The sequence below is a fragment of the Trichechus manatus genome, unplaced genomic scaffold (assembly GCF_000243295.1).
Source record: "Trichechus manatus latirostris isolate Lorelei unplaced genomic scaffold, TriManLat1.0 scaffold00040, whole genome shotgun sequence".
NCBI lineage: Eukaryota > Metazoa > Chordata > Mammalia > Sirenia > Trichechidae > Trichechus > Trichechus manatus.
Window position 1 is genome coordinate 15,807,682 of NW_004443976.1, and position 122,117 is coordinate 15,929,798.

The 122,117-nt window shown below is 53.1% G+C and overlaps 3 protein-coding genes across 4 annotated transcripts; all 3 read left to right on the plus strand.

Moving 5' to 3' along the window:
• Positions 1-24,436: 24,436 nt before the first annotated feature.
• Positions 24,437-58,032, plus strand: ATP2A3 (ATPase sarcoplasmic/endoplasmic reticulum Ca2+ transporting 3). 2 transcript variants are annotated; one of them, XM_023731140.1, is made up of 22 exons: positions 24,437-24,717; positions 34,788-34,805; positions 35,041-35,123; positions 36,658-36,762; positions 36,954-37,092; positions 37,369-37,449; positions 37,539-37,624; positions 39,202-39,666; positions 41,317-41,411; positions 41,562-41,664; positions 42,875-43,006; positions 43,398-43,523; positions 45,133-45,351; positions 45,466-45,801; positions 47,181-47,401; positions 48,317-48,519; positions 49,091-49,176; positions 53,558-53,694; positions 54,153-54,270; positions 54,801-54,918; positions 55,294-55,366; positions 57,878-57,978. In XM_023731140.1, the coding sequence occupies exons 1-22, from the start codon at positions 24,600-24,602 to the stop codon at positions 57,939-57,941; spliced, it is 3,126 nt and encodes a 1,041-aa protein (XP_023586908.1). In that variant the 5' UTR covers positions 24,437-24,599; the 3' UTR covers positions 57,942-57,978. The 2 variants fall into 2 exon arrangements, with proteins under 2 accessions (XP_023586908.1, XP_004376181.1); XM_004376124.1 differs by lacking the exon at positions 55,294-55,366 and having other exon boundaries at positions 57,878-58,032.
• A 7,357-nt stretch (positions 58,033-65,389) lies between these two features.
• On the plus strand, positions 65,390-83,636 carry P2RX1 (purinergic receptor P2X 1). The gene is made up of 12 exons (XM_004376125.2): positions 65,390-65,716; positions 73,296-73,443; positions 73,744-73,815; positions 74,496-74,565; positions 74,903-74,999; positions 75,272-75,352; positions 75,617-75,758; positions 78,942-79,069; positions 79,558-79,648; positions 81,860-81,925; positions 82,309-82,410; positions 82,519-83,636. The coding sequence occupies exons 1-12, from the start codon at positions 65,580-65,582 to the stop codon at positions 82,582-82,584; spliced, it is 1,200 nt and encodes a 399-aa protein (XP_004376182.1). The 5' UTR covers positions 65,390-65,579; the 3' UTR covers positions 82,585-83,636.
• An 11,693-nt stretch (positions 83,637-95,329) lies between these two features.
• CAMKK1 (calcium/calmodulin dependent protein kinase kinase 1) lies at positions 95,330-114,454 on the plus strand. The gene is made up of 15 exons (XM_004376126.2): positions 95,330-95,704; positions 96,586-96,633; positions 97,092-97,145; positions 97,570-97,621; positions 97,891-98,024; positions 98,490-98,526; positions 99,352-99,373; positions 100,608-100,696; positions 103,409-103,608; positions 106,592-106,645; positions 107,351-107,424; positions 109,282-109,369; positions 109,597-109,725; positions 111,861-111,964; positions 114,382-114,454. Exons 1-15 carry the CDS (start codon positions 95,345-95,347, stop codon positions 114,452-114,454), a joined length of 1,518 nt encoding a protein of 505 aa, XP_004376183.1. The 5' UTR covers positions 95,330-95,344.
• Positions 114,455-122,117: the final 7,663 nt, after the last annotated feature.

Consider the following 122,117-nt stretch of genomic DNA (forward strand, 5'->3'; position numbering starts at 1 on the left):
GGCTTCCCCAGTATTGTGTACTGTCTTACCCTTCACCAAAGTTACCACTTATCTATTGTCTATTTAGTGTTTTTCCATCCCCATCCCTCCTCTCCCTTGTAACCATCATTTTTTTTTAAATTTTTTTAAAATGGGAGAGTTTTTTTTTTTTTTAATGTGCTTTAAGGGAAAGTTTACAATTCAAGTTAGTCTCTTATATAAAAATTTATACATACATTGTTATGTGACCCTAGTTGCTCTCCCTGTATTGTGATAACACACTCCTCCTTTCCACCCTGGATTTCCCGTGTCCATTCAACCAGCTCCTGACCCTCTCTGCCTTCTCATCTCACCTCTGGACAGAAGCTGCCCATTTAGTCTCATGTATCTACTAGAGCTAAGAAGCACTTTCTTCACGAGTATCATTTTATGTCCCATAGTCCAGTCTAATCTTTGTCTAAAGAGTTGGTCTTGGGAATGTTTCAGTTTATGGGTAACAGAGAGTCCGGGGATCATGTCTTCTGGGGTCCCTCTACTCTCAGTCAAACCATTAAGTCTGGTTTTTTTTACTAGAATTTGAGTTCTGTAACCCACTTTTCTCCTGCTCCATCAGGAACTCTCTGTTGTGTTCCCTGTCAGGGCAGTCATTGGTGGTAGTCGGGCACCATCTAGTTCTTCTGGTCTTAGGCTGATGAAATCTCTGGTTTATGTGGCCCTTTCTGTCTCTTGGGCTAATACTTTCCTTGTGTCTTTGGTGCTCTTCATTCTCCTTTGCTCCAGGTAGGTTGGGACAAATTGATGCATCTTAGACGGCCCCTCGCTAGCTTTTAAGAACCCAGATGCCACTCACCAAAGTGGGATGCAATTAACGGACTTTGGGCCTTTGTCAAATATCAGCTGCTCATAAGTAGATGAATTTATGTCTGGATTCTCAATTCTGTTCCATTGGTCTATGTATCTGTTGTTTTACCAGTACGAGACTGTTTTGACTACCGTGGCAGTATAGTAGGTTCTAAAATCAGGTAGTGTGAGGCCTCCCACTTTGTTCTTCTTCTTCCGTAATGCTTTACCTATCTGGGGCCACTTCCCTTTCCATATGAACTTGGTGATTTGTTTCTCCGTCTCATTAAAAAATGCCAGTGGAATTTGGATCGGGATTGCATGTATCTGTAGATTGCTTTGGGTAGAACTGACATTTTCACAATGTTGAGTCTTCCTATCCATGAGCAAGGCATGTTTTTCCACTTATGCAGGTCTCTTTTGGTTTCTTGCAGTAGTGTCTTGTAGTTTTCACTGTATAAGACTTTTACATCTCTGGTTAGATTATTCCTAAATATTTTATCTTCTTGGGGGCTATTGTAAATGGTATTAATTTGGTGATTTCTTCTTTGAAGTTCTCTTTGTTGGTGTAGATGAATCCAACTGATGTTTGTATGTTTATCTTGTATCCTGATACTTTGCTGAAATCTTCTATTAGTTCCAGTAGTTTTCTTATGGATTCTTTGGGGTTTTCTGTGTATAAGATCATATCATCTGCAAATAGCGGTACTTTTACTTCTTCCTTACCAATTTGGATACCCTTTATTTCTTTTTCTAGCCTAATTGCTCTGGCTAGGTCCTCCAGCACAATGTTGAATAAGAGTGATGATAAAGGGCATCCTTGTCTGGTTCCTGTTCTCAAGCGGAATGCTTTCAAAGTCTCTCCATTTAGGATGATGTTGGTTGTTGTCTTTGTGTAAATGCCAAAGATTGTTTCTTTTTTTGTGTAAACCTTTTCATGAGTTTTTACAGTAGTGGTCTCATACAATATTTGTCCTTTTGTGATTGACTTATTTCACTCAGCATAATGCCCTCCAGATTAATCCATGTTATGAGATGCTTCACAGAGTCACCATTGTTCTTTATCATTGCGTAATGCTCCATTGTGTGTATGTACCATAGTTTGTTTATCCATTCGTCTGTTGATGGGCATCTAGGTTGTGTCCATCTCTTTGCTATTGTGAACAATGCTTCAGTGAACATGGGTGTGCATATGTCTATTCGTGTGACGACTCTTAGTTCTCTAGGATATATTCCTAGGAGTGGGATTGCTGGATCATATGGTATTTCTATTTCTAGCTTTCTAAGGAAGTGCCATATCATTTTCCAAAATGGTTGTATCATTTTGCATTCCCACCGTCAGTGTATAAGAGTTCCGATCTCCGAGCAGCCACTCCAACATTTGTTATTTCCAGGTTTTTTGATTTGTGCCAGTAATGCCGGGGTAAGATGGTATCTCATTGTGGTTTTGATTTGCATTTCTCTAATGGCTAGTGATTGCAGCATTTCCTCATGTGTCTGTTGGCGTCTTGAATGTCTTCTTTGGTGAAGTGTCTGTTTATTTCCTTTGCCCATTTTTTAACTGGATTATTTGTTTTTTTTGTTGTAGAGGTGTTAGATTTTCTTGTAGATTTCAGAGATTAGACCTTTGTCTGATTTGCAATAGCTAAAAAATTTTTCCCAGTCTGTAGGTTCTCTTTTTACTCTTTTGGTGAAGACTTCTGATGAGCTTAAGTGTTTAATTTTTACAAGATCCCAGTTATCTAGCTTATCTTCTGGAGTTTGTGTGTTGTTGGTTATGGTTTGTATCCTGTTAATGCCGTGTGTTAGGGCCTCTAGCATTGATCCTATTTTTTCTTCTATGAACTTTATAGTTTTTCGCTTTATATTTAGGTCATTGATCCACTTTGAATTAGTTTTTGTGTATGGTGTGAGGTATGGGTCTTGTTTCATTGTTTTTTTGCAGCTGGACATCCAATTTTGCCAGCACCATTTGTTAAAGAGACTGTCTTTTCCCCATTTGATGGACTTTGGGCTCTTGTCAAAGATCAGGTGACTGTAGGTGGATGGATTTACATCTGAGTTCTCAATTCTGTTCCACTGGTCAATGTATCTGTTGTTGTACCAGTACCAGGCTGTTTTGACTACCGTAGCTGTATGGTAGGTTCTGAGGTCAGGTAGTGGGAGTCCTGCCACTTTATTCTTCTTCTTCAATAGTGCTTTACTTATTCGGGGCTTCTTCCTTTTCCATATAAAGTTAATGATTAGTTTTTCCATCTCTTTAAAGAATGTTGTTGGTATTTGGATCGGGATTGCATTGTATTTGTAAAATGCTTTAGGTAGAATTGTCATTTTTACAATGTTGAGTCTACCTATCCATGAGCATGGTATGTTTTTCCATTTATGTAAATCTCTTTTGGTTTCTTGCAGTAGAGTTTTGTAGTTTTCTTTGTATAGGTCTTTTACATCTCTGGTTAGATTTATTCCTAAGTATTTTATTTTTTAAGGTCTGTTATAAATGGTATTGTTTTCCTGATTTCCTTTTCATTGCTCTCTTTATTGGTGTATAGGAATCCAACTGATTTTGTATGTTTATCTTGCATCCTGCTACTCTGCTGAATCTTTCTATTAGTTCCAGTAGTTTTCTCATGGAGTTTTTTGGGTTTTCTATGTATAGTATCATATCATCTGCAAGTAGGGACAGTTTAGCTTCTTCATTACCAATTTGGTTGCCCTTTATTTCTTTTTCTTGCCTTATTGCCCTAGCTAGGACTTCCAGCACAATGTTAAATAGGAGTGGTGATAAAGCACCTTGTTGTCTTGTTCCTGCAGAACCATTTTTTAATGAGTGTGCTCAAGAGCCTTCCAGATTGCCTTTAGGACTGGGTTTTTATTATTTTCATTTAATTTTTGTTAGTTTCATAGGTATATAAGTGTCCCCTCAGGCTGTATGGAGTTCCTGGGTAATGCAAACAGTTAACGGGCTCGGCTGTTAATGCAAAAGCTGGCCTTTTGAGTCCACCCTGAGGCACATCAGAAGAAAGGCCTGGTGATATACTTCTGAAGAATCATCCATTGAAAACCCTGTGGAGCAGTTCTACTCTGAGACACAGGGGTCATCATGCCTTGGAATAGACTCGTTAGCAACTGTTTTTTTGGTTCCAGGCTGTATAAATTTTCATTTCTTTCATTGCAGGTGAGATTCTTTACTTTCCCCAGCCACAACCTGCACCAGGTGTGTCTGGGAGTACTAATTGTCTCTCCACCGTAGGCGCTGGTTGAGCTGGTGCCAGGCATCAGCGTTGCCATACGTGAGAAAAGGTGTGTGGCTGCAGACACCTGGTAGCCTGCTCCCACACGGTTTCCATTCTGTGGCTTTTCTCTTGGCATTTTCTGTAGGAAATGTCATAATACAGTCAGGTATTGTTTTCGTTTGCCTCTTTATCCTCCTGCTAACAACATTCCCTGTTCCTGCAATACTCAGATTCCTTTCCTCTCTGCCTGGCTGTTTCACCTTGGGAAAGTCCCTCACCTCTAGGAGCCTCATCCTCCCGCCTGTACAAGCAGGGGTCAGAGGAGATGACTCCCGTGGCACCATTTCCAGGACAATACCCAGGGTTCTACTATTGTGTCATTTGCACGGTGAGGGGCAGGGGCACACTTTTCTGCCCCACATCTCCCTGAAGCCGTGGATTAAAGTGGCAATTCCTCTCTGTCTGGCAAGCTGTTTTATTCTTTGACACGGAGTCCAGTGAGCTAGCATCTTTCGGCAAGAACAAGGCGGCTTAAGTAACTCACTTTCTCTGTGCTCTGAGATGCCTTTTCTCTACGTGATGGATAGCAGCACCAATAACACTGAAGCCTCTTGAACCAATTCCCTTATAGCAGGCACTGTGCTTAGGGCTCTGAGATCCATACAACACCCTAGGAGACAGATTCCATCATTACTCCCATTTCTCAGACAGAGAAACCGAGAGCGGAGACTGTGCTCTTAACCTCTACACCACACCACCTCCTATTGGTTAAAACAAGTAAACAAGCAAACATAAAAACCACAACAATAAGGAATATTTACTACTACTAGCCAAAAGGTTGGTGGTTCGAACGCACCTTAGAAGAGAGGCCTGGAGATCTGCTTCCGAAAGGTCATAGCCTTGGAAACCCTATGGACAGTTCTACTCTGCACACGTGGGGTCACCATGAGTTGGAGACGACCCTACAGCAACTATAAACAACAACAAGCAACCCAGGAAGCTAACCAGAAAGCCTTAGTGGCAGAAAGTTCCCAAGTGTGGTTTGTCTTGATGGGGTTCTGTTCTTTACCGTAAGTTCCAGATCCTCCCCTACGTTCATGGACATTTAATATAAAATGGTACCAGCCCTTGAAATGTCGTTATGTTACTCCAGAGCCTGTGTTCGCCCTGGGTGAGAAGATGTCATGAAGTCACAGCCCGCTCTATTGTAGGAAACAGCATTCATTCATAAATTACCACTGTAATTAATCACTTAGGTTGTAAGTGAGCGCCTGTGTCTTTCCCTTTTCCTTTCTTTGTTCCCCCTGGGAAACCTCTGGCAGGGGGTCTGCCCCTCTGTCTGCTGGGTTCTCTCCAGCTGCTTCCATCCTGCTGGGGTTACAGGCACCTCTGGCCATTCTGACTCAAACGCAGCACTAAGCTTTGGCGTTGAGCATGAAGTCTTCGTATAAAGTAAAAACCAGGAATGGTCAAAATTAGCCTGAAACCCTCCAGGAAGGAGTGGGGAGCTAGATGCCGTCACCTCTCAGTCAGCCCAGCCCCTCTGGTTTTTCCTCCAGAGCTGAGACGGGTCTTGGTTTCTACAGTGGAGCCCCCAGTGGGATGGTTGGCCCATGTCTGAGGCCTCTGGATACCCCAGAGGCCCTGAGAGATGCTCAGCGAAGGCAGACTCCAGCTCCACATCACACTCACCCACTGAGTGAAAGGCAGGTGGACAGCCACTGCAATGACACCCTTCCTTCTCTCCCTGTCTCCTGAGCACATACAGATGAACAGGCTATGACTTCTCTGTGAAGTCACGGCCAGGACTTACTGAGTGCTTACTATGTGCCAAGCATTGTGCTAATATCACTTGGGGTGCATTTGGCTGAAAGGAGCAGACAACCCAGCTCTGAGTTGCTTTAAATAAAGCTCTCCTATGTCATCTCTCAGAATAAGAAGTCTAGAGGTAAGTAATTTCAGGCTGGTTTTGTAGCTCAGCAATGCCCCCATCCTCTTTCTGCTCATCTACCCTCAGTATGTAGGCTTTTCATCCTCAAGCTAGTTGCCTCATAACCACAAAAGAGCTGCCATAACTCCAGACATCATAAACTAGTTCACAGGCAGGAAGTGAGAAAGCAAAGACTTCATCTTCCAGAGGTCTATATTATATTCAGGAAGCCCCCAGCAGATGTCTCCTTATACCTCATTGGCCAGAACTGGGTCACACGGCCATCGTCAGCTGCCAGGGAGGCTAGGAAAGCCAGCAACAGGCAAAGAGGAAGGGAATCACTGTGACTGCCTTGTTGTTGTTAGGTGCCATCGAGTTGATTCCTACTCAGCAATTTACAACAGAACAAAATGCCGCCTGGTCCTGCACCATCCTCACAATTGTTCTATGTTTGAGCTCTTCGTTGCAGCCACTGTGTCAATCCATCTCATTGAGGGCCTTCCTCCTTTTCGCTAATCCTCTACTTTGCCAAGTATGATGTCCTTCTTCAAGGGCTGGTCCCTCCTGATAACATGTCCAAAGCACGTGAGATGAAGTCTTACCAGCCTTGCTTCTAAGGGGCATTCTGGCTGTAACTTCTTCCAGGACAGATTTGTTCATTCTTCTGGCAGTCCATGGTATATTCAGTATTCTCCACCAACACCATAATTCAAAGACTTCAATTCTTCTTCGGTCTTCCTTATTCATTGTTCAGCTTTCCCATGCATATGAGGAGATTGAAAATATCATGGCTTGGGTCAGGCGCACCTTAGTCCTCAAAGTGACATTTTTGCTTTTTAACACTTTAAAGAGGTGTTTTGCAGCAGATTTGCCCAGTGCAATACAGCATTTGACTTCTTGACTACTGTTTCCATGGATGCTGATTGTGGATCCAAGTAAAATGAAATCCTTGACAACTTCAATCTTTTCTCTGTTTATCATGATGTTGCTTATTGGTCCAGTTGTAGGATTTTTGTTTTCTTTATGTTAAGGTGTAATCCATACTGAAGGCTGTGGTCTCATTCCCTGAGATACCCCCCTCCCTGGCTTAGATCCTTCATAATTCATGCCCTGGGCCCAGGCACTTTGCTGCCCAGAGCAAAATCAGTGTTCTGTTAGCAAAAAGAGGGGCATCTCTATTGGATAATCAGCTAACCATGCCTGACCCAGGGCTTGACATGTATTATCTCAGTTCAACTCATGGCAATCCCCTGAGGTGGAGCCTATTATCATTCCCATTTTACAAATGATGAAGCTGAGACTCACAGATGTTTGTAACTTGCCCAAGACCACACAACTAAACCCCTTGCCATCGAGTCAATTCCGACTCATAGTAATCCTATAGGACAGAGTAGAACCGCCCCATAGGTTTCCAAGGAGCGCCTGATGAATTTGAGCTGCAGACCTTTTGGTTAGTAGCTGAACTCTTAATCACTGAGACACCAGGGCTCCATAGAGTTTAAAACTGGTGTTTAGTTCCAGGTTTGTCTCCAGGAAGTGTGTTCTTAACTGCTATCTACCGTAAAGTACCTGCTGAAGTACCCAACCCCAGATCATGAATTTCTTGAGGAAAGAGACCATACTTTCTCCATCTTTGCATTTCAGCAGTGCTCTGCAATTGTCGGAGGCCCAGATGAATCAATTTAAACACAAAACCATTTGGTTTGGATACTTGCTGCTTTGTACTATGTTTTAAAACCCAGAGTGCAAACTTGCCAAAGCTACCTTTAAAAAATACACCTATGTGTCATCTCTATTGTTTTCCACTTACCCATTGCTCGGTTCGTGGAGTCCTGGGAAAATCTCCAATGTAAATATCATCAGTGATGGAAATCTAGGGGAAGGAGAGGGGGGTGAAAGACAAATTGAGACCTGAAGAGTGTCAGTTCCTCATTAACTGAGGAGCCATGGAAAATTCTTTGTTCCCGCTTATTGGCTCCTTGCCTCCAGGATCTGGGTGGGTGTTGCCCTTGGCCAGCTTCCTGGTCAGGTCAGACAGTCTGACCAGAGTGGGAGTGTCCTGGGGAACAGAGACCAGAACAGGCTGGGTCCTTGGGAAGCTCTGCAGCCCAATAGGCCACTCTGCCTGCACTACCTGCTTAGCACTCATCGTGACTCTATGGGATTGGGACTGTTACGTTTCCCATTTTACAGCTGAGAAAACTGAGGCTCAGAGAGATGAAGCCGCTTGCCCAAGGTCACAGAGCAGAGCTAAGATTAAAAATTAAAGCCAACGGACTGCTCAGGTACCCTTGGCCAGGGGTGACTGGTACCCTTGAAGAGGTTCAGAAAGCATGTTGGGGCCAAGGAGGTCCCCGGCCCATCCTAAGAGTTTTCACAGGCATAACACGGGCAGGAGTTCTGAGTGAGCACCAGGATAGGAGTTGAGCCCTGCACTGACTAATAACCTGGGGCAAGCAGCACAGCACTTTTTCTGTCATAGTATAGTGGTTAAGAGCCTGGGCTTTTGGACCCCCGGCCTGGGTTCAAATCCCTGCTCTATCACGAAGCAATTGTGTGGCCTTTGCCTTATGGTGCAACCCTATAAAGTAAGGGCATAATAGAACCTACCCGAAAGGCTGCCTGTAAAGATAAATGGTACAATTAGCTTGGTGCTGACACTCTCTCACTCCTTGTTAGCTGTTGCTATTTTATATCCTCAGAGCAGACAGAACAGCGAAGGCCCAAGGCAGACACCTCTCCCCGTCTCACCCTCCCTTGGAACCCCAGCAGCTATGATTTACCCCCAGGCCTGGGCTGATTTGAAACGAGGGAGGTGTCTTCCGGGAATGAGAGGCAAATGAAAACCCAACTTGCAAATGTAGACATTTTCATGGAGAGCGGTTTTTGTAGGCCAGGGGACAGGGCCCCACTGAAGGTCGCCTCCCTTCCACTGCAGGAGGCCCAGTGAGTATGCCAGCAACCCAGCCACTCTGGGAGCCACCCCCATCACCAGACCTCACAGGTTGCCTTGGTCTGCTGAGCCTGGGCCCGGGCTGGCTTTGCTGCAAGTCACAGCCTCAGAGGGGGAGTCCAGAGAGGCAAAGGACCTGTCAAGGTCACTTGCAGGGCTGGCTTCAGGGCAGAGGGCCCCACCCCTGCGTCTGCCCAGGGGCTGGCCCTGGCCCTGCGTCAGGTGTCCTGGGCACAGTGCCCAGCTCTGCCACGCTGGGGGGGATCTGGGTGCCTGCGCCAACTTCCCCAACCTCGCTGGGCTCCAGGGTCCCACCTGGAGATCTGGAAGGGACCCAGAGCACTGAGGGCTGACCTGGCCTGGGCTCTGTGCCACAATGACAGGATATCCCCAGGGAGCTGGGCTGGCCGCCCACACAGGGAATACCGGGGCGGAGACCTGGCTCTGTTGGGCCAGAAGGCCCGAAAGGGCATGGAGGAGGGAAAGTCAGGACAGCTGGGCCCCGAGGGGGTAAAGAACAGGCCAGGGTTGTTATGGAAACCATGGCTACAGGCAGTGGGGGACACAAATAGAGACCTGAGTTTTTCCTCTGCCCCCAGCCTGGGAGCCAAGGGCAGGGCCTGGGTTGCCTGCAACTTTGTCCTGATTTTGCTCCTGGCTGGGAGTGTGAAAAAGCTCCTACTAGGATCCTGTTAACTCCAAACACCGTTCTGACTCACCCCAGCCACCTCCCTGCATAGAGACCCTGGGTCAGACGGGAGAGGGCTTTCCCAGATTCCCATGGCCAGGGTACTGCCCAGGAGGGCCCAGCCTTGCCTGTCTTGACCAATCGCCCTCACCCATCCCCAGGCCTGGAGCACCCTCTGGGTGGGGCTGAACCCGAAGCCCTGCTGTCGGCACACAGGGGGCGGAGAAGGCCCTCACACTCAGTGACTGACCTGAGACAAGCCTTGTCCTCAGGCGCCCCCAGGCCAAATGCTTCTTACCCATACTGGGGAGCAAGTCTCAGCTCTGTCAAGTGTAACAATTTACAAGGCAAACAGGGATCTTGTGTTTTATCTTTTTCCAACCCACTACGAGTTGAGGCCCTGCAGCTGACTGGTCAGGTGAGGGCTGGAACTGACTGGCACCCCTCCTTGCCAGGCAGGTCCCCTCGTCACACTGGCCAAGGTGCTGAGCGCACAGTTGAAGGCTAGCAAAGAGACTGTGTTCTAGGCACGTGGCAGAGAAAGCAGCATAGAGCTAGGAGGGAACTCAACCCACTGTCTGACCCTGGGCGAGTTCCAGCCCTTCTCTGGGCCCTAAACTCCTGTCCATATAATGATGGTGCTAACTCTGATGTATCCCACGGCAAGACTGGCACAAGTTCAGGATGTGAATATGTTCATTGATTCTTCCACTTTCCAGTATTTGCACTGCATTTTCTTGTCTTATTGCATTGGCTAGAACTTTGCTCAATTAATCAATGTCTCTGAGAGTCTAGAAAGTGCTGGACCCAGTGCTAGGCACCAGTACTGCAGTGGTGAGTGTTATTGACAGTTTCTGCTTCAGAAGGCACCCACCCAGTCTAGAGGACAACTTTATAATGACCTTCTTGCACTGGGCTGCCGTCTAGAGTCCCTGCAATGATCAGATGCAGCTCCTGTCCTGGGGGGGGTGGGGTGCAGGTAGCCTGGATGCTGCAGATGAGAATTCAAGGCAAACAGGAGGAGCACGCAAATGCTGGGATGCTCAGGGGCACAAGGTCACTAGCTCTTTAGAGGTCAAGGAGGACTTCTTGAAGAAGGCAGCATTTGAGCCTGGCATTGAAGCATGAGGGTGTAGACATGTATAGATGAGAAGAACGAGTTTCCCAGTGCAGGGAACAGCATGGGCAAAAGCAGGCAGGGAGTAAATCTTGGAGCAATACGGCAAAGACAGACCAATGTGACTGGCATTTAAGGGGCTGAGGGACACAAGATGAGGCTGGCAAAGTGGTCTTAAAGGACAAGCTGAAGAGCTGATCTTAATTGGTTGACTATGGGGAGCCATGGAAGGAGCTTGAGCAGGAGAGGAGCAGCACGGCTGCTTTAGGAAAACTCTGGTAGCAGCAACAAGAGGGCGCAGGGCTGGAAGGAGCAGGCCCACCCTCACATGACATGCTCCCCCCTCCCTGAGGTCCAGGGGGTGTCTCTGTGCACCATTGGGAGGGAGAGGACAACTTCCTCTCCTTGGTCTGGTCGGGGAGATAAGGGGGTGAGGACAGGAAGTTGCCTCATTGCCTCAAGGAGCTGAGGAGTGAGCAGCCGGGCCCATGGCCCTCACCCTACCCTGTGTGAGGGCACCCCTGTAGAGGTGGATGCCAGGGGAACGGGGCAAGTCTTTTCATGCCAAAATGCACTGGTTCAAGGTATCCTGGGCTGGCTGAAGGCCCTGGGTGCCTCCTCTGTACGGCTGATGAGAAAGTTCCACTCCCTGTGTCCCAGACTGCTGCGTTCTTGACCAGGAGGTCAGTGTAAGCTCCACTGCCAGGGAGAGATGCATAAGTCTTCCCAACTGAAGTCAATCATTCAACAAACACCCTCCCTGATGCCTCCTGGAAACAGAGATGAGTCAGACCAGGTGCTGTCCTCAAGGTATTCACCAGACCAGACAATGAGCACCCAGGGTGCTGTGTGCCTGATGGGTGTCTTAGCTATCTAGTGCTGCTATAACAGAAATACCACAAGTGAGCGGCTTTAACAAACAGGAATTTATTTTCTCACAGTTTAAGAGGCTAGAAGTCCACTCAGAGTGCCTGCTCTAAGGGAAGTCTTTCTCTCTCTGCCCGCTCTGGAGGAAGGTCCTTGTCTCTTTGAGCTTCTGCTCCTGGGCCATCTTCATGTGGCTTGGTATCTCTCTTCCCCATCTCTACTTCTTAGCTTGCTTGTTTAATCTCTTTTATATCTCAAAAGAAATTGACTCAAGATACACCCTATACTTATCCTGCCTCATTAACATAAAAAAGACAGCCCATTCCGAAATGGGATTACAACTAGAAGTATAGAGGTTAGAATTTACAATACATATTTTTTGGGGACACAATTAAATCCATAACATTCTACCCTTTTGCCCCTCAAAATTCACGTCCTCGCCACATACAAAACACATCGCCTCATCCCAAAAGTCTTGAATCAACTCCAAGTGGAAAATCTCATGCTCTGAATCATCTAAATCAAATACAGGTGAGACTTTAGGCGTATTCCATCCTGGGGCAAAACTCCTCTTCATCTGTGAACCTGTGAAATCTAGACTACAGGTTATCTGTTTCCAAAGTACAATGGTGGAACAGTCACAAAGTAGACATCTCCATTACAGATGGGAAAAATTGGAGGGAAAGAAGGGATAGCAGGCACCAAACAAGTCCAAAACCCAGTAGAGCAAGTTACATTAGCTCTCAAAGATTGAAAATAATCCTCTGTTTTCTGAGATCATCTGGGCAATGGCCCTGCCCTCCAGATTCTGTGTGCTGGCCCGGCCTCTGGATTCTGGGTGGAGGTCCTGGGCTTCAGCTCCACCTTCCAGGCACATTGGGATGGCAACCCTGCTTCCTCAGCTTCGGGCAGCCCCATTCTCCTAGTCCATTTGAGTGGCAATCCCATTCCCTTGGCCCTGGAAGTCTCCATTCTTCTGCCCCTCGGGCATGGCAGCCCCACCCCCTCAGCTTTGGGCAGCAGCACCGTCCTCTTGGCCAAACTGAATGGCAGCCCCACACTCCAGAACCAAGTTGGTGAAGATCTGACTCTTTGAAACCTAGGAGGTCATGACTCTACCCTTTGAGACCCCAGAGGCCATGGCTCCACCTTTTGAGACCAAGGCAGCTCTGCTTCCCCTGCTCCTTCCGATAGTTCTGCTGATCTGCGAGCTGCTCCAGGGTTGGTTCTTTTCTTTTCTTAGAGGACAGCAGATGTAGCTCCTTTGGCCTGTTTCCTGCCTGTAGAATGCCAAGAGGCAGGCAGCCTTATTTCCTTTCCTTCTTTCTCTGTCCCCTTCAGTCTAAGCTGATGGATTTTCTGCTGTGGGAATTGGTTAGATCTACCAGTCATAGGCTTAATCTCTTTAACAAAAGATCGTGTAGTCACATCCTTGGTGTACATTCTAGAACACGTGTCCTTAGTTTGTACAACAGAATTTCCCGAATCTTTAAGTTCTGTTTTTCATTTTGCATGGTTCATTTCTAAGTCCATCTCTTTCCTCTCGCATTTTACTATAAGAAGCAAGGAAAAACCACGCAGCCCCTTTAAGATCTGGCTTAGAAATACCATCAGCCAGATATTCAAGTTCATCACTTACAAGCTCTACCTTCCACCAAACATTTGAACATAATTTAGGCAAGTTCTTTGCCACTGCATAAAAAGCATCACCCTTCCTCCATTGTCCAATCACACGTTCATCATTTTCTTTTAAAGCCTCACCAGAAACACATTTAACATCCACATTTCTAGCAACATTCTGTTGCTGGTGCCATATGGATTCTATAAGACAATAGAGACTTTATAGCTCTCCTCACTTCCTTCTGAACCCTCACCAGAATTCCCTTTGATGTCCATAAATCTACCAACGGCCTCTTCAAGGCCATCAATCTAGGCTTTTACTGTTAAATCAAAACCAAACCCGTTGCTGACGAGTTGATTCCGACTCATAGCAACCCTGTAGGACAGACCTGCCCCGTAGGGTTTCCAAGGAGTGGCTGGTGGATTCAAACTGATGACCTTTTGGTTAGCAGCCAAGCTCTTAACCACTGCACCACCAGGGCTCCGGGCTTTTACTATTAAGCACCTTTAAACTTTTAGCCTCCACCTATTACCCAATTTTAAAACCACTTCCACATTTTAGGTATCTGTTAGAGCAGCACCCAACTCTACTGGTACCAACTTCTGTCTTAGTTATCTAGTGCTGCTATAGCAGAAATACCATAAATAGGTGGCTTTAATGAACAGAAATTTATTTTCTCACAGTTTAGGAGACTGGAAGTCCAAATTCAGGGTGCTGGCTCTAGGGGAAGGCTTTGTTTCTCTGTTGGCTCTGGAGGAAGGTCCTTGTCTCTTTTGAGCTTCTGCTCGTGGGTAATCTTCATGTGCTTGGCATCTCTCCTCCCCTATTTCTGCTTCTTAGCTTGATTAATCTCTTTTATATCCCTAAAGAGATTGACTCAGGATACACCCTACACCAAGTCTGCCTCGTTAACATAATAAAGACAACCCATTCCTAAATGGGATTATAACCACAGACATAGAGGTTAGGATTTACAACACATATTTTGGGGAGACATAGTTCAGTTTATAACAATGGGGGTCACAGGGGCTATGGGAGCCCTGCAGGCCTCAGGGATTAGGGCTGGTTTCCAGGCCTTTAAGGACAAGTAGGAATTAATTAGCCAGCTGAAAGATGGAGGGATGTTCCAGGCAGAGGGAACAGCATGAGCAAAGATCCAGAGGCAAATAACTTCCATCGTGTGTAGGGAACTAGATGTGGCCCTAGCGTAGCCACCATGGGAGGCAGGACGTGGTGAGCCGGGGGAGGGACAAGGAGAAGAAAGCCTCAGGCTAAATCATGGGCAGAAGAAACTTGGCATCCCTTTAGGGGCAGGGCTGAGAGGCAGTGAGAGGGTAGGGGCAGTCCTCCCTGGGAAGACCCCATCCTGGAGCCCAGAGAGAGACTGGAAGAGCAGGGTGGGAGGGTGGCGCCACGCCAGGGCGGGGTTGGGCCCAGGACAAATGGTGGAGTTGCATCCGAGACCTGGCCAGGGGTCTCCAAGACTGAAGTTTTGGGGGGGAGATTTTTAGGGGGTAGGCAGGGAACTCGGGAACCAGTGCTCAGCAGCAGGGTCTTAGAGAGACGCTCTGGGTTCCGGGTACTCCGGAAGGAGGAAGGGGAGGTTCCTAAGAGTCCTCAAAGCTATTTGCAACCCCATTTACAAACCAAAGTGGGGCAGTGGCAGCTGGCCCTTCTGCTTAGGAGGACAGCCACTCCCACTGCTGGCAGTGACAGACGGGGAGACTGAGAGACAGAGACAGGCAGGCATCTCCATGGTCTCATAGCTAAGCTGGATTTACACTGCCTCGGCTGCTCCTTTAAGTTTCAGCAGAAATGTCACTTCCACCAGGAGGCCTCCCTTGGTCTCCCTGAATGGGAGAAATCTCTCCCCATATTCTCAGGGCAGCACTGGCCTCACTGCAATTTTTCATTCTGATGTGTGGTTATTTGGGATTAATGGTTCTCCTCCTTCTCAGGCATAAGCTCCAGGAACCATCTCTCCAGGGCTTGGCACTGTGCCTTATACATGGTATGTCCTTGATAAGTCTTTGTGAATGAATGAATGAACAAACCTGGAGCAACAACAGGGTCAGAACCCAGGCCTCCTGCCTCTTGCCTTCCCTGAGTCCAGTCCAGCACCTGCCCCCTTAACGATGGCTCAAACTCCTACTTCCACTGCCTTGGAGGAAAACCCAACCCAGGGCGGGCGTGGGGCCCTGCGAGGCCAGGCTGCCCTACAAGAACTCCCTGGCCTTCTAGCAGACCGGCCTGGCCCTGGCCTTGGTCCAGCAGCTGAGCACTGAAAGAAGCCGTCAACACGTGACGGCCAGGACACTTGGGCTGGGGGCTCCAGTCGAAGCTCTGCCTCAGCCTCCCTGCTGCATGTCCCTGTTTGAAGCTCCTCCTCACTCTGGGCCTCAGTTTCCCCTTGTGTACAAGGAGGAGGTAGACCTTGGTGTCTGGGCTCCCCAGGAGACCTATTCAGAGCCAGTTAGGTGAGTGGAGGGAAGAGAGTAAGTACCTCGGGTTACGGTAGCCAAGGAAATGCTCCTCCAAGGTGGAGGGAAATTTTAGGGAGAAGACCAGAAGAGCAATCTAAGATAAGGGAGTAATCTGAGCAAAGGGGTGAAGTGAGACTGTACAAGGCTGGTATGGAGAATTTTGAGACTGGTTTGCCTGGATATGAGCAGAGGCCCAATGGTAAAGGGCTTTGATTGCTGGGTTGAAGAATTTGAACTTTATCCTGCAGGTAGAGTCCCTGGGTGGTGCAAATTCACTCAGCTGCTAACCAAAAGGTTGGAGGTTCGAGCCCACCCAGGGGTGCCTCAGAAGAAAGGCCTGGTGATCTGCTTCTGAAAAAATCAGCCACTGAAAACTTTGTGGAGCACAGTTCTCCTCTGACACACCTGGCATCCTTTTGAGCCAGAGTTGACTTGACAGCAACTGTTTTTTTAATAGGGAGCCAAGGAAGATTCTTGAGCAGAGACATGAAGTCATGAAACTAACACCTCCATGAGAGAATCTTTTTATTTTTTATCCATAAATAAAGTTTTATTGTCATCTGCCATGTTCAGTCATTTACATATGTTCTGTAGCTGTTTTTTTTTTTTTTTTTTAAATTCTTATGTATTTTGTTGCTGTTGAGAATATACACAGTGAGAGAATCTTGACACACCAGAGCTAAGTCTGGAGGCAGGGAGGCCAGGGAGGAGGCTGTTGGTATGGTGCAGCTTGAGAGAGGAGACGGGGCCTGAGCCTGGGCAACAACAGTGAGCTAGTGTGTGAGGGGAGAATGGAGCTTATGGGAGAATACCTTCTCTTGCCCAGTAAAAGTTCATGGCCCTTGTGATTTGGGAGGGGATCCCTAAAAGGCAGGCTGATGGAGTGCTGAAGAGCCTGGGCTCTGGAGTCAGACAGGCCTGGGTTTGAATCCCAGCTGAGGGACCTTGGGCAAGTCAGCTAGGCTCCCTCAGCCTTTCCGAGCCTTTCTCCATTGGTAAAACGGGAGCAGGGCCAGCTGTATAATTTGTGGGGCCCAGTGCAGAATGAAAAGATGGGGGACCTGTTTGAAAAGTAGGGGGAAAAAGTGCTGTTAAAGGTACTAATATGGAAAGCTTTTTCTTTTCTTCTGAGGTCTCTTTCTTGACTTGACGTGGGTTTTGTTTTTGTTTTGCTTTTAAATGTTGTTCTAAACAACAACAACAACAAAAAACCCAAATCCGCTGCTGTCGAGTCGAGTCCGACTCATAGCGACCCTAAAGGACAGGGTAGAACTGCCCCACAGAGTTTCCATGGAGTGCCTGCTGGATTCGAACTGCCGACCTTTTGGTTAGCAGCCGTAGCTCTTAACCACTACACTACCAGCGTTTCCAATGTTGTTCTAAGGAAAGAGAAATTAAAATTTTAAATTATTAGCATGGATTTTACCACTCGTCTTTATATTGTGCAATGCCAGTTTTAAATGAAAAATTAAGAGCATTTACTCATATGCAGAATCACTGAAATTACACAATTGGTATGTCATCGTTCGTACATCCATATGTATTTTGTTCTCACCAGAATAGTGGAAATGCTGCACAACACTAACTCAACTGCTTTTATTTCACTTGTTGATACTCGTACATTCTACCAACACTCTCTGCCTTCAGCTTACTGATGAAGGAAGGACTTCTATGTTATCGTATTTAATGTATGTGGTGGGCTTATACAGCGAGATAACGTGAGTAAGGAGTCCCTAGGTGGAGCAAACAGTTAACACACTCAACTGCTAAACAAAAGGTTGGAAGTTCCAGTCCACTCAGAGGTGCCTCAGAAGAAAGGCCTGGCAATCTACTTCCAAAAAGTCAGTCATTGAAAACCCTATGGACCACAGTTCTACTCTGGTACACATGGGGTCACCAAGAGTTGGAATTGACTCAACAGCAACTGGTTAACCTGAGTAAGAAAGGATATGATAGGAGTCCTTGGCCCACTGTGTTTCTTAGAAGGCAACTGCCTTCTTTCTGGTTCAGAGCAAGTTCTGGCCTCTCAGGGCTATCAGTGCCCCCACTTAGTTGTAGAGGTAACATGCTTGCCTTGTACTCGATTTGAGTCTCACTGAACTCCCATGACTCCCAGGTCCATGGGAATTCTGTGTTCATGGGGTGTGATCGTTAAGGTTGTGTGTCAGCTTGGCTGAGCCATGATTCACAGTGGTTTGGCAGTTATGTAATGATGTAATCATCATCCATGCTGTGATCTGATGTGATCAGCCAATCAGTTGTAAGGGGAGTTTCCTCCAGGGTACAGCCTGCATCCAATGTGTATATATATATATTTTTATATATATATATATATATATATACACGGACATTCTGGCAAAGCCCACTTGCTTGCTCTGAATCCTGCATCCAACTCATCATCATCTGACCTCTGGTTCTTGGGACTTGAGCCAGCAGTCTGCTGTCTTACCTGCCGATCTTGGGTTCATCAGCCCCTGCAGCTACGTGAGTCAGGAGAAGCCTCCAGCCTGGCGCCTGACTCAGAGACTTGGGATTTGCCAGCCTCTACAACCACGTGAGCCATTTCCTCGAGATAAATCTCTCTCTCTCTGTAAGCTTCACTGGTTTTGCTTCTCTAAAGAACCCAGCCCAGGACATGAGGCATCATGAACACTCTGTGTGAATGGGATGACCACATACTGCACGCATCTACTCTGCTTATAAGCATGTTCCAACGTTCCATCAGATTTCACTTACAAAGCACATGTTCAAAGATAGAATTACTAAGAATTTTAAGATGGCAACAGCAGAGTATTACACTGAGCACCAGTCCTGTGTGACTGCCCAGGTTTTGTGCCAATGAAATCAGCCCTGAATGGGGATAACAATAATGCTTATCCCACGGTTGTTGTGAGCATTCAATGAGATAATGCAAGAAAAGAGCTTAGCACAGGGCCTGGCAAATGGTGTGTGCTCAGTTTGGGTGGCTCTAATCACAGACATTTTCCTGTATGGCCTGGCTGCTCCTCCTTCCAGAAAGCCCATCGGTCTAGGCCCCAAGAGGGACAGAGCTTCCCTGGGCATGCCTGAGACAAGGCCCAGTGCCAGCTCAACGGGCTCTAGGACAAGGCCCGGAGCAGGGGCATCTAGAAATTCTTCCTCTCTTGCCGCATGATCCCCTCTTCCCTCTCTGCTCCTTCTCAATCCCCACTGCAAGTCCCTCTCCTAATTCCCATAATATTAATAATTTCAGAAGCCATTTACTGAGCATGCACTACTTCCAAATACTACGGTTTACCAGCACCCATCAATTAGTCCCCACAACAGCTATTTTAGCCCCAACTCTTTCATCTTCAATGGCAAAAACCCAACTAAAAAAAGAAGTTACTGACTCACATAACTGAAAAGACCAGGGATGGGCTGATTACAGGTGGGTCAAGGGGCTCGTAAGATGACATCAGAGATCTGCCTCTCGCCATCTCTCTGCTTCTTTTTTTTAACCATTAAAAGAAAAATTATTTTATTGTTGTTGTTGTTGAGAATATACACAGCAAAAACATACACCAACTCAAGTTTCTACGTGTACAATTCAGTGACACTGATTACACTCTTCGAGTTGCGCAACCATTCTCATCCTCCTTTTCTGAGTTGTTCCTCCCCTGTTGACATAAACTCACTGCCCCCCAAGGTTCCTATCTAATCTCTCCAGTTGCTGTTGTCAATTTAAGCCCATATAGATAGGTCTTAAAAGAGCATAATGGTCAAGGATGGACATTCTTTACTAGTTAAGCTAACTATTGTTTGATTTTAAGAAGACTTAAGGGAATTTTTTGGCTTAAGTTTTAAGGATTTTCTTAGGGCAATAGTTTTGGGGGTTCATCCAGCCTCCAGGGCTCCAGGAAGTCTGGATTTCATGAGAATTTGAAATTCTATTCTGCATTTTCCCCCTTTCAATCTCAAGATTCTTCTATAAAATCTTTGATCAAAGTATTTAGTAATGGTAGCCGGACAGCATCCAGTTCTGGTCTCATGGCAAAGGAGGCAGTTGCTCATGGAGGCAATTAGCCACACATTCCATTTCTTCTTCTTGTTTCTGACTCTCCTTCTTCCTCTATTGCTCCAGGTGTCTCTGCTTCTTTTTGGGGTGGCTCCCTTGGCAACCACATTCTACCCTCATGATGGCAAGATGGCTGCCAGCAGCAACAACCTTACATCCCACCAGCTTAGCCACCATCTTACCAATAGAGTAAGAATATTTTCCCCAAGAGTCTAATAAAAGTCCCAGTTGATGGCTCTGGTTGGCTGACTTGGGTCACATATTCATCCTGAACCAATCAGTCTCTGTGGCCAAGGAGTTGCAAGATCCTCACTGGTTAGACAGTCATAGGCCTGCCCCTGGATCTAGGAGTTGGGATCAGCTCTATGGGAACCACAGGGACTGGGGGAGGGGGAGGGGCAGGGAAGATTCTCCAAAAGAAAACCGGAGGAAAGTAGGATGGATGCTGGGTATGCCATCCACCTCATCAACCCTGGCAAAGGGCTTTTATTATCTTCATATGTAGTGGAGACTGTCTAGCATTTACCAAACCTGTTTCCTCTGATTCCTGAGCACAGTTAGACTACATTTCCCAGCTCCCCTTGCAGTTAAGTATAGTCATGTGACTGAATTCTAGCCAGTGTAAATGTGAGAGGAAATGATGTGATCCCTCAAGGCCTGGCCCCTAAACACCACCCATGTGCCGTTCTCTGTTCCCCTTCTCCTTCCACTGGCTCAATGCAGACAAGTGTGGTGGCCTTGGAACCATGCTGAAGATGGCAGAGCCCTGAAATAGATGGAGCCTGGGTCTTGGAACCACCACCTCATCAAGAAGAACAACGGCTTCAGACTTCACATGATTGAGAAATAACCTTCTCAGTCTGACTTTCTTATAACCATTACCTAACTATTACAGGTGAGTAAAGTGAAGCTTAGAGGGGTGACATACACCTTAGCCGTAAGAGGCAGAGCCCAGATTCCAAACCAGGCCTGAGTCTTTCTAGTCACAGCCCTTTGGCTGTAAAAAACAGAAACTTGCTCACATCATAACAGCAAAAGGGCAGGAAATCATGCCCCATGGAATCATGGGAAAGCCAAGAGCATAAGCACAGTAGAGCCACTAAGGAATCTGGGTACCATCAGGCAGCCCACATGTGTTGTTGGTAGTTGCTGTTGAGTCAATTCCGATTCACAGTGACCCCATGTGTGCAGAGTAGAATTGCTCCATAGGGTTTTCGAGGCTGTGACCTTTCGGAAGCAGATCACCAGGGCTGTCTTCTGAGGCACCTCTGGGTAGGTCTGAACCACCAACTTTTCGCTTAGCACTCCTGCACTTAACCATTTGCACCACCCAGGGAACCACATGGTCTCTTGCCTCACCTTCTTACTGCACATGGCCTCGGTTTTATCTCTGCTCTCCTGCTGCTCTACTTGAGACGAGGTTAACTTTGGCCCTTTAACTCTGATTCAGTCACTCACGGTCCTCCGGATTCAATCTCTAGCTCAGATCTTAAACTCTCAAGAGACAGTCTGATGGGCTCAGCTCACCTGCCTATGGCTGAGCTACTCTTGGGTCAAGGCCCTCCACCTGCTGGGTGTTACATGGGCAGTTCACGCTGCCTCCTATGTATCCCTCTCTAGCTGCTCTTAGACACCTCCACCTGGAGTCCTCAGAGGTGTAGTGAGGGGGTGGGGCAAAGGAGAGCACTTGGCCCTGGATGCAAGTCCAAGGCGGTGCCAGAGGAGGCACAGAAAGACATTCTGAGGTGCCACAAACATGAAAGGCGCCTGAATGAGGCAGCTGGACAAGAGGGGGGAAGGCATTTCTGCTGATGCCTCGCTGCTGTCAATGTCTATTCATCTTGAAATTGGGGGTGGGGGGTGGTGCACAACTTAGAGATTGCCCCTGGGTGCTCGTTACTCCCCCCACACCTCTGTCCTCAGACCCCTCACATCCCACTTGCCCCAAGTGCACTTCTTTAGTCCCCTCCCCACCTCAGGGCTGAACCCCTCCCCCACCCAGCTGCTGAAGCCAGAAACTCGGTGGGAGTCAGCTGTGACTCCTCACTCTCCCCGTCTTCCCCAAATCTAATTCATTACAAGGGCCTGTCCACTGCAGCCCTACTCTGCCCCCAGACCTTCTCGTTTTTCTTCTTGACGATTGTGGGGTCCTTCCAGCCTCAATGCTCCCTTCAATCCCTTCCCTACATCAGCTTCCAGGCTGATGTTTCTAGAAAACCCAGGCCTACATGAGCAATCAAGGTTCTTAGTGTTCTAGCTCCGCCTCTCTGGTCTACCCACCAGATCCTCACACTCATGCACCTTATGATCCAGCCATGCTGAGGGACACGTTGCTAAGGTTTCCCACCTTCAACTCAGGCTGGTTTTTCTGCCGGCAACATCCTCTTCTCCAGGTGGCAAATCCTTCCAGGGAAGACCTACCTTTTTCCCCTGTCCCACCCTGGCTCCCTCAGGTGAGGTAGGTAGGCATGACCCCTGCCAGAGAAGTAGTAAATTCTGCCACCATCTGTCCTGTGGGTGAGTTAGGAAGAGCTGGGATTAGGCACCGGGCATCGAGCTCTCGGCCCACAGCAGCTGGAAGGTGGGAAGATAGACATGCGCTTTGGACAGCCTGCCTGTGACCATGTCGCCCTGGCCACCAGCTGTTCATCTGTCCGGGTGCAGACAGAGAACGTAACAGGGGCAGACAAGCAACTGGGCAGGAAGTTAGAATATCAGACGACTGTGTGTAATTCTGTGGAAGTTTGGAGGGGTGCCCAGGAGCCGTGATGGGGTAGCTGAGCAGGTGGGCATGCTGACAGACGTGTGAACCTGCCAGGGTGGGGGCCAAAGTTGATGGCAGCTGTTTGCCTTGCCTGTCGTGGTTTTGAGGCAGGGTGGTGTGGGCCAGAGAAAGGGAACACGGACCAGGCTGCCAGAGCAAACAGGCAGGACTTCTGGCCCTACCTTCTAGCAAATACCAGCTCACTGCTGAGGGTGGAGTGAAGCTGGAGAGGCCTGCGGTTAAGGTCCCTGGGGCTGGGGAGCCAAACCCAAAGATGTGTGTGTGGAGCAGGGAGGGTTGGGGTCCCAGCTACTTCAATGCCTAGGGCTCCATGTCTCGGGGAGAGAGGTATCTAGTGGGCAGCTGTAGGGCTTTGACTCCATTTTGTCCTGGCTAACCTTATTCCTGGCAACTTAGGGATACAGGTGGGGCTGTCTTTGTGGACTGTAGCAGTGGAGGAGAAACGGACTGGGTGGTAATGCCAGGCTGGCAGAAGCCCCAGCTAGGAGACCAGCATCCTCTTACCTCCACTCCAACAGGCTTGGAGGTCCAACTGTTGCCCAGGGGTCAGTCTGGATGACCTATCAAAAGCAGCAAAGGGCTGGACCATTCCATCCAGCCAGTTCTCACTGAGTGTCTCTAGGCTCAGGGAGGCATTGCAAGGGGGAGACCAAGAAGGAGGAGCCCGGCCCTATCCTGGGAGAAAGAAATCTTTGGGGGGGTGGGGGCGGGGGTGAACACATGGTCTGGGTAGAGGTGAGCAGCCAAGACAAGGCTGGAAGCTGGGACTTTTAGGAGGTGTGTGTGTGTAAGGCTTCCTGGGAGTGGAGGCACTGAAAGGTTTGGGGTTTGACCAGCCAGCTTCAATCCTGGAATCTAAGACTCTGTGTGGCCTTGGGGGTCCCCAGAGGCTGAAGCTCTGGACAGAGGCCAGCTTGGGGGGTGAGGTAGGGAGGAGGCTAGGTGGTAAGACTGGCTGAGTCTCTCCAGCTGGATAGGGGCATGATCAGATTGTTCTCTTTGCGTCTCATTTTGGCCTGGATGAATGATTTCTTCTTCCCACCGCTTCCTTCCCAAAACCTTTGAGCCCCAACTCCTGGTACCCCTGGCAGGCTGGAGCTCAGGGAGCCTGGGGTGGGGGTTCTGTCCCTCTCCCTTCCTGGGGCAGGGTCACTCTGGGGAGGGGCCGGGCCAGAGGCCCCCGCCCATTCCCTCCCGCCACTCTAGGGAGCCCCGCCCCGCCCCCGCGCCGGCAGTTACATTTCCTGCTGGGGTGAGGGCAGGAGTCTAAGGTAACGGACTGGTTTTCTGTGCTTTTTTATATTCTGGCTCATTGTTGCAGATTCTGGTTATGTGGAAATAACCGCTCATCGCTGGATGTTTGGAAAAGAATAAAGAAACACAAACATCAAATAAACAAAGCATGAAGAGTCTCCTCAGGAAGAGATGAGCTGATTCACAGGCTTCGGGGTTCCCTCGAGAACCAGGATCACACATTGCAGAATTCGAGTGGGGGGACAGGAAGCTGTTTTATGAACACCTTTATTTTGCAACCTCCCAGGACCCAGCAGTGCACGTCCCGGGGGCAGGAGGACTCAGTGGAGGCGAACATGGCAATTCAGAGACCGGTGCTCTGCAGTCCGCACCAGCTCTCGGCTCTTGGGTGCCCTAGGACGGCCCCCCAGAACTCTGCGGACAGACACCAGGCCCCTCCGGCCACGTGCCTCCATCTCCCACCACACTCCGCGCGCTCTCTCCGGCAGCCTCAGTTCCCCCTTCTGCAGAATGGGCGGGCTGGCGGCCTCTGGGCTCCGGGGCGCTGCGGGGGCGGGGCGGCGGCGGGCTCGGAGGGCGGCCGGAAGGGGAGTGAGTGCGGGGGCGGGCCCCGCGCCGCCCCGCCCCGGGGAGGGAGCCCGGGGCGCAGCATCCTGGCGCGAGGCCGGGCGGCTGCCGCCACTGCCGTCGGGGAAGGTCCCAGCGCAGACATGGCCTCGCGCCGCGCCTGTCCGGGCCTGAGCCCCCGGCGCCCGGTGTTGTAGCCACGCGCAGAGGCGGCCTCGACAGAACCCACGGCGCAGACAGCCGGGCATGGAGGCGGCGCACCTGCTCCCGGCCGCCGACGTGCTGCGCCGCTTCGCGGTGACCGCCGAGTGCGGCCTGAGCCCGGCACAGGTGACCGGCGCGCGGGAGCGCTACGGCCCCAACGGTGAGAGCGCGGGCCGGGCCGGGCGGCGGGGGCCGCACGCCGCAGGCTCAGTTTCCCTCCTGCATCTCTGCTGCGCGCAGACCTCTCCGCGCTAGCTCTGGGCTCCCGCGAGGGAGCAGGAAGTGAGGGCTCCGGAAACCTCTTAAGATGCTCTTGGGGCACCCGGCGGGGCTGTGCAGCCACCTTCGTGGGGGTTGGGGGAGGGCTCCGGGTTGGGAGAGCGGACGCCTGGCTCCGGCTCCCTGCTCCCCTCCCTCCTGGCCCGGGGACCTGCGCGGTCCTTTCGAGCTTCCCGTCGTTCCAGTCCCCCTTCGCCCCCGCAATCCTTAGCCTACCCCCATCGCGCTCAATACTGGCTCCTGGCGCCGCGCTGCAGCCAGCCTGCATCGTGCAGGTGCAGACTGAGTGAGACCAGCCGAGGACTTGCGACCCAGTCTCCTAGCTGGCCCCGAGGGTCTCTATTGAGGGCTCAATGAAGCGCCCGAGAAGGTGCAGCTTATCAGCTCGCAGCCTGTGTGCCCCCCACCCCCACCCTAGGTCTTCCTCTTTCTGCTACCCGAGGCGGATGTGGCTAGCCGAGTCGGTGGGGGCTTTGAACTGCTGGGCGGGAGACCCACCTCCCTGAGGGTGGGAAGTTCAAGGCCTTGGGAAGCGACCTGGAGTGGCACCGGCCCCTCTCTGGGCAGGGAGTGTGTGGCAGCTTCCAAGCTGTTTGCATGGGAGGATTGTCATTTCTTCCTTCACCCTTAAAGGTGTGTGAGATTCTCGTTTTGTCCAAAAGGCAGAGTAAGTGCCACCAGGTACTGTTGTAGCCGTGGCTCCATTTGGTCGTCCTGTGAAGGTCGAAGATGTAGGGGTGCCCTTCCCATGTCGCTTCCAGGCAGGACCTGTTACCCCCTTCACTCACCCCCACAGCACCAGGCATAGTGTTGGGAGTCCAGAGAGAAAGCGCCCCTCCATCTCCAGTCAAAGTGGCAGCCTGGGCCTGTGTCCGTTGGACTCGGGCCTCACCCTCCCACGTTCCCAACTAGCCTGTCAGCCCAGGCTTCCTCTTTCTCCGGAGGGAAAGGTGCTCTGGCTGGAGTGTCCCACTGCTCAGGGCTGGGTCAGAAACGACGAGGAGCTGTTGGAAAGGGAGCTTTGGGTTTCATATTGGTTTATGAAAACCACCTCTTATGTAAATATTATCTTTCTGGAGCAGAAATCCTTTTTCAGAAAAAATGAGTTGCTATATTTAGTTGAGCTGTGGGAGGAACTGGGGAGATAAATATTATTTAATATCCCCCATTAGTGACTTGGCAGGGATAGTGTCCTTGCTGTAGAGGAGCAGGGCCTGTGCCCTGACCCTGGGGCATGAGGGTCAGGACAGACAGGTCTGGGGTCCCCCAGCCTCTTCTGTGCCTTCCCTGCCTCCAGTTTGGGAGCCCTGATTCCCAAAGGAAGCTGGAGACCCAGTCCATGATTCTGTCCCCAGAGTGACACAGATTCTGCCCTGTGTGACCTGGCCAAGATCCCCCTTTTCTCCGGCCCCCATGTTTTCATTGGTCCAGCAGGGGAGGGGGGGAACCCTTAGTCCCCCCACCACCTCCTCCCATATTGTTTTGTCTGGGCATGGGGATCTCGGGGTGCCCTGTCCACTGAGTATCTGTGTGGGATGATGGGTAAGGATGTTGGTGTCGGGGTAGGTCCACAGAGATGTGAATGTGCCTTAGGGGGTGGGATGAAAAGTTGGGGGGTCATTTCTGGGCTCCCCTGGTTCCCCTTTGCTTTGATAGTAGTAATAATAAAAGCTAATGTTTATTGAGCACTTATTATGTGCTGGGCACTCTTCTTAGCCCTTATCGATTTTCTCATTTCTTCCCCAAAACAATCCTATGAGGTAAAGATTGTTGTCATCCCCATTTTACAGAGGAGGTAACTGAGGCACTAAGAGATTAAATCACTTGCCCAAGGTCACATAGTAAGTGGTGGTAACTGGTCTCAGTGCCTCGCCCTCTCTGGGTCTCAGTTTCCCTGCTTGTACATGGAAGTCATAGGTTCCACAGGCTCTGGGACCCTGATGTTGGTGGTGACTGTGCCTAGCGGTTGGGGTTGGCTAGGCAGCAGCTATTCCAGCTTTGACCCTAGTCTTTGTGGAGCCCCAGAGAACTCTTCCCTCAGATCAGGAAGCATTCCAGGCTCTGGAAATCATCAGGTGAGGGGAGGGGAGCCAGCTGCCCCATCCTGCCTCACACTCTCTACAGCCTGGAGGGCCCAGCCTTGGCCTGCAAGAGGGGCATGGGGTGGCCTGCAGTTGCCACCAGCACAGCCTCTGGGGTTGAGTTGACAGGGATTTGGACCCCGGCTCTGCCCCTTCATAGTTGTGCGATCCTGGACAAGCCACTTGGCCCCTGCTGGTTTCATCATCTCTAAGAGGGGGTGGGGGCTACAATAGAGCTCACCTCATAGGGGTGTTTGTGAGTGTTCAGTGAGGTCACAGACACCAAGGCCTTCCTCCCTGTGGCAAAGAAGGCTGGGCCAGGCTCCAGGCCAGAAGCTGGGTGGGGGAGTGGGCAGGGCCTGCGGGTGGAGGAGGACCCCCCTAGGGACTAGTGCCCCTCACCTCAGGAGTCTGTACACCTGCAAAGTCGTTAGCACTGGAAACCACACGAAAGTTATTTGCTTAAGTCCTGAAGTTTGCAAATTCTGCGGGGAGGCGGGCAGGGACTGGGGATCCCGCCCTGCCACCCTCCTCTTGCAGACAGGGACCTTATTGCTGTTGGGAGGGGAGGTGGAAACCAGCAGTGCAGTCAGGAATTATGCCAGCGGAGTCCCCCCCATACACACAAAACCTTATCTGTCCCAAGCCCATTGCAGAGATGGGTCCTCTGAGGCCCCAACAGGCTTTGACTCCAGCAACGTCTTTCTCTGCAGGACCCACAGGTGCGAGCATTCACCTTCTTCCTGAGGCTTTTTACATTTTTTACATTTGCTCTTTGAATAAAAATTTGCACGTATTCAAAGGCACAAAAGGTGTACAGTAAAGTCTCCCCACCCTGTCCCCAACTTCCCATTCTGGTGTTCCCCATGTCTTCAGTCTCCCAAGCTGTTCTGTGCAGATACACATTTGAATCTATGACACACCATGATCTCTTTTTACATAAGAGAGTGTATTGTTAAGTGGTGCTTCGCTCCTGCTTCTCCACTTGCCAGTCGCTCCTGGAGATGTTCCATGTAGAGCGTTCTCAGCTCCGAGTGGCTACACAGGGTTTCCCTGTGTGGCTGTTTCAGCATTTCTTCACCCAACTTCTGATGGACACTTGGGTTGTTTGACACACAACATTGCAAGGAATATCCTTGTCCCCGTGTCATTTCACACACTTGTGAACGTCGCTAAAGGGTAAATTCCTAGAAGTGGGATTGCTGGGTCAAAGGGTGTGTGTACTTTTAATTTTGACAGCCGTTGCGAAATCACTGTCCATAAAGTTGTACCACTTTACTTGCCATTTCCCCACCACCTCGCCAACATAGTGTGTAATCCACATTTAGATCTATGCCAGTCAGATGGAACCATGTCCTCTCCTAGTTCTGTTTTGCATTTCTCTGCTTACAAGTCAGGTTGGGCATCTTTTCACAGGCTTAGGAGCCGTTGGATTTCCTCGTGTCTGTGAACAGGCAGCCCAGCTCCTTTGCCCGACATGAGCCGAGGCAGGGGAGGTGGAGCGTGTCCTGCTGAGTGGTCCTGCGCCTAAACTCAGTGCAGAGTGTGATGTGGCAGTCGTGCAAGATCTCAGGAGGTCCCCAGGGGTGGTCTCTGTCCAGAGAGCTTGGGGAGGAGCTGTAGCCCCGGGCTGGAGCCTGTCTTCTTGGGCCTCATGCTGCCCATCTGTACAGTGGGTGCGATGGCCCCAGAGGCTGCTGGGTGAGGGGTGGTCTGGGTTTGGATTATGGCCAGTGGTGTTTCGGCTGTGGCCTTATCTTCTCTCTCAGCCCAGGCCCCTGTTGGATGCTGGAACTCCGGAAACCCACACGCGTGTCCCGCAGAAACCAGGCCAGGAGAACGGGGCGAGCTGAGTGGCCCCACTGGCTGAGTGGCGTTGGGCAGACCTGTCTGTCCTTGGCCTCGGTGTCCTCATCAGTATAGCAGAGATGTGACCCTGAGATCCCCCACGGGCCTTGTGGGATGTGAAACCGACTCTGGTCTGTCCCAGATCTGAGTTGGGGGGTTGGGGGGATTACCCACAGGGACTTGGAAGCTCAAGGTCTTTCAGGCTTCACCCTAGTTTTCAAGCCCATGGGCCCTTGCTGGGCAGTGTTAGCGCCCGCCAAGGAATAGCACCAGGCCGCCCCAGCTGGACCCCTTCATCCCTCACACCTGGAGCTCCCTGAGGTAGGGCTGGGGCTGCTCCACAGTGCGGTCCGGGCACACGGGCCCAGCAAACCCTTCACCTCTACCACCGGGTAAGCCAAGTGGGCTCCTCTGTGGACCAGGGAGCACTTCCCGAGGCCTCTCAGTGGTCCCCTGCAGAGTGGGGCCAGGCTGTCCACTCTAGGTGGAACCTGGAGACGTGGCAGGGCCAGGTGGGCTGGGCGGAGTCTGCCCGGCCTGGGCCTTTCCCAGCCAGCTGCGGCAGCTTGGGCCCTGACTCTGCAAGTGACGATTTAATTGCTCTGTAAATTTACTTTTAAGGAAGACCTTGGTGGGTGCGCCTCACCCAGCTGGAGCTGACACTTAGAAGCTGAAATACCAGTTTCTAGTTCTGTGAGGAGGAAGGAGTTGAGGGGAGATTAGGGGAGCCAGTGGTGTGTGGAGCTTGCGGGCAGCCCAGGGGCATCCCTGACCCTGCGCCCACTCCACTCCCCCCTCCTGGCACTGGGTCCTGGCTGTGGGGCAACTGAGTCAACAGTTGCTGTGAGACTGTGTGTGGACCCAGGGATGACTCATCCCTCCCGGCCGTGGAGGTGCTCCCGTCCAGTTCCACAAACGACTGTGAAGGTCATGGGTGGAGGGAAGGGCAAGGTAATGAGGTGAGGGGTCTGGGAGGGCTCACAGAGGTGGGGCCTTTTCAGTAAAGCCTTCCTAGTAGGGTGGGATTCATACGAGGAAACAGGGAAAGGTACTTCAGGACCGAAGTGGTTAAGTTCTTGGCCACTAACTGAAAGGTCGTCTGTCCTTTCAAACGCATCAGCCGCTTTGTGGAAGAAAGGTGTGGCAGTCTGCTTCCGTAAAGATTACAGCCTTGGAAACCCTGTGAGGCAGTTCTACTCTGTCCTGTAGGATTGCAATGAGTCAGAATCGACTCGACGGCAATGGGTTTTTTGGTTTGGTACTCTGGACAGAAGGAGCCCTGGTGGTGCAACAGCTAAGCGCTCAGCTGTTAACCTAAAGGTTGACGGCTTGAACCCACCTAGCAGCTCTGTGGGACAAAGACTTGGCAATCTTCTCCAATAAAGATTACAGCCTGGAAAACCCTATGGGGCAGTTCAACTCTGTCACGTGGGGTCGCTATGAGTCGAAAATCGACCTGACAGCACCCAACAACAAGAAACTCTGGACAGAAGGAAAGGCATGAGCCAAATCTTGGAGGAGGAAAAGCTTTAGCAAAATGGGGGGAGGTGGTGGCAGTCCTGAGGCAAGCTGCTTGGCAGACCAGATGGACATCTAAGGTACGGGAGTGATTCTGGAAGGGCAGGTTTGAGCAGATCCAGGAAGGTCTTTATTCTGTAGGCCATGGACAGCCCCTGGTAACCTATGAGCAGGGGAGAGGCAGGCCCATTCACTCATTCACAAATATTTACCAGCCACCTACTATGTGCTAGGCACTGTTCCAAGTGCTGGAGACACTGCAGTAAACAGTCCTGCTCTCATGGAGCTTACATTCTAGTAGTTATTGTGGCCAATGCATATTGAGCACTCACTACGTGCTGTGCATTATTCTGAGTGCTTTAGACATACCATGCCATTTCATCTTCACAGCAACCTTATGCAGTAGGTACTGTTGTTATCCTCATTTTGCAGATAGAGAAACTGCAGCACAGACGGGTTTTAGTGATTTGCCCATAGATAGAACTACCAAGAGATAGAGTAGGATTTGAACTCAAGCTCTTTAGACCAGACTTCTTGCTCTAAGCCATGAAGCTTCTCTGATCACTTCCCCTGGCTCCTCCAGGCCAGCCCCACAGTGGGCATTGGTGGGCATGGGCCAGCTCAGTCTGGCCACAGTGACCCAGAGCAGAGGTTGGTGGGAGAGGCCCAGATAAGAATAGTGGGGAATTCCCCACCCCCAGGCTGGCCCAGCCACAGATCTGGGAGGGAGCAGCACCTCCTTACTGCCTTTGCCCTGTGCAGCCCAGTGGAGGCACCACAAGGTGGGTATGGCCGGGGCAGTCTCCCCATTTAATAGATGTGGCAACTGAAGCAGGGCAGGCAGAATGTGGGCCCAGTGCCACCACTTCAAGGGGAGCCAGGTCAGCCCCCCATGCACAGTCTGAGGAGAGCAAGAGGGCACTAGAATCTTCCAGGGTTGCCTGGGGATGGGGGGACCTCTCCCAGCCCCTGGGCTCCCTCCATGGCGCTGGGACTCATGTAGTGAGAGGAGAGTTGGGTCTTTCAGTATCTTGATGGGATTGGTATTTGAAGCAGACCAGGCCTGAGCATGCGAGGCCTCTGTTGTTGTTAGATGCTGTCAAGTCAGCTCTGACTTATGGCAACCTTATGTATAACAGAACAAAACATGGCCCAGTCCTGCACCATCCTCGTATCTTTGAGCCCACTGTTGTAGCCACTGTGTCAGTCCATCCCATGGAGGGTTTCCCTGGTTTTCGCTGCCTCAACCCAAAAAACAAACCCGTTGCTATCGAGTCGATACTGACTCATAACGACCCTGTAGGACAGAATAGAACTGCTCCATAGGGTTTCCAAGGAGCAGCTGGTTGATTTGAACTGCTGACCTTTTGGTTATCGCTGAGCTCTTAACCACTGCGCCACCAGGGCTCCATGAACCTTTCTCAACAGGGATGATTTTGGCCGGTGGCTTTGGGGCAGGGGGCTGCTACAGAGGAGCCTGCCAGCTGTTGGGATGAAGTCATAACAGCCCAACAATCAGGACATGGGATGCCACATTTTTTCAGGTGACCTAGACTATGTGGAGCCCTGATGGCGCAGTGGTTAAGAGCTCGGCTGATTACCAAAAGGTCAGCAGTTCAAATCCACCAGCTGTTCCTTGGAACCCTATGGGACAGTTCTACTCCGTCCTGTAGGGTCGCTATGAGTTGGAATCGACTCTGCAGCACACAACAACAACAGACTATGGGCAGCAGGGGGACCAGGAGAAGGAAAGTAGCAGAGCGTAGGAGTCAGAGCGGGGGTTCCAGAGCCAGACTCCTGGAGCTCAGAACCCTGCCTGGCCACTTCCCAGCTGTGTGACCATGAGCTAGTTACTCAACCTCTCTGTGTTTCAGTTGTCTCCTATGTAAAATGGGGATCTTAATTGTACCCTCCTTGAGTTGTTTGAGAATTATAGAAGACAGATGCTCACAGAGTTAGCAGTGTCTGGCACACAGCCAACACTGGTTGCTACTGTTGTTATGTCTGCTGAGCACCTCCTCACAGGCTCAGCACACAATGTTTTCCCATTTGTTCTCTAGGGACAGTGTAGGTAAAGCATCTGGCTCACTGCTCGGTGCGTAGTAGGTGCTCAGTAAATATGACTCTTATTAATAACAATGATAATGATGGTGAGGATAATAATCCTCGCTGCAGCCCTTCAAGGTGGGTGTGGGTGCCCTGTCTTCCAAATGAGGCTTAGGAGGGCTGAGCTGCCTGCCTGGAGCCCCACAGGCCAGCTGCATAGGCAGGACTAGAGCCAGGCCTGTGCCGTGCACAAGGATGGGCAGGGCATCTGATTTGACCTCAGTGGCTGGCTGACCCCAGCTCTGCCCAGAGTAAATGCCCTAAGGAATGTGGTCCCAGGGGCTACATGTCTGACGGGGGGTGGGAGGCAGCAAGAAGGATTAGACTCACAGATGAACTGTCCCCTTGGTCAGGAATCATAAAGATGCCTGCAGAGGTGAGGGGTTTAGGAGTCTCCCAGGTAAAGCATGGCAGAAGCAGGCAGATGTGTGTCATGAGGTTGGCACTGTTCTGTACAGAGGCTGGGGCATGGCTGATACGACCTCCAAAGGACCCTACTCTATTAGAGAATTGGCCCAGAAACCAGGCCTGCTCCCCCTCCCACCCCCTGCCTTTCCTGTTCACTTCAGCTAAATAGATCAGAAGGAAAAAGTCTGTTTGATTTTAATCTCGACGCAGGACGCTGGAGATTACATTTTCCACGGAAAATGTCAGCCGCTGCCTAAAATAGGACTTTGGAGAAAACGCTAGAAAGTATTTTTAGGTTATGTGTTTCCCTCATGGATTCCTGCAGCCCGGTGGACTGCTTGATACTCTCCATGGTTCAGCTGCCAGGTGCAGACCCCTAGACCTTTCAAACAGGTGGTCTGGGGAGAAGGCTCCCACGGGAAAAAATGCTTGCGGGTACACAAGCCAGAAACAGGTGGACAGATGCAAAGACCCATTTCACGTGTCAGGAGGAGGAGGAAGAAGAAAGCACCGACCTGGGGTGGGGCCTTGGCATCTGCATTTCCATCAAGCTCCCAGGTGATGCTGATGCCGCTGGCTCTGGAGACTGTCCTTTGAGTAGCAAGGGGCAAGGGGGGCAAGAGGAGTGGGGCTCAGTTAGCCTTCAGCCTGGGAGGGGCCTCAGAGAGGCCTGAGCAGGGGCAGGAGCTCAGCCTCGGCAGGGGGAGCCTGTCAGAGTCCATCCTCTAGGGCCCAGCTCCCGCCCCTCCCACAGCCCCACAGAGAAACACTTGCTGTGTGACCTTGATCAAGTCGATGCTTTACTCTGAGCCTCGCTCTTCCATCTATGAAACAAGGCTGTGGCTCCCGCCCCACTCCCCCTTTAAGATGTTGGGATGATTCAGAGACATCAGGTATCCGAGGCAGCCAGGTACAGGTACGAGTCCAGGTACCAGCTAGCCTGGTACAAGAGGTGCTTCAGGAAACAGAAAAACTCTGCATGTAAAGTGCTGGCAGGTCCTCTTGGTGTTCGAAGTTCAGAATGTTCAGTAGGTCTGGGGCTGTGGGTGGAGGGGAGTCTTCACTGACCTTGCCTGGAGAGGAGGACCTGGGGGGGACAAGCTGAGGCCCAGCCCTCAGGGATGGAACTTTGGAAGGGTTCCTCACTGAATAGGATGCTGGCTGATGGGGTCTTGTTCAGGGGAAGCCCCCAGGGTAGGGTGAGGCTCTGTTGCAGACCTCAGCCAGTTGGTCCTGGAGTAACAGGTGTGTCTAACACCCTGTGAGCAGAAGCAGGGCTGGGTCTCACTGGCTTGAGCAAGCCAGTTGCCATTAACTCGACCCTGACTCATGGGGACCCATGTATGTCAGAGTAGAACTGCACTCCTCAGGGTTTTCAATGGCTGATTTTTCAGATGTAGGTCACCAGGCCTTTCTTCCAAGGCACCTCTGGGTGGACTTGAACCACTAACCTTTTAGTTAGCAGCCAAGCATATTAACCATTTGCACCACCCAGAGACTCCATTGGCCTGAGCAGATGACCTCCATTTGAGTTGCTTGTAGAGGGAGGGGCCACTTTGTGATGGGGGTGGGGAACATTGACTGGCTGGCCCTCTGAAGAAGGGCAGTGCAAGGGAGCTTTGAGACCTCCTGCCTTCTCTAGACCTCAGTTTACCCTCTGTGCAATGGGAAAGGAGCTATATATATATGGGGGGTCTGAAAAGGCCCTCCCGGCTCTGGTTTTATCCTAATGTGAGCCACGCCACACCTGACCTTCCTCACTCAGAGTTGGGTGGGGTGAGGGGCTAGAAGCATCTGGGCTCAGACTGCTGGGCTCAGACTGTTCTGAGGTCCAGTGACCTCAGAGAGCCATTGGATATACGTCCAGATCATCCTGGGGGCCTGGGTGGACACAGTGAGGAGGGGCTGCCCAGACACCTCTAAAGCCCCACTGTATAACCCAGTCATTTTTTGTCTCTTCATGGCTACCGTGGCTGCCTGGATCCTGCAGAGCTCCCGACCGAGGAAGGTGAGGCTTGGGCCAGGGCAGGCTGTGAAGCCGCAGGGAGACGTCCTTGGGCCCTGAGCTGTCAGGGTGTGCTCCCTCCTCCCCTCTAGCGTGAGGCGTTGCTGCGTCCTCAAGGGCCCTCAGGGGCCTTGAGTTTTCCCTCTTCCAGCTGCAGGGAGGGAGGGGGCCAGTTGGTCTTTGAATGGGGGAGTCAGTCGTCAGGGGCCCAGGCCTCACGTGGCTCTCCTGTTCCCAGGGAAGTCCCTGTGGGCGTTGGTGCTGGAGCAGTTTGATGACCTGCTGGTGCGCATCTTGCTGCTGGCCGCCCTGGTCTCCTTTGTAAGTAGCACCCCGCCCGCCACCATGGCCTGGAGCCCCATAGCTGCAGCTGTGGGCAGCGGGGAGGGAGAGCCAGGTCCCAGCAGTGCTCTCAGCCATGGGCAGCCCTGAGCCTGCTCCCTGGCCCTACCTGCCCCCTGCTCTGCTCAGACCTCGACTTCCCTCACCTGTACCCTCGCAGCTCCACACTGGACTCCTGGCTCCCACCTGGCCCCCTCCAGTCCATCTTGCACCCTGGCTGTCAGAGTGAGCTTTCAAAAGCACAAGTGGGACCTGCCCATCCATGGCTTAGCCTAGGGTTTCTCAATCTCGGCCCTGCTGACTTTTTGGACCCAATAATCCTTTGTTGTGGGGGGCTGTCTTGTGCGTTGTAGAGTGTTTAGCAGCACCCCTGACCTCTGCTTACCAGATGCCAGTAGCAGCCTCTGGTTGTCACAATCAAAAATGTCTCCAGATATTTCCAGATGTCCCTGGGGCACAAAGTCGCCTCCAGTTGAGAGCCACTGCCTCGGCCCCTCCCATGACTCCCTGTGCTCCTCATACATACTTTGGAGCCTTCACTTTTTGCATCCTTCTCTTACTGCTGCTCCCCTTTGCTCTTCCCCCATTGCTGGTGCCGTGGGGCCAGGGTAGGAAGGAAGTGAGGGAGACAGTTGTTGTCATTGGTGACTGAGCAGCAGAGACCCAAATGGAACTCAGGGTCATTTCCAGGCCACGCTGAGGGTGGACATGATTCTGGTTCCTGGCCCTACCCCCGGCAAGGCCTGGGGAGGAGACCTCATCTTGGTGGCCTAGAGCGTGGGACAGCAGGGGCACTGGATGGGACTCTTCCCCTCCAGCCAGCAGGGGCCCAGCCAGCTGTGTCTGGCCCTCCTGGTCACTGTCCTCATGGACAATGGGGACTCTTGCAGAAGAAGTCTATCCATGCAGAAGCCTAAATCAGCTGACCTGAAAGGGTGCTTGTACCCCTTCACTGTACAGATGGGCACACTGAGCCCATGGAGGGGCCAGAGATAGAAATGGGACTTGGACTTGGTCTCCTGCCTCCCAGCCTGGGCACCTGGGCTCTAGGTCTAGAACAAGGCTCCTTTGGTCAGTGGATCTCAAATGTGATGGGGCACAGAATTACCTAGGCTTGTTAAAACACAGGTGCTGGGTGCACTCTGTTAGTTTCTGATTCAGTAGGTCCGGGATGGGCCCCTAGAGTTGCATTTCTAGCAAGTTCCCAGGAGATGCTGTTGCTGCTGGTCTGGGACCCCACTTTGCTCTAGGCAGCCTTTGGGGTCTCCAGCTGGTGGTTGTATAACTGCCCCATGGCCCTGAAGGTTGGCCTGGGGGTGACATAGGCTGTGGCAGTCACTGCTTGAGGGAGCTGAATGTCCTGTAAGCCAAGGCCTTCTCAGAGTTGCCATCTCCAAGCCAGGGATCCCAGGGGATCTCCCCCACCACGAGGAGGCAGACAGGAGGTCCAGGTTACAAAGGGAAAGACAAGCAGGTCCTGCCCACAGTAGCCCACACTCTTTGATCCCGGCAGGTCCTGGCCTGGTTCGAGGAAGGTGAGGAGACCACGACAGCCTTTGTGGAGCCCCTGGTCATCATGCTGATCCTTGTGGCCAATGCGATCGTGGGCGTCTGGCAGGTGGGAGGCACGAGGGTGGGGCCAGGGCCCTGGGGTCTCCCAGCTGCTAGGTGTGACCTCCGCCCAGTGCTGGGATCCCCTGCAGGTCCTTCTGCTTCCAGTGCCATCCTAGACCCTGAGGGTGTCACTCTGCGTGGGAGGCCGGCTGGGGGCAGCAGGGACAAATCACCTGCTCACCTTGTGTTCTGCAGGAACGCAATGCTGAGAGTGCCATCGAGGCCCTGAAGGAGTATGAGCCTGAGATGGGCAAGGTGATCCGCTCGGACCGCAAGGGTGTGCAGAGGATCCGTGCCCGGGACATCGTCCCCGGGGACATTGTGGAAGTGGCAGGTGCACCATGTGACACTGGTGATCCCGTCCCCGTCTGTGCCTCCATCTTTCGGCTATGCATTCAGAGGGATGACTGTTGGATCCTTCCAAAGCTCCTCTGCCAAACCCCCATTGTACAGATAAGGAGACTGAGGGCCAGAGGGAAGGGGGCCACCTAAGGGATCACACTCAGGCCCCTGCATGCCAGCCCCAGCCATGGTTCCTGGGAGCCCTCCTGGCTTTTGGGGGGGTAATACCCAAAGCCCCACACTCAGCTGGGCTTGCCTTCCTCCTCAGTCGGGGACAAAGTGCCTGCTGACCTCCGCCTCATCGAGATCAAGTCCACCACACTGCGAGTGGACCAGTCCATCCTGACAGGTGAGCCCTGGAGGCCTGGCCAGGCAGGGGCTGGATCAGGGCACAGGGGCGTCTTCGTGTGGTGTTTCTCATTCTTATTCCACGGCCAGGTGAATCCGTGTCGGTGACCAAGCACACAGATGCCATCTCAGACCCCAGAGCTGTGAACCAGGACAAGAAGAACACGCTGTTTTCTGTAAGTCTCTGGGATGCCTAGGCCTTCCTAGAGCCTTTGCCTGGACAATAATAACAACAGCATGAAGATTACTCAATAAAGTCCCACAAGAAAGAACCTCACCAATTATTGACAATACATGCATGTTTTAACAAATTGTGTTTACTGAGGGTCATGGGCTTAGTACTGTTCTAAGCCCTTTACATATATTAACTTTTTTTTTTAAGTCCTCACAACAAGCCTTTGAAATAAGTACTCTTGTGATCTGTAGTTTCCAGCAGGCACAGAGAGGTTAAGTAAGTTGCCCAAGGTTATACAGGCAGGGAGTGACGGAGCTGGGATGCGAACCCACATTCTCCGAAGTTTTCCCCCTTACCTACTAGACTGTTGTTGTTAGGTGCCATCGAGTCGGTTCCAACTTATAGCGACCCTGTGTACAACAGAACGAAACACTGCCCAGTCTTGCGCCATCCTCACAATCATTCTTATACTTGAGCCCATTGTCGCAGCCACTGTGTCATTCCATCTCATTGAGGGTCTTCCTCTTTTTCGCTGACCCTCTATTACCAAGCATGATGTCCTTCTCCAGGGACTGATCCCTCCTGATAACATGTCCTAAGTATGTGAGATGTAGTCTCGCCATCCTTGCTTCTAAGGAGCGTTCTGGTTGTACTTCTTCCAGGACTATCCTGCCTTAATCTGGAAAGAGGAAGAGCTTGCCTATAAACACTCAACAGAAAGTTCTCTAGAGGCAAGAGGGTTGCAAAAGTGGTGGAGGATGGCAGAACAGTCCATGTCAGATGGGAAAACTGCTTTGGGGTGGGGAGGAAGACTTCAAGGGGCATGCTCCAGCATCAGCAGCTGTCCCCAAAAAGCCTTCTGAGCAGGGTGTGCTGGCTAACTGCAGGCCCTTCCCTTAGGTCAGGGGCCTGCGGGGGTGGGGACAGGGGTGGAGAGCTATTGTTCAGGGCAGAAGAAGAGGGGCCGAGGCTGCCACCAGCACCTGCCTGCTCACCACCTCCAGCACAGCCATCCATTAGAAGGGACACTGAGTTAATAGCCTCCTGGGAGCAACTGTGTCTTGGGCCTCTGTTGGGCCATTGTACAGAGGAGGACACTGAGACTCAAGGCTGGCTGTCCTTTACACCAAGACCTGGGGATTTTACTGGGGCCTTGGGAGTGGAGAGGCTTAGACTCAGGTTTTCTGTATTCTTTAATAAATATTTATGGACGGTTTGCCAGGGATCACCGTCAGCCACATCCTCCTGTGTGGCCATGTGGGTTGTTCACAAGTCACATTTTGATAGGTTGGTGTCTATGCTGTGCTGGTCAGTATTGGCCCTGGTGCCTCCTCTGAGCCAGTCACTGGGGACATGGCGATGAACCAGAGCCCTGTCCTCATAGAGCTGATGCTGTCATGAGGGAGACAGCAGTGGCTAATTAAATATATAGCTGCATGGGTCTGGGAGTACTAAGCAACATGAGGGAAAAGGAAGCCAAGTAGAGGGATTAAAGCCCTACAGTGGCCTGAAGGAGGCAGGGGTCCGGGGTCCTGACTGAGGTATCAGCAACTCTGCCGTCGTCCCTGACTCTGCCAGGGCACCAACATCGCGTCAGGCAAGGCGGTGGGTGTGACCGTGGCCACTGGCCTGCACACGGAGCTGGGCAAGATCCGGAGCCAGATAGCGGCGGTGGAGCCGGAGCGGACCCCGCTGCAGCGCAAGCTGGATGAGTTCGGGCAGCAGCTGTCCCGTGCCATCTCTGTGATCTGCGTGGCTGTGTGGGTCATCAACATCGGCCACTTTGCCGACCCAGTCCATGGCGGCTCCTGGCTCCGTGGTGCCGTCTACTACTTCAAGATTGCTGTGGCCCTGGCTGTAGCCGCCATCCCTGAGGGCCTCCCGGCTGTCATCACTACATGCCTGGCACTGGGCACGCGGCGCATGGCACGCAAGAATGCCATTGTGCGGAGCCTGCCCTCCGTGGAGACCTTGGGCTGCACCTCGGTCATCTGCTCGGACAAGACCGGCACACTCACCACCAACCAGATGTCCGTCTGCCGGGTGAGTTGCCACAGCCAGCTTGGGGCCCCACTGGTGGTGTTGTGTGATGCTGGGCAAACTGGGCTTCCTCTCTGGGCCTCTCCCTGCCTTCCTTTTTGGCTGGGGATGGAGGAGAGAATCTGTGGGCCCTTCCATAGTGGGGAGTAGATCCAGGTTTTCATGGAGTCAGAGTGGAGGGCTGGCAGGTTGTACTGGACAGAGCCTGGCTAGGTCACTGTGGAGCCCCAGGCAGGTTGCTGCCCGTCTGTGAGCCTCAGTTTCCTCATCTGAAGCGTGGGTGTGCGAGCCCTGCCAGGTGACCATAAAGACACAGGAGAGGGTCAAGTTTAGCCTTGGTGTCTGAGCCAAGCTGGGGCTGCAGCCAGGTTCCACCCTGCTTCCACCATGGCTCTCTGTGGTCAGCGCCTGTCACCAGATAGGCCTGCTCCAGTGACCTAGGAAAGGCCAAGGCAGGAATTATTTATTCCCTGGTGTTCCAGCCCACATCCTGGGCCTGCTGCCCACGTGCTCCAGGGATTCTGGCTGAGGCTTCAGCAGGCCCATGGGGCAGAGGGCTCCTCCCGACTCAGCAGAGAGGTGGGTGGGGTGATGGTGAAGGCTGTGGGCTTCCCACCCCTCCCAGGTACCAGGTTCCTCCATGGCTCCTTCCTCTCCCAGCCCTGCTCCCACAGTCTGCCGGCTGGGCAGCCTCGGAAACTTGGGCTCGGTATTCTGAAGTCTTAAGGCTTCCTGGAAGCGCATCAGAGGCTGCTGCAGGGGAGGGGACACCAGCAAGCTTTACTGCCCTGCAGCCCCTCACTTTGCCCCAGAGCTCTCCTAAAATCCCTAGTGGGACTTTATTTGAACAAAGTGTTCCTCAGCCCAAATAAAGACTTGAAAAACACAGCGTAGGGAAGTTGCAGAGGCCTCACTTGCTGGATGCTGGGCTGAGAAACTTCACTTTTCAAGGGGCTGCACTTGCTGGGGAGCTGCTTCCAGGAGCAGGGAGGAGAGCAGGAGGGGAGACACGTTTACTGAGTACCTACTGGGTGCTGGGCTGGCCATTTGCTTGGGAATGTGCAGCGAGGCAGTTCCCAGGATGCTGGCTGGCAAGAAAATGGGCTGCCCTGGGAGGAGGTGAGCCCCCCTGTCCGTGGGTGACCCAGGAGCCCTGCCAGCAGAAGCTCATGCCCTGGGGACACCTCTGGGTAGGAGGGGTCTGTGCCTCAGAGTGGTGTGTAGGCTTCCCAGGAAGGGAAATTAGGGGCAGCTGGACTCTGATCCCACCTACTCCCCAGAGGAGAAACTGAGGCTTAGGTGCTCGGCAGATTATGATGAACAGAATCAGGCAAGGACCAGGCTTCCCATCCCAGCTCAGGGTTCCATCAAGCCAGCAGCTGCCCCAGAGAGCACTGAAGAATCTGCCATAAACGCCTCCCAGGTCCAGAGCAAACTGACAAGCCCGAGCTGCAACACGCCCGGACAGAGCAGAGAGGCCCCCACCCCCCACCCCATACTCTTACACTGCACCTCCGTGACCCTGGGGGTGGGGTTGGCTCTGGTGGCTCCTAGGGCGGCCGGCCCTACAGGACCTCACCCCATTCAGACTGGCTGCCTTGGGAGGGGAGAGGCAACCCTGGCCGGGCCTGAACACGTCCCTTCGCTCCCCAGATGTTTGTGGTGGCCGAGGCCGAGGCCGGGGCACGCTCCTGCCGCTTGTACGAATTCACCATCTCGGGTACCACGTACGCCCCGGAGGGCGAAGTGTGAGTGCGGTTCGAGGGGGCGGGGCTTTCTGGTGAGAAAACGCAGAGGGGTGTCCGGGAGCAGGACCTCCTGGAGGTGGGGTCGAGGGGAGGGGCACCTCCCGGGGGCGGAGCCAAGGCCCTTGTACTGACAGCACAGGCACCCCACAGGCGGCAAGGAGAAAAGCCTGTGCGCTGCGGTCAGTTTGATGGGCTGGTGGAGCTGGCGACCATCTGTGCACTGTGCAACGACTCAGCGCTGGACTACAACGAGGTGGGACCCCACTCCCTTTCACGTCCTCCTTAGTATCCAAGCACCCAGGACAGACCCTTGTCCCAGTTTCAAAGCTCCCAGAATTGGCGGTGGCTACCCGCTTGGAGATCCACACCCCAGGGGCATTGCCAACCCATGCACACCTCCCCTGCCACCCCTCCGCCTCCCTCAGACTGTCTTCAGGACTGAAGGGCCAGGGACCCCTAGGGAAGAGATTTGCCAGATTGGAACTAAGGAGCGTGTTTAAGGCATGAGGCCCAGCCCAGAAAGGGCCCACATGCGTAGCAGCCTTAGGAGATTTAGGCATGAATGCCCTTCTGTGTGGCTGGAGTTGGGTGATGAAGCACAGGAGGCTGTGAAGCGTGAGGGCAAGCCCTTGTCCAGACCAAGTCAAGTGTCTATGCCAGGCTGAGGGCAGCAGAGAGCCACAGAGGGCTTTGAGCAGAGGTGTGGCAGGGTCAGATTTGCATTTACAGAAGGTCACCCAGGCTTCCTGGGGTGGGGTGGCGGGGGGGGATGAACAGAGCAGGCAGAGCGACAGTGGAGCCAGGGAACCCTGTGTGGCTGACCAGGCCAGAGTGAGAGGTTTAGGAGCTAGAAACCCTGGGACTTGGTGTCTGTTGGGTGAGAGGGAGAGGAGGTTAGGGTGGCTCCTAGTTGCTGCCCTGGGTGGGGCTATCACTGGATTTGCAAACACAGGGAGAGGAGGGGGTGGTCTGAGGGGCCCCCAGGACTACGGTCTGGCAGGCAGCAGTTGGACATGTGGGTTTGGGGCTCAGGAGAGGGTCACAGCTGGGTACTGGTATTCATGAACACATGAGAGGCAGTGGAAGCAGTAGGCATATGAGGCCCCAGGGAGAGATAGTGGTAGGCAAGAGGCAGGGGCTGGACAGCAGAGTTGGACCTAGAAAGAGGAGCTGGTGAAGGAGAGTGGGAAGGGGTGAGCAGAGAGGTGGGGAGAGCTGGGAGGGCACACGGCCATTGATACCAGAGGAAAAGAGAGTCCGAAAGGGAAGGTGGGCAGCACTGCCTGATGTTGCCCAGACCCAGGTCAGCCAGACTGGGAAGGGCCCACCAGCCTTGGTACAAAGGAAGTTATATGTAACTCTGGCAAAGGGGGCTCCACGGTGGGGAGTGAGTGGAGGTGAGACTGGGAAGCCTGGCTGGGGGCTGCCCTGCCCCTCACTCCTTGTTCCCTGGTTCCCCCCAGGCCAAGGGCGTGTATGAGAAGGTGGGAGAGGCCACAGAGACAGCTCTGACTTGCCTGGTGGAGAAGATGAACGTGTTTGACACTGACCTACAGGCCCTGTCCCGTGTGGAGCGAGCCGGCGCCTGCAACGCTGTGAGTAAGGTGGCAGGCTCAGGCTGCAGGCTGCTTGGCTGGGGTATCTGGAGAAGGGAGAGAGGAGAACAAAGTCTTGGGGGGCTTCTGGGAGGAGGCAGGACTTCAGATTCCTAGTAAGACTTGGCTAGGGAAGGAAGAGGGAAAACAGCTCTGTGTGGGCCAGGGCTTGGAGGAGGAAGTGCATAGCATGCATAGCATGGTCAGGAAATGGCAGCTTTTCAGCATCTCTGGCTGGAGCGAGAGGTAGAGGCCTTGAATGCCAGAGTCAGGAGTATAGACATTATCCCGCAGGCAGGAGAGGGTGCTGCCTGGGACTGAGCAGCTGGTGAGGGAGCAGACAGGGGAGCCGACTCTGCCCCTCACGCCCTGACCTGCTGCGGCCCCACAGGTCATCAAGCAGCTGATGCAGAAGGAGTTCACCCTCGAGTTCTCCCGAGACCGGAAGTCCATGTCAGTGTACTGCACGCCTACCTGCCCTGGCTCGGCAGCCCGCGGCAGCAAGATGTTTGTGAAGGTGGGGGCCTGGCTGACTGGCCTGGGGCCCCTGCACACCTGGGGTCTGAGGACTTGGTCACTAGTCCACTGAATCGGCAGAGACTGCAGCTGTGGGAGACCCATTGTTAAAGCAGAATGAGGGTAGCCAGCCTGCCTTGGGGAAGTAGGAGCAGGATCCAGGCCTGATGGGGATAGAAGCAAGGCCAGGTGCCTGAAACCTGCCCCTCTCTATGGCCCCAGCCTGGGCTGCTTGTCTGTGGGCGTCAGTATCCCCATCTGAACGATGGGGTCAGCTTGGAGGGTCTCGGAAGCCCTTTTGCCTCTGACTGGTGGTTTTGAGGCCATTGGTGCCCATCTGGTGCTCCGTGTTTTGGAAACTGAGTCCCAGGAAGGGAAAGGAACAGCTCTCACCCAGATCTTTGTCCACAGCACTTACTGTCACTGCTTCCAAACCTGAAATAGGAATCGGAGCCCGAACTTCACCCCACATTGGAGGTTTTAACCTCTTTTGAAATGTAAAGGCTCTTGCATTGGTGCTTAAAACCAAAAAACCAAACCCATTGCCATCAAGTCAATTCTAGCTCAGAGTGACCCTGTAGAGTAGAGTAGAACTGCCCCATAGGGTTTCCAAGGAGCGGCTGATGGATTCAAACTACCGACCTTTTGGTTAGCAACCAAGCTCTTAACCACTGTACCACCAGGGCTCCGCATTGGTGCTTGGGCCACTTAAAAAAGTTAATGTCTAGGGCAGGGCTTCAAACCAGTTCACTCTGGTTGGAACCCCTGCTGAGAATTTGCATCTTTAACAAGTTTCTAGGCCATGCTAATGCTGCTGGTTAGGGACCAATTCTGAGAACCACTAGTAGAGCAGTGATTCTCAAAACTGATTATACATAAGAATCACCTGGGGATCTTAAAATGTAGATTCCGATTCAGTATATCTGGGATGGAAATGCAAATTCTCAGCAGGGGTTTGAACCTGAATGGTTTCAAAGCCCTGATCTGAGTTCAAACCCCTGATCTGTTTGAACAGGGGTTCAAAGCCCTGATCTGGGTTGACCCTTTGGGAGAAGGAGAAGCCATTGATTAAGCAGTAACAGGCAGTGGCTGTTCCCAGGCCTGGGGTGGGGTCCAAGGTGAGACTCTGAAGCTCCAAGGAGCCTGTCACCCCGAGCCCAGCTTCCCCCAAGCCACATCCACCACCCCCTCTACATGGCCCTGTATCTGGTCCCCAGGCAGAGCTCAGCCTGCCTCCCTGCTGCTGAGGCCCCACAGGCCTGGAATTCCAGTAGCCCCAGGTGGGCAAGAAGCAGGGCTACAGGAAGGATGCTATACCCACCTTTACCCCCACCCCCAAAATGCTGCAGCAGGCCTTCTCAGCTGCAGGCTGGTGTGGGGAGGGTACCACATGGTGGGTGGTCGTGGTCCCCTTCCCACCTCCTTCTTGGGTTTTCTCACAGTGAGGCTTTCCTACCCTGGACTTTCTAAGGTGGATTCTGGGCCTGGCCTTGCTGTGCGTACCCTTGGGGGCCTTTTCTGTCTCTGGGCTTCAGTTTCTTCAATTGGGCAGGATGGAAGGGGGGTTGTGACTGGCAGAGTTGCTTCCCCGTCTTGCCCCTACTCCACAGGGGGCTCCTGAGAGTGTGATCGAGCGCTGTAGCTCAGTCCGCGTGGGGAGCCGCACAGTACCCCTGAACACCACCTCCAGGGAGCAGATCCTGGCAAAAATCCGGGATTGGAGCTCAGGCTCGGACACACTGCGCTGCCTGGCACTGGCCACCCGGGATGCGCCCCCAAGGAAGGAAGACATGCAGCTGGATGACTGCAGCAAGTTTGGGCAGTACGAGGTGGGTGCTGGGGTGGGGTCTCAGGGTGGGAGCCATGCAGCCCCTGCAGCAGCTGGGCAGGTAGTGGATTGAGGATGAGCTCAGGCCCAGCTGGCATCTGCCCCCTCCCTACAGACGGACCTGACCTTTGTGGGCTGTGTGGGCATGCTGGATCCGCCACGGCCCGAGGTAGCTGCTTGTATTGCCCGCTGCCGCCAGGCAGGCATCCGCGTGGTCATGATCACAGGGGACAACAAAGGCACGGCCGTGGCCATCTGCCGCCGGCTTGGCATCTTCGGGGACATGGAGGACATGGTGGGCAAGGCATACACAGGCCGGGAGTTTGATGACCTCAGCCCCGCGCAGCAGCGCCACGCCTGCCAAACAGCCCGCTGCTTCGCCCGTGTGGAGCCCGCACACAAGTCCCGCATCGTGGAGTACCTGCAGTCCTTCAATGAGATCACCGCCATGGTGAGGCCGCAAGACAGGAGCCTGGGGGGGGGGGGACATGGGGGAGCGCTTGTCACAGGGCTTGGAGAAGCAACTTGTACAACCCCCCTTCCGCCTCATTCTTATTTTTTCCAACATTGTATTACAAACATTTTGAGACTCTTAGAGAAATTGAAAGAATTTTACAGAGAACACGGGTATATTCACCGTCTAGATTCTGTGACTAGCATTTTGCTATATTTGCTTTATCTCATTCCTACCCATCTCTTCATTTTTAATCCCTCTTTTTTTTTTTTTAAAGCATTTCATAGTAGTTTGCAGACGTCAGTACACTTTATCCTTATGTATGTCAGGGAGCATAGCATTAACTGGAGATCAGCATTTGTATATGGTTCTTTTTTTTCCTTTATGAGGCAAAATTTACATACGATGAAATGCACAAATCTTAAATGTACCATTTGATGAGTTTTTTATAAATGCGCATACCTGTGTAACCCAAACCTGTATAAGATATAGAACATTACCATCAACCCACAAGTTCCCTCATGCCCCTTCCCCATCAGGCCTCTTGCCCACCTGAGGCAACCACTGTTGCAGTTTTTTTCTATCCTAGATTAGTTTTGTCTGCTTTAGGTTTTCATATGAATGGAATCATACAGTACGTACTCTTTTGTGTCTGCCTTCTTTCTTTTGAGATTTATCCATGTTGTTGAGGGTATCAGCAGATCATACCTTTTTTATTAGTGCATAGCATTCCATTGTGTGAACATACCACAGTTTATTTATCCATTTACCTTTGGATGGACATTTGGTTTGGGCCCAGGTATTTTTCTTTCTCATTCTTGATCCTAACCTATTCTTTAACACTGATTGGATTATTGACCTCAACCTCACCCTTGACCTGGCCTCTGATATTAATCTTGACCTCCACCTTAATCTGTGTTTTTTTTTTTTTTAACCTTGAGCCTGAGTCTCATTCTTGACCTTGACCTTCACCTTGGCCCATTCTTGACCTTGACTACAAAACCTACCTGGTCCTTGACCTGGACCACAACCTTGACCTCATCCCTGGTTTGGCTTTAGCTTTGCCTCTGACCTCAATTTCATATTCTACCCCATCCCCAACCTTAATCTCATCCCAGCCCTCACTGTTGACCTACCCTCATCCATGTCTCTAGCCTCATCATCTTCTCTGGCCTTTGACTTGATTTTCTCCCCAGTTTTGTCCTTGTTGGTACCCCTCGCCTTCCCCTTAGCCTCATCGCCAGCCTGATTTCTAAGCTCACTCTTGACCTTGTTCTGTTCAGCTGCCTGCTTCCTTAGGTCAGGCTGATCTCGGGGGAGATGGGGAGGTGAAAGGGAAGTTGCTCAGGTGTGGTCCTATCTAACCTGGCCCACAGACTGGTGACGGGGTGAATGATGCTCCAGCCCTGAAGAAAGCAGAGATCGGCATCGCCATGGGCTCGGGCACAGCTGTGGCCAAGTCAGCATCAGAGATGGTATTGTCAGATGACAACTTTGCCTCCATTGTGTCTGCGGTGGAGGAGGGCCGGGCCATCTACAGCAACATGAAGCAATTCATCCGCTACCTCATTTCCTCCAATGTCGGCGAGGTTGTCTGGTGAGGCCCTCCTCGCAGTCCTTCCTCTCAGCTCCTCTGGGCCAGCTTCTGCATCCCTGAGATAGAGAAATGCTTGTTCTTGGGATGGGCTGAGGAAGGATGCGTGCTGTGCTTTGGCTGGGGCCTTCCAGGGGCGGGGACACCATGTCATTCTCAAGAGGCCCTGTTGACCTATGGACCTCAAGGAGGTGCCTCAAAAGTCCCCTGTCATCCCTTCAGCTATGACCTTCTTCCCGCTTTCCGAGTCGCAAGACGGTAGAAACTAGCCACACCTTTGGGCAGCAGTGCGTTGGTGTGTGTATGTACATAAGGATCTAATTGTGTATGTGTGTGCACGTGGTTGTGTGTGCCCTAGTAAGAGGAGTGTGCACGTGTACTCTTATGCATCTGTGAGCATGAGTACAAGCACAGAAGGATGTGCCAGCATGTAACTGTATATGCATTTACATTCATGTGTGAGAGATGCCTGTGGGGAATGGTGAGCACATGTTTGCCTGTGCAGGTGTGAATTCCACATCCCCGCACATCGGTGCAAGCGTGTGGGTGTCTGTGGGTTTGTGTGGTGCGTGCTAGGTTTTTGCATGTGTCTGTGAACAAACGTGTGTATGCTTGGGAATGCACTGTTCGTGTGTGTGTGTGTATGTGTGTGTGTATTTGGCCTCTCCTAGGTCCGAAGAGCAGACGTGTAAGGTCTCCAGAGCTGGGACTGGGGGAGGCAGGTTGGCCCAATGTGAGGCAGGGATGTATATACACACCTCTCACTCATGCACACACATCAGGAATAGCAGGGAGAGGAGGGGCTGCCGTGGAGACAGTGGGTGAGCTCCCCAGCCTGGGTGTGAGCAGGAGCTGGACCCTCCATCTGGTGGGGGCCTGGCCCCTGCTGGGGGCTAGAGCCTATAACTCTGGTTCCAGCATCTTCCTCACGGCAATTCTGGGCCTGCCCGAAGCCCTGATCCCTGTGCAGCTGCTCTGGGTGAACCTGGTGACGGATGGCTTGCCTGCCACGGCCCTGGGCTTTAACCCGCCAGACCTGGACATCATGGAGAAGCCACCCCGGAACCCCCGTGAGGCCCTCATCAGTGGCTGGCTCTTCTTCCGCTATCTGGCTATTGGCGGTGAGCAGGCTCCAGCCCTCAGTGGGGTTCCAGGAATTTCCTAAAACCCTTGTATCAGTTAGAATTCACAGACAGTGTGATTCAGTCTTGCTTGTGCCAAGAGGCTGTGTGGGCTCACAAGACTAGATGCAAGCTTCAGGAATGATGGATCCAGGCCTCAGACAGTATTATTGTTGGCTTTGCCTCAACTCCATTCTCAGGCAGGTGCCGCTCAGGGTAGCAGGATGGCTGCTACAGCTCCAGCCCTCATGCTGACTCTCTTACAACCCCAAGTTCAGAAGAGAGAGCCTTTTATCATTCCCTCAGTGGTGTGGTAAACATGTCAGGCCTGTTCTCATTGGCCCAGATTGGGCCACCTGCTTATCTCCTGTTGCCAGGGGTGTGGCAGAGGCTTATTGCAAATCAGGGCCCACCACTGATGCTGAGGGTAGATCTTTGCAAACCACATGGCTTAGAGATGGAGAGGGTGGCTCCCTGAGGGAAATTCAAGGGCTTGCTAGGTAGGGGGAAGGGCTGCCTGAAAACCACAGCCATCCCCTACCCTACAGCCCTTCTCCTCCCCTCCCTGCAGTGTACGTGGGCCTGGCCACAGTGGCTGCTGCCACCTGGTGGTTCCTGTATGATGCCGAGGGACCTCACGTCACTTTCTACCAGCTGGTGAGCAAGTGGCAACAAAGGAGCCTGTTGGGGTCAGACCTGAACTAGAATTTTCAGCTTAAGTTGTTGGAATTTCAGGGGGCCAGAACCCCATGGTTTTGGCCAACCACTGTCCCAACCTGCCCTCATACATATATATACACATCCATACCTAAAGAACCAAGCTCCGAAGCCACTGGAAGCCTAGATATACCATCACAGCCCTCTAAGCCGGAGAAGAGGCTGCTCCCTCTCCAGTCAGTTCATTAGGGAGGGACCGAGGGGCATATCTGCCTGGAAGTGTTTTACCTTTATCAGGGAACCCCCAAAACACTGAGGCCTCAGAGTCATGGTGGAGCTTTAGGCAGAAGGTCAAACAGCAGCTGGGGGTGGAGGGGAGGAGTCTGCCTGGCCGTCCTCCCCACAGCCAACAGGTGTTTCTCAGAGGAGAGGCCTGCTGAAGTCGCCCGGCTTGGCACGGAGGAGGAAGCCAGTGGCTGGCAGGTGCCCCACACAGGGCCAGCTTAGCTCGGCACAGTTCTGGAAGCAAGCACGGAGACCCCTCAGCTGCCTTCTAACAGTCTGTCCCTCTGCCACAGAGAGCTGCAGGGATGCGAACTTTCTTCCTCTGAGTGTGCCTGCCCACGTTACCTTCTTGTAGATAGAAGTGCTCAGGGAGGCGTCTTTCCCATCCCTGGGAGGGTCAGGAGAGCCTGGTGAAATGGCTTCTCCCCTGCTCAATCTCCCCAGTCTGAAGGCGGTGTGAGGGCTGTGGTCACCATCCTCTCTGGGGGCTCTCTGGTTTCAGGGATTCTCATAGCATGCAGCATTCACATCCAGGAAGAAGTGGGATGGCCTCCTGGGCAGGAGGCAGCCCAGGGTTACTTTCCTGGCACCCACCAGCCCTGTCACTCTCCCTTTGCAGCAGCGCAGAGCCCAGGCCCCAGGCGCTCATCTCAGAGGCTGGCGCTCTCCCCAGCCCACAGCAGAAGGCTCGGGACAGCTTTGGGCTCCTCTGCTCACTTGGGTCCTGTGGGAGCAGCAGGGTGGGCACTGGGGGGTGTGCCAACAACCACCCGCTGCTGCGTTCTTCCAGCCCCATCTCTGTTGCCATCCTTCCTACTAAGGATCCCAAATCTTTGACCCCAGACCTCTCTTCTGAGCCCCGGCCCCGTATATCCAGCTGGACATCTCCTCTGGGATGACCCACAGATCCATGGCACTAGCTGAGTCCAAAACCAAGTACATCACCTTTCCCCCATATGGATAACTTCTCCTCCATCCCCATCTCCTGGGTTGGTCCAACTGCCCACCTGGTCACCCAAGCCAGATTCTGAGAGTTGTGCTAGACACCCCCCAGGCCCACCACCAGTCAGTCCTCAAGGCATGCCAGTTCTCATTCATCTGGTTGGTCAGCAAATGGCTATTAATCACTGACTATGTGCCAGACAGCAGCCCTTGGGTGGCGCAGATGGTTAAGCACTTGGCTATTAACTGAAAGGTTGGCGATTTCAACCCACCCAGAGGCACCTCAGAAGAAAGCCCTGGCAATCTGCTTCCAAAAGGTCACAGCCATGAAAGCCCCATGGAGCACAGTTCTACTCTGTAACACATGGGGTTTCTGTGGATTGGAATCAGCAGCAACGGGTTTGGCTTTGGTTTGGTTTTGTGTGCCAGACACAAAGTGCAGGGTACATGGCAGTGACTAAGCAGGCAAAGTCTTCACAAAGAGCTTACAGCGTGGCAGGGGAGAGAGCCATGGAAATGCGCAGTCACATTTTAGAGTGGGAAGTGCTTCATAGAGAAAAGGCAGGTGGCTGTGGGACTCAGAAGTGTCAGGGGTCAGACCTGAGGTAGAACGTCCAGCTTGAATTATTGTTGAAAGTTCACGAAGGGGTCCAGAGCTCCGTGGTCGCTGGAGGAAGCTGCCAAGAGGTAACAGAGTGGTTAAGAGCATGGGGCATGGAGCCTGGATCCAGGCTCCCTGGGTTCACACCCTGGTCCTACCACATTCTAGCTGACTTTGAACAAGCTACTTAACCTCTCTGCGCCTTGGTTTCCTTATTTGTAAAGTGAGGACAATAATAGTCCCTGCCTGATAGGCTTATTGAAAGAATTAACTGAGTTAATACTTGTAAAGTGCTTTGAGCGGCCCCTGACACGTGACCACCTACCAGTTGTTGTCAGGTTGCTTCCAACTCATGGCGACCCAATGTGTGTCAGAGTAGAACTGCACTCCATAGGGTTTTCAGTAGCTGATTCTTGGAAGTGGATTGTCGGACCTTTCTTCCAAGGCACCTCTGAGAAGACTTGAACCAGCAACCTTCCGGTTAGCAGGAGTGTATGTTAACTATTTGCACTACCCAGGGACTCTGATGTATTATGTAAATGTTAATTAAGTTAATGAAACCCAAAGGGTGGCTTGCAGGATAAGGTGAATAGGAAATACTCAAGTAGGCAAAGGGAAAACGCAGGCAGAGGAATGGCTTCACCAGTAGAAATGGGCTCCTAATGAACCCGTGAGACCAAAGATCCAGCACGAGCAACATCTAATAAACAATTCTGGAGGCGGTGCTGTGACCCACAACCTGATGGCTAATGCATGCATGGCAGGTGGTCACTGGTGAAACCTGAGGTCTGAGTTGGGCAGGATGTTTATGGCAAGAGCAGGGAATCTGTTGAAGCCCCTCGGCGTGTTCCTGTTTGCATTTTCTTCCCTGTTCGTATTGTCTTTGCTGTGCCTGGATGGGAGATGTGTATACGTGCGTGGACGTGTGGGATGAAGCCATTCAGGACTGCGAAGGGGAGACCTAGCTGGTGGCAGGAGGACTTGGTCGTCTGGTCCCTGGGTGGATGGAGCCAGGCTTAGGTGTTAGGGCAGTTCCCTGCTCTGCTATCAGTACCAAGTTAAAACATGTGCACTTGATCCTACTTGGTTTTCGGAGAAAACCTCACTGTTGATTTAAATGAGGGTAAGATTCTCAATCTCTTTGTTAAAATAAGAAATCTATCCAAGCCCGTGGTCTTTTATCACTTTTCATTCCACATGAGAAGGGCAAGGTGCCAACAGCCCCTTCTGACTCAGCAGAGCCGCCTTGCCCGTCCGTATTTATGCAGCTGGAGGGAACAGATGTGATTGCTGGGCAGCAGGTCAGACAGACAGACATTCTACAGGCTTCTCTTTGAGGGTTACTTTCCCAGCATGTGGCCCCAGTTTCTAAACCCTTCATTTAAAAGATCTCTGTGTTCAGATTAGACTCCAAGGACAGATTTATGTTATCAGAGAGCTGAGCTGGTTAACGGTTGTGAATATTCCCACTCACCTCCCTGACGCTGGGGAGAATGTTCTCAGTTTAGCGTCTTATCACAGCAGATTCTGCGCAAGGTCACAAACAGAAAGACAACTCTTCCCTGGGGCTGCAGAGGAGGGCCACCCTGTTTCTCAGGCTCTGAGAGCTTCTTGTTAATTGGAAAGCCCTGTGTTATTAAGGAGCCCTGGTGGTGTAGTGGTTCCAGCAGTTTGAATCCACCAGCCGCTCCTTGGAAACCCTACGGGACAGTTTTACTCTGTCCTGCAGGGTCGCTATGGGCTGGAATTGGCTTGACGGCAACAGGTTTTGTTTTGGGTGTTGTTAAGGCTGTGCTCTGGCAATTCATTTGTCTACGTCATAAGCAAAAAGCAGGTAGTGCAGAGCTTGATCTTAGTGGCAGAAGGGGAGTGAGGCACGAATGGAATTGTATTTAATAACAATGAGTACGGCATGTGTAGCCTTCACCTTCTACGCCACCAAAGCTGGATTCTATTCAAGCACGATTTTGTTGGCTGATGTTCACGTTTGTTTATTCAGTGGTCTCAGTCAATCACCACCCCCACTCTTGCGCTTCAAACTCCCATGTACCGCAGGGTAAAGCGTGGGCCCTCCCTTTGGCCCCAGAGCCGCTGTTGTCCTCCCTAGCCTTATGGGTGGGTGGGGCGGGTCTTTGTTTCTGATCCCAGGAGATGGGATGGAGGAGAGGGTACGGTGTAGGGGTAAGGTGATGTACTTGGTTCTAGACTTGGTGAGTGCCACGGGTCTATGGGACATCCCAGAGGAAGTGTCTGGCTCCTCTCCCTCTGATCCACCAGACCTCTGCCCCAGGACAGCTCTGCCCTCCTCACTCCTGTGTACATGCTTCTGTCCTGGTATGGTGCAGCTCCCTAAGCCCCTCAGCCCCCATCCTGGGTGAGTACCCCTCCCCAGCTCCCTGGCTCACCCTGGGCAGTGCTTTGCCCACTGGTCATGACTGAGTCTTCAAGGTGTAGGCTGAGGGCAAGATGAGGCTTCTGTCTTCTGACCAACCTGGCCCTCCCTGACCACTCTCCCCTAACCCCCCTCCCCCTACCACACCACGGCGCCCTCAGAGGAACTTCCTGAAGTGCTCCAAGGAAAACCCGCTCTTTGCTGACGACGTTGACTGCAAGGTCTTCGAGTCTCGCTTCCCAACAACCATGGCCTTGTCTGTGCTGGTGACCATTGAGATGTGCAATGCCCTCAACAGGTGGGCTGGGTGGGGGCCCTCGACTGGGGGGTCGGAGGGATGGGGACAGACGCGGCTTAAGATTGGGTCTGAGGGTTAGAAGGTTCAGGACTAGGGTCTGAGGGATGGAGGAGTCCAGGATTGGGGGCTGAGGGTCAGAGAGGCTTATAAGGGGGGTTCTGAGAGTCGGTGGGGACCAGAATTGAGATCTAGGGGACAAAGAAGCTCAAGACTCAGCCCAAAGGTTGGAAGAAATAGGGTCAGGATTGAGTCTGAAGGGCAGAGAAAGGGGGTCCATGCCCCAGACAGGCCCCTAGAGGAAAGCAGGCAGACAGCTGACAGCCCTTCCAGAAGCACTCCAGCTCTTAACCCCAACCAGGGCGGTGCTGGGACTCCGGCCACCCTGGCTGCCTTGCATGGTGGGTGCCCCCAGCAGGGCCCCAACCCGGCCCGAGGTGAGTGCTCTGTGCTTTTGGCAGCGTCTCGGAGAACCAGTCGCTGCTGCGGATGCCGCCCTGGCTGAACCCCTGGCTGCTGGCGGCCGTGGCCATGTCCATGGCCCTGCACTTCCTCATCCTGCTTGTGCCGCCCCTTCCCGTGAGTTGCCCCACCTCCATTCTCTGGCTCCTGGGGTGACAGGGTCCAAATCCTCCTCTGACATCATAGACCCTGGGTGGTCACTGGGCCTTGCCAGGTCATCTGAGAGAAAGCCCGCCTGGAGGATGGGGAAGTGGGGGATCTGAAGGTGCTGGGTGGGTGTGGCCTCTGCTGGGCCCTGAGCAGGCACTGTCCCCAGATGTGCCTCTCTGTCAGGAACCCTCAGGCTTAGGGGACAGAAGCGGTAAACACCCCCTGCTGCAGGGAACCTCCCAAGTCTGGGTCTGGAGAAAGGATTTGCAGAATCCCTTCTATATCCCAACAGGATGGACAGGCTTTGGGTGTGTGGGCGAGGGTTGGGAAGGACATTTCAGGTGGAGGGAGCTGAACCGCCAAGGATCTGGAAGTGGGAGTTCAAGGGGCGTCTTAGACGTGCTTGTGAGAGTCCACTGTCACCCAAATAGATGGAGTGGGTGGGGTGCTGAGTACGTGGGATGGCCCTTCCTTTAACCAAACCTCCCCTTCCCCAGCTCATTTTCCAGGTGACCCCACTGAGCGGGCGCCAGTGGGTGGTGGTTCTCCAGATATCCCTGCCTGTCATCCTGCTTGATGAGGCCCTCAAGTACCTGTCCCGAAACCACATGGATGGTGAGTGGTAGGCTCCAGGCCCTCCGTGCCCTGCTCACCACGCTGCCTGCCGCCCCCTCCCTGCCCGCCTTTACTCCCTGGGCATCATGGTGTGAGTAGCTGTGCGCCAGCCCTAGTCACGCTTGGAGCCTTTGTCTTGGCACCTTGGCCTTGCTGGATCACCAGGTGGAGAACACGAAGGTGCTCTGTTGGCAGTGACTGTGGTGTCCTCTGGATCTTGCGCTGAAGGGGCCAGGGCAGTAGGCGGCACCGCTTAGGGCCATGCTCCCTTGCCTGCCTCACTCACCATCACTCCCGCATGGCCAGGACCGCTCTTCCCTGGCTCTGGGCCTGGCCTGTGGTCCGACTCCTCTGACCCAGTCCGTCTTTATCCAGGCATTCTCAGGACAGTCTCCCAGGCGTGGAATGGGCAGCTGCTGACCACCTCCCGGACCCCAGACCACACTGGGTTGGCGTCTTTGGTGTCACGTTGTGGGTGGGTGGGTGGGTAGAGGTCTTTGTTTCTGAGCTCACAGCTCTGGGTCTGCCTCAACCCAAGAACGTGCAGAGGAGCAGGCCGGCGCTTGTCATCCACTGCCCGCCTCTGCCAGAGGGGCTCGGAGAGCAGGCAGTTCAGAACCTCCCAAAGGCAACCAAGGCTCCAAGCAGGAGGAGGCCCCCATTCCTGGGAGTTTGAGCCAAGACAGTGGCCACGTGGAGGGGCTGGGGTGGGCCCCGCGATGGCTGAGGCCTTGCTGAGGCAGCTGGGTCCTTGGGGGCCACCTCTGGCAGGCATGTGCCCCAGCCCCAGGGGAGGGGATGGGGGGTGGGACTATAAATAGATCAAGTGCCTGTCATTCCAGGGGCCCCAGGCACTCAGTTGGCCCCCATCTCCTACGCTGGCCAGTCCCCCAGGCGCTGCACATATTTTATCTTTAAAAAAAACAAACAAACAAGTTGGCCTCCTCTCTCCAGAGAGGCTGGCCAACCATATGTCTGTTCAGGGCATGACCAGACGCATGTGGGGGGCTCACCTGAGGTTGGGAGTGGGTGCTGTTGGAGCCCAGGGTGAAGAGTGTGGGGATGGAGGAGTCGTCAGGCCATTCTGTCCCCATGTGGTTCTTTCTGACCCACCTCCATGGACCCTCCTGGGCAGATGAGGAGGAGGAAATGGGTCTGGAACTCCATCAGTGGAGCCCAAGGTCTGCCAGGAGATCCTCTGGCCAAACGCCCTCCTCCACTCACCTGCCAAACCAGGCCAGGTTACAGGCAGCCCTAGTGGCTTCTTTGTCTCCCTCGAGGCCCTTCCCTAGTAGCCACGCTGCCAAGGGGTGCAGCATTTTTCTTAGGAAGATTCAAAAGTGAGAACATTCTGCCCATGGCTAAAATTTCTCAGCCAATGGGGAAGAACCTATCTCTTGGATACTGCATTCAGCATTGGCTGCTAGACATGGGGAATTCCCTGGTCCAACAGGGCTTCTAGCATCATCGAGGTAGATTAGAAGGGCTGGGGAGGAAGCAGTCCCTGCTGTGGGCTGGGGGTCAGGGGTGATTCCTAGAAAGGTCGGCTTTGAGTGAAGATTGGAAAGGGGAGCATTGAACCTGGTGGAGAAGGGGCTGGGCTAGCAGGGCCTGGCGTATCTAGTAGGGCTGGAGTCCGGGGTGCAGGGTAGAGAGGTGAGGCCCAGAGGTTAGCAGGGGCCTCACATGCCAAGGGGAGGACTCCGGATGTTATGCTCAGGACACTGGGGGCTGTGGAAGGTTGCAGGTTGGGCGGGGACAAGACTAAAGGCAGGGAGACTGATGGGGAGCTGTTGAGCCCATCTGGGAAGGGTCTAGGGAAGAGACACTAAGTCCAAGCCCAGGGTGGGCTGGTCCCAAGCAACGCCTCCACCTCCACCATTGACCTGAGATGTTGATCGGGCTCCTGGTGAGGCGCAGCTGGCGAGTGGCGGTCAGACATTGGGAGTGGCTGTAGGGCCCACAAGACAGACACAGGTGAGGTGCCAGGGACCACCTCTAAGAGGTGGGGGCACAGGCCCCGAGGCATGTGCTCAGCCCCATGCAGCCACGTCCCTCGGGCCTCCTAAAGTCAGACAGGGCGGGGATGAGAGAGGGGACCCTGTTATGTTCCCAAGTCAGCCTGGTGGCCTTTTAGGGAAGTTTTGCTGAGGCCTGACATTTGTGGCTCCCCCGTGATTTACAGGGATGTGTCTTAGTGAAGATTGTCCATCCAGGTCAGCCCCAGTGGGGTGGCGGGGTCCTCTTGCCCCATCCCCTGGTTCTGTCCAGGTGTAGCTGAGCAGCTGTCAGGCGGGAGGCCTGTGAATGGGGCTGTGGGGAGGGTGCGGACTGGAGAGGCTGTCGGGGGGCAGGTCTGGGTGAGTCAGGATGAAAGGCAGGCTTGCACTTTATGCTGGGCAGTGGGGAGTCATAAAGGGGATGGTGGGGTCAGATTGGGGCTTTAGCGCAATCCCAGGGTGGAATGGTGGTAGTGAGGTGAGATGGGGACTGGAGGCTGGGGGCCGGGGTCAGAGGCACTGAGGCCTGGTGGGACAGCGAAGGAAGAGATACACTCAAGAGATTCAGGGGTGACATCAGCAGGCCTTGGGGACCCTGGGTATATGAGATGGGGGAGCAGTTTCTAGACTATGTGATGGGTAGGTGGTGGCTCCCCAAACTGAAATGAGTAACCAAAAGGAGGAGAATATTCACTCTGGGGGAGGGGGTGAATCAACAGAACCTATGGAATGAGGGAGGCTGGGTGAAGTCCAGGGACTGGATCTCGGGGGCTGGAGCTCAGGAGAGGCAGCTGGGCTGGGGGTAGACAGAGCTCTGGAGTCACTGATGCCGTGGGAGAGGGAGGCTGTCCCGGGAGAAGTATAGGGTGAGAAGGGGCTAAGGAAGCAGCCAGAAGGAGTCAGCCTGGAGGTGTGTTCTCATACATACACCTTACCATGCTCTGGGGTTTTTCTTCTAGAAGAAAAGGGCCAGAAGTGAATGCCGGGAGCAGAGCGGAGTCCCCGATGTTAACCTCAGACTGATGGTGCCCAAGCACTCACCCCCACGCCCCACCCCTGCCCACCACGCTCGCCCGCTTGCTCCCCGGGCCCAGCTGGACACTCCACACGCCTGGTCCCGGGGTCTCACCTGTGAACCACTTCCATCTGACCTGGGGCCTCCATAATTCATGACTCGTGGACTCTCATGGGTTCCTGTAGGAGCTGCAGCCTGGGATGGTGTCACCAGAAAGCTGGAGCTGGCCGCAGAGCCAGAGCCCCTCCATGCCAAATCCCGAGACATTCTGGAGCCTGCCCCCTGGCTTGGAGGCTGGGCATGTACTTGATGCCCAGTGCCTCCGCACTAACGGAGGACGGCTGGGACCCCTCTAGCCAGCTGGGACCTTTCGCTTAGTGCCTGGACCAGGCCCTGGGTATCAGGGTGGGGGAGGGGTGCCACAAGGGGAGCATCTGGGCCCAGCTGTGCACAGCAAGGAGGGGAAGCGCCCTCCACTCTGTTCTGCCTCCATAAAGTTGGCTCATGAGGACTGGAGCCTGTTTCTGTTTATATATGTACAGGCTTCAGAGGGTCAGAAGGGACATAAGAGGGGAGCCAGGGGGCTGGTGCAGTCATCCTCCTTCCCCGGGAGACAGCCCAGCCTGCCTGCCTCAGCTCGCCTAACTTTCTGGGTGCAGGTATCCTTTGTCCTAAGCAAACGAGACCCACCAAGTCTCAGTGTTGCCTGGTCTGCCAAGCAGAAGTCCGATTGGCCGCCCATGTGCTAGCCGCCCATGTCCTTGGTCCCTGAGATCCCAGATGTCCTTGGGGCCCTGACCACTGTGCCCTTCCGTGTCCCAGCCTGGTGTGTGGCTGGGTGATTCTGAGTTTCACGCACACCTATAGCCCACACCAATGCAGTGCCCCTCTGTGGGGGTGGCCGGGGTCCTTGACCAAATCCCCCCCTTGGTCTCTTGGCCTCACCCTTAGCCCCCCACACCCCATGGCCCAGAAGCGTGACAGGAAAGATCGCTAACTGCCCGAGGCACTTCCTCTCCCTCCCTCCTTGGAGGGACATGCTCCATGTGGATCCTGTGAGATGATAGGAAAACAGGGTTTGAAGGACAGAATTTTTCTCTTCACTCAGCTTTTGCTCGTTTGGCAAAAAACTAGGTGGCTATGAGTCCAGTGGGTTTAGTTTTTTTGTTTGTTTGTTTGTTTGTTTAGCTAGGCATAGAAGAAAGCAGGGAGTAAATGAGTGTCTGTGTCCGTACTCCTAGAGAGTAGACAAGTGATTATTTTATACGAAAGTCAACACTCACATCCCTGCTCTGGTGCCCAGAACCAAAACCCCCCTCAGCCTGGTTTGCAGACAAATGGGCTCCACGCTCTGCAGCTCCTTCCCCCTTCCTCCCGCCCCTCTCTCAGGGCAGGTGCTGGAGGGGGCCGAGTTGGGGAAGGGGCCTTCTTCTGGTGCCCCGCAGAGATCCTCTGCTTCTTTCCTGCTGAGGGCATAGGGGGTCTTGGTGGGGACAGGGCCCTATACCCACCTGCTGACATGCTGTTTGGTAGAGAAATAAAGGTCGTGTGCCTGGGCAGCAGACTGTGAGCGTCTCTTTTCCTGGAGTCTGGCCCCTCTGTCTCTGCCCCTGGTGTCTACCTGGGGACCTACCTCCTGTACCCACCCCCACCCCAGGAAATGGCGAACAAAGGCCTGGGGTCCCAAAATCACCAGGAACGGTTCTTTCTCCCTTGAAGAGGAGGCTTGAGAGAGGCACCCAGGAGCCGCAGCTGGGTGGCAGACGCAGGACTCAGCGTGTGGAGGGTGGGGGCGGGGGGCGGGTCGGTCTGCTGATTCCTCCCACAGGCGGCACTTGAGTGTGTGCCTGTGTTCAAAGCATTTTACGCAAATTACGATTCACAAATCACCACTGAGGAAACTAAGGCTGGAGGGGTTCGTGGCTTGGCCTCAGGCAGGGCTGGGCCTGGAGCTGAATCTCAGCGGCCTCTTGCACCCTACAGGGAGGCTCCCAGCCCTGGCTTTTTTGTGGGTTCTGCCTTTCCCCTGCATCTCATCGACGCTGTCAGCCTCTCTGAGGTTTCGATCTTTCTCTGTTTCCCTCCCTGCATCCAACCCCAAAACGGCATCCACCTCCCCAAGCCTTCCCTCAGCCCACACCATCCAGGCGCCTCTGTGCAGCCTGCTCAAGATTAACCCCTGACTTGCCCAGGTGGCCTTGCCTTCCTGGGAGGGGGGCTCCAAGAAGGGAGGGGCCACATCCCCCATCTTCCTCATTTCTCGGGAGGAAAGACTCACAGAGGGACTGTGTCTAGTCCTCTACACAGCTGCTCCAGGAAAGAGAGTTGGGCCTACTCACAGGGCCAGAGGCAGGACCAGATATATAATTAGCAGGGCCCAGTGCAAAATGAAAATGTGGGGCCCCTGTTCAAAAATTAAGAATTCTACAACAGCTACATCAGAGCATTACACTCAGCATGGGGCCCTTCTGAGCATGGGGTCCTGTGTGACTGCACAGGTCACTGCCCACAAAGCCAGTCCTGACCTGAGGAGACAGGACCCCATCTTTAGGAGCTCTCAGTTTTCAGGGGGAACGAAGATTGAAGCACAGCTCACAGTGGGGGCCAGGGCTGGGCAGAAGGTCTTCCTTCCCTCATGGTCCACCTCTAAGACCTCTCAGGCCATGAAACCTTTACATGCTCCTCGTCTCCCAGGATCCTCTACTAGGCCTGTGAGGTGGGCTAGTCAGGGGTTGGGGCTCCGTTTCATAGATGAGGAGCTGGAGGCCCAGAGGGGCCCATGCCTGGAGAGAACAGGCCCTCTGAGAGTCCAGCCATCTAGCCAGCCTCATTATGGGGGACAGGCAGTTCAGGGCATGGAGCTAAGATGGGCCTGGGGGTCTTGTGTATGAGGCCAGGATGGATCCAGCGTTCCCAGCAGCCTCTGGGGCTCGATGGCCAGGCCTGCTTCTCCTCCACCCCCACCCAGGCCTGCCCTAGTCTTGCTCAGTCCAGCCCGCAGCATGGAGCTCAACAGGCCAAGATGGAGCGGCCAAGGTAAACAGAGAGGTCTCCTCACCTCACAGTGCCACTCGCTCAGGACGGAATTCCGGGGCAAGCCCAGGCACACTTCAGACTGGCTCAGTGATGTGGCTGCCAAACGGCCATGGCCTCACCCCTCCCCCTCCAGAGACCGGAGCTCTGTGTTCCCTATACCCCCCACGGCTCCTCCATTCACAGTAGTGGGAAAGACCACACTGGGGTCGGTGCTAAGGGGAACAGAAGGGCAAAAAGAGTCAGGAGAAGAAATGAAGACGTATGTCCACACAAGACCCAAACCCAAACATCCATAGCAGCTTTATTCATTATAACCAAAATCTGGACACAATCCAAATGTCCATCAACAGGTGAATGGATCAACAACTTTTGATACATCCAGACTATGGAACCCTCCTCGAAATGAAAAAAAATTACTGACACAGGCAATGTCATGGATAAAGCTTAAAATCATTGTGCTGAGTGAAAGAAGCCAGACACAAGAAAAACTCACACTGTATGATTCCACTTATACGAAGTTCTACCAGTTGCTGTCAAGGCGGCTCTGACTCATGGCGACCCCATGTGTGTCAGAGTAGAACTGTGCCCCATAGGGTTTTCAATGGCTGATTTTTCAGGAGTAGATCACCAGGTCTTTCTTCTGAGGTGTCTCTGGATGGACTCGAACCTTGAACCGTTCGGTTAGCAGCCAAGCGCGTTAACTGCTTGCACCACCAGGGACTCTGTATGAAGTTCTTTCTGTAGTGACAGCAAGCCTGGGCCTGGAGGTTGGAGGAGACAGACTGCAAGGGGGCAAGATGGGACGTTCTAAGGTGATGAACTGGGGGCAGTGGTGACCTGAATGTATGCATTTGCCAAAACTCATCAAAGCGTGCACTAAAAGTAAGTACTTTTTTTTTAAAAGTACAGTGTAAGTAAGTTACACCTCAATACAATTTGGTTAGAAAAAAAACAAGAGCCAGAGAGGAGGTAAGTGGCATATGACTAGAGTGTGGGTGTGGGTGTGGGTGTGGGTGGGGAGGTCTCAGCATCATTAAGAGCTGGAAAGGAGATGAGGCCTCCTAAGTAGGAGTGAGTGTGCAGTGTCTGAGGGCACAGGCCTAGGCCAGAGCCCCAAGGAGTCCCTGTATTCCAGGGGCAGGAGAAGTCTGGGGACCGAGGGGAAGCAACCCAAAAGATGAAGGAGGACCAGGCAAGTGTGATTCCTTGGAAGCTCGCGAGGAGGATCCAGCCTAGTCATGGCCCCTAGTGGGAGGATAGAAGAGGCATTGTTATTGCTGTTAGGGGCCGTGGAGTCGGTTCCAACTCCTGGTGACCTATGTACAACAGAACAACTGAACAGAAGAGAAACACTGCCGAGTCCTGCACCATCCTCACAGTCACTGCGATGCTTGAGCACATTATTGCAGCCACTGTGTCAATCCATCTCATTGAGGGTCTTCCTCTTTTTCTCTGACCCTTCACCTTACCAAGCATGATATCCTTTTCCAGGGACTGGTCCCTCCTGATAACATGTCCAAAGTATGTGAGACGAAGTCTTGCCATCCTTGCTTCTAAGAGACATTCTGGCTGTACTTCTTCCAAGACAGATATGGTCTTCTGGCAGTCCATGGTATATTCAATATTCTTTGCCAACACCATAATTCAAAGGCAGTAGGGGCTGCCAACCCTGAGGACCACTGCTGAACCCCCAGGCCTCCCCCAACAGTCACTATGAAGTTGGCTCAGGGCCCTGTTCCAGCTGGGCATCTGAATGGCTGGATGACATTGAGTGAGCCCCTGGGACACCAAAGCAGGCCCAGATGGTGTGAGAGGTGTAGACCCTGCAATCTGGAGACCCTGAGTAGCCAAGGGGATGTGGCTGGCCTGCAGGCCTGGGCAGTGGCTCTGAGAGCCGCTAAATTTAGCCAGGCAGGGGGAGGCTGTCCTGGGGCCGTGCACTTGGCAGCAGAGCTTTGTCTCCCTACAAGGCCCGGCCCGGTACCCAAGCTGGCCACTCGGCCTTTGGGCTTATAAGGCAGGCTTGGCAGCTGTTGAGTTCTGGAGACTTGGGGTGGGCTCCAGGCCAAAACCTCAGACTTTGGGGAGCCTCCTTCCCAGCCCCCAGCAGACATGGGAGCTACTCGTCGAGGACTTTGGGCAAGGTACTCAACCTCTGGAGCCTCAGTTTTCTTGTCTGTAAAATGGGGACACTAGGACCTACTTCATAGGGACATTAGAAGAAAAACCTACTGAATTCCAGAGTGTGAAAAGCACTCTGTCACTATAAACTCATCGTAGCCCCTGCCATGTCTGAAACAAACACCATCTTTCTCCTGGGCATGCTGGAGTTGGGGCCGTGGGTAGGAAAGGCCTCGGACCAGAAAGATGCATTTTAAAACCAGTGCAATGGACATTGACCTTGTCAGCTGGCTAGCTTACTCTTGGGGAGTAATTAGCAAGAGAAGAAATTTAGGAAGAGAAATGTGGTTGGTTTTGTTTCTTTTTCTTTGGGGCACACTTTGGATATGCTAATATCCCCAAATGAGACTGTCCTCCATGCCAGGCTGTTTTGAGTGTCGGGGTCAGTACTGAGGCTGTAACAGAAGCACAAGTGTGTGCTCCAAGCAAGTCTATCTGTCCGTCAGCCCATCTGTTGGTCAGCAAGCCTAGCTCTTTAAAGAAGGAGGAGGAGGCTGGGGTGCTAGTGTGAGGAGCTAGCTTTTCCTCCCTCCTTTCCTCCTTTCCTTCCCTCTTGCCTTTCTCCTTCCCTCCCTTATCCAGTTCCTGTGCTTTCCTGAGTGTGGTGTGGCAGGGGGATGGGCGGGTGCAGGGAATACGGAGATGACTCACACCCAATCTTGGCGCCCACCCACTCCTCATCCCAAGCAGCTCGTGTCCTGGGCCTCCCATTCCAAGGATGATGGACCAGCTGGGAAAAGGACAGGCTCTTTTGTCCGGGGTCAAGATCCGGCCAAGAGGATGTGGCTGCCACAGCCCGGGCTCTCAGCGTCCCTGGAGTTTTCCTTAGAAAAGCCCAGAAAGGGCTCTTGCCAGCCCCTCTTGAAGGTGGCATCCCATACTTGTGCCTGAAACATCCCCACTGGATTGGCGGGAACTCGGGGTGAGGCTGATTTATTTGACAGAGAGGGATTGGCCTGGGGTGAGAGAAGGGGCCTGGATCCCTGCCCAGAGAGATTTCGCAGCTAATGGTTTCCCGGGAAGAAGGCTCCTTATCACTCTTGGTGGGGGTGGGGGGGACAGCTTGGAGAGATGTTCCCTCTGGGAGCCCTAGGGGCCCCAGCATGGGTTAGAGGGTGGCCAGTGAGACTCCTTCAAACTTGATCCTCCAGCACCCCCAGGGTGAGCTTGGGCAAGTCATTTCTCCAGTGTGAGCTTCAATCTGTCTGCAAAACTAGGTATGGGGGTGGGGAGGCCTCCAGCTCTGGGCTCATAGAGTTAACAAGGTGCAGCCTCACCTGGACCACTCCCCCACAGCCCTGCCTCAGGAGCCCCCATATTCAGGGGCTGGGCTGGGATCCATGGAGGCAGGGGCTACAGAGGGGCTGTACCCCAAATTCTCTAGTGGCCTCCAGTTCTCTTTGCTGGGTTGTCAGGACCTGTCCCCCAGGGGCCTCAGTCTTTGAGGAAAAGATGCTTATCACCCCCATTTTACAGATGAGGAAGCAGGCTCAGAGAGGTGAGGCAGCTGGCCCAAGTCCCTGCAGCCATGAAGTGGCAGAGCAGGGACGTTAAACACAGGCAGACCTATGTCACAGCTGGGTCTCAGGGACCCTGATGTTGTCTGGGCACCTGCCTACCTCTCTGCTCTGCAGTTGGGGTGGAGCAAAACAAGTGATAGGAGAGGAGATTCCAGCCCAACACAGAGACTGCTTAGGCTGGGCCCAGCCTTGGACCAGAGGGATGGGTGGATGGAAGGCGGTCTGCCAGGACAGAACAAGGGTGGGGGTTCAGCCACGGGCACAAGAAGTGTCAACAGCTAGACTGGAATCACCCTCTTTCCTCTTCTGCCCTCCTGGCTGCAGGTCCCCAGGAACTGAGCTACTCACCCTGGGGACTGGGGTTGGGGGAGGGGGGATGTCTGAGGGTGGGGATGGGTCCCTAGCTTTGGGAGGTCTCTGGCCTGAGGCCACCCCCAGCTTCCCCCAAGCCCTGGCCCAAGCTCTGGGGGGGCTGACAGCTTTATCTTTGCTCCTGTGACGGGTAGCCCGTGGTTTCCTGCCAACAGCTCCTGTTTCCGGAGGCCAGCAAGGCCCAGGCGGAGCCACGAGGGGCAATGGGGCCGGGCCTGGGTGGCCCCACCAGCCCCGCCCCCATCTATCTTTGGGAATTTATTTGTCCACTGGAGCGACTGGCCCACACTCCATTGCCTGCACTGGCCAAGAGCAGCTCTGACCACCCAAGGATTCTCCCTCTCAAGCCCAGCATCTCTAGTTTGACCTCTGACTCCTGACCTCTGACCCCACCTGCCCTACCCTGCCCTGCCTAAGGGGTTGGGAAGCCCCCAGAAGCCCAGCTGTGATTGCGGGAGTTGACGCCTCGCTCGCTTCAAGCCCTCCTCAAGCACGGGCTGTGCAGGGGCTCAGGGCTCAGCCCCACCCTGGCCTACCATGGCGCGTCGGCTCCAGGATGAGATGGCCACCTTCTTCTTCGAGTATGACACTCCCCGAATGGTACTCGTGCGCAACAAGAAGGTGGGCGTCATCTTCCGGCTGATCCAGCTCGTGGTTCTGGTCTACGTCGTCGGGTGAGTCTGGGCCCCCTCCCTGCCGTCCTCTCACACTAGCCCCCAACCCGGGTCTGTCCTCCAGCTCTGAGATGCCCCCCGTGTTGCCAAGGAGCCCCTCTTTCTCTGTGTCTGTTGAAAGTCCTTCCTGACAAACCACCATGCTATTCAGAAGGAATGGAAAACCCTGCTCACTCCCTGTTGAGATGGGGACCTCGAGGCAGAGAGGGAAGCCTGGCCCTAGTCATATGGTGAACAGGAGGCAAAGCCGTTGACCTCTGAGGAACCCGCTCAGTGCTAATGGTTCCCTTATGTGATACGTGGCACTCGAGGCCAGGGCCCGAGCAAACTGCAGCTCACCCAGCCCTTCTGCCTCTGACCTCCCAGCCAAACCAGGGCAGTACTGAGACAGAGCCACACCCATCTTACAGGCCAGAGAGGGACAGGTTCTGCTGCCACCTTCTCTTCCCTATTTGGGGCCCCTAGAGCAGAAGAGGAAACCCTGGTGGCACAGTGGTTAAGTGTTACAGCTGCTAACCTAAGGGTCAGCAGTTTGAATCCACCAGGCGCTCCTTGGAAACTCTATGGGGCAGTTCTACTCTGTCCTATAGGGTCGCTATGAGTCGGAATCAACTTGACAGCAACAGGTTTTTTTGGGGGGGGTGAGAGCAGAAGAAAGGAACCCTGGTGGTGCAATGGTTAAGTGCTCAGCTGCTAATTGAAAGGTCAGCGGTTTGAACCTACCATCTGCTCCACAGAAGGAAAGACCTGATCATCTGCTCCCATAAAGATTATGGCGTAGGAAACCCTATGGGGCAGTTCTACTCTGTCATATATGGTTGCTAGGAGTTGGAATGGGTTCGACAGCACACAGCAACAACACAGCAGATAAACCCTCAAATTTTGAAGTCCTGGCGCCTTCATGGTGGGGTGTCAGACAGGGGTTGGAGGTCAGTTCTGGCCCCAAGGATAGCACTCCCATCTGGGTGTCGCTGGACTTGTCCCCTGTCCCACGAGTGCAGGGTCAGATGCAGGGTAGGATTCCCCCTGCAGCCTGATTGTCCTCGGGGCCAAAGACAGGCCTGACAGGGGCTGCACTCTCACTTGTGTGACAGTGTGCTTGTGTGAGCACGTGTGTGTTGTGTGAGCACGCGTGTGTTGTGTGAGCACGCGTGTGTATGTGCGAGCACATGTGTATGTTGTGTGAACACTTGTGGGTACTGTGCAAGCGTGTGTGTGTTGTGTGAGCACATGTGTGTATTGTGCGAGCACACATGTGTGTCCCCCCTGCGGCTCTGTTGCCCTCATGCCCTCGTGTGCCTGGGCATGTGCCTGTTGGGTGTGTCTGCTCGGTGTATCCCTGGGGCTGGATGCTCACACGGGTGTGCCCAGGTGCCTGATGTGTGTGCCCTGTGTGTGATACATCATGTCCACTCACAGTGACTCTGTGGAGGGCTCCTAGTGGCCCCAGGGACACTGAAGGGGGCTCAGACCCTGATGGGGGTATGGGGCTGCCTAGCAGTCCCTGCCTAACTTTGCCGTGTGGTCTTTGCTGAGGGCCCTGCCCCTCTGGTCTCCATGTCCCCATTTTTGCTGTGGGAACAAACCAGGACTGCTGAATAGAGCCAGCCAGGTGGGCCAACCAGGGACCCAGACGGTGACCACATAGTCCTGGTCCCCCCAGGGCCTCTAGCATCCAAAACAGCCTTCCCTCTGACCCCACCCAGCGTCCAAGGCCTCAGAGCTGGTCAGGTGGAGCCACGGCCAGGACCCAGCCCTCTGATGCCTTTCAGCTGCTGCCTCCATACTGTTCACAAACCACTTTGACAGCTGCAGTCTTGTTTGAGCTTGTGAGGGAAACTGAGTCCCAGAGAGGAGTATTGGGCTTCCCAGGTCACACAGCAAGTGAGCATCAAATCCGGGGTTAGAACTAAGACCTCCTGACGCCTGGGCCTCAGCTCTGCCTCCGCTGCCTTCCTCTTTCCCACTTCTGGGGGACGTTTGTAATAGGGGCACTGGTGGTGTGTTGCCAGCCCAGGATAGGTCTAGGAGTCCACCACCGTTGGCTTCACTCCAGACCTTCCCTGGAAGAGAGAGGTTGCCCGCTCAGGCCCAGCTTGCCCCTTGCCTGAAAAGACTGGGAGGATGTTGTCTTCATGTGGCCCCTATGGCTCCAGGACTCTCTCCCTGTTTCTGTTTCCAGATCAGCAGTTGTGAGCAGCACCAGGGCCCTTCCATGTGCTGGTTGCAGAGTGTCAGAGTGGAAGGGACAGTCACTTGTATTTGATGCCTAGGCCCTGTCATCCCCCCAATTTGCCATCCAGCCCTGAACAACATACCTTCAGTGATGGGGACCTCACTACCCCCCTCCTTCCTGAGATAATCTATTCAGGTTCCAAATGGTTGTGACCCTTCTCAGTGTCAGTGATAAAAGGTCATAGCTAGTAAGAGGCTGAGTCAGGCTTGAACCCAGGTCTGCATGGCTCCAAAATCAGGCTTAATATCCTGGAAAGGAAGCATTCTCAAAGAGGGCCACCAACCTGCCCAAGTCACGCAGCAGCCCAGAGGCCAGAAGGCCTGGTTCCTTGCCATCCTACTCCACTCCCAAGCCTAGGTTTCTGGCTCCAGCTTGGGCTGAGGCTCCCGTTGTCTCTGGTGCCCTCGTCCGGCCACTTCCCAGTGCTGCACCGACTCATCTGGAGCTGGCAGCTGCAGAGTGAAAACTCTGGCGAAGCCTGGAACTCAGCCTCAGCGCATCAGGCCTCGGTCTCCCATCTGTTCCATGGGGAAGGGGTTGGAAAGCACCCATCTAAAGACATCGCACCCAGGCTCAACAATTTGTTCTTTCCTGAGGAGGAACTGGGCCCTACCCACACATCTGTCTGAATGGTCCTGTTGTCATTGGAGGAGGGACAGAGGGGACAATGAAGGAAGAGCCAGACGCCTGAACCTCAGAGACAGGGGCACGACCTGGGGGTGGGGGGAGGATAGGTAGACTCGGAGACAGAACTGGCCAGAGGGCAAATACTGGAGGGCAACAACTCAGGTGAAAAGAGACTTCGAGATGGAGAGAGCTCCTGAGCCAGAGGCAGAGACTGAGATGCTGAGAGCCCGAACAGATTCCAGGGAGGGAAACTGAGGCCATGGTCTCTATTCATCACACTCTTCTCCGAAGTCCAGGGCAAGCAGAGGGAGCGGATGAGCTTGAGGCCCCGGAGGGCTGAGCTAAGATAACACTTTTGGGGCTCAAATCAAAATGGTCACATTTAGAGCTGTCTCTTGGGAGGTGGTGAGCTCTCTGTCACTGGAGGTGTCCAAGCAGTGGGCTTCAGCTGTGTGACGTGCTGTCATCCATGAACTTTGGATATTCTTTAAGCCTGAAAGTCTGTGCTTGACATGGTACAGGCCCACGCTGGGGGGCGTCCTGTGATATGTCCCTGCCCAGGGGGGCTCTGGTTGGGGGAGGAGTGGGGTGGTCTGGCTGCAGCACACTGAGGGTCCCCAGGGGGCTGGTGAATGCTACTTAGGGAAGGGGACAAGGAAGGCTTCCTGGAAGAGGTGGCATGGTGGTGGAACCAGCCATAGGCAAAGGCCCGGAGGCTGGAAGCTGGGCAGGTCTGCTCTGGGCACACCCTCAGGCCCCTCTTGGCCTCCCCAGAGGCCCCATGCAGGGATCTTGAAATCACATGCTTCTGCAATCTCCGAATGGATCCCAGAGCACACCAGTCAGGGTTGAGTTGGGACTCCGACTCTGGCAACCCCATGTGTGTCAGAGTAGAACCTTGCTCTGTAGTAGATTGCCAAGTCTGTCTCCTGAGGCGCCTCTGGGTGAACTCAAACTTCCAACCTCTCAGTTAGCAGCCAAGCGCGATAACCATTTACACCACCCAGGGCCTCCATCAGGATAAGGATAGAGACAAGCTATCACTGAGAGAAATTCATTAACATCATAGAGGTAGGATTTACAACACAGAGGAAAATCACATCAGATGATAAAATGGTAGACAACCACACAATACTGGGAATCATGGTCTAGCTAAATTGACACACATTTTGGGTGGACACAATTCAATCCAAGACAGTGTCCTTCCAGGGGTGGTGACATCAAGGCCAGATTAAAGAGGGCATGGCTTTGGAGGGGCAGTCGGGGCAGCGGGGGAGGGAGGCAGGCCAGGCGTGATGATCGGTTTTATTACCAGGACCGAGGTCATCGATGCCAGATTTGAGTTTTCCCTTTGAGCCCCAGGACCGACAGGCCCAAGAGGCAGACACACCCTGGGAATGTTACTCCATCCCCAGTGTTCAGCTTCAGTGTGGCCGTGCTTCCCCTCTGAGCTCCTGGCTCCTGGCTGACACAATGATGCCTGTGCTGCTCAGAGATGGGGAGCCAGCTCCTGAGCTGAACACCCCAAGCCTGTGGTCTGCTCCCTGCTTGGCCTCTGACTCTTGGGAAGGATACTTCCCCAGGCCTCAGTTTCCCCATCGATGTTATGAGGAGTTGGCACTGCACAAAGAGAGAGTGCTGCTGGGATGTCAGGGCAGAGTGGGGGCAGGTGTGTGCTGAGAGTCAGGTCAGTGACCTCTCCCGCGGGGGCTTCAGAACAGGGAGCAGCTTCCCTATCACCCTCCAACGACCCCTTCAAGCTTGGGCAAGGAGCCAGAGGCCTTCCTTGATGAAGGGACATAGGAAGCGGGCAGGGGGAAGGTGGCTGACTCCCCACTCTCCCTGATGGGGAGGGGAGGCAGGACTGCCAGCTCAGGACTGTTGGGCTCAAGGCCTTTGTCATACCTCACCTGTTGCCAACTAAGACCTGCAGGAGGCAGCAGTGACCACCATTAAGCTTCTGGGTGGGGGGGTGTGGTTTGGCGCCAATGCCAGGCTGAGGGAGGGGCTGGGAAAAGGAGGGGGGACTATGGAAGGGGAGGGGAGAATATCAGTGGCCTGCTTCCCTGGAGCCTGGAGCAGGGAGACAGTCCTAGTGAACTAGCAGTGACTCTGGGACTGCAAGCCTGGAGAATTCCTGTTCCCAGGCCTGAGTTCCAGGGGACAGGAGAGGGGAGTAGATTGCGTTGAGCTCTGCTTGGATAGGTGGGCTGAGGGCAGGGTGAAGGGTGAAGGGGACATAATACACACCCACCACCAGACACAGCCGCAGGTACACTCACAGATTTGTCCTGGAGATACACAGCTACACACTCAGATGGCACCACGGACATGGACACTCACACCCACACAGAATTACCCTGAATATCCATGAAGAGTCTTACCTGAAGGAAGGGGCCCATACCCTGGAGAGGAATTTTATCCAGGACTCTCAGTTTTAAACAACAGAAACCAAACCCAAACTGGCTTAAACAAAGGAAGGGAATTCATTGGCTCATGTAACTGAAAAGCCCAGAAGTGCATTTTAAATCATGCATGCTTCAGGCATGGCTGGATCCAGGTACTCAGACAACATTGTCAAGAGTCTGCCTCTCTCCAGCTCCTGGTCTGGCTTTTCTCTGGTTTGGCTTCCTTCTCATGCTTGCTTTCTCTGTGAGGTGGCAAAGATGACTGAACACAGTTATGAGCTCGAAGCCTCCCTACTTAGTTACCAGCAGAGAAGACATCAATTTCCCAGTAATTCCCAGAAAAATCCTGGCCTCACTGTGGATACACCTGAGGTCATGTGTCCATCTTTTTACCAATCACTGTTGCCAGGGGAATGGAACACTGATTGACAAGCCTTGGTCATGTGCCTACCCCTGGGGCTAGGAGGGGAGTCAGCCCATGCTGAACCTCATGGATTTAAAGTGGAGGACCCAAAAAAGCAGGGTTTCCTGATGTTGGGAAGGGAAGGACAGAATCGCACAAGGAGGCAGGGAGGCCTCCAGCCTGAGCCACTCTCACAGGGGCCTCGGTTGCAGGGAGGGGGCTAGATGCTGCAAGCCCTTCCAGTCCCTCTTCCCAGGGGCTCCCAGCATGGCTGAAATAATAATAATAGCTAATGTCTATATAACACTTGGAGTCCCTGAGTGGCACAAATAGTTAAGTGCTCAGGTACAACTGAAAGGCTGGATGTTTGTGCCCACCCAGAGGCACCTCGGAGGAAAGGCCTGGCGATCTACTTCAGAAAAATCAGCCATTGAAAACCCTATGAGGCACAGTTCTACTCTGACACACATGGGATCGTCTTCAGTTGGAATTGATTTGACAGCAACTGTTTATTTTTATATAGCACTTACTCGGTGTCAGTCCTCATTCTAAGTGCTTTTACACTTACTCCCTCATTTAACACACAGCAATATGAGATTGATACTATTGCTACTGTTATTATCCCCGTCTTATAGATGAGGGAACTGAGGCACGGAGGGATTGAATGGCTTACGCAAAATCACACAGCTCTCAGCCATCACGCTCTGCTGCTTCTCTGTGGCAGAACCTTGGGAAGGAAGGAGGGCTGGGCTTCACTTCTTGTCCCCAAGCCCCAGCAAACTCTGCTCTTGGAAAGCATCTGTAACAGTCATTCACTGGGCCTCCTCCTCAGGAATGAGTACCTTCATAGTGAAAACAATGGTGCACCCAGCCCAAGATGTAGCTTTAGGAGCAGAGAGTGGCTCAGAAAGGCATCTGGGGGAGGGAAAGGACACGACATTTCCCACTGGTGCCAAAAAAAGCCACACCAGTTGCTGTGGTGTTGTGCACTGAATTGTGCCCCCTCAAATATGTGTTGGAATCCTAACCCCTACACCTGTAGATAGAATCCCATTTGGCTAATGGTCAGCATTTACCCTAGACCAAAGACGAGAAGGTAAGGGGGGACAAGGAAGCTAGATTAGTGGGAACAACAACCAGAATGGAAATAATGAGAATGTTAACACATTGTGAAAAGTCCTTGAATAAAATGTATAGAAATTGTTCAATGAGAACCTAATTTGCTGTGTAAATTTTCTCCAAAATCACAATAAAATATTAAAAAAAAATCCTATTTTGGAATACAATTGTCTTTACTATGTTAATGAGGCCATATCAGTGTAGAGTGTGTCTTAAACCAATCACTTTTGAGATGTAAAAAGAGCAGATTAGGCACAGAAGCGAGCAAGCACAAATGGGGGAAAGATAGAAGCCATGTGGAGCGCTCCAAGGAGTGCCAAGAAGAACTTAGAGAGCTGAGACAAGAATTTTCCCTCGGAGCTGACAGAGAAAGCCTTCCCATAGAACTGGTGCCCTAAATTTGGACTTCGAGACTCCTAAACTGTGAGAAAATAAATTTCTGTTCATTAAACCCACCCACTTGTGGTATTTCTGTTACAGCAGCACTAAGAAACTAAGACATGTGGAGTCTCTTCTCACCCATGGTGACCCCACATGTTGCACAGCAGAACTGCACCCAATAGGGTTTTCAAGGCTGTGACCTTTCAGAAACAGATTGCCAGGACTTTCTTTTGAGGTACCTCTCGGTGATTCAAACTATCAATCTTTTGATTAGTAGTTGAGTGCTTAACCGTTTGCGCTACCCAGGGACTCCTCCAAAGGGGCAGAGGTCCATATAGCCACAATGCCCCCTCCCAGCCCTGGCCCAGAACCACAACTCCCTTCTACCCCCTCCATCCCCCGCAGGTGGGTGTTTCTCTACGAGAAGGGCTACCAGACCTCCAGCGGCCTCATCAGTAGCGTGTCTGTGAAACTCAAGGGCCTGGCCGAGACGCAGCTCCCAGGGCTGGGCCCCCAGGTCTGGGATGTAGCTGACTACGTCTTCCCAGCCCAGGTGAGCTGACTCGGGGTGTACCTTCTACTGCAGGCCTGGCCCCAGAGCTGGGTTGGGCTCTCCCAGCCTCCCTTAGGGACCAGTCCACCTCCTATCTCTCTCTGGGCCTCAGTTTCCCTGTGAATCTGTTGCCCTGGCAGAGTGGTCTCGCAATGTCACCCCTACTCTGACATCTTGAGATATAGAGCCTGCTGGGATGGGGTGGGGTGCTCTAGGGGCCTGCTTGGGCAGTGTTTGGGTACTTGGGTTGCTGTCCCACCTCACAGCCCTGTTATACCCTCTCCTGTCTCTCACTTCCAGGGGGACAGCTCCTTTGTGGTCATGACCAATTTCATCGCGACTCCCCAGCAGTCTCAAGGCTACTGTGCAGAGGTGAGTCCTGCTGCTCCCCCTTCTTGGACACACAGGGAAAATAGCACAGAAGAGGAGGTCCCCTTGGGCTCTGGAGGTGAAAGCAGAGAGGCTTCCTGCAGGGGCCACAGTGGTGCAATTTCAAGCACAACCAGTTACCTGGAGTCAATTCCGACTCATGGCGATCCCAGGTGTGTCAGGGTAGAACTGTGCTCCATAGGGTTTCCAATGGCTGATTTTTCAGAGGTAGATCACTAGGCCTTTCTTCCGAGGCACCTCTGGGTTAACTCAAACTGACAACCTTTTGGTTAGCAGCCCAGTGAGTTAACTGCACCACCTAGGGACTCCAACAGTGGAATTTCAGGTATAGATTCACACAAAGTAACAATCAGCCATTGGCAGTGCAGAGAACCTTCCCTCCTTCCCTCCATGTGCCGAGCTGGATGTTGGGCCTTAGTGCCTGCTCACTCCCACTTCCCTGCCCTGGTGGACAGTGGCCACAAGACAGCTGGGCAAGAGCTCAGAGGGGTCTTCGAAAGAGCAGTGTGGGAGGGGCTGGGGAAGGAGGCTGTGAGCCAGGGTCGCCCCCAAAGGGGTCTGAGACTCTGCCCCACACTCTCCCTAGGGCCTTGGGGGCGGGAGGGGCTCTTCTCAGGACCCCACCCAAGGGGTCTGGGGCCAGCAGCTCTCCCCTCCTCCAGCACCCAGAAGGCGGCATATGCACAGGTGACAGCAGCTGCATCCCTGGGAAGGCCGAAAGGAAGGCCCAAGGTAAGGTCAGCCTCCGCGGCCCCGCCCCTCTGCGCCCCCCGCGGCCCCCGCGCCCCCCGCGGCCCCCTCTCAGTTCCAGGCCCAGTGGCCCTTCTGGCCCACCTTCCACTGACACGCCTCTCTCCACGCCCCAGGCTGTCCTGCCTGGGAAATCCTTCCTGCTCTCTGCCCCTCCTGCCACCCTGACCGTGGCCTGCCCTGTCCCTGAGCCAGCCACATTTGTCCTCAGGCTCCTTCTCTTGGGTGTCCCATCCCTGGGGGCTCCGACGGCAGGACCTGGGGCCTCCTCTGCACCCCAGCTGGGGGTGGGCCCTCAGGCCGTCTTCCCTCGCTCCAGGCATCCGCACCGGGAAGTGTGTGGCCTTCAACGACACTGTGCACACCTGTGAGATCTTCGGCTGGTGTCCCGTGGAGGTGGACGACAACACTCCACGGTAACGTCCTGTCCTTCCAGGGACCGGGGCCCCCAGCCCAGACAGAGGGGCATCTGGATCCGGGCTCTGGGAAGGACCCCCATACGTGCCGCCCAGGCCAGATTCCCCCCAGCCCCCTGATCAATGGACCTAATAGTCCATCATTACAGCACATCCATCCCCTCACCGGAGGGTCCCATATGCTCGTACCCCACCTCCACTGTGCCAAGCTCTGCCTGGGGCACACAGGGGCCTCCTGGGAAGGGGCGGTGAGTGAGTTCGGTCTCCTCCAGCCCCGCCCTTCTCCGGGAGGCCGAGAACTTCACTCTCTTCATCAAGAACAGCATCAGCTTTCCTCGCTTCAAGGTCAACAGGTTCGTGGGAAATGCAGCAGAGAAGCAGGTGGCTCCACGGGTGCTCCAGCTGGCCTCCGCTGTCTCTCCCTCCCTCCATTCCTACTGTTCTCACTTGAGGCAGAAGACTGGGCTGGGCCTCTGGGGTGGGCTGCCTTTGGTTTCCAAGGGTTTATGGACAGGGCATTTCTGGAGCCTGGCGGGGGAGATTCCCAGAGCTTTGAGGCGTGGTGGGCACTCTCCCAGCTGGCACACTGCTGCTGCCAATGCCCTCTGCCCTGACAGGCGCAACCTGGTGGAGGAAGTGGATGCCGCCTACTTGAAAACCTGCCTCTATCACAAGACCACCCACCCACTATGCCCTGTCTTCAAGCTCAGCTACATAGTGCAAGAGTCTGGCCAGAATTTCAACTCCCTGGCGGAGAAGGTACAGGGGAGGAGGGGACAGCTCCAGGCCAGGGCTAGAACCCGGGGTCATCAAGCCATTAAATGCTTTTCAAGGCCAGTTAATCTCCCCCCACCCTGAAGCTTCTGTGGTGTGGGTGAATGTATGTCTGGTTCTGTCCCCTAATACTGCGGGCACTAAGGGTCAGGCCTATGTCCTCAGCAGGGCCTGGCATGGACCTGGCACAGAAGAGGGACCACGATGAGTGGACGTGGGCAGACATTGTCACCTGGACATCAGCTGAGGTCCCACTGTCTTCTAAATATTAGATGAAAGCAGCTTGAGTTCCAAAGCCCATAACCCCCTGTGGAAATAAACGAAGACCATTCAAATGAGAACAAGCAAAGACTATGTAGTCGGAGCTTACTATAGCAAGGGAGTCAGCCACCATCACGCCAGGCAGAGAGGGTGGAAAGCTTTAGCGTGGAAAAAAGGGAAGGCTTCAGATATGCTTAAGGAGACCTGGCGGCGCAGTGGTTAAAACGCTCAGCTGCTAACCAAAAGGTCGGCGGTTCAAACCCACGAGCTGCTTTGCAGGAGAAAGATGTGCCAGTCTGCTTCCATAAAGATTACAGCCTTGGAAACCCTGTGGGGTAGTTCTGTGAGTCCGAATTGACTCGATGGCAACAGGTTTGGGTTTTCTTTTTTTTTTTTTTCTGGTTCAAGTATGCCTTGATTAGAGGTTGCTGAGGCTGGGAGGCTGGAGGTGAGCTAACTGGAAGTGGGGCATCCTGAATGTGATTAGTCAGGGGAGCATACCTGACTTTCTTTGGTTGGGGAGGGGCAAAAATTAGAGAAGTTGGCAGTTATTGGCCAAGTCCTGGCCATTTGGCCGATTACTGCAGACATTGAGGTCTAGCTTTCTGGATTGGTTGCTGCAGAGGTTGTGGGTCAGAGTTCTATTGTCAAATATGGTCTGGCCATTGTCCCTTTGTATACTCAGTCTCTCACCCGGAGGATTTCTGGGAATTCCAGAAGCGGAGATCCTCAGTCACTTGGGTTTCCAAGAAAAGCAGTACCTTATAAGGGATACAAAAGAGCCCTGGTGGTGTAAACAGTTAAGCGTTAGACTGCTAACCTAAAGGTTGGCGGTTCGAACCTGCTCTACCCCAACTGGCAGTGTGGCCTTAAACAACTCTCTTAATTTCTGCATGTCTAAATTTCTGTACCTGCATTTGGGTGGTCTTCTGAAAAATCAGTCATTGAAAATCCTATGCAGCAGAGTTCTACTCTGACACACGTGGGATCGCCATGAGTTGGAGTCAACAGCAACTGATTTATAAAGTGGGACAACAATTGTACCAGTGTCTTGGGGCTGTCTTGAGGATCAAGTGATATCATACATGTAACAGCATTTCAGTATCGCCTGGCATGTGGTGATCCCATGTACATGTTCATTGTTATTTTTGCTCCTGCAGCCGCCTGCTCAGGCATGGAAATCAGTCTCTTCTCTGTGATTTCACACACACACAAATAAAAAAAACTGCTCACAACACATTTGTCTAGAGCAAGCATCAGCAAATTTTCTGTGAAGGGGCGGATAGGAAATATTTTCAGCTTTGCAGACCATAAGGTCTCTGTCATGGCTACTCAGCTCTGCTGTTGTAGGGTAAAAACGACCATACACCAGTTGCCATGGAGTCACCTTCAACTCATGGCGACCCCATGTGTGTCATGGTCGAACTGTGCTCCACAGAGTTTTCAATGGCTAATTTTTTGGAAGCAGATCACCAGGGCTTTCTTCCAAGGGCACCTCTGGGTGAGCTCACATCTCCAACCTTTTGGTTAGCAGTCAAGTGCTTTAACCATTTGCACCACCCAGGGACTCCAAAGAAACTATAGACAATATATAAATAACGGGTGTAGCCAGATTCGGCCCATGGGCCTCAGTTTGCTGACCCCTTGTGTGTGTTGGAGCCCTGGTGGTGCAGTGGTTAACAGCTCGGCTACTAACCAAAGGGTCAGCAATTTGAATCCACCAGCCGCTCCTTGGAAACCCTTTGGGCCAGTTCTACTCTGTCCTCTAGTGTCGCTATGAGTCGGAATTGACTCGACGGCAATGAGTTTAGTTTTTTGGTTTGGTTTTGTGGGGTTTACAATAGAGCAACATACAACCTAAACACAGAATATTAGGCCTCCCTGTTCCTAGAAAGCAGTCCCTGGGTGGTGCAAACTGGTTAATGTGCAGCTGCTAAACCAAAAGTTGGGGGGTCAAGTCCACCTAGAGGTGTCTCGAAGAAAAGGCCTGGTGATCTGCTTCCAAAAAATTAGCAACTGCAAACCCTACCAAGCACAGTTCTCCTCTGGCACACATGGGATCCCCGTGAGTTTGAGTCAACTCCACAGCAACTGCTTTGGTTTTGGGTTCCCAAAAATCTCCCGCCATCCCCTACTGGGAATTTCTCCCCCTTTCCCTTCTTCTGCAGGTGCTAGCCTCCCGCCTACTAGCCCAGCTTCCTGCCGCCTCACGCCTCTCAACTCTTTTCCTGTTGCTCAGCCTAACCCCCAGCTCCTCTCTACCCTCTCCTCGTCCTTGTTCCTTGTCTTGCCCAGAGGAATTTCACTTTCTCAACTTTCTCTTCCCACTCCTTTTCTTTACAGACTCACTCTTTAATTCAACAACTATTTGCTTGACTTCTATTCTGTGATTTGTGTTAGGAACTCAGGAGTCTGTAACAAATGAGGCAGAGACACCCTCATGGAGCTTACAGTCTTGGAGGAGACAGGTTAAGAAATAACCACACAAATAAATATATAACTGCAAAGTGCCAAATGTTCTGAAAGAAAACACACAGAGTATAACCTCAGCTAACAGCAGGGGCAAAATTTAGCTTGGAGGTGGTAGTCAGGGAAAGCCTCTCAGGGGAAGTGACCAAAGGCTGCAAAAGAGCCAGCCTGTTGGAGAACTGGGAGAACAGCATGTGCAAAGGCCTTGTGGTAGGAAGAAGTTGGTGTGTTCTGGAAACTGTCAGAAAGCTGGAGCGTGGAGTATGCTGGGCAGGAGGTGAGGCCAGAGAGGCTGAGAGGACCTCTAACTTGAAGCAACTCCTCAGTGTATTTTCTTGAACAAAAAGTATTCCCTCTTCAGGAGATGCTGGTACCAGCTGAGGGACAGGAATGTCATGATCCTGAAACCCACATCTTAAACACCTGTGTCCCTGGCAGGGCGGGGTGGTCGGCATCACCATCGATTGGAACTGTGACCTGGACTGGCATGTGCGACACTGCAAGCCCATCTATGAGTTCCATGGGCTGTATGAGGAGAACAATCTGTCTCGAGGCTTCAACTTCAGGTGCCTGCCAGGCCCCCACCGGCACCCTCCTTGGAGCCCCTTGGGCTTTACTACTCCCAGAACCCCTTGGGGCAGAGCAAGTGTCCTGGGAGGGGAGCAGAGGAGCCTGGGCAACTCCCTTCCTGCCTGGGATTGGCCGAGCAGCGGGCCAGCATTGAGCAAGACCTTGGAGGCCTGACTCCCCCTGCCCATGGGCCTCAGTCTCCTAGAGGCACACCTGGCCAGGACTGGCTGGGGAAATTGCTGAAGTCAGGAGTTAGGGCAAGGGTTGAGTGCAGCTTCCTGGAATTGTTGGTATGAGGCCTAAGATCCTCCCTGTGACTCCCCCTTTGTGACCCTGGGCTAGACCTCATCCTTCCCTGGGTCACCTGTGTCGGGGAGGGGCTGTACTCATGGCCCTCTAAGGACTCTTACAGCCCTGATGCTCTGAGAACTCCAGACCTAAGGTGGTTCCACCACCCTCTGCTGCAACCCACACCTTCCCCTAGGTTTGCCAGGTACTTCACGGAGAATGGCACCAACCGCCGTCACCTCTTCAAGGTGTTTGGGATTCGCTTTGACATCCTGGTGGACGGCAAGGTGAGTGTCCAGCACGGTGGGGAGCAGCCAGAGACTCAGTTTCAGTTCCTGCGTGTGACTGTCGGGTGCCTGTGGTTATGATTCAGCAGTTCTTAACTTCTAATAACGTGTGGTGTGGGTCATTACAGGGCAGGGCTTTCCAGCCTGTGACCATTCCTCCCCCATTGTCTCCCTGTGTCCAGGGAGGCAGAGTTAAGGTCAAAACCTAGGTCTTGCACAGACACCAGCAGGTAAACTAGATACCTGGGAGCTCCTAAAAATTAAACACTTATGCTCATCAAAAGACTGCACCAAAATAGTAAAAAGAGAACCCACAGACTGGGAAAAAAAATTTGGCTGCAACACTTCCGACAAGGGTCTAATCTCTAAAATCTATAGAATACTTCAACACCTCAAAAACAAAAAGACAAATAGTCCAATTAAAAAATGGGCAAAGGCTATGAACAGACAGTTCACCAAAGAAGACATTCAGTCAGCTAACAGATACATGAGGAAATGCTCGCGATTACTAGCCATTAGAGAAATACAAATCAAAACTACAATGAGATACCATCTTACCCTGACAATACTGGCACTAATTAAAAAAACAAAAAAACAGAAAATGACATGTTGGCGAGGTTGCAGGAAGACTGGAACTCTTATGCACTGTTGGTGGAAATGTGAAATAGTACAACCAATATGGAAAATGATATGGTGCCTCCTTAAAAAGCTAGAAATAGAAATACCATACGATCCAGCAATCCCACTGCTAGGAATATATCCTAGAGAAATAAAAGCCATCACACGAATAGACATATGCACATCGATGTTCATTGCAGCATTATTCACAATAGCAAAAAGATGGAAACAACCTAAGTGTCCATCAACAGAGGAATGGATAAACAAACTATGGTACATACACACAATGGAATACTACACAATGATAAAGAACAATGATGAATCTGTGAAACATCTCACAACATGGATGGACCTGAAGGACATTATGCTGAGTGAAATAAGTCAATCACAAAAGGACAAATATTGTATGAGACCACCATAATAAAACTTCAAGAAAAGGTTTACACACAAAAAGAAACAATCTTTGATGGTTATGAGGGAGAGGAGGAGTGGAGAGGGGAAATCACTAATCAGATAGTAGACAAAGTGTCAACTTTGGTGAAGGGAAAGACAACATACAATATAGGGAAAGTCAGCACACTTGACCAAGGCAAAGACACAGAAGCTTCCTAGACACATACAAACACCTTGAGGGACCAAGTTACTGGGGCTGAGGGCTGGAGACCATGGTGTTGGGGAACATCTAGGTCAATTGGCATAATATAGTTCATAAAGAAAATGTTCTACATTCTACTTGGTGAGTAGCATCTGGGGTCTGAAAAGCTTGCAAGCAGCCATCTAAGATACATCCATGCGTCCCATACTGTTCAGAGCAAAGGAGAATGAAGAAAACCAAAGACAAAGAAAATATTAGTCCAAAGGACCGATAGACCACGTGAACCACAGCCTGAGCCCAGAAGAACTAGATGGTGCCCAACTGCTACCACTGATGGCTCTGACAGGGATCGCAATAGACGGTCCTGGACAGAATGGATGAAAAATGTAGAACAAAATTCAAATTCACACACAAAAAAAGACCAAACTTACTAGTCTGACTGAAACTGGAGGAATGCCCAAGACTATGGCTCCCAGACACCCTGATAACTCTGAACTGAAGCCACTCCTGAAGTCCACCTTTCAGCCAAAGATTAGACAGGCCTATAATACAAACAATAACGCACGTGAGGAACGTGTGTTTTAGTTCAATCAAATATACGAGACCAAATGGGCAACACCTACCCAAAAGCAAAGACAAGAAGGCAGGAAGGGACAGGAAAACTGGACAAATGGACACAGGGAACCCAGGGTGGAAAGAGAAAGGGGGAGAGTGCCAACACATCACAGGGATTGCAACCAATGTCAGAAAACAATTTGTGTATAAATTTTTGAATGAGAAACTAATTTGCACTATAAACTTTCACCTAAAGCACACACAAACAAACAGCAACAAAACACCAGGTCTCCTGGCCAGCAGCTGGGGTCCTCATCCAGAGCCAGAGTCCTAGGCTACAGTGCCAGTTAATGGTCAAGGGTAGGGAAGATTCTGGGAGAGGCTTTGTCCAGCCAGGCCCCTTTTGGCTGTTAACTCCTTCCTCCCCTGGTCTCTGCCACCAGGCCGGAAAGTTTGACATCATCCCCACAATGACCACCATCGGTTCTGGCATTGGCATCTTTGGGGTGGTAAGTGCTGGGGTCAGGGGGCACTGTGATGGGGTCAGCCCCTCCCCTTCCACATCTCAGTAGCAGCTGCAAGTCACTCCAGAACCTGTCCATAACTGACCATCATCACTGAGCCAACAGCTGCTCACTCCACCACCCTAGACCCACGGTATATCTAAGGAAACCAAGGCCCAGGACTGGGGCAGGACAGAAGTGGGGCAGTCTTGGGTCCTGCAGTGCCTCATCCCCCCTCCAGCCCCATAGCTCATTGGAAGAACCTGATGTCTAGAGTAAGACAGGATTCTGTCAGAGCTACACAGTCCATAGGGATTGAGGTGGGATGTGGAGGGTTCTCTACCCACTTCCCAGATTCCCATGCTCTGTCCTCCACCTCTCACCCCCAGGCAACAGTTCTCTGTGACCTGTTGCTGCTCCACATCCTGCCCAAGAGGCATTACTACAAGCAGAAGAAGTTCAAGTATGCAGAGGACATGGGGCCACGGGAGGTAAGAGGACTCTCTGAGTCAGGCCCTTCAAAGGCTTCACGTCCATATGTCTGTGTTGGGGGTGCCAGCTGCTTCCCCAGAGCTCTTATCCCCTCCACACATATACAGGGTGAGCATGACCTTGCAGCCACCAGCTCCACCATGGACCTGCAGGAGAACATGAAGACTTCCTGACCCTCGGCCCCTGACTCCTGACTAGACGTAGCATGAAGCCTCAGGACAAAGCTCTGGTGGCATCTCCCCAGGAGTCTCAGCCAGACAGACACCAGGTTGGACCCGGGGAGCTCAGAGTGGACCTGGGGAGAGACCTGTGTGATTCTGGGCTCTGGCTCCAACTCTGCACACTTCCAAGGCAGCCCTACTCTAGCCTCAGCCACTCCTGGGGGTAGGGCTGGGGCTGGGCAAGTACACCTAGCTTTGCACTTCTCTCCCTGGGCCCTCAGTATCCATCCCCCTGCCTCAGCCTCTAGATCTGTGCTCTCCAATGTGGCAGCTACTAGTCACAAATACTATTTATATTTAAATTAAAACGGAATAAAATGAAGATTTCTAGTGGCTGCCATATTGGGCTACAGAACGTTCTCATCATCACAGAAAGTTCTACTGGGAAGCTCTGCTTGAGCCCTGTTTCTCATTGGCCTTAGATTTACCTGAGGAGCTAAGCCACAGAGCAGGTGCCTGGGCCTCTCCAGACCTCCTGAAGCAGAATCTTGAGTGGTGGGCCGCAGGATCTGCATGGTTAGCTAACTCCCCAGGCCATTTTGAAACTTAAGTTTAAGAACCGCTGCCCTAGAACTTTCTGACTCTAAGCCCTTGATCAGGTGTCAGACTTAGGCCCGGGACTGTATCACCTGGCAGGTAGGGGCATGGAGCAGGGTCTGAGACACTCTTAGCATCTGTGTGGTTTGCACACATGCTGCACAGTGTCGTGTGTACACACTCCCATGTTCACACCCACCCACAGGCACACACCCCTCCCGCCACACTGTGTATTTGAGCAGCTTGGCTCCTACAAACACACCTACACCCCCAACACAGGCCCATGGTCCATGCCATGTCACCTCCGTGGGGAAGTGCTCCTCCCACATGTATCAGGCCAGGACAGCCTCTTCAAGCCAAGAATCCTTACTCAGCTACCTCGGGTCAGAGTGGGAGCCTTGGCCAGATCCTAGGCTCTCTGCCTACATGGCCCAGCCCCAGCTCCCAAGGCCTGCTGGCCTCTGTCTGAACACAAGGTCTGGGGAAAGCGAGGGGCGGAGTACAATAAAAGGAATGTTGATAAACCTCTGTCTTCTGTACTTTCTTCCCCGGCTCTCTCTAAACCTCAGTGTGCCCATCTGTGAAATGGGAGACTGAGCAGAGCAATCTCTGAGGTCCCTCTGGCTCTTCAGTGGGTAACTGTGGGCTCATTCTTATGCCTGAGCAGTGGTGTCACTAGGGTTGGTGTCACCCAGTGCAGTAACTCACCTCCCCCCCATCAAGGTGGGCTGGCAGGCCAGGGAACCCCTCTGTGGGTGGAGCGGCCTGTCCCGCCCCCTCGAGGGGCCCCGCCCCGCAAGGCTCCCCACAGCTCCTCCCCTCTCCGACTGGCCAAGGCGGAGATCCTCCTCTCTGACCAATGGCAGGCACCGCAGCCTGGCTGCATGTGCCCTGACTAGCAGTGACATGGGGTGGGGGTGGGGGTGACAAGTTACCGTACAAAGTGATAGATGACACCAACCCTGGTGACGCCGTTGCCACCGCCGGTCACCCTGGGGTCATTTCGGTGTCACCACTTCTGGCAGTGCCAGGGGGTGCAGTTCGCACCCCCTACACCCCCCTAGTGATGCCACTGGCCCCGAGCTCAGCAGGGACAGTGCTGGGGGTCAGCTTGCCTCTGTCCATGGGCAGCTGTCTTGGCACAGCCCCGAACATCGGACATCGGAGCTCTTCCCCAGCCCTCCACAAGCCCCTCCCACGGTTCTGGGAGGCCTGGCGCTGGGGCCAGCTTAGAACCCCAGGAGTGGCCTCACGAAAGGAGGGGTGAGAAGGGGGCTGGCTGTCCCAGGAGGGACTTCTGAGGGAATCCCAAAGAGGGGAAGAAGGCCTAACTAGACAGAGCGTGGAAGCTTTCTCCAGGGGCACTGCTGTGGGCATGACTTCCAGGCTGAAGCATCTCCAGCCCCAGCAGCTCTGGGCACCCCCATCTCATGCCTCTGTCTAGACCAGATCTAACCAACAGAACTTTCTGAAGTGATAGAAACATTCTCTACCTATGCTGCCTGGTATAGTCTCCACTAGCCACGTGTGGGAGGTCCCTGGGTGGCACAAAGGGTTTCTGTTTGACTGCTAACCTAAAGGTTGGTGGTTTGAACCCACCCAGGGGCACTGTGGGAGAGAGACCTGGTGATCTGCTTCCATAAAGATTACAGCCAAAAAAACTGTATTGAGCAGTTCTATAACACATGGGGTCATTGTGACTCAGAATCGACTCACCTGCAATGGATCTGGTTTTTGCTTTAGCCACCTGTGGCCACTGAGCACTTAAAATGTGGGTAGTGTAACTGAGGAACTGAATTTTTAAATTTTATTTACCTTTAATTAAATAGCCACACATGAATAGTGGCTGTCCAACATGGTAGCTACTCCCCTCTCTCCGCTCCCTCAGGCTTTTGGCTGTCTGCCCCCTTCCCCAGCCAAGAACAGCCCTCAGATTTTATGAGACAAGAACTCCCTCTTCTGCCCTCTTTCCTTCTTCAAACCTACCTGCTCTTGCACCTCCTGCCCCTTTCCCTTCTGAATGAGTAGAAAAAGGTTCCTCCTCTACATCCCACCCGTGCCCAGCCCAGAGACCTCCCCCTAACCCCCTCTTCTCTCTCCCACCCTTGTATTTCCTCCCCCTTTTTGCCTCCTCTCCCACATTCCCCTGCATTTCTGCCCGCTCCCCTTTACTGCCACCCTTCCAGAAAGACCAGTCTACACTTTCCTCTGAGCCCTAACCCTCTGCAATTGGCCTCTACCCTACCCCCTCCCCTTCTCCTAGATGCCCTGGCCAAGGGCACCAGCCCTTAACCAACTTGGCCTGTCAGCATCTGACACTGTTGACCAAGCCCTCCCTATTGAAAGATTTCCTTCCAGCAGCTCCTAGAACCCACCCTCTCCTGATTTTCCAGCCAGCCTGATATGCAGGGAGAAGAGAGGCTTGAATTTCAGCTCACTCACTGTGTGTCCTCAGGCAAGTTGCTTAATTCTCCAAGCCTCCTAACTGAGTCAGGCATAATGACAGCCTCTACTTGGGCTGGGGTGAGATAAAGTATGTATAGTGCCCAGCACAGAGTCTGGCACACAGTAGTGCTCTGCCCTCAATCTAGCCACCTTCTCAGTAGTGGACTCAGCTAGTTGTCCCCAGATAGCTATTCTCCCTACTGTGATACAGACCCTGGTTCCCGGCCAGGCATGCGGCTGCCTAGAACGGAGGCTGCACTTCCCAGATTCTTGTAGCTGAGTCTGGTCCTGTGACTAAGTTCTAACCAATGGGATCTATGTGGAAGTATCATGTGATACCTGGGAACCTTTCTTATAAGAGAGCTGGTACAGCTCCTTCACCCTCTTCTTCATCCTCCTCTCCATCCCATTGCCTTCGAACACATATGTGATGGCTGGAGCTCTAGCTGCCATCCTGAACCATGAAGACCCAGCAGTTGCTGGAGCAGTGAGTGGAAGGAGCCTCAAAGTCCATAGACTGTGGACCAGAGCTGCCATATTAGCCCATGACTGTCTTCCTTGAGGTTTTTATGGGGGATTCTGTTATGCCAGCCTAACCTGAACCTACCTGGTACAGAATTCTTTTCCCCTTAAATGCAAGTGTTTTAGGGCTCTGTCCTTGGCCCCTGCTTTATTTGCTCTGGCTGATCTCATCCTTTCCAATGGCTCTACTTACAATATGGGTTCTTTCTGACGACTCCCAAAACTGTCTCTCCAGCCCAGCCCTCTTTCCTGAACTTCAGCCCCCCATATCTAATCCTGCATTACCATATCCAATTGGTTATCCATTCAACAAACATCTGTTGAGCACCTATGAAGTGTCAGGCTGTGTGCTGGATAAATCGGGCACAGAGTCTGTCCTCAAGGAGCTCCCAGTCCAGAGGGGAACAGACAGGTAAACACACGCTGGCTACGAGAAGTCCCTAGGAGGGACAGCCAACCCACAGTGGGCAGTGGAGAGGTAATGGGAGAAAGTTTCCTGGCAGAAGGGGCATTGGATAAAGTTCTGAAAGACAAATAGGTGTTAGGCAGGTAGGTGGGAGTGAAGTCATGGAGGACTCGATTGGACCCATTCTCAGGGTAGTAGGGAGCCATAGACGATCTAAGCAGGGGCTGACTAGTTGGACTTGAGTTTCTGAAAGATTGCTCTAGCTGCCAAGTGGAGAAAGGCTAACAGAGTGAGATCAGAGGTGGGAGGTCAGTGAGATAACTCCTGCAGCAATCCAGGTACAAGATGAGTGTGGTCTGAGCTGGGGGAGGGGCAGAGGGGTGGACAGAGTGGATGGGTTCCAGAGATATTTAAGAGGCAGCATGGACAGGGCTTGGTCATCAACTGGTTGGGGCAGGAAACGGATAGACTGCGGTTATTCTCAGGTTTCTGGCTTCAATTTCTGAGACAGGGACACAGGAGGCCAGGTTTCAGGGGAGTGACTGGGGCTCTGTCCAGGCAAGTTGTGGGGTGAGATGCCCGAAGGATCCACAAGTGGAGAGCTTAGCATAATTGAACCAACAGCTAGTGAGATCGCCAGGGGAGGAGGGGGCGCAGAGCCCCTAGGAACAGCCACCATGAAGGTCACCAAGTCTGGTTGAGTACCCTCCATTCCCTCTGCCCCAGTTAGGCAATTCCTGCCGCATACTCCAGAGCCCTTTCCCAAGCATGAATTCGACCTCGACATTCAACATTCTTTGCTAGAACCTCTTCTTGGATCCTCTAACCAGCAGAAGGCTAAACTGAGCCTGCCATTCAAGGCCTTTCTCCCTAGGTCTAAGCCTCGGCCTCAACCCTTGTCGCTGATCTTGCCTCGCCCCTCCCCCAGCACGCACAGCTCCTCACCACCCGGGAAGGAGGTGGCGCGCTTGTCCCCGACAGGCCAGGCTGGGACGGGGGCACAGGATTTTTGGGGTAAGACCCCGTAGCCCCCAGACCCCGCTAAGAGGCCCACGCCGCTGCCTGGAGGGGTTTCGGGGCGCCCTACGCCGCCTGTGCCTGGGCGCCAGGGGCGTGACGAGGCCCAGCCCCGCCGCAGGGGGAGGGGCCATTCCCGCGCCTCCGCCCGTCGCGGCCCCTCCCCCAAGGGGCGGGGAGGGAGGTCCTGGGCTCTGATTGGGCGGCCCTGGAGGGCCGTGTGGCCCGACCAATGAGTGCGGGCTGGGCGCGGCGGCTGGCTGGGGAGCGAGCGCTGCCTCGAGCCGCTGTGCCGGTGGTCTGAGCTCTGCGATCTGGGCCCGGGCTAGGCGTGCGGGGTGGGGCGCGCGCCGCGGGAGCAAGCCTGGCCGTCCGCTGGGCCACGGAGACTGTCGCCTGGCGTCGAGGTACGGGTCGACGGGCGGGGAGCAAGAGGGCACGAACGCCTGAACATCTGCTCCGAGCCTGCAGGGGAGAGGGATGGTCTGCGAGGCCAAATCTGCGAGGGCAGCCTGGACCTCGACCGTGCCGTGATCCTCCCCCTTCTATCTGCCGGGCTGGGTCTACTGGGTCCCTCCCCGAGCCAGCTTGGGTCTGCACTGGCAGCTGGTACCGCATCTGTGAGGGCGGCACGCCATCTGCGTTCGTTCCCCTGCTCTTGTCTGCGGGACTGCGTGCATGCAGGCTGGACTACTCACCCCCTCCCCTCCCCTCCCCGGCTCTTGGTGGGAGGCCGAGTCTATGCGGAGTGGGCCCAGACGAGTGCACCCACGTGTAAATCTCCGCGAGCGCTCCTCCCACGGTCCTTCCCGAGGGAGCGGGGGTGGGGGTGGGGAGGGGGTGCGGGAGGATGAATGGGAGGGATGCAGCGCGTGGCTTTAGCTGCGTAGTTGTCCCTGGGCTGAGAGGGGGCGGTGGAGGCAGTCTCTGCGGCTCTGGGGCCCGGTGGGCCCAGAACTGGTAGCTCGGAGGGTGCACACGTGCGCGGGGACCTGTGAGTGGTGTTTGGAGGCGGGTGTGCGTGTGTCACGTGGACACAGGAGTGTGCCTGTGCGTGTGAGAGGGGTGTATTACAGGGTGGAGTGGTTTGTGAGGGCGGATCACGCGGACATCGGCGTGCGCCTGTCAGGGGAGGGGTGTATGTGCGTCTTGAGGGTACAGGAGTGTGCAGAGAAGGTTATGTGTGGGGTGAGGTCACAGGACTGTGCCTCAGTGGGTGCATACAGGAATGTGTACCTGCGTCAAGTGGACGTCCGAGTGTGTGAGGGGTACACGCTTGTGTCCTTGAGGATTCCGGGGAAGATGCCGTGGCCTCCCCCACATCCATTCACTCCTTCGTTTAGCACGTACAGGTTGGAGCACCCACTGTGTACCAGACTGTGTCTCAGGCCCACAGACTTGAGACCCCATGCCTCCTCCTTAGTCTCCCGCCCTGTCTCTACCCACAGCAGCGGGAGGGGTAGCTGTAAACCTAATCTGACTGAATCACTACCCTGCCTAAAACCCTCCTCTGGCTTTCCAGGCATCCTGGTCTCTGTTTGGGAGTCCCTGGGTGGTACAAATGGGTAATGCATTTAGCTGCTAACTGAAAGGGTGGAGGTTCGAGTCCTCCCAGAGGTGCCTCAGAAGGAAGTCCTGGCCATCTACTTCCAAAAAATCAGCCATCGAAAACCCTGTGGAGCACAGTTCTACTCTGATACTCATGGGGTCACCATGAGTTGGAGTCAACTGGTACTGGTGGTCTCTATCCACCACCCCCTCTACTCCCTAAAGCCATGCCCTGTGTCCCAGTCAGGAAATGGCTCTTTGTAATGCACAGTGTGAACTTCCATTGTCCCCCCTCCTGAAATTCTACTCAGTGGTCAAGAAGGAGCTTAAATGCCACCTCTTCCAGGAAGCCTTCCCTGATGCCAGGCACAGTGAATGACTGGGCCCTCTCTGAGGATTCAACTCTGCTTGCCGTTGGGTACCTCTGTCATGTGGAACACTCCAGCCACATTAGCCTCGCTGTTCCTTAAACAGAGCAAGTACCATCTCACCTCACAGCCTTTGCGCTTGCTGGTCCTTCTGCCTGAAACACTTGTCCTCAGATGCCCATAGTTCTTCCAGATTTCTGCTCAAATCTTGCATCAGAAAGGCCTTCCCTGACCACAGTGTACAAATAGCATCCCCAGCCCCTTACTCTTTATCTATATTTCAGTGCTTTATTTTTCTTTGACATATCATATATTTATTACTGCTTTCTTGTTTGTTGCCCCTTGGCCCGCTAGAAATTAAAATGTGTGACAGCAGGGATTTTCCTGGCATATAGTAGGTGCTCAATGGATATTAGTTGCGTAAATGAGTGACTGGATTTGCATCCCAGGAGTCTGTGTCCCTGGCTACTCCCCAGCCTGTGAGCTTCCTGTCCTAGGCTAGGTCTCCTGGTTCTTTGTCCCCCAGATGCTGAGTTCCTGGAAGACCAGGTCTGGGAGGACTGTGAACTTATTTGCATGTTAGAAATATTCCCTCTAGCATGTGGAGGATGGGGTGGGGTGAGGTAGGGATGTGAGCCTGGAGGCAGGGAGATCTGAGTGGAGGAAGCAGTGGGAAGGGAAAGATGAGGTCAGAATCTGGACTTTTTTATGAGGTTTGACTTGGTGACCTCACCCAGCAGTGGGGAGATCAGGGAGGACTTCTAGAGGAGGTAATGTTTGAGCCACCCTCCAGGTAGGACAGGAGAGGGAGGTGTGCTCCTGGCAGAAAGCATAGCTTATAGAAGGACCTGGCAGCAAGACACTGTGGTGTGGCCAGAGTGGAGAGTTTTAAGTATGGGGTTAGGGGTGCAAGGGTAGAGGAGGGAGATAAGAAGCGTTCCTGAGTGTCTGGCCTGGCTCTGTTACAAACTAGGAGGATGGTGGTACCCATCTCTGTTTGAAGTAGAGGAGGAGGAGCAGTTTTGGGGAAGACGCTGAGTTGAATTGGGGCCCTGTGGGGTCTGAACTGCCAGGGGAACATGCAGGGGGAAGAAGCAGCTGGCTGGAGAGTGTGGTGGAAGCGCAGACCTGGTGTGGAGTATGAAGTAGGGGTAGAGGCAGAGAGTGCAGCCCGGAGACCATCTGCCTCCATGGCTGGGCAAAGGGATATGCTGAGTTAGATACGGGCATAGAGCCTACTTTGGTGCTTGGGGGCTCCCCGGGGATGGTCAGGGGTGTCCTTACAGCAGGCATCCTCAAGCATGACTTGGCACTAGATGCCGGGCCTCCCTTGAGGGGATTGAGTCATCTGGGTGGGGGCGAGAGCCATGGAGGGCACCCGTTGCCAGGGCCGTCCAGATACTTGTCTGGAGCATAAACACGGCTCTGTGAGGCGGCCCAGGGAGGTCAGGGCCACCTTCTGCGTGTGGCCTGGGTGGCCGTATCACCTCCTTGTGGCTTTCCTTTCTGGCTAGTCCTCACCAGTCAGGACCGCCTGTCCTCTCTGCCTGGACTGTAGCTGGTCCCCTGCCTTGGCTTAGCCCTGGCCGCCTCCCAGAACATGAAATGAGGTCTGACCACTGCCTGAAGTCATTCTAGGCGGTGCTGCTTGAACCAGCTTAGATGCAAATGGGATCTGCCTGCTCTGGGCCTCCTCTGAGGGACCCAGGTGGATGGTGCTTGTCCTGAGGAACAGGGCAGGCCACAGAGGTGCCTGGAGCCCGCATACGACTGGAGGAGAAGCCTGGGGGCCGGGGGGAGGGGGTGGGGTAGTATATGATGCTGTGCCAAGCCTTCCCAGAGCCAGGGGCCAGACAAAGGATTATATCTTGTACATCAAGGCTCTGTCTTGGAGGCTTCTAGATGCAGACACATCCCAGCTCCGTTGTCTCTCAGGCACAAACTGCTTCTGTGTCCACAGTCTCATCCATATCTTCCCAGAGGCCTTGGGAGTTGGCAGCATGGTGACCATTCTATCTGAGTCACATCTGAGGCACACAGCCCGAGCCTGGGAGGGCAGGATTGGGGTAGCTTTCCCAAGCCAGGGTAGGCTTGAGTCTGGTATGAAAACTGTTCCCAACCGGCAGGACTTGGCCGGGCCCTTGGAGGTTCCTTGTGCCCATAGAAGTCCCAGCCTTGTGTCTGTCCTTCCACTTATCCAGGTGGCCCCTAGTGACCTGCTGAGTCAGTTTCTACAAAGTGTCCACTGAAGCCTCAGCTTGGGGAGGTCCTTAAGGGGCCTACTGGGTGAATCCCCAGAGAGGGTTGGGTCCTAGCCAGGACACACAGCCCTAATCAGCCCAGCAGGCAGTCCCAGGCTGGTGGACAGATGACTGGGAAGTTCAGACTTGACCTGGGGTTAGACCTCCATGACCCCCAGGGGGTGCAGTTCCCCACCCCCAATGCGTCCTTTCTAGGATACATGTACACGCAGACCTAAAGGCACACAAGTGCCCACAAACACACTCAAACAGTCACATTAAGATGACACGGATAGATTTTTGTCCCCATACAGATATGCTCCTATGTTGGAACCACCACTCATACAGTCACCCACAGAGAGACACCTCCCGCCACCTCAGGCCCACAAGCAGACACACGCCCCCACAAGCACAGCCTCAGCGCCAGGACCAGTCGCCTGGACACGCGGCAGGAACCTCGGGCCTCTGCGGCCGCCTCCCGCGCTGACTGCTTAGTCACCTGAATTTGATCCGGGAGGCAGGGAGGGCTGGCCTGACGTCAGCCCCCACAGCCGCCGCCCGCCAGCCAGCCCGCCCGCGTATCCATCTGGGCTGCAGCGTGTCCCAGGCGATCACAACAGCAGGAGCACAACAACTCATTTTTACGGCAGGTCCTGTTCTGAGCCCTTTGCGGGTGTCCACTCCTTTACTCCTGACAACCAGCCCCATTTTGCAGCTAAGGAAGTACCCAGGTGCAGAGGTGAAGCCCTCTGTCTGCAGGCTCACAGCCAGGAAGGGGAGGAGCCAGGATTTGAACCCTGGCAGCCTGGCTTCAGAGCCTGGTTGCTAACCCGGGTAACAGGACCCCAGGCTAGAGCAGGAGGGCTCTGCCCTGACTGGCTGTGTGACCCCAGGCCTGTCCCTGCCACTTGCTGGGTCTCAGTTTCCCCACCTGAGAAAATGGGGGGAGGGAGGTAAAGGAGGATGCTTCCCTCCCTGCCTCTTGCTGTGATAACAACCTCAGGGAAATCATATGCAAATATCATGGGCCTGGGTAGCCTGTGACCTCTGCCTGTGGTGGTTCCCTGTCCCTGCAGTCCTTCCCAGTCCCTCAGCCCCAGCCTGGTGAGACCTGAGGCCAAAGGCAGGAACTTCAGACACTAATGTTCATTCCCTGACTTGGGGTGGGGCCCAAGGCTTGCTGGGGACCCTTTTTAAGCCCGCTTTCTATCAGTCTAATGCGATCACTATGTCAGCCATTCATTGATCAGGCTCCTGTTGTGTGCCAGAGGGCAGTCGTGGTTCAGCGGTAGAATTCTCACCTTCCATGCAGGAGACCCAGATTTGATTCCTGGCCAAGGCGCCTGATGCACAGCGACCACCCCTCTGTCCGTGGAGGCTTGCGTGTTGCTATGATGCTGAACAGGTTTCTGTGGAGCTTCTAGACTAAGACAGACTAGGAGGAAAGGCCTGGCAATCTATTTTCTAAAATCAGCCAAGGAAAACCCTATGGATCACAGTGGTCCGATCTAAAACTGATCATGGGGATGGCAATCATAGGGCTGGTGTAGGACTGGGCAGCGTTTCATTTCACTGGGCATGGGGTTGCCATGAGTTGGGGGCCAACTCAACGGCAGCTAACAACTATGTGCCGGCCACTGCTGAAGAGGCAGACAACATCCCTAATCTCATGGAGTTTACGTTCCCCTGGAAGAAACAGACCAGCCGCACCTGGGTCCTGAGGAGTGATGAGGAGGGCCAGAAGGATGGGTCACCTATGGGAGGAGAGGGATGGGAGGGCCAGGCTTGGAGGGCTTCTCTGAGCCTTGGCTTCCTCCTTCCTGTAGGCCGTCTGGTCCCCAAAGCCTCCCTTATGCTTCAGCCCTACTCACACCCCCTCTCACCTCCTCTAGATGCCTCCCAGATGCTCCAGTCTCACTCCAGGGAGGTCTCCTTAATGCTCCAGACTCATTTGCCCCCTCCCCACCTCCTCCTGGGTGGCCTCCCTGATGCTCCAGCTCTCACTCCTCTAGGTCCAGCCTCCATGTCTTTTCCCATTGTCAGTGTGCATCCCTTCCCCCTTCCTTTCTGCATGTCAAGATCAGCTCTACTACCTCCCGGTTTCCACTCATTCAACAGTGTGCCAGGCACAGAGGGTGTGCACCACGCCCTTACCGACAGTCCATCTCCAAGCCTTGCTGTGGCCCTAGGGGAATCTGGGGAGGTAATGTATCCACAGCACGGATGAGGAGACTGAGGCTCGGAGTCAAGAAGGAGCTTACCTGGGGTCCCCTAGTAGGTTGGCAGGCAGAGCGGTGAGCCCTGCCTCCTAACATCTGTCAAAGTGGGGTGATAGGGGAGTGAGGGGTGGAGCAGAGGCATGAGACCTGCGTTCTCAAAGTCGCTGCGTGAGGACAGAGGAAGCTATCAGCAGACAGGAAGGGCTGAGGGTCAGGATCTGCACTGGCTTCCTTTTTTCTGAGAAGATTCGGAGTCTAGCCCAGGACTGGGGAGGGGCATTGGGCTGGAGGGGCCAGTGCTTGGCCTAGGGCGGAGGTGGAGCCTTAGTCTGAGTGTCAGGGTTCATCCTGGGGCCAGGATTTAGTCCAGGGTCATGGTTGACGGTGAGGTCTGAGGTCAGTCCTTGGTCTGGGGCCTGGTTTGGGGCTCAGACTGCATAGGGCCAGGGTGGGTGTGGGGCCAGGACAGAGGAAGCCTCCCAGCCTGAGCATGTGTGGCAAACATTTTGGCCACTCGAATGAGCTCAAAGGAAAAACCAGGAGAAATAAAGAATGACCTCTTAGTGCAGTGAAGTCTCTCTGGACAGCCACCAAAGCAGCAGCCCCCTCCCCTAGTGGACCCTGTTCTGGACTGGAGGCCCTGCTGGGGCAAGGAAGGGAGTGATGGGAGACTTGCCCTGTCACCCTGGAGAGGTTTCCCTGGAGGAGGGAGAGTGAGTGAGAGAGGCTGGAGCATCAAGGGTCCTCCCTGGAGGATGTGAGAGGGAGTGAGAGGGGCTGGAACATCAAGGAGACCCTCCTAGAGGAGGTGAGAGAGGCTGAAGCAGTGAGAGGGGTGAGTGGGGCTGGAACATCAGGGAGGCCACGCAGTGCCCTTGCCCAGCTCAGCTTTCATGGGCAGCATTGGTATGCTCTCCTGTCAAAGCGTGGGGATGGTGAGTCACTGCATTGAGTGTAGGGCAAGGGCCTGGGCTGACCTTTGACTTTGTCCATTCCAGTGGTGCTGGGCCTCCAGTGTTCTGCCTGTGTCTGTCTGTCGTGACTGGGGAGTATCAGATTCTCCTAGCTTCCCTGTCATGCCAGCAAGGCGGAGGAAGTGACTGTACCAGTTTTACAGGTGGGAACACTGAGGTCCAGAGGGCTGGCATGCAGCAGAGCCAGAAGAGCTGCTGGAATGCCTTCAGTTAGTAGGGGACAGACCTGAGGTTGGTTGCTGGCAACCCAGGCAGAGGGAACAGCCAGGGCAAAGGCATGGAGGTGGACCCCACAGGGTGTGGCTACAGGGGAGAAAGACCTGGACTCTGACCTCCTAGCCTCGTGGCCAGTGTGGCATCCAGGAGCAAAGCCTCCTCTGCCTTCTTTTCTCAGGTTCCCTACCAGGCTGTGCAGAGGACCATCTTGCCTGAGGCAATGGAGGGGGGCCCAGCCATCTGCTGTCAGGACCCTCAGGCAGAGCTGGTGGAGCGGGTGGCAGCCATCGACATGGCCCACTTGGAGGAGGTGGAGGGTGGCCCTGAGCCTGCCAGGAACTGTGTGGACCCTCCACCACGGGCCAGGGCTGCCTCCGTGATCCCCGGGGCAGCTCTTAGACCCCCTCCAGCCCGGCCCAGCCTCTCAGCTCGGAAGTTCTCCCTGCAGGAGCGGCCAGCGGGGAGCTGCCTTGAGGCCCGGGCTGGGCCTTATGCCACGGGGCCCTCCAGCCACATCTCCGCACGGGCCTGGCGGAGGCCCACCATCGAGTCCCACCACGTGGCCATCTCGGATGCAGAGGTTGGTGGGGCAGAGCTAGGGGTTGCGCACGAGCCCCTTAGCTGGCCTCAATGAAGTCCTGTTTCTGCTCCCATTCCTGCTACACAGCTGTCTAGCCTTAGCCTTGGTTTGCACACCCCTGGGCCTGGGGAGCTTTCTACCTGGTAGTATGGCATCTTTCCACCCAGGGCAGCTCCACTGAACCAATGGCTGCCTCCTATAACTCCCACCATTCACACCCTTACCCAGGCCTAGGAAACAGGCCCGTCTCATGTCCCCATAAAGTTCTCTTAGAGATTTTAAGATAAATGATGTGTCCCCCTGCCACCAGGCTGAGTCCCTCACCTTTAATCCTGCCCCCTAGATCTGCCTGACTCAGAAGCTGCCCTCATGCCAGCATGCTTCCAGCTTCTGGGCTCCTTCTGGCCCTGTCCTTGCCACCTAGGTTTGCAAGTGCACCCAGGTACCCAGGAATCTCCAGATTTCAGAGGCTGAGCTTTTAATGCCAGAACCAAGGTTCTGGCTTCTGTCCCCAGGGCTCTCCTCATCTTTCTTGTCCGTGCAATCCAGACCTCCCCATTCAGCTGCTTCTGGAAATACTGAGGTTCTTTACAGATTGGGGTCTCGCAGACCTGTGCCCAATAGGAATCAGTGCATTTCTCTCACCACTTCCCCAGGGGACAAAGCATGGCCATGCTCACTGTTCATATTTTCAAACATGATCCAAGGCTGCTTGTCACTTATAGTGGCATTGGCCCCACCAAGTTTCCCCATCCAAAGTTGAAAGGTTGGTAAGGTCTGGGAATGAGGGGCCAGGATTGCGCCCAGAACACGTTCCTGAGGTTGGGGCAATGCCACTTCTGGATCAAGCTGTACCTGATGCTCCCCTCTTTTTCTCCCAGGACTGTGTGCAGCTGAACCAGTACAAGCTGCAGAGTGAGATTGGCAAGGTAGGCCTGGGGCAGGCCAGGGCAGTGGGGCTTCTCTTGGAGCTTCGTCGAGGCAGCCTGTCCGGGTCCTCTGCTTTGCAGTATCCCTTCTCTCTGGGTGGGAATGTGAGGTAGGGCCAGGAAGGCCTCAGCCCGGATGTGTGGACAATTTTGTCTGTAGGAGGTACCCATGGGGGATAGTGGGAAATAACTCCTGATTCCTGACGCCCCAGAGCTCTTGATGGGAGACAGGAAGGGTGGGGAACGCATGGAACTGCGTTGAGCCAGACAGGGACAGTTGCCAGTGCACAGAAGCCCCCTCCTCATCTGCCTGAAATTTATGCCCTTGAGCCAGCTGGCGGCAGGGAGAGAGGTGGGATGGGGGGAGGAGGGGCCGGAGCTGTTCAGGCTCCCGATTTTCTGAGCTAGTCTCGGGAGGTTGACCTGTCCCGGCGGGGCTGATCAGCATCTATCTGCAGGGTGCCTACGGCGTGGTGAGGCTGGCCTACAACGAGAGTGAAGACAGACACTATGTGAGTCTTGGCATGGGAGGGAGGTGTCGCCCTGGCCGGGCCCTGGAAGCTGGGGACTGAGGGTGGGGCAAAACTGTGCTGGGAAAACAGTGGGCGGGGCTTCCTCTGACGGGAGTGAGCTCTCTGTCCCTAGGGGTGTGCAAAGGTAGTGAGCTCTCAGTCCCTGGGGGTATGTTAGCAGAGGCTGGACTCCTCTGAGGGGAAAGCTCCAGAAAGGCTTCTTGGGGAGCTAGGGGTAAGGCCTAGACTCGATATGTCCATCTCTAAATCCAGTTTAATGCCACCTGGGCCATTTTCCAGAGTTTCCTTCAGTGCCAATGGCAGACACCCAGCACATCTTTCTGGATCTCAGTCTGCATGTAGCCAGCCTGGTCTCAACCCTGGTGGCTGCACACAAGTGACATTTCTGTCCCTCCCTTCTCAGGCAATGAAAGTTCTGTCCAAAAAGAAGTTACTGAAGCAGTATGGCTTCCCACGTATGTGTCTACCTGATCTATCTGCCTGGTCCTGTCCTTGGGAGCTCCTAGCCTGGGGGCGGAGGAAGAGGAAGCCTAGGTCCTGGCTAGTTTTTGTTAGGACTGGGGATCGAGGGGGACAGTATGAGCAAAGGCCTGGAAGGGGGAATGTGCTTGGTGGGTTGGGGACAAGACCACTCTCTTGCAAGATTCTTGCTCGAGGCTGGTTGCATTCCATGGTGAGGCCCAGCCTCCTGGATCAAGGGCTTGACTCCCCGTCCTGGTCACAGGTCGCCCTCCCCCGAGAGGGTCCCAGGCTGCCCTGGGAGGACCGGCCAAGCAGCTGCTGCCCCTGGAGCGAGTGTACCAGGAGATTGCCATTCTGAAGAAGCTGGACCACGTGAATGTGGTCAAACTGATCGAGGTAGGAGGTGGTGCTGAGCAGTGGGAACCAGTGCCCGTGTCCTGTGGGAGCAGATGTGGGGGTGGGGGTGCTCAGCATAGACAGGGATCCTGCTGAGGCAGCACATGTAGCTGAGGCCCCCAAGGGCAGGGCCAGACTAGGGGGTGGGGGCTGCAGGGAGGCTCCAGGGGTCAGTTCAGGCTGGCCAGGAATATTCTCAAGCTCTTTCTGAGGATAAGGGGCTGCCCCAGATGCAGGAAGTAAGCTCCCCATCATGGCTGGAGTAGAGAAGGGCTAGATGCTGCATAGTGGGCTGAGGCTGGGGACAGTCTGTGATTTCTGAAGTCCCATCTGCCTGGCGCCAGTGCAGTTCCTGCTCATTGTCCAGGGTGCTGCAGGAGCATCCTAGGGGTTCCAGAGCTGGCAAAGACACCCCACCCCATGCCTCCACAAGCCCCACCCCCATGTCTGCTCCTCTCTGACCAGGTCCTGGATGACCCAGCTGAGGACAATCTCTATTTGGGTGAGTGGCCCAGCACATTGCCAGAGCAGCTCACCTGGGGCTGGTCTGAGGGCTCCCCGGACACACATGACCGTCAGGTGGGTGGGGTGAACACACTGACCTTCTCGGGGTCAAGGAACCCTTTAGCAAGAACTCCTAGGGGGCAGATGTAAAACACACGTGCTGCTACAGCCCTGCATTCTCTTGCCCAACCCTACCTGAACCAGGATCAGATAATCCAGTTAGTTCCACAGATATTCTCAAGCCCCACTCCCTGCCAGGTTGGCTATGTGATGTGGGTTCCCAGACTGTCTAATAGCTCAGTGCCTCAGTTTTTTCACCTGTAAAATGGGGTTAATAATGGTATCTACCTCATGGGGTTAATGTGAGGGGTACATGAGTTATATGTAAAGCATATTCATTTTTATTATTATTAATGTTATTATTAAGTTTGGTCCCTAGTTCAGGGCTGGGCTCAGGAGGCCTCAGGAAATGGGGCAGAAAGAGCCCTGGTTTAGGAATTAAAGGCCAAGTCTTTAGTCTCCACTCCATCTCCTACCTGCCTGCCTGCTAAGACGTTTAGGAAAATTTCTGTCCCTGCTCTGAGCCTCAGTTTCCCCTCCTGTAAAAGTGGCCCATGCTGCTGGTCCTCACCTGTCACCTGAGGATCAGAAGAGGCGGGTCCATTGACTTTCTCTGATGTCCTGGGACCCCTGTCCTATCTCACCCTCATGTATGCCTCCTGCCTGCCTCCCCTCCTACCCTCCAGAACTGGGAAGGACCTTGGCATCAGCTGCTTTGCCAGCCTGGCCGCACCTTACCTACTTTTCTTTTCTTTTCTTTCAGTGTTTGACCTTCTGAGAAAGGGGTGAGTTCCCCATCCCAATCAGGCAGGTCAGGTCTGAGTCCAGGCCTTCCTTTCTCTTTCTGGGTCCCTAGTTCTAGGGTCGCTACTCTAGGAGGAAACAGAGACCCAGGCCCTGCCCTTGGGGAGCTCTGGCCTGGGTGGAAATGAGAGACCAAAGAATGATTCTTTGAAGGCTGGAGTCAGTGAGGCTGGATAGTCAGGAGGGCCTCTGGAAGAGGAAGTGTGTTTTGAGCTAGCCCTTGAAGAACCTGAAAGAAGATCTGGATGAGGCGAAGGGGAAGAAATAGTGTTTCTTAAGCAAAAGTGTGGAGAGGGGACTCAAAACACTTACCTGTATTCAGATCACAAAGGGTTCTTTCATCTTTACAACAAGCTCGGGAGTTGTTGGGTGGGTGGGGTACCAGTTGTGCCCATTTATGAGTGGGGAAGCTGAAGATCAGAGAGGGTAAGTCACTTGCCCAAGGTCACACAGCGAGTCACTGCTGGAACCTAGGGCTCTAACTCCCATCTGGCCTTCTCAGGGCATTTGCAAGCAGCTGACATGGAGTAGTGGGCACAGGGCTGGGTGGACCAGGTGGCCTAATTGCCGAGGCCTTGAATGCAGGCTGAAGCTTGTCTCCCTGCCTGTGGGGCTTCCTAAAGACCAATATTTTTTTTGAGAGGGGAGGGAAGAGTGCTGTCCCTTTAAGACTTAGGGGCTTTCAAACTTTTTTGACGTCCATTCATAATAAGAAATGTAATTTTTACATTGCCTCCCATATCTATAACTGAAACCAGTTTTACAAACCAGTATATATCCTTATTACATGTGATACATTCTTATGTATTCTATTTTGTTACCAAAATAAAAAGCAGTTGCCACCCATAAATTGATTTCACAATCTTCAGTTGGAACTGGATCCATAGTTTGATGCTCTAAATGGCATTTTCTGAACTGTTTTATCACAGATAATTAAGTACTTAGAAGGAATACCAAGCCAATCAGAAATTAAGATAAAGCTAATTTGAAATTATGATGAAAAGAGATGTTTGTGCCATTTGTGTTTTTAAATATTCATTTTATGGCAGAAGCAGCTAAAATCTTGGGTTCTAGGGGCCTGTTCGAGCATAGAGGGCTCCCGGGAGGTCCCTCGGGGTCTGAATGGGCCAGCCCCTGTTGTTCCCTTCACCTGCTGCCCACCTTTACTCATCCTGATTCCTGCCGAATACCCCTCCTCTGATTCCCTCCCCATAGGCCAGTCATGGAAGTGCCCTGCGACAACCCCTTCCCCGAGGAGCAAGCTCGCCTCTACCTACGGGACATCATCTTGGGCATCGAGTACTGTGAGTGAAGGGCTACCCCTGGGCTGAGTGGAAGCGCGGCGGGAACTCAAGGAGGGGGCGGAGCCCAGACGGAGCAGGCGCTGAGCCATTTCTGTTGGTCTGCGCTGACTGCCAATCAACTTCAGTAGGGGGCGGGGCAGTGAACCATGGGCGGGGCCAAAAGCCTCCTGAAAGGAAGGGGGATGGCAGCTGACTCCATCCGGAATGCGCCAGGTTCTTCGTGGTGCGTGGTCTTCACCGCCACGCGGTGTTGTCTCCATCTCTCACCTCTGCTTTCTGAGTTCTTAGCAAGTTTAGCCTCTTCATGGGGCCTCAAGAGATGCAGAAAGGAAGGGATTTAGTTCCAGCTGCTCAGGGAAGGGTCTGTCCTGTGAGAGGACCTAAGGTGATGGGAGCTCAGGAGGGAGGATATTAGCGTAGCCACCATCTCTGGAATTCATTAATTTATCCACTGATTGAACACCATTTATTGAGTACCTACTACGTGCTGAACGGTCCCTGGGTGGCACAAACGGTTTGCACTTGGCTACTAACTGAAAGGTTGGTGGTTCAAACTCACCCAGCAGTGCTGCAGAAGAAAAACCTGGTGATCTGCTTCTGTAAAGATTATAGCCAAGAAAACCCTATGGATCAGTTCTTCTGTGTAACGCATAAGTTGGAATTAACTTGATGGCAATGGGTTTTTGGTTTTACTAAATGCTGGGCTGGGGGCACAGAGATGACACAGACCCAGGCCTGACCTCAGGGATCTCACAGTGTAATAGGAGGGCCAGTAGGAGGGGCAGGCAGATATTACAGTGTGGTGCCTTCCAAGCCTGGGAAGGTGTAGGGGCTGCTAGAGCACCAAGAAGTCAGTCAACCCCACCTGGGGGCTAGGGGAAGCTTCCCCAAGAAAGCCACTTTTGACCAGGGTGCTGAAGGATGAGTAGGAGTTAGTTGGGCAGTTTAGGGAGGGTGGGTGGGAGAGAGTATGCCAGGGAGAGAGAACTGCTTGGCAGAGGCACAGAGGGGAGGAGGGCATGTACTGTCTGAGGACAGGGAGAAGTTCAGTCTGGTTGGAGCATCCAGTGGGTGGACGGTGGAAGACAGTGAAGGATGAAGCTGGGAACGCCATCCAGGCCACACTGTGCAGGCTGGGAATGTCTCCACAGAGAACTTTGGACATCATCCTGTCAGCAGTGTGAGCCCCTCAGGGCTTTGAGCAGTGGAGGGATATGATGGGATTTGTACCTTAGAAAGCTCTGTCTGGCAGCTGTGTGGTGGCTGGCTTGGAGAGGGGAGGGGTGGCCAGCTGGCCAGGGAGGAGGCTGTTTTTACAGCCCAAGGGACAGATGGTGAGGCCTGGATTAGGGTAGTGGCAGTGGGAGGAGATGTGAAGGAGGCAGCCCGGCCAGTACTGGGTGACTGACAGGTCAAGAAGAGAGGCCGGTCCCTAGACACCTGGGGGCCTGGCCTGGGTTGGGGAAAGATGTGCTGCCCAGAATCTTAGCTTGGTTTGTCATGAGCATACTCTCTCCCTGGGGGAACAAGGTGGGGGCTTCAGCTGAGGTTTGACCTCCAGTAACAGGAACCAGGACTGTCTTTATCTCACTTGAGCTTCACCAGTGTCCTCAGATCAATACTCTCATTGTACATACGGGGAAACTGAGGCACAGAGAGGTGAGGGCTTTGCAGAAAGTCCTTAGGCAAGGGCCTAATGGTGTGGAAAGGAGGTGTTTGAACATGCCTCTTGGACAACAAAGAGGATAAAGAGCCTGAAGTTCAGGGGGGAGGCCAGTGTTTGAGATAATTTGAAACCACTCTCCATGGTCAAACACCCAGTCCCCTGAGCCTCTGGTGGGTGAGTGTGGAATGCCCTGTGTAGCCTGGTGCATAATAGGCAGTGAATAAAGTGTCACTGGTTTTGCTGTTGTTGTTATATGACACTGTCACTCCCTCTACCCCCAGTCTTGCTCCCCTCTCCTTCTTTGTCCTCCTCTCCCCTCTGTCTTCCTTCTTCCCACAAGTGGATGACCATAGGGTGGGGTCAGTGCCTTTATCTCAGCCTGAGCCCCCCATCCCTTCCCAGCAGTGCTGGAACCCAGGAAGTGGTCCAAGCTCCCAGGCTGCTAGAGAAGGCCAACCCTCACCACAGGCCAGCTCACCCCAGCAGTCCCCAGGCTAGGTGCCCTCCTTCTCTGAAACCCCATTAGCCCAGAGTCCTTAGGGCTGAGGCAGTGCCTCTATATGATACCCTAGTCCCCACATTCCAGCCCTCAGTCCCAGGAGCATGACATCACTGACCAGCCTAGGGTGGATGGTGGAACTAGAGAAAGTTTTTGATGGGTTTTGGGCCTATCAGTTGGAGTGGGGGGGCCTCTCCACTGGCTATGAGGGACAGAGATGGCCTGTGGAGAGGCCCCCCCTACCCCAATCTCCTCTGACTTCCCCTCTCAGCTATTTGTGTCTTCATTACCATGGAGAAAGCATTGGACTTGGAGTCCAAAGACTCCACAGATACCAGACCTGATTCTCCTTCTAACAGCCAGGACTCAGTGTCTTCATCTGCATAGTGGAGCAGGTGACCCTGAAGTCCTCTGCTGAGGTCCTCATGAGACAAGTGTGTGCATGGGCTGGGGGTGTCCCAGCTCTTTCTCAGAGTTTGAGGCAGGCTTCCCGCCGAGTGAGGGCGGTGATCTCCCAGACCCGTGCTGAAGTCACCTCTCTCTGCAGTACACTGCCAGAAGATCATCCACAGGGACATCAAGCCATCCAACTTGCTCCTGGGGGACGACGGGCATGTGAAGATCGCCGACTTTGGTGTCAGCAACCAGTTTGAGGGGAACGACGCTCAGCTGTCCAGCACGGCCGGCACCCCAGCATTCATGGCCCCTGAGGCCATTTCTGATTCTGGCCAGAGCTTCAGTGGAAAGGTGGCTCCCAGGGCCTGGGCTGGGTTGGGGCTCAGGTGGAAGGGCTGAGCAGCAGGGACTCAGCTTCCAGGCCAAGGGTGCCAGGGTCCTTGTGGCCTGAGAATGAACACCGTCTCTTCCTCCACCTTCTTCTCCCTGAGTTTGGCCTCCTCTAATTTTCCAGCGAAATGGCCCCAAATCTACCCTGCAGATATTTATTGCCAGCTGCTCTGGGCTGAGTTCTAGGCTGGGCTACAGAACAGATGGTCGAAATAACTCTGCTCCCTGCCCCTCTGGAGAAAAGGGAAGGTGAGCTCAAGTTTAGGGGAAAGTTAGAGGCTCCCTCAGACTTGTTGGACACAGCAGAGTTTGAACTGGGCCTTGAAGAATGGGAGGATTTGAGCAGGAGGTGGAGCCCAGAGAATGTCCAAGAGAATGGAGGGGCACAGGGAGGGGAGCATGGTGGGGTTTGGCAGAGTTTAGAGGGCTGGGAAACTTGGGCTTTCCCTTAAGTGACATAGGCAGTAAGCAGCAGTTTCTGAGCCAGGGGCTGTTGCAGTTAGCTGTTCCCTTGAGCATGTGCCCGTTTTCACCCGTGGAGTGCTGACTGCCCCCAGTATTGCCACCTGCCATGCCAAAGAGATGATGGTTGAGAGTTTTTTGTTTTAACTTTATATTTGGATATAACTTCAAATTTACAGAAAAGCTGCAAGAATAGTACAAAGAACTCCCTTATATATTTTACCAATTATTGGCATTTTGTCCCACTTATTTTTTCCTTGTCTCTCTATATTTATGTTGTTGTTGTTAGGTGCCGTCGACTCAGTTCCAACTCATAGCAACCCTGTGTACAACAGAACAAAACACTGCCCGGTCCTGCGCCATCCTCACAATCATTGTTATGCTTGAGCCCATTGTTGCCACCACTGTGTTAATCCATCTCGTTCAGGGTCTTCCTCTTTTTCATTGACCCTCTACCTGGAAACCCTGGTGGCATAGTGGTTAACAGTTCGGCTGGTAACCAAAAGGTTGGCGGCAGTTTGAATCCACCAGGCACTCCTTGAAAACCCCATGGGGCAGTTCTACTCTGTCTGGTAGGATCACTTTGAGTCAGAATCGACTTGACGGCAATGGGTTTGGTTTTATCCTTTTGTCTACTTTACCAAGCATGACGTCCTTCTCCAGGAACTGGTCCCTCCTGATAACATGTCCAAAGTATATAAGACAAAGTCTCACCCTCCTCACTTCTAAGGAGCATTCTGGCTGTACTTCTTCCCAGACAGATTTGTTCATTCTACTGGCAGTCCATGGTATAGTCAATATTCTTCACCAACACCATAATTCAAATGCATCAATTCTTCTTCAGTCTTCCTTATTCATTGTCCAGCTTTCACATGCATATGAGGCAACTGAAAATACCATGGCTTGGGTGAGGCACACCTTAGTCCTCAAAGTGACATCTTTGCTTTTTAACACTTTAAAGAGGTCTTTTGTGGCAGATTTTCCCAATTCAATATGTCATTTGATTTCTTGACTGCTGCTTCCACGGGTGTTGATTGTACATCCAAGTAAAATGAAATCCTTGATAACTTCAGTCTTCTCTCTGTTTATCATGATGTTGCTTATTGGTCCAGTTTTGAGGACTTTTGTTTTCTGTATGTTGAGATGTAATCCACACTGAAGGCTGTGATCTTCATCAGTAAGTGCTTCCAGTTCTCTTCACTTTCAGCAAGCAAGGTTGTGTCATCTGCATAATACAGGTTGTTAATGAGTCTTCCTCCAATCCTATATGATCTTCTTCATATAGTCCGGCTTCTCCAATTATTTGCTCATACAGATTGGATAAGTATGGTGAAAGGATACAACCCTGACACACAGCTTTCCTAATTTTAAACCACTCAATATCCCTTTGTTTTGTTTGAACAACTGCCTCTTGGTCTATGTACAGGTTTCCTATATTTACATATGTGCATAATACGTTTTTCTGAACAATTCAAGAGTTAATGTGGAGACACTATGCCCCTTTATCACTAAATACTTAAGAACAAGGACATTCTGTTACATGACTTCAGTCCAGTGATAAGTCAGGAAATCTAACAGTGATAAAAAGTGACCATCTAATCTACAGACCTTCACATTTCGTCAATTGTCTCAGTAATGTCCTTTATAGCTTTTTTTCTTTCGTGGTTCAGGATCCGATCCAGGGTCACCCCTCGCATTCATTTGCCATGCATGTCTCTTTGGTGTCCTTGAATCTGGAGGAGTTCCTGGCGTTTTTTTTGTCTTTCTTGACCCTGACTTTTTTTTTAAGAGAACAGCCCTGTTATTTTATAGAATGTTGTTAGTTTGTATTCGTCTGATGCTCCCCGGTGGGATTCAGATTATGCATCTTTGACAGGAATAGGAAGGTTAGGAATTGAGAATTATTCACATAAGAGGGAGAGTGGACACCAGGAGGAGAGGTGGGGGCCTACAGGGGGAAAATGTAGAAAGAACACAAATTAGAACTCAGGGTGTGGGGGAACCCAGCCTCTGCTTGGGAGCTCTGAGGAATCACAGAGATGGCCCAGGCACGGGTCTCAGGAAGAAGGTAGATAGTGGTTTCTCCAGTGTGTTACTAGGAGAAGGGATGGCCTCCTGAAGCCAGAGCTGGGTTATTGAGTATAAGTTCAATGTATACTGTTGTTTCTGGGGTACATCTGTGAAACGGGGGCAACAAATATGACCCCGTAGATGGAGGTTATACACCTACTGAGTTGGAACCATACCTGATTTGGGCCTGTCTGAAGGAGACTCAGAACCTCAGAACCCCTGTTCTGGTCATAACTGTGTCCCCAGAACTTAGCACAGGGCCTGCATGGAGCAGGTGCCTGTGAGTGTTTGTTGCATGAATGTGTGATGGAGGAAAGGGGTCCCTGCATGCCTCTCCCACAGCCCGCTGGAGCAGGTGGGCAGGGGTACTGGTGCTCTCCTAGGGGACTGATATAAACATTTTTCCTTCTAGGCCTTGGATGTGTGGGCCACTGGGGTCACGCTATACTGCTTTGTCTATGGGAAGGTGAGTGCTGGGTGGGTAACAGAGCTGGGGCAGGCCCAGACCCCTGGCTGGGCCCAGGTGAGCCCGACAGGGTGAGGGAGGCACACCCTTCTGTGTGGCCTTAAGTGTGGGCTTCTGAAAGGGTCCACCTGGCTCAGAGAGTACCAAGTGAGAAGAGGCTTTTTCTGTTTTTCTCTTGTCCCCTTGGGGGAGGGGATTCATAGGCCAGGAGGAGTCCCGAAACAGCAACCATCCCAAGGGAAAGTATAGAGTTGTCACCACAACTCCAGCCAGGGTGCTGCCTCTCCTTCTGTCCCTTGATGCCATTCATTCATTCACACATTCATTCATTCAATAAATTGTCCTTGACCCCCACTCTAGGTCAGGCTGAGTCCTGGGGACAACTGAAAATGACTTAGCCGAGATCTCTGTCTGCACGTGCTCCACTATGTGACTGTGTGGGTGTCGAGGAGCAGGAGGGGCTCTCAGTGAGCACGCTCCCAAGCTCCAGGCCCTAGGAACAGAGGCCTTGCTGGCAGCTGTAAGGCCGATGGGTATACCAGCAGCATTTGCTGAGTGCCTACTATGTGCCAGGCTCTGAAGTTAGACACAGTCCCTCCCACTCTAATGGGGAGCCCAGAGCTGTCCCCACCAACGGATGGGAGCCGGTCCCCAGAGCAGGTTGAGGCCCTTGACCTGCATCCTTTGTTGCCTCTTTACCTGCAGTGCCCGTTCATCGATGATTACATTCTGGCCCTGCACAGGAAGATCAAGAATGAGGTCGTGTTGTTTCCCGAGGAGTGAGTTGTCCACCAAGGGGAATCCCGCCCACCCTGGGGAGGGCCCCACCCAGCCTGCAGATCTGGGGGTGGGGGTGCTGTTCTCTGGGAGGGTGCCTGAGCAGATGGAAGAGGGACTCTTAAAGTCAAGGGTCTCCGAGATATCTGGGTCGGATCTCATTGTACAGACGGAACTGGGGCCAGAGTTAGGCAGAGATGACCCCAGGCCACACATTCCCTCCTAACTACAGGCCTCCATGGGGTCAGTGGCACCAATCCCATGCAACTCCTGGACTCAAGAGGTACCTCCACCTTCCCCATGTTGGGGGGAGGGTCCAAGATGCCATTGTGCTTTCCCATTTCACAAATGAAAAAGTAGAGGCTCCTGAGTTATCAGTGGGGCTGGATTTGAAGCCACTTCCTCTCCCTATCTCCTCCCCCCTCATTGTGACTGAAGTCTCTAAGCCCAGAGGGGCTATCTGGGAGGCCTTCCTGCTCACCCATGGTGCTTCTGACCAGGGTTTTGCCTACTGCGGCAGCCAGTCTGAGCCCCCCGGCTCCTCCCTTCTGCCATTTGCTTGAGTGCATGGGGCAGGTCAGAAACCAACCAGGGTGTTGTCCTCCATGACTTTTGCTCCCTCACTCCCACTGTCTGTCCAGTCCCCAAGTCTTTCTGAGTCCACCTCTTACAGATGTCTTGGCTCCACTGCTGCCTACCCACCCTGCCTAGTTCAGACCTCAGCCTTTCTCTCCAGACCTGTCTGGCCACCTCCTCTCTGCTCTCCTTGCTGCTGGCCTCCCTCCAGTGCAGCCAGCACAACTAGGCCAAGGTGACCCTGATAAAGCACAACAAATCTGACCATATCTCCTGCTTAAGGTTTTTCCAAGGCTTCCCAGAGCCCACAGGACAAAGGCTGCGCTCTGGCCCTGGCACTCAGGGTCCTCTATGTTTTGGCCCCTGCTGATCTGACACCACATTGCTCCCTTCCCATAAGTCCTAGCCAACTGGGGTCTGTCCATTTCCTACTTATCCTGTAGTTTCCTGCCTGTTCTCCTGCTGTACCTCCTGTTAGGGATATCTTTCCCCCACCATCTAGGACAACAGAGGACCAAGGTCACCTGTCACAAGAGTGGGTGCCTTCTTCCCAGGCTTGGAGGGGTGGATTGCCAAGAACATTGGTAGCAAAGAAGCCTGGAGTTCGGGCAGAGATAATCCAGGCTGGACGTGGAGCTGAGTCCTGCTCCCCGTTCCCCTGAGTCTCTTGTCCCTGAATGTCTAGAAAGAAAGGAGGAAGGAAAAGAATGGAGAGAGGGAGAGAGGGAAGGACTCTTCTAGAATCCTGAAGACACCAGAGAAGATCCACTCTTCTGGGTGGTAATATACCAACCAGCTAACCTCTCTGGGCCTCAGTTTCCTCCTCTGTCAAATGAGAGAGAATCTTTCCTGGCCACCTTCCAAATAGAGGAAAAGATGAGACAGTGAATGAGAGGGAACGCCCCTAGTATCCTGTAAAGCAACTCTTCTCAGTCATCTCCACCATCTGCCACCCCGGGGGTGGGGGAGGGGTGCATCCAGCACACATGCAACTCGGTTTGTGTTTGTGACCTCTGCCCCCTGAGGGAGACGACTTTACTTCCTACTCAATAAAGTAGGATATCTATAGACTTTTTCTGAAACTCTCTCCTGCCGTGGTGGCCTTGGAGTGTCCCACCTGCTCTCTGGAACCCAGTCTTCCATTCTGAGAAATGGGCGTTTGATGTATATCTGCCCCAGTGTATGCTAATCACGGGACATCGGTCTGCAGGTGGGGATGGGGAGGTGAGAAGGGAGGGGTCCTCATCACCTTTCTTGTCCTCGTTTCCTTCCTTCCTCTTTAGACCAAAGGTCAGCGATGAGCTCAAGGACCTAATCCTGAAGATGCTAGACAAGAATCCCAAAACAAGGATTGGGGTGTCAGACATCAAGGTTGGGAAACCAGAGGTCTTGGCTGGGCTGGGCTGGGCCAGTGAATGGGAAACAGGACTCAGTCTCCCCTTCTGGAGAGGCCTACATCAGGACATACGGGTATTGGGTTTGGGTTTGTAGGCTTTGGATCCCCTGAAGGATAATTGCTGGTGGGATGCCCAGGGTCTCTTGCTGATTGGGTGTCTGTCTATGGCCCTGACCCCTCCCTCCCCTCCTCGCCTCCATAGTTGCACCCCTGGGTGACCAAGAATGGGGAGGAGCCACTTCCCTCGGAGGAAGAGCACTGCAGCGTGGTAGAGGTGACTGAGGAGGAGGTGAAGAACTCCATCAAGCTCATCCCCAGCTGGACCACAGTGGTAAGACAGTGAGGGTGCAGGCTCTCTTGTCCCGGTGGGAGATTTGGGGCCTGAGGAGGAGGTGTGCATTACCTGAGGCTTGCTCTGTGCTAGGCCCTGTGTGGGGACAGAGGGCTGTCTAGGCCAGCAGCTGCAGTGCTGGGCCAGGGAAGCCGTTGCTCTGTGGGAGGCCCGTGGGGAAGGAGGTCATGCTTTTCAGCCTCGTGGTGGGGAGACTGGGTGATTTAACAGATATACTGCCCTTGCTGAGTGTCAGCATTCACCATGACTAGAAGCACTTCCTTCCTTCCTCCGTCCCTCCCTTTCTCTCTGTCTTCCTTCCTGAAGTGTATTGAACTTCTGCTATTTGCCAGACACTGTACTAGGTGCCGAGGACTTGACAGTGAGAAGATCCTGCAGCATGAGTTCTGGAAGGGCCTGAAAAAGCTTTTGCATTGGAGAAGTAGCCCCAGAGCCTCCTGCATGTCGGTTAGACACCACCTGTATGCTCTTTCCATCCTCCACTTTCACTTTTCCCGTCTTCCATGTTAACAGTTGAACGTCAGTAGTGTAGTCCTTGATGGCCAGGTTGGGGTTTTCAACTATCAGTAGGACAGAGCCTCATGGTCACTCTGTTTGCAGTGGGACGCAGCCTGCCCTGCACTATCACAGCAAGTCAGGGTAGGCACAAGGCCAGAATAGAGTGCTGGGGCTGAGTGTGCCACCCCTCCCTGCTGGGTCCAGGCCCAGCTAGGACCAGCTGGCTAAATTCCTGTCCCATTTACTTGCTTGACTATAGGAGGGACCCTGGAATCTGTCAGCCTCCCTAGGGTCCCCCCTGCCAGCACTCTGGACTTAGCCACCATTGTCTTTCCCCTGGGCCACTTGTCTCTCAAGTTTCCTCCTGCTTCCATCCTAGCCCCCACTACACTTAATGGTCAGGTCAGCAGCCAGGGTGATTGTAGCAACATGTCCCTTCTCAGCTCTGACCCTGATCACCCAGGCTCCCGTCTCACTCAGAGGAAAAGCCCCAGCCAGACCGTGTCTGGCAAGACTCTACACAGCCTGTCATCCCATTTCCCCACTGACCTCATCTCCTACTCTCCTCCCTTCATTTGCTCGGCTCCAACCATGTGGCTCCAACCATGTGGAAGTTACTGCCACAAAGATGTTGAACTTCTTTTCCCTCTGCCGGGATGCTCCTTTGCCATGGCTTCCTCCCTCCCTCAGGCCTTTACTCCAGAGTTACCTTCTCAGTGAGCCTTCCCTGGCCCCTTAGCTGACATTTGAACCTTCCCTTTGTCATTCCTTGTCTCCCTTCCTTGTTTTATTTTTATCTTCTTAGCCTTACCACTAACTTACATTTTCCTGATTTGTTTTATTTATTGCCTGTCCCCCCAATTAGAGTATAAGCCCCACAAAGGCAAGAACTTTTGCCTCACATGTTCACCAAGGTAGCCCCAGTGCCTAGAATAGTGTCTGGCAGATGGTAGGCACTTAATAGTTGTTGACTTAATGACTGAATGAGTGAGTGAATGAATGAAAGAACAGGTGAATGCACCCATGATGTTGTGCATGTATGTGTGAGTTTGTGTGTATATGGGCAGGGGTATGGAATTGTTGGGAAAGGAGGGACAGAATCAGAGAGCCACAGAGTGCAATGTAGGATTGTGCTGGGCAACCTGTACATCTGGTCACCCTAGCTCACTGCCTCCGGCATTGCTGCCTCTGAGCATTTCTTCCTGGGCTGCTGCTACGGCAGCTTCCTCTTCTTCCTTGCCCAGCCTCTTCTCGCTCGTCCTTCCCACTGTCACTAGGATGTACTTTCAGCCATGTCCATCCCCGGTGCCCTCAGGATAAATACCCTATTTTTAGTCAGCATTCCAGACCCTTCATGGTTTGGTTCTGGCCACCCGGCTCCCCGTGCACAGTTGTACTGGGCTCCTTGCCATCCCTGAAGTCACCCTGAACCATCATCCCTCTGTGCTCTTTCTCCTGCTTGGAATGCTCTTCCTTCCTTTCTCTGCCGATTGAAATGGGACACTCAGCAGGGCCTGCCAGCAGCCCTCTCAGGGAGTGAGAGCAGAGGCCAGAAGCTGCTCTGTGTGTTTGGGCGGCTGTGGGCCTTGTTCCTCATGCCGACGTGTCTTCCCCAGATCCTGGTTAAGTCCATGCTGAGAAAGCGTTCCTTTGGGAACCCGTTTGAGCCCCAGGTGCGGAGGGAAGAGCGGTCCATGTCTGCTCCAGGAAACTTACTGACGTAAGTACTGGCAGGACAAGGCCTGCAGGACACTCCCAGGGATGGGGGGTGGCCTGTGGTGCATCCCCTCAATCTCACTGTCATTGCTGTGCAGGCTGAGCCCAGAGCCTGGGGACTCGGCCAAGTGTCAGAGTAGGGCACTATTTGTACCTTTGTCTTCAAGGCTAGTCGGGGCTAGAAGGGACCTTCTTGGCCCAACTCTTACTCCAGTCCCCTGCCCAGCATCCCTGACTCACACACTTCCAGGGATGAGGAGTTCACTCAGCCCCTCCGTGGGACAGGAAGGTCCCTTCTTTGGGAAGCCTGATGGTGTCATACGCCTCCACTGGGCCCCAGCCCAGCCCTGTGGGGGCTCCAATCTACTGCTCCCTCAGCTGGTGGCAGCCTGGGAGAAGTTTGCAGACAGGCCTCATGTCTGCTCCTTGTAGAAGACTGGTTCATCTGTGGAGGGAGGGGTACTTCTGCTGCTCTTCCCAGCCCTGGGGGAGTGTTAGCTGCTTTCCTGAGTGGTCCATGCTGCCTCCAGTCATTGCTGAGGCCTCAGGCCCAGTCAGCACTTCGTCAACACTTGTCTGGTGGGCAAGCGTGGACAGACCTGTTGACTGGGTCAGGGCACAGGAATCCTCAATTGTTGAGTATCTGCTGTGAACCAGGCCCGCGGGTCCACCACCTCCTAGGAGACATCAGGAGAGCATTTCCCAAACCTCTGCAAGCCTTGTCCTCAGGTTTCCCACCTTCTTCCACTAAAATAAAAGTCAGTTTGGGATGCAAACAAGGCCCGCTGGAGTTTGTACACAACAGCAGAGAGAAAACCATGAGGGGTACTGGATCACAGTGTGGTCCTGGGATATATCACCTTCCTCTGGCCTGTGAGGGGAGCTGCACAGAGGAGGGCTGGCTGGAGTTGTGACTCCCAGCCTGCTTTGCAGTGGAGGTGTACTTCCCCAGAGAGGTGAGCGCCGGACACTGCCCAGGTACCTTGACCTCTCAGGAAAGGAGTTTCACTTGTGCCAGTTCAGGGGCCCAGGGTTGGGACCCAACACCTCTGAAGAGCTCATCTTAGTGGCCACTCTGGTGTCTGCTCCCTGCCAGAGGCTACTTGTGCTAAGGGTTGTCCACACACTAACCTCTCTCCCTCCTCACAGCGAACTTCCTGACCAATGAGGGGTGGGGATTGCCTAGGAGAAACCTTGATGATACCTGAACTGTGGTTTCCCCGTCTCTTCAGTGAGGTGACTAGGGGCCAGGGTCCCTGAGCTCATTTAGATCTGCGGGTCTCTAATGCTGGAATTGGGCTTAGTGTAGGAGGATCATATATAATTTAGCATCCAAATGGGGCTACTTTTTTTTTCTTATTGTGGTAAATATATAGGTAACAAAACATTTGCCATTTCTACAATCTTAATATGTACAAGTGACATTAATTATTCACATGTACAATTCAGTGACAGTAATTAACCATTGCCAGATTTTCCCATCACCCTTAACAGAAGTTCAGTGTCATGGGGAAGCTATTAATAATTATGCCAGGACAACAGGTATAAACCAAGATTATGCTCAGCAACCTGGACATCTGGTCACCCTAGCTCAGTGCCTGTGACTAAGGGCCCCCTAGTGGTGTGATAAGCCAGTCACAGGTTATAGATACATGCAGGCCAATTTCCTTGTCTGGACTGTGAGAAGATTGGGGTTAATACTCCTTAGCTATAAAATCCTATAATTATCTGTCCCCAGTTTAATTTTGAAAAGCAGGCTTTACCTCATTGTGGAGTTCCAACATTCGTCCTTGATAGACTCTGCTTTTTATACTTGGGAATAATTGCTGAAGCTCTACAGTAGAGTTAAATGGGATTGGTCCTTTTTAAAAGATCTCAAAGCCCATTCATTAGTTATTTTCAAAAGAGAGGTCAATAGAGAAAAAATCAGAAATGGATCCATTGAGTATGTGACAGAATACCAAGATTGGTAGACACTGCCCTGTGAACAAAGCAAACAAAACACAAAATAAAAGCCCCTCAACCCAAGACCACTGGGGGTCAGGTGGGGGCTGATCTAAGCCAACATAGGCGGCCTGTGACCAGCTGATACTCCCAAGAGGCAGAACATCAGTTGGGTCAGCTCAGATGGGGCTCCAAAGGCCAGATTAGAAGTTTAGGCTTCATCTTGTGGGCAGTGGGGAGCCATGGAAAGGCTATGGGATGAGACGGGGGGCAGGGAGACCAGCAAGGAGGGACTGCCATGATGCAGGGGGCAAGACTGAGGCCCGAGCTTGGGGAAGTGGGTGAGGGTGGGTTTGAGAGCGTGTGGGATCCAGATGCTGTGTGAGTGTGTGGGAAAGAAATCAAGCAAGCAGGTATATCACCCTGAGTGCACATTCTGACCCCTGAGGTGCCTCTGCCCTGGTGTCCCCTGAACAGGAAAGAAGGGTGTGGCGAAGGGGGGAAGAGCCTGGAGCTCCCTGGCGTCCAAGAAGATGAGGCTGCATCCTGAGCCCCTGCATGCGCCCAGGGCCGTCCGACAGCACGCTCATCCTGCGCCTCCAAAGGCCCACCGCCCTCATGCCGACAGCCGCCCCTGCAGGCAGGGGGCTAGGGTCTGTGCCCCTCTCCCAGCCCCCGCCCCGTCATGCTGCATGACCTCCACGTGCGCGTCTAGGGACAGGATTGGAATGTGTGTCATCTGTGGTTTTGAGGGCAGGGCATGGTCAGGCAGGGCTCCCACAAGGCCTTTCTCCTCATCCTGGCTCTCCTTGTGGGGAAGCTTGGTGCCTATAGTACCTCAGAAACCACATCTGGCTGGTTGGCAAGGCCCAGGGGCAGGAGGCTAGAAACCAAGATGGTGCATGGAGGCCTGGCTTACCCCAACTGCAGAGACCTCCCGCTAGGGGCCAGGTGGGCCTCATTTAGCTGTCACACACACAGAGAGGTGTCACTCGCTCCCTCAGAGTGGCAGTGCCAGAGCTCTTTGTCTATTCGAAATGCTGGTATGGAGGATCTGACCCTCAAAGGCTATTCCTGGGCCTCACTGGGAAGGGGGCCAGTATTGGAGAATTTAGATTCCTTTTTTATTATCTTTTCCTTTGTTTTAACCTGAGGACCAAGCCTTGCTTGGGAACATCTAATGAGCTTTCCTACAGCTTTGGGTGGTTCCCAGCACACCCCACCCATGTTTGGCAGCCAAGTGGATTGAACTGACCTTCCTGGACTGTGTTGCACACTTGGCACCATCCAGAGAATGGGCTGAACGACATTAAACTCTGAGCTGAGGCCTAAGCCAAGAGCACACCACCTTCCCTGCCCTCCTCTGTCCCTCCCTTCATGGCTCCCCAGAGTCATGGCTGCAGAAGAGACACTAGGCGCTGACATTCGCTGAGGGCCATGGACTCACAGGACCTGAAATAACTGGAATCCAGTCTCCGATCCTACACTGGCCTACCCAACTGGCCCTGGAAGCTGCCCTCACATTCCTACGATGAAGGACAAACTGCTCAGGTTGGAGGTGGCACTGGAAATGGGAGCCTAGAGGGGTGTGCACACTGGCAGGTAGCCACAGAGAGGTGGACCTCCCCACCAATGCCTCACTCCCAGGGATGGTCACCATTCAGCCTGCTCAAAGCTGTAGCGCTCAAGCATGTATGTAGACACAGCCGTTCTAGAGCTGACTTTGTCTTCTCTCTGGGATCATTGCCTGCCTGGCTGGCTTGGTGTTTACTGACCAAATGCTCAGAGAGGTTGACTCCTAAAGGGAAATGGAGCAGGACTCAGATACCTCCCCTGATACATGGGCCATACAAGGGATTTCAGCCATCTGTACCCGCATGGGTTTCGTGTTTGGAGATGGGAGGGGAGGCTGAGCAGGAGGAGTGCCCCAGGCCAGACCCCTCAGTGCCGCGTCCTGCCGCATCTCTGTGCCTGTGGGTGTACATCGCGCCTCCACGCGCACACACACACGTGCGTGCCCATCTGCTGCACACAGCACACTCGCATGTCTTGCACTGGTACATGCATCTGTAATATAGTTTCTATGTCTACTTAAGGCTATGAGCAGAATGTGGCCCGTTGTCAACAGGTCCATATTTCTCCCCGCTCCTCTGCATGATGGCAAAGGCAGCGTAACCCAGGGCTTAAAAATAATTCGGTACTGTTTTTAATAACACTTTTGTAAAGTTAAAGGGAGGCCAATTTAAAGCCAATCACAGGTCAGCAAGTTTTTTTTTGAGCATCTTGGTGCTGGGGCCTGGAAGTTTCAGGGGGCTCCGTGGACTGGACCCGCCCTTGGAGAGCTCAGAGGTGGATGTGGTGAAACAGTGAGAGTTCATGCCCTAGTCAGAGCCCAGAGGCGCTGCTCTCCCCATCACTGGGGTTTTGGTTGGCATTGTTGTGAGTGTAGCACAAGTGAACAAACTCCGTAAGAGTGTTTTAAAAATTAACTTCCCAGGAAGTGAGTTAAAAACAATAAAAGCCCTTTCTTGAGTTAAAAAACAAAACCCTTTTCTTTGTGCGTCCATTTTTTGCATCAGGATGTACAGGCAGTCCCTGGATTATGAATGAATTCCTTTCCTAAGTCTGTCTTTAAGGTGAATTTGTACCTAAGTCGGACCACTTAGGTAGAGTTCATATCTAACATCAGTTAATCAAATGTTTGTCATAGTATATAGTGTATTTTCTATGCATAAAAAACATTAAAGAAACACTTCCAGATACATTAAAACATCTTTAACATAATAACAGAGTAACAGTAACAATATTGTTTTGATGCATGTCACAAAGTAGTGCCCTTTTGTTAGTACAAACCATTGTATGTACCTTGAATTTTTAATATAATAAGCTTTATAGGGGTTCGTAACTGTGGGGTCGTGTGTAAGTCAGACGTTTCTAATCCGGGGACTGCCTTATATTCTTTCTCACCAGCTGGCTTTGCTTGCTTTTCTGGGAGGGTCTGTGGTCATGAAGTCCCTGAACAGGACAATAGTGGGGAGATCTCTGGGGACGATGGAAGGGGGGAGAAGGGCCGGCTCTGCGGGTGAGAGGGGTAGAGCCCAGGATACTGCTCAGGCTCCTGGGCAGGTGGTAAGGCCCCTCCTCGGGAAAAGCAGGATGTTGGGGAGCAAATGGGCTGCCAGGAGGGAGCCAAGCCTATTTCTGAGGGCCTCGGGGAGGCTGAGGTCTGGGCCAGGTGGGAGCCGTTGCCGCTCCTCGTGGCTCAGAAGTCCCTGAGGAACTTACTCAGGTTCTAGGGAGTCCCCATCACTCAAGAGAGTCCCTGCGTGACCTGGGCCCAGTGCCCTGCTGTGCCCCCTCAGCCTTGGGCACTGGGACGCGGTTTTTGAACCCTGCAGCTCCCCGCCACAGTAGGTCTCTCTGTGGCAGTGATAAAAAGAGGTCATCATTGAAGTTAGCCTTGGGCTTGAATCCAAACTCTGCCACTTAATAGCTGTGACCTTTGACAAGTCATTGGAGGAGCCTCAGTTTCCTTATCTGTACAATGCGGATAATGTCGGCACCTCCTCGTGAGGTTCTTGTGAGGATAAATGAAATCCTTGTGCCAAGCACCTGACACAATGCTTGGCACATAGTAAGTGCTCAGCAAATGAGACCCCTAAAAGAAGAACAAAGAACTTTCTGCTTCTAGGGGCTGTCTGGAACCAGCCTAAGCTGGGGAGTCACAGGCTCACCACTTCCTGCATGATTAGTATTTTCTCATCTCTGTGGAGCTGCCAGCTGGGTGAAACGAGCCCAGAGGGCCGGGCACTGAAGATGAGGAAGGAGAGCAAGCCAGAGGCTGCCCAGCGTGGTGGTCAGTTTTCCCATCTGAGAAATGGAGACCAAAGCTGCTCCTGCCTGCTTCCTGGTCATCCTGCAAAAGTCCTATGAGGGCTGCACCAAGCCCTTTCCAGGTGGGATGCTGGCGGCCGGGCAGAAGTTCCCCAAACACCAAGACCCATCCCACCACCATGGCCCATCAGTTTTGGACCGCACTGTCTCTCACTTCCTCACTGATCTCCCACCTCTGTCCTCACCCCCTCCAGTCCATCCTTTTACTAACTGCCAGATCTTTCTGAAACACCTTCAGAATTCTGCCCCATGGTCCTCAGCCTGGCATTTGAGGACCCTGCGATCTGGCCCCCACTGGACTTTTTAGATGTCATCCTGACTTGTGCGCTAACTACCCACACTCCATTCTCTCCCACTCCACACTGCTCCTCAGGCTCACCCATTCCTCCAGGACGCTGCCTTCCCAAATCCCTGCCTCTGCTTGTCAAAGTCGGTCCCACTCTCCAGGGCCTGTTCTGCAGGCTGAAAAATCCCTAGGCTTGTTCATCAGAATGGTCACCAAACCCCAGGCCATAATTGGGTCTGAGAGGCCAGATCATCATGCTTAAGAGCTTTGAAAAGGACCATGGGGGCCTTCGATCACCCAGAATGTTCCGGTGCATGATGCCATTCCCCCATGATGACAACCACCCAAGGAGGACTGTTGTGGTAGGGAAACTAAAGCCCAGAGAGCAGTGATGCACCCAGAGTCACATATCAGAGAAGAGGCAGGCTAGAGCCCAGTTCTCCTGCCTACTTAGCCCCCACTTGGGTCTTCCCACAGCTGCCAGGAAAACTGAACCCTACACACAGGGGAGGACAGCTGGGAAAATCAGGGCCAGAGGCTGCACCCCCAGACCCAACTACATGGGGGAGCTGAGCCCAGCCCCAGGGGCACCCAACCAAAAGCTTTAGGGGTAGTCCAGGGTGTGCCCTGAGAGGCCCTGGCTCTTCTCAGAGAGAATCTTAGGCTTTGGATCCTTTGCCTGGTCTCTGCTCCCCGATCCCTCACCCCCCATCATCCTATGGGGTCTCAGCCTGGGAGAGAGGAGGGAGGGGTAGTCTGATTCACTAAGGGTCTCTCAGACACCTACTGGGACCCATAGAAACACCCCACAGGTTATGGAGTCACCCCTACCACACACAGGTGGGTATACTCCACAGCCTCCCCCTCAGGCTAGGAGCAGCCTGTCCTTGGTCTCACCCACAAAACAGCCCTGGCTTGAGAGGACTCTCCCTACCACCCCAGACCCTCTTGGTCTCCTCCTGGGCCTCAGTTGACCCACAAGGTCCAGTACCACCCGTCTACAAGTCTCTCCTGGCCTCCCTTAGCAGAGTCCCAGCCACCCAGAGGGCAGCCCTGTACACTGGGCCTCTGGGGGCATCCCTGCACTCCATTCCATGCTTAAATGACCAGCCCCCCTCCACATACACAGTCTCCCACCAAGCAGCAACCCCCGCCCACATTGCCAAGGACCCATCCCCCTTAGATCTCCAGACCTGGCTCTGTCCTTTGGGTCTTTACACAAATTCGTTTCTCCAGCCAGGATGTCCCAGAGACAGAGCCTGGATCCTCTGATTCCCAGGGCAGCTGCCAGTCCCTGCCCAGGTCTGACTGACCAGTTGGGCATCAGCTCATCCCGGCATTGTGGCCAGCCTCCCTGCCCTCAGCTCCTACCTTTCCCCTCCTCACTGCCTAGGCCCCCACCAGCTCTAAGTCACCTCCTCCTTGAAGCCTTCCTGGTCCATAGCCCCAAAGGTACCCATAGTGTAGTCTGGCCCATCTCTTATAAGACTGGAACCAGGGTCCCGGAATTATAATCTTGCCCATTTACAACTTGCATCTGCCCCACTATTCCATCACAATGAAGACCATTCAAAGACTGTCTCTCAACTGAATCATAAGAACAGGGCCTCCCCTCTGGGAACCTGTTCTCTCCGCCTGACCCCTGGTAAGTCCCTCCTCTGGCCTGTATATCTCTGGCCTTTTCTGGTCCTCCATGTCCTGTTCCTCAGCCAACAGACTTGCTCAGAACTCCCTTGTGTGTATAATCCAGATTTCTGCCCCCTCGACTTTCCAAAGGCTGCTGGCCCTCCTGCCTTCACTCTCAGATGCCCTCCACACAGGCTCTTTGTTCCTTGCTACAAGCTGGTTTGCTCTTTCCCATCCCAGCAGGGCTGATCACACTTTGTCCTAGCCATGGTTCATACTGTTGGCTGATGCTCACTGCACTGAGAGTCCTGTGACCCCCAGCCCTTCAACGTCCCTGAGACCCTGAGACTCCTGGCCCCTCACAGCCTATGCACTGGCCTACACTGAAGGAATGGGACCAGACCTATGGGAAATCGCAATTAAATTTCTCTATACTTGGTCTCCCCCTGAGCCTAAAGTGAACCACCTCTAAGGTGTTGGAGTTTCCACAAAGGGAGAAGATCCCCATTGCCCTCAGGTACTCCCTACTCCTTTAAGACAATCTCCGCCAACACCTATCCATGTCCCTTGGGAAGCCCTACACCAAAGCTGAGAGAGGGTCCCTCCCCTCCCTCTACTTTCTGCCCCCCCCGCCCTCCCCCATCCAACCTAAAGCAGTAGCTCTCAACCTGGCTACCTGCTAGAATCTCATAGAGGCTTTTTAAAAAATACTGATGCCAGAGGGAGGAGCCAACATGGCACTATAGACAGAAGCACCACACCATCCCTCCACAGCAAAGACCTGAAAAACTAAGTAAAACAGAGACAAAAGGTAATCCTGGAACCCTAGGCATCAAATGAAGAGATAAAGAACTCAGACAAACACTGAATGGAATAGGAAACTGACAGGGAACAGAGAGTGAGGAGAGATACCAGTGGAGGTCCCCTATCCACTAACGCAGCACGGATTTGTCAACTTGGTCTCCTGTCGGAGATCTGTGAACAGGGAGTATGGGAAAGCAGCTTCACAGAGCTCCCAGCAGGAGACAGAGCACCTGGTAACCAGCAATATACACTTTCCTACACCCAATCCTTCTCCCCCCACCCTACCTCTGCTGCTTCATAGCTGGCTGCGGTTGCTCAGCCAGCTGGGAAGTGCAGGGTCCCTGCCACTTGGATTCGCCCTGCCCACATTGGAGTTTGGCAGACAGGGAGTACGGGAAAGCACCTTCATGGAGCTCCCAGCAGAAGGCGGAACACCGATTGGACCTGCCCTGCTGCACCATAGCTCAGCGACTGCCCCTGCCCATTGGACAAGAAGGTGAAAAGTATCGTGCCCACAGATGAGCAAACAACAAAGAACACACAGCCTGCCTGCTCAGACATAACCAAATAAAACAAAAAAGCAGGACAAAACAAACAAATCTACAATCAATAAATGAAAAAAATAACTACTGAATGTCCTGAAGATAGCAGACAATATCAAAATATATTAAAAAAACTGGACAGGATGGTTTCAGTAGGCATCCAAAACAAAACAGCAGATGACTTTCCAGTAGAAGAAAAGGCACTAGAACTACCCAATACGGAATTCAAATCTGTAATATTCAGAGCTATGCAAGAGTTGAAGCAAAAAGCAGACAAAAATGAGGAAAAAAATAGACAAATTCATGGAAAATACAGACAAAAAATGGAATAATTCAGGAAAATAATACAGGAACAAAATGCAAAAATAAATTCTCAACTAGAAATCATACAAAAACAACAATTAGAAATCCAAAAGATAAACAACAAGGTTTCAGAAATGGACAGTGTCACAGAAGGACTGAGGAGCAGGTTTGAAACGATGGAAGACATGATCAACTAAATTGAAGACAAACAGTTGGATACAACATTGTTTGAGGAAAAATCAAAAAGAAGAACGAAGAAAAATGAAGAAACCCTGAGAATTATGTGGGATACAATCAAAAGCTAAAAATTTTCGAGTGATTGGACTTCCAGAATAGGGGGAGAAAACGGAAAACACAGACAGGATCAGTGAAGAATTGCTGACAGAAAACTTCCCTAATATCATGAAAGATAAAAAGCTGACCATCCAAGAAGCTCAAAGAACCTCATATAGGATAGACCCCAAAAGAAAATCACCAAGGCATATCATAATCACACTCGCTAAAACCAAAGACAAAGAATCCTGAGAGCAGCTCGAGAAAAAAGAAAAGTCACATACAGAGGGGAAACAATAAGACTAAGCTCTGATTATTCAGCAGAAACCATGCAGGCAAGAAGGCAGTGGGACGACATCTATAAAACCTTGAAAGATAAAAATTGCTAGCCAAGAATAATATATCCTGCAAAACTCTCGTTCAAATATGATGGTGAAATTAGGACATTTCCAGATAAACAAAAATGAAGGGAATATGTAAAAATC

Coding starts and splice junctions, on each gene's coding strand:
- ATP2A3 (XM_023731140.1), top strand. CDS start 24,600: ATGGAGGCGGCGCACCTGCTCCCGGCCGCCGACGTGCTGCGCCGCTTC. Junction 43,524..45,132: donor GCAGCAAGATGTTTGTGAAG/GTGGGGGCCTGG, acceptor CCTACTCCACAG/GGGGCTCCTGAGAGTGTGAT. Junction 53,695..54,152: donor ATGTGCAATGCCCTCAACAG/GTGGGCTGGGTG, acceptor TGCTTTTGGCAG/CGTCTCGGAGAACCAGTCGC.
- P2RX1 (XM_004376125.2), top strand. CDS start 65,580: ATGGCGCGTCGGCTCCAGGATGAGATGGCCACCTTCTTCTTCGAGTAT. Junction 73,444..73,743: donor ACTACGTCTTCCCAGCCCAG/GTGAGCTGACTC, acceptor TCTCACTTCCAG/GGGGACAGCTCCTTTGTGGT. Junction 75,000..75,271: donor GTGGACGACAACACTCCACG/GTAACGTCCTGT, acceptor GGTCTCCTCCAG/CCCCGCCCTTCTCCGGGAGG.
- CAMKK1 (XM_004376126.2), top strand. CDS start 95,345: ATGGAGGGGGGCCCAGCCATCTGCTGTCAGGACCCTCAGGCAGAGCTG. Junction 98,025..98,489: donor ATGTGGTCAAACTGATCGAG/GTAGGAGGTGGT, acceptor CTCTCTGACCAG/GTCCTGGATGACCCAGCTGA. Junction 98,527..99,351: donor TGAGGACAATCTCTATTTGG/GTGAGTGGCCCA, acceptor CTTTTCTTTCAG/TGTTTGACCTTCTGAGAAAG.